At 38.3% G+C, this 144179-nt stretch overlaps 2 protein-coding genes across 2 annotated transcripts in view; one reads left to right on the top strand and one right to left on the bottom strand.

Annotated features, from left to right (window-relative positions):
* Nucleotides 1-14770: 14770 nt before the first annotated feature.
* PHIP (PHIP subunit of CUL4-Ring ligase complex) lies at nucleotides 14771-116052 on the top strand (the record flags this gene model as incomplete). Its single annotated transcript, XM_079532697.1, has 40 exons — nucleotides 14771-14816; nucleotides 14914-14972; nucleotides 15149-15178; nucleotides 15275-15334; nucleotides 25047-25197; nucleotides 25291-25389; nucleotides 34972-35132; nucleotides 41264-41485; nucleotides 42015-42115; nucleotides 50462-50532; nucleotides 51334-51434; nucleotides 51533-51573; nucleotides 52585-52683; nucleotides 55086-55239; nucleotides 56124-56258; nucleotides 70813-70941; nucleotides 75689-75914; nucleotides 77567-77704; nucleotides 78820-79003; nucleotides 79934-80057; nucleotides 86753-86893; nucleotides 87528-87604; nucleotides 88321-88552; nucleotides 90927-91046; nucleotides 93563-93670; nucleotides 94065-94189; nucleotides 94365-94447; nucleotides 99427-99538; nucleotides 99739-99800; nucleotides 101243-101398; nucleotides 103347-103467; nucleotides 105435-105560; nucleotides 106785-106857; nucleotides 107226-107276; nucleotides 107637-107786; nucleotides 109039-109191; nucleotides 112020-112183; nucleotides 112645-112925; nucleotides 113258-113419; nucleotides 115412-116052. The coding sequence occupies 40 exons, from the start codon at nucleotides 14771-14773 to the stop codon at nucleotides 116050-116052; spliced, it is 5469 nt and encodes a 1822-aa protein (XP_079388823.1).
* A 21349-nt stretch (nucleotides 116053-137401) lies between these two features.
* IRAK1BP1 (interleukin 1 receptor associated kinase 1 binding protein 1) overlaps nucleotides 137402-144179 on the bottom strand; it is a gene marked incomplete at both ends in the record, with an annotated part of 9160 nt that continues 2382 nt past the window's right edge. Inside the window, 3 exons of the mRNA XM_079532698.1 lie at nucleotides 137402-137672; nucleotides 138211-138341; nucleotides 142218-142283. Coding sequence (XP_079388824.1) covers nucleotides 137402-137672; nucleotides 138211-138341; nucleotides 142218-142283 — 468 coding nt within the window. The remainder of the gene's footprint in view (nucleotides 137673-138210; nucleotides 138342-142217; nucleotides 142284-144179) is intronic.

Genomic DNA, 144179 nt, shown 5'->3' on the forward strand with positions numbered 1-144179 from the left:
TGAGGATACTTCTTGCTTGTTTAAGTCAATAAATAAATGACTGTTGCTTGACCTAGTGTTCCATTTATTCTTTGGGAAGAAATCTTCAGGTGCTATTTCTAATTGAACAGAAGAAAAAAAAGCCAAATGTGTCTGTACTTAAAAATTTAAGACTGAATGTAAAAGCAAATAGCATTGCTGTGTGCTAGGTAGTGTAGTAAAGACTGCTGTCGAGACAAGTGTCAGTGCTGCTCTTCTGGTAGGCTTGCCACAGCCAAACAGGAGGATTCTATTCTCTGCACCGTGGGCGTAATTTTGGAAGAAATTTTAAAGTCGCTGGTTTTGGTGATGGAAGGTAGAAGGCTGTAACAAAACTTGTAGCCTCATGAGAAGGAAAGTACATCTTTTTGTTTTTTTTTTTTTTCACTGATATGTACTGAGCAGTCCTGTGCAATACTCTCTGATTGTTCCTGTTGAAAAGTTAATGTAGACGCTATAGTTGTGGGATGTTGTGTCTGAACTTTTCCCACAGAATCACCAAGGTGATTTTTATAAGCATTTTTACCAATTGAGGGCTTTATCATTTCTGTGGAGAGGAGTCTTTATGCTCCTGTAATTTTTTTGTAGGTAGCTGGGAGAAGCTCAAGCTTACCTAGACAGGGAGGTCTTGCAGTGATGATTCACAACAGAAATGCAACACAGGCGTTCTCTTAAGGGAGCTCCTGTTACCAAATCTCCAGCAGAGAAAAGTAGGGTCCTTCAGTTAATTGGGCAGTATCCAAGCCTAACAGTTTGGGCACAAAATTCCCTTGTCAGCTTGACCAGATTAGTTGCTGCAGTTCAGAGCTAGAGTTGTGGTACAAACACTCAACCAACAGCAAATTGACTTGGCTGAGGTTTAATGAAACACACTATCCTGCTGATTCGAGTAATATTTTTAATTTTTCAGAAGTGCTTTGTGAATGTGGTGCTTTGCGATGTTTTGCATCTATGTGTCAAGTTCTCAGAGAGGCAGGAAACATTGCAAGTTGTAGAATGCTTTTTTTTTTTAATTATTATTATTTTTAATTAAATTAGATGGCACCTTCAAACATATGTAGCTAAGATGTTCTGTGGGCATCTGGTGATGCACAGAGCCCACATTTGAGTTTTGAAGTGTTACTTGAAAGTGCCAGATGCCACATCTCCCATGAAGAAACTCGCATCAGCAGTATTTAATGATTGGTTGCTCTGTGCTTATGCACAGGGTTTGGAAGAATTCTCAACTGTGTGACCTTTCTGAGAAGTAATGGATGATTACTTTAGGGTACCGACAACCATTTTATTGCTTTTGTCTTAATTGGGATTGTTTTCAAATGTAAAAAAAAGCAGGTATGTCAGAAGCAAGAGTGAATGATCAGAAAGTATCAGTGTTCTGTTGTTAAAGATCCTCCTTCCTTCCCTGAGCTTTATTTGATTTCTCCTGGCTGCTACTTTCTGCTGCTTCCATGTCCTTGGGTGACCTTGGGCTAATTGCATGTAGCAGCAAAAGTTGCTCTTGATATTTTGACCTTTGAGATAGCAAATGCAGCATTTCGGGAACGGTGAACTGCAGCAGAAACCCAAACATTTAAGGAGGTGCTAATGGAAAATTAATGCTTCTGCTAAAGAGCAGAGAAAATTAAGGGAGAGGGAGAAAGAATAGCAAGAAAATAGATTACTAGGGAACTTAAGGGATATGCCAGTTCTCATATTTGAATAAATAGAAAGAACAAATGTGTGTCAGAGTTAAAGTTCTAGTGGGAGATACAAATATATATACATGTTTATATGCTTCCTTCAGGAGAACAAAGAAAAGACCCTTGAGAGTGAACATGGCTTGATTTTAAGTTGGTGTTGCATTCCTGATAATAAGCCTGAAGTGCCACAATCTTCATTACATTTCTTATACAATTAAGCAGAAATGTTTATAACCTGAAGAGAATTATACAACTGAGAAACAAGTGGCCATTCTGTGTTCTGTAAAGAGAAGGTGTCATCTAATGAGCGAGGGAAAAGTAATCTGGAATGTGGAGTGTACGTCTCTTTGGAATAGATTGCTTTTGACCTGGCAGCTCCTTGGATCTTTGTTTTCACTTAAATCGTTGTATGTGGACACTGCTGGGCAGCAGATTGGGATTTGATGTAAAGCTTGGCCCCCATTTTAATTTATGTGAAGTGAGTCAGTAAACTTCTACATTTGAATGGAAGTGTAAAAAGATACAAGGGACTGTCTGTAAAAGAGCTGGGCAGCAAGAGCTCCGTCATCCTCCTGACTTAAGGATCATTGTTCCCTTATTTGTGGGAAACTCCCAGTGCAATATTTGTACCAGTGGTTAAACTATTGCAAACATAATGGTCAGGAGTAGCATTAGAATGCAATAAACAGACGGTTTGCAGTATTTACAAACTGTGAACTTGCTGTAAAACTGTTGGTTTATGGATTATGACCCACAAATTGCCTTTTTTAAGGCCCAATTCTAAATTTATAGGAAAATGAAATCATTAATGCCTTTCCTAAAGAAAACGGGCAAGATGAGGGATAAGCTGTTTTCCTAGGTTGCTGTATTTGTCATGTGCTGAAGCATTAGCAACAAAGTAGTTCACACATAAGAAGCAGACTGTCAAGTGTTTGACTAGTAAAGCAAAATAGTGTTTTATTGTAACACCTTCCGAGATAGTTCTGATGCAAAGTGACATAACTAACACTGCTAATCTGTCTATTGATACTAATCATTCTCCTCCCACCCCTAATATGGATTGAAAAGAGTAGTTTTTTATCTGCTGAGATAAGGACGAAGTTAGTAATGTAAATTGATGTCTGGGCAACAAATTGAGTGCATGGGCCTGCTGTGTTTGCCTTTACCACTGAATTTGTTACAGTGGTATAACTTGTAGGAATTATTTTATTGCTGTTTTGACTCATTCGGAAACAAATTTCAGAACTGAGGCCTATAAAAATGAATTTGTTTTGGAAGATGTCAGGTGCTAAGCTGCCTGGCATGAGTCTTACTCTAATACTGAATAATTTAATGTGAAGCGATAAAACTTTTAAAGTGACAAGATAAGAGCGTGGATGTAATGACCTTGTCCAGGTCTTCCGTCCATTTCCAAAATCAACAGAAATGCTGCTGTGGTTCCTCACGAATAACGGTTTTAGAACAAGAACTTCTGCCTTACATAGGACAGCTGGAAGGCCATTCTTCTAGGACAGGTTTTCTTAGAGGCATCGGAATGCAATATTGCAATGATCTAATGTCGTAAACCAAGCCCTTCTCATTTCTGATAATTTTCTATAATGGAAAAAGATGGAAGAAGATTTGAGCTCTTACAGGAAGATGAAGGGATTCATAACCCTAGAGATGTGAACATGTAAATAGTACCTGAATTAACCAACAAGAAGAAAGGAGCAGTGGGTCTAGAGAACTTGTCATTATTTACAGTCACTTCAGGGACATCTGTTGTGCCCAGGAGGGAGAAGCTGGGGATCTCCCAGGGTCAGGTGGCAAGAAAACTCCCTCCCGGCTGCAGGTGGGGGAGGAGAGGTGTGAATGTCCTGCAGGGACCAGCTGCAAAATGAATGACAAGAGAAGAAAAGGGTGACTCTGCAATCTGGGTTTGTAGTTGTGGAGGAAGAGATCTCACACAAGAGAAACTGATTTTTTTTAGGAACAGATCAAGCAGGGAAACGTGACAATATGATTTGCATGTGTAAGCGAGCCCTGAGTATCACTACACCTTTCCCACCCCCGCTAGACTTGTATCAACAATTCAGTTACTAAGTGTACTTTTTGGTTCCCTCTGGGCTGCTGTGTATTTTTCTAATTAAGCATCACTTGGGCATCAGTGCCAAATTTCCACTTGTAGGATAACTACTGGTTGATGAACCTTTGCAGTCTGTGAGGAATCTTTGCCAGCATGGAGAATGGGGTATGTGGAAGTTTAATCTATCAGGAAACTGACACTGAGTCTGGAACTCAGCTTTGAAAACTTCCATATGATATTATGGAGTCTTACAAATGTATCACATTCAGCTGTTAAATGTTTAGGGTTTTTTTTCCCCCATAGGCTCTATTTGGAACGCTATTCTAGGACCTCATTACTCTGCTCATTAGAAACTCCCTGTACAGGGATGTGATTTTTTTTGATTTTTTTGTGATTTTTTGATTTGGAAAGGGTCCAGAGGAGGGCGACTAAGATGATCAGGGGGCTAGAGCACCTCCCCTATGAGGACAGGCTGAGGGAGTTGGGCTTGTTCAGCCTGGAGAAGAGAAGGCTGCGGGGCGACCTCATTGCAGCCTATCAATACCTGAAGGGAACCTACACCCAGGAGGGGAGTAAACTCTTCATAAGGGCTGACAATAGCAGGACTAGGGGAAATGGATCCAAGTTGAAGGAGGGAAGATTTAGGTTGGATGTTAGGGGGAAGTTCTTTACGAGGAGAGTGGTTAGGCCCTGGAACGGGCTGCCCAGGGAGGTTGTGGATGCCCCGTCCCTGGACGTGTTCAAGGCCAGGTTGGACGGGGTCCTGGGCAACCTGATCTAAATGTGTATGTTTGGTGGCCCTGCTAGGCAGGGGGGTTGGAACTACATGATCCTTGAGGTCCCTTCCAACCCGGGTGATTCTGTGATTCTGTGATTCTGTGTGATTTTGTGATTTTCCTTTGGTACTTGTAACTGCCAGCATGCGAGCCTTCAGCCGAGCACAGCATTCATGGTGACAGTGGTCACAGTGAAAGATTCCTAAAATCAATAGGAGAGAATCTTCTGTGATGTGAATGGAAGTCTGCATCCTCTACTGTTCAGCTTATCTGGAAAAGAGGATAGAAGATAAAATCTCACTGACTTTTTCTGGCATGAAGGTGGTGGTCACATAGGATAAGGGATCTGTTTTGGCATCGAGGTGCCAAGAACGCTGCTGTATGCTCAAGTGGCAACAGGTATCAACTTTGGAGGTGAGATAGAAGGTTGCAGTTGATGGTAAACAATCCAGCATTTCAAAAAGGTGGTAAGTGAAAGCAACAGTGATGCTCCTTGTCTGATGAATGCATCAGTTAACAGGGAGTCTTCTATGACCTGATTTGCCCTTTCAGGATGGGGCGGTGCTTTAGGTTCCTGCAGCTGAAATACATGAAGTAGTATCCAGAAAGCAGCCTGCGGTACTGCATGCCACGTTCTCAGAAATATCACATCCTTAGAAAAGTCGATGGCCGATTCCATTTCTTACCAATAACAATAGCCTTGCTTTGTAACAGCAGACATGGAAGACACTGGCTGTCTCTTTGATTCCATGGAGTGTCATGCACTTGATATTGTACACTTCTTTACAGCAGTTCATCTCTGTGATCAGCAGTTTGATATTCTGTCACTGTTGAGCTGTGAACGAAGGGCTCTGTTACCTATCACTTCTCTCAAAGCTGCCTGGATTTTTGCCCGCTTGTGAGACCTGGTTTCATTAGGTAACAAGCAGTCCCAAATCCAAATCCCACATAAGAATTCTTGTCAGTGCTCTTTGTGCACGAGCCTTCCTGCTCCTGCTGAGGTCTGACGAGTTTGATCTCCACAGCTCTCCTTTGCATCGTGCCTTGAGCACCTTACATAGATTCATTGTGAACGACTGCAGCCAGCTGTTCACTGCCTCTGACTGCAGGTAGTCAGCAGTTTGGAACGCTGCAGAAGTTTGAGACCTGCTGTGCATCTCCCTGTTGACTTAATTTATGTTTACCTCCATCTAATGTTACGTTGTTGTCTTTCAACTTTTCAACAGCCGTATGCTTTCTATTTTTCAATTTTCCATTTTCCACATCAATTTTTCCTTCAGTGATCTTTACTGTAGTCCTGAGAAGCTTTTATGGTCAGTTGTTTGAACCTCAGCTGCCCTGCACACAGAGCATTCATGGGATTTCTGCCAACTAGAAGCAGAAAAATGCAGGTGATTCCAGGCTCTCTACTCATTATGCCTTAAGTTTAGGATCCCTGCACCCCAAGTTTTTTGCCAGTATTTACAAATCTGTGCCAAGTGATATAGCAATGTTTTGCTGTATATCATGTGCTATGTAAGATACCATATCACATGTTACATATAATGATTGGTATCTTTACTAAGTCAAAGGAAAATAAGATCATAAGCTCCAAGTACTTATTGTATTAACAACAATTAAGCATTTCACACTTTCGTCATAATTTACTGGTCAAAATAAGAGAATTCACGTGCTATGTGAACTATACTGAGATACATTGGGGTTTCGTTACAGACTTGCTGGGATTTGACTCACCCTCTAGAACTTCTGAACACTGATGTTGGATGTGTTCCATTTTTTACATACATATCTCACTAAAATCCAATTTTGATTTTTAGAATTGAATCACAGTGGCAGTCTTTGGCTTTCAGTCTGTCTCCTTGTCACTGAGCTGGCAAGTTAACGGTGCCAGGGTGGAGCCCTCCAGCCCAGCTGCTCACCACATGGGCCAAGCTGCACCCTGCTCCTCTGCAGGCATCCCTGCCATGGCTCAGGACTCAGCTCAATAACCACCAAAGCAGGAGAGCTGCATCTGTGCTGTCAGAGTTTTAACAGTGTGAGCACGGCCAGAGTATGGCAGTCAGCCCCAGAGTGTGAGCGCTGGTACAATTTGGCTTACTAGCACTGATAAAATTCAAAGCAGAGGGATGTAGCAGCAAGTTTTGCTTACCAGATACTGGAAGCCAAACAGTTGCTGTCTGTGATTATGCCATGCCCTGCCCTCCTGCGGAGCCCCATGCTGGTGGAGGCACTCAGCAGCCCCTGAATGGCTCTCCTGCAGGGAGAGGAAAAACGTGGGGCTGCCAATGGAGCTGCAGGCTGGAAGTACCCCAACAGCCTGCCTCAAAGCTGTACTCATGCTGACAAAACCCCAGGAAAGTGGTGGGCCAGGAATCAGTATGGCCGTTTCAGCTGGAGGTTTATCTCATTTTATTTGAGTTTAAATTATTTGGTTTAAGGACCTAAAGAAAGAAGCAGGACTTAAGACTGCTAATACGGATTGTTTCCTTTACTACTTGAGAACTTAAGAGAGCTGAGGCACTGCCACATTATGAGAATTTAATAGTTGTGTTGTGGGTTTTTTGTTTGTTTTTAATAGACTACGTACAGGAGTACCTTTTACTGATTTGGTTGGGGATTTTTTGTGCTTTTTTTTTTTATTTTTTTATTTTTAACATGGGCTACATTGAAAATCAATTATAAGTAATAACTTAAACAGCACCAGAACTTGGGTGTGTGCAACTGAACTCAGCTGCCTGTTTTGCTCACATTTGTCAGTGAGTTGCCTGCAATCCAAGGAAACAAAAATGTTGGGCTTTAAGACCTGGCTGCAGTGCTTAACCTTCAGCAACCAGAAACACTGAGGCTGAAACCTCAGCCGAAGCCTCTCTGATTTGAAATTTCTGATTCTAAGCTTTGGGATAAACCAGTTCTTTCATAGCTCAGGCATTTACCTGAAGGACGCAGGGCTGGCAGAGTTTGCTTCCAGCATGCCAAAAGAATGTCCAATTCTTTTAACCTTATTTTTTCCAGTTTTTTAAATAGCTTCACACTGACTCTGGAGTTTGTTATAACACTGATGTTCTACCCCTGACTGCTTGTTCACCCACGGCTTTCTGATCATCTCTGTTCCGTGTTCATCTCGTAAATACAATGAACCCAAAGCTCAGAGGCCACTAGCACTCTTGGAAGGATTTTTGGTAGTTGTTAGTCAACTCTTTTTTGCTTATACAAAACAGAATTCTCTGAAACTTACCTGTGGGCTGAAATTTAAGCTTTAAACTGAGATGTTAATATAGGTTCTGATGCAGTTTTGATTAACAGGATCCAAGTGATCCTTTCTTTGATAGTCAGTGTGCTATGTGCAGTGTCACCTCAGTTCCCCGTGAGCAATTCCTCCCGCAGCTCAGCAGAACAGCACACCTTGTTCTTCTCCACCCCCCTGATTTGTATGAATTGTGTTAGATTACATAGGAGAATTTGTGTTTTCTATTTTTATTTCTCAGCTTGTGGGAATCTAATGTTTTTTTTATCTAGGAGAAAACAAACTGTGTAAGCCTCAGCTTTCATTTCTAATAAATGTCTTACCGATAAAGCTTAAAGCATGACCCAGCTGTTCTGTCAGACCAAACCTGCCTGGCATGCAAACAGCAAAAAAGACGGTATTTCTGGGTGAGGATTTTGGAAAGTCCCAGCCCTTCAAGTGCTGCCATGCCAGTGTGGTATTTGAATATTTAACAGGGTGTCTCAAACACCATTTGTATGTACACAGGAGGCTCAATGAATCTCATGCACTCATTTGTCTCTGAAGACACTTTCAAACACATACAAAAATGCAATACCTGGACTAAATAGATGCATTTCTATCATGGCTGCAGTAATGAATTCCAAAATTAGAAGTGTGTTAAAAAGAAATACCTGTGCATTTCTTTAAGTGCTCGGTCTAGTCATCATAAAACATCTTGTTTCTTTACATTAGTTGATTGAGTTTTAGTATTATTCAGTGCTTTTCTTACAAGGGCCTGCTGAGAAGCAATTAGGAATAGTGAAACTTGGTGCTGAAAGATCAAGTTCAATTACTTTTTTATTTCATCTCAGAAGCCTGAGCTTTAATAAAACCCACACGTGCAAAAAGCTGCAGCGTGTAAAAGTTGCGGCAAGAGCACCTGTCCATGAGACACTGACCCCAAGTGAGAATGCCCGTAGCAGAGACTGTAGCATCACTTGTAGATCCCTGAAAGGATATTCAGGTCCCCACAGCTTTCCATTCTCACTTGGAAGCCACAGAACTGCTTGTCTCACTTGCAAACCCGATGCAAAACGCGTTTCCAGAGCATGCTTACCACATGGACCCCACCAAAATGGCGGCCTGCCCCTCACACAGCAGCTGTGTGGTTTTTATCTGCTTGGGTGTGTGGGAAATACCAGTTTAGTTCAAATTCTTCCCCACATAGGTGAACACAGAAGAGAACAAAATATGAAGAAATGTGGATCCACAGCGCAGGATTTTCTCAGAAGGTGTAGCAGTAAGTGGGGATCAGGACCTCAGCGATGTGTGCTTCGTGGATGACTGACAGATCACACACACTGTGCCAAGTTGGCACAGCCAACCAAGCCGTTCAATGCTGACAGCATGGAAGTCTTACACTCTAAGTGCAAATATTGGTACTCCTCACGTTACATCGCTGTTATTTTGGGGAAAGCAGATATTTCTACAACATAGAAATAAAACCACGTCACAGCTCTAAATGAAAATCAAACGACATTTGAAGGAAAGACTCGGGAGAGATGAAGCACTGCCTCAGCGCCAGCAACGCAGTGATGCTGGGGTGGATCAGACTAATGACCCTTCCTTCTGCATTCTGCTATCACAGGGTGTTCCTACCTCTAAGTGTCAGCTCTTCGGACTGCTAAAATCTGTGCCCTGGTGATTCTGAGGCAAAAGTGAAGTCAAGGTGGCTACGTTTTGTGACGGGGACCAAGCTGCATTTTTAATTTGAAATTATTTGACTCTTTCAGTTCTTGGACTATGTCCCAGAGTTTACAGAAGACCCTGCTTTTTCTGTAACACAGGTATTTGGCATGCCATGCTATATCTTACCCCCTTCACATTTTTAATTCTACTTCCTCAGTACTTAATTCTATTGCCCAGAATACTTTTTCTTGATTCTAACTGCTTTCCTCATATACCTCTGAACTATGATTCTTTGGGGATAAGGCAAAAGAGTCAACACAGAATTCCAACATAAGGTGTACCATCAGTTTCATGTTAGAGTTCTAGGGAAAAAAAATCCCATATTCTCAACGGTGAGTACATAATAAATAGAGCAGTCTTTTTAAAAGATTTATGACCAGATATCAAATTTAGCCTGTCTTAGGAGCCCAAGAGGAGCATAACTGACTCACTTCTTCTGACAGATCATTTTAAATGTAACATCACAAAATTTTACTAATATTGATCTTCCACTCTTCCCTGGGCAGATGTTCCTCCCAGAGGAGGGCACGTGCCTCCTCTGGTTTTATCTAAACTGCACTGTGCATATCTGCAAACACTGAAATATTTTCCTTTGGCCTTTCCTGTAATTATAAGTGTATCAGACCGTGTATCGGATAACAGCATGGCAGAATCTGTGGAGTTATTACATTGATGTTTATCTGTAACAGTCCACTGCGTTAGCTTTATGGAAGTTCCACGGCTATACCACTAGAAAGTACAGTAACTGCAGCTGGTTTTGAAAGTTTTCTAGGAGTGACCTAAGAAAATAACTGCCAGTATAGAAAGCAACAGTGTAAACACATCTTCCTCCTCCTCCTCATTTGCTTTTGAGTATGCCTCCTCTAAAATACACCCCTTCTATTTGTTTTTTGGAAGTCTCACTTAAAAAAACAAACAAACAAATGAACCATAACCCTTAAAATTCTGAGAAAACTTTTGAGATGTCATATGGGCATGAAACCAAAGATGGCAAAGATCCTAAACTCTCAGTGAAGAGCAGCCCAAGGGCCAACAGTTCAGTACAACAGTTCAGTCTTTTTGTTGTAACTGTGCGGATAGTTTGGCAGCGTATTCAGCATAGGAAATTGTACTGTCAAACTGATTCGGTAACTTCCATCAAAACTCTGTTACAAAATACAGGGGGACAAACTAAATGACTTCCAAAAACAAAAAAACAAAACAAAACAAAACAAAACAAAACAAAAAAAAAAAAGAGGAAAAAAATCCTTAAACTAGTAGAAGTCCTTTATTCAGTAGGAATTGTATAGGTCTGATTCTTAGTTTCTCTGTCTAAGGGATTTTTTTTTTGAGTCCATTCAGAGATTTAATAATGAAACTGAAAAAATGTTGCAGTTGCTGCAATTTACATGTATTTGGGTAACAACAGGCTGCAGAGAATGAATTTCAATCAGACTCATTTACTAGTCAAAATACAAATGGCAGATAGATCTAACTTGAGAAGCTTGATGGTATAATTTATAATGTATTGTTTATTTTTTATACACAAATGTCACGTAAAAAAACCACAGCGACGTTTTTTATAAATGACTTGGCTCTAGCTCTTCTGCCTATGGAAGATTACTAATAAACATATTAGAGGTGAATCGATCTGCATATTTTTATAAAACACGAATTTGCCAATGATGATGGTACTTTGAGTAGCATAGATTTCTAATCCTACGGTGCTTTCCACCATCATGAGAAGAAAACAAAAGGAGAAGTGGCTTATCTGGGGCTGAGCGGGAAGGCACCTACATTCTGTGCCAAAGGGTGCACTGAAAAATGTAGAGGAAGGCGCAGGATTGAAGCACATGGCTCGGAATTTGGTGCCTGGCATGAGCTGGTCATACCGGCTACAGCTGCAGTAAGGAGCTGTGCAGTGGGGCTCAGCCAGGTCACCAATACAGCACGCAGAAAGGATGCATTTCAGGCACGAGGCATAAACAAGTGAGTATTTAATACCATTTTGATGTGAAGCTATTTTGTTAAATTGTAGGTTATTATTTAAAAGTGCAGAAGGCATTTACACACGGAGGCACTGTATTTTGGCACAGTCGGCTCTTTCTCAGGTGGAGAACATACACAATAACAACAAAACAAAGTTGGCTGGCTCCATAGTAACATCCCTGTCTTCCCACCCTTGAAAAATTAATGGTTGGCTTCAAGAGTAAGAACCAACACTCACAAAAAGATGAGCAACTGGTGGTGATCATTCCCAATGGGGGGAGGGGGAGGAAAGGAGGAGAAATGAAACAAAACAAATCGACTAAGGAAGCTCAGTTAATGTTTTATGTTGCTCTCAACCCCCAGCCCCCAATATTGTGCTTCAAATATTTAGCTACATTGTCCGGCTTGGCGATTTACAAACCATAAATACTTCCCTTTGTCTATAAAGAAAAGCCCAGATTTCACAAGAAACAGAAAGCCTTTCACATCGAGAGCTGCAGCCAGCAAGCAGCGCACTTTCTGGTTACAGCATTATTAAACTACACTGATAAACTAATATGGGGAAAGAAAATGAATTAAAAACAATAACAAACACACAAACAAACAAAAAACCCAACATAAAAATCAAGAAGAAATCAAAGATACTATATTCTTGTTTCCCAAAAGCAAAGAGTAATTGAAGGACATTTGCTCTTAACATATCTGTATTAGGATATTTACACTTACTGAAGAAGGGGAAAACAATGAGAATAAAAATTAAAAAAAAAAAATGAAGAAGAAAACAGGCCACGGCAGCAAGTAGAGGAAATGTAAAAACCTTTGGGGCAGTTCATAAGTGACTCAGTTTTATGTCTCAGCTTTATTAGCAGCAAATTCTAGTAATCTTTCTTTTAACAACATTATTGCAGTGAACGTATGTGAATATTCCCATTTGAAAGTCACAAAATGCTGTAACACTCTTCGTATCTGCAAAAAGAATGCGCAGTGCGATCAGTGTTAAAACAACTGAATTACCAGATTAAAATAATCTGAGATTTTCATTTGTTACACAAACGATTATTATACCCAAAGAAAAGAATTCCTTTTTTTTTTTTTCCCCCTAAATAGAGATATTTCAGAGTGAAAACGTCTTGTTAAAAAACATTAAATCTCAGTGATAAAACAGCAGTGATGCATTTGTACTTAAGGATAATGCAAGGTGACAAGATCACACGAAGGAGGGGGAATTATTTGAAAGCACAGCACTTGAGACCACAAAAATCAGAGTCGGGGGTATTTATCTCCATGTAACAAAAGCAAAACTGCAAAAAAGACTGAACTGCAACAGGCAAAAAAATAAAAATCCCATTAATCCCCCCCAAATTAATGCAGTATTTATTGCTGCTGCAGGAATTCTTACAACTGGCTTCAGCACGTCTCACCAAACAGCTACAACCCTGCATCTTCTCTTGTGGCTAGCGGGGCTTCACGGTAAGCCACAAATAAGCAAGGAAAAAATCAGATCTCATCAGTAAGCAGAAGCGGGATGTGCGTTTGTGAGAGCTCTCATTAGGTGCCGTCTGGAGGACTGCTGTTGGTCAGGCCTGAGTCAGGGACTGGGATTCCATTTTGGGAGACCCTCTAAAATATTAAATCAGAGACAAAACCTTTATTTTAGCATCAAAACATTTCAATTCTGTGGCTGTATTTTGAAACACATCACGGAAAGTTACGAGCCTCTGCAGAACGACCAAGCTCAGTATATCCACAGCAGTTTTCATCTGCTTTCAGACTCTTTAACTGTTACAAATCCCCTCTTCCTCGTTGCGTAGTTGATGCTGTACATCAGTCTGCTTTCCTATATGTAAACATCAGGGGAAATTAAAACGTTAATCGCAGCATTCACGCAGCCCTTTGTTGTGAGAGCCACCTCCGAGAGACGTTACCACACGCGTTGTACAGCGCTAAGAACGACTCGAGTCACTTCATTTCATCAGCCTTTATTAGACGCCGGAAGATCTAATTTTGCCATTTCGATTCGGCCGAAGCGTTTATTTAAAGAGGAGCCCAAAGACAGAACGGGGACTGTTACAAAAGGGGAGACGCGGACATTTTGAGACGCACGAAACGAGGGCAGCTCCGGACACAGCGATCAGAGCGCGCTCGGGGCCGGCCCGGCAGCCCCGGGCACGGAGGCAGGCAGGACCGCGGCTCGGGCCCGGCGCGCCGCGAAACCATCACCACGGATGGCTGCGCTGCGCGACAGCCCTACTTACCGGGCTGGGATTATGATCTTCGTCCATTTGCATTTATTTAGCCTTTTTAAATAGAGGGTGACCACGGCAAGGCCTTGATTTATCTGTACCGCTTTCGCTCCGCTTTGGCCCACGCGTGCCCGCAGCTCGCAGCCCCGCGGCGGCTCCGCACGGCCGGCAGTTACCTTACCGAGCGGCGAACCAAGGCGCCACGATCGCTCTGGCAGCGCTTTTGTGCGAGGAGGGCAACGATTAGGGGAAAAAAAAAAAAAATAAAAGCAAGAAAGAAAGAAAGAAAGAAAAAATTAAAAAAGCGAAAATTTTCTGTTTTTTTTTTTGTCCTAAAAGCAGCACCAGGAACCGCAGCACCGCGTCACTTACGCGCTCCGACGCCTCGCGGGGAGCCCGCGGGCAGCGACAGCAGGGAGAAGGGAGAGGAGGGTCGCGCTGCCGCCCGCCCCCCACCGGGGCCGCGCTGCCCGGGGGCGCCCTGCCCGCTCCGCTCCGCGCTGCGCCACTCCGCTCGGCCACTTCCCGGCTCCCGCTGCCCGAGCGGCCCCGCCTCCCACCGCCGCGCGCCGTATCCCTCCGCGCTCCGGCCGCCCGCCCGCTCGGCGCAGAGAAAGCGGCCTCATCCCGCCCGCCGCCTTCCCGCCCGCCCCGCCTCCGCCGCTCCGACATCTTCTCCCCGCGCGAGCCGACCGGCCCGCCAGTCAAAGCGCTCTCTTCGGTGTCGGCGCGGCGGGGCGGGAGCCGCGGGCCGCCCGCCCTCCTTTCCCGACCGGGCGGCGGCAGCTGCGTCCAGGGACGCGGGGGGAGGGGCGCTGCGCTGCGGGCGGCGGGGCTGAGGCGGGGGGCGCGGAGCGGAGGAGGAAGGGACTCTTTCTCCGGGCGGAGGGATCGCGCTGGCGGCGGCTGGCGGTGGCGGCGGCGGCGGCGTTGCGGGCGGCCGCGAGTTGTTGTTTCCTCCTCCCGCCGCCGCGCTGCCCGCGGGGCGAATGCCGGAGCCGAGGCGCTGCCCACGGAGCCGGCGGTGACGGGCGCGGCCCCCCCGCACCTCCCGCTTTCCCCTCGCCATGTCCGGGGACGGCGGCGGCAGGCACACGGCGGAGCTGCGAGCGGGTGAGTGCCGGGCGGGAGGGGGAAGAAAGGGCGGGCGGGCGGGCGGGAGGGCGGCGGGGCCGGGAGCCGCAGCCCTCACCCTGCCCTCTCCCCGCAGAGCTCTACTTCCTCATCGCCCGCTTTCTGGAGGACGGGCCCTGCCAGCAAGCGGCTCAGGTAGGGACGCGCGGGCGGACGGGCGGGCGGATGGCGCCGGGCCTGGCCGGGGAAGGAGGGGAAGAAGGAAGAAGGGGGGGAGCGGTGCGCGCCCACCGCCCCTCTGTCCTCCTTCCTAATTTTTGTCTCTGTTTCCCCCTTCCCTGTCCCCCGACCCCCTTTTGTTGCTGCCGCAGGTCCTGATCCGAGAAGTGGCGGAGAAAGAGGTAAGCGCGGCCCGCCCCGCCCGCGGCCCCCCCGCCCCCTCCCTCTGCCTCCCGCCCCCGGCCCGGCCCCGCTCACGCTCTCCGCTCCCCCCGCAGCTGCTGCCCAAGCGCACGGACTGGACGGGCAAGGAGCACCCGCGCAGCTACCAGAACCTGGTAAGGCACCGCCGGGCCGCGGCCGCGCGCCGCGTGCGGGGCTTCGCTGCTTCTCCCTTTTATTTTTCTCCCCTCCCTGAGCTGCCTGTCCGAGAAAAATTGAATTTCCCGCAAAAAGAAGGAGGGGAGGAAAAAAAAAAAAAAAAAAAAAAAAAAAAAAAAAAAAAAAAAGCAACTTGAAAAAAAAAAATTCCGAAGTTGTTCCCTTATTATTTTTTTTTTTTCTCCTTTCCCTCCAGATTTTTTTATTACTGCATTTATTCGCTTCTGTTGCGCCGATCCCCCCGCGCCCCTCTCCCCTCACGGCTCTGACGCGGCCGAAGGGCGCAGCGCGCGGCCGCACTGCGCGAGGCGCGGAGGCGCCGTGCGGGCACGCAGCGCGGCGCGGCGCGTCACGGGGGCGCGCCGAGGGGCGGGGCCAAGCGAGGCGCGCGGCCGGGGCCGCCAGCAGCGTCGCCAGCAGTGCCGCCAGCAGGCGGCGGCGCGCCCCGCGCCCGCGGGCACCGCGCGGACGCACAATGGCTACGAGCCGCGGCGGCGATCGGCCCGGGCCTCTCCGTGCGCGGTGCCCGTGGTTCCGAGGTGCAGAGCCTGCCGTGTGCGGCAGTGGTGAGCTGCCGGGTTCTTAGAGCAGATGCAAGTTGTTTTGCTGTTGGGTTACTTGTTTTTTTGTTTTGTTTTGTTTTGTTTTAAATCCTTTTTTTTCTTCTTACTGTGTGCTTTCATAACAGGTGAGGGTCTGTGGTAGCAAAGGTACTGCCTTGCAGTGGTGTAATTCTTGCTAGCAATGGTGGGCCTGAACCCATCCATCCATCCATCCATCTATCTATCTCTGTTTTCTAGCACACTGTGAGCTGTGATAGTTGAGAAACTGAACTTAAGGTGTCTGACACGTGCCTGTTAGCAACTTGTTGCCCGTGTTGTTTTCTATACCACGTTCTAATTCATCCTCTACCTGCAAATGACATACACCTAGGAGGCTGAACCCTGCCTGTCCCAGCAGAGCTTCTCTCCAGGCTGCGTGCGGTGGCTCTGAGCTCAGCACTGAGGTGTGGATGATTTTGAGCTCACACCACAGGGAAGAGAACAGTCCCCATCCCAGCCAATAAGCCCTGCTCACATGTGTGTTGTTCTAGACACATGTAGGTGAATGCCACAACATGAATCGTGGGCGCTGACTGCACTTAGAACAGTTTATATATTGTGCTGTGGTTTTCTTTTTCTAAACCATGAAGTGGGTTTGCCAATGCTTTGTAACACACGTGGGTGTCAAAACATTGATAGCAATTGTCCTGTTGAAAAAGTGTTCCTGGATGGTAATACTTTCCCATTTTCTTGAGATTAAAGATAATAAAGAAACTCTACCAGGAATTTTAAAGTGTTGATATTTCTGCATGATTTCTTAAACTATTAACAAATATTTTTAAATTAATTATTATTTTTTTTAAGAACGTGTTATCCATTTCAAGTAACAATCGCACATGACTTGGTAAACTTGGTATGAACTTTTCTCTTAAGGTGTTTCATCTTTCAAAGATTGGAGGTGCAGCTTTGGTGTGGGATGGGTTTGAGATTCTTTTATATCATCAGCACGTAAGAGACATGTGGACAGAGAAAGCAAGGAAGAAAATTGAAAGGTTGAGCTAAGAAATCTTAAGGAGAAATGAGTTCATTCGGACTCTTGTTTCGAAGCATTTCTTGTTTGCTGGAATGCAGGTAAACACCTAATTTAGTCAGAGTAAGTATATAAGGATGTCAGGTGTACGTCTTACAGTTTGGCTTCGAGTGTGAGTATGTATGTTTGAAGATATGGTAGTGACTAGATCCTTTCTCCTTTCCTGCTCCTTTATTCCTAAGAAAGCTTTCTTCTAGCGTTCAGCACCGATCAGGAAGTCTTCCTGTTCTGCTCTGTCCGACCTTGGAGTGGGAGAGGGGAGAAAAAGAAGTTGGTTACTTTGCGTTTGATACTCTCCTTCCTTGTGTTTGCTTTAGCTTCCCTTGTGGAAGTTGTGTGAACTTTGTATCTCTTGACGTTTCAGGTGCAAAAGCGTATTTGCAGGGTGTCGGTTACACTTGATACAAAGAAGTGGTTCTCAGGATGTCCTGTTTCATTAAACAAAAGCTTGTTGGTCTCTCACCTGAGAATCGTTAGCTGAAGCGAGAGGCTGCTGTTGGTTTGTTTGAACCTCTGTTTCTTTTTTAATACCCACCTTTAAGATGCTGATCCTCGTTTCTGAAGGAAGCGATCTTTGTCATGTGTTGATGTTACCCTCAGGTACCCTGAACTTGCACTGAACTCTACAGAGGGGTCCGAGAAAAGCTAAGAATCATAAATACCACTGAATGTAGTGCTGTAAAGCCTTTTGCTCTAGAGGGGCATAAAGGCTCTGTGCAACAGCTGATGGGATTTAAGCCCCAGTTCCTGTTTTATTATTTGCAAACTGATGCTACTTATTACAGATGTATTTATGTGGATCTTGCAGAGCGTGTATTTCTCAACGGATGATGCTTCTGGTTTTGTTTCCTTGTGAAAACATTTACTTAGGAAATCTTACTAGATGTGACTTTTTAATATTAGACTGAAATTCACAGTCTTCAATATTTTATTGCTGTAGCTCAATTGATGCAAATGATGTTAAACTTGTTAAAGTTTTAACCTTGTAAATTACTTTGATTTTTCTCTTTGGTCAGCAAAAGAAAACTTTGTTTCCTTACAAGCTAATGCTGTTGGAGGCTTGTAATGCTACAAGAAAATACATGAATTCAGAAAAGCCATTCTGCTATGTTTTGTATTCTGAAGTGGCTTTCTTTCAACTCAGATGGTTCTGTATTTTTTCCTGCAGTCAGCATTTGGGGGTGAAGCTGTCCGATTCTTGCTCAGAGGCTGTAGGCTGTTAACTTTCAGTGTGCCAGCTGAGTGTTTGTATGGTCACTATTACAGTTTGTGTTGGGACAGAGGCTTTCTGACAGGTGTGTCCTTAGGATTCTGTTTGCAGGTGACACAGCAGCAGGATGGTGGCAGGACTCTGCAGGTAGGGATGTTTTTTCTTCTATCAGTTGTGAAAATTGAGCGAAGCGCTGCTCTTCCTTTAATTTTGAAGGATTGGGGGTTTCTCGTGAGAGGGGATGAAAACTGAGGAGTCAGTAGATCGCCGGTGCCGAGTTGGGGGAGCAAATTGTTTATAGGCTTTGAAACATTTTTATTAGGGCCTCGGCACACAAACAAGCCACGGTGCATCATTTGACACCGGGGTAATTGTTTTTTCATGTTCCAGTTCCATGTGGGTGTCGCTGATCTAATTGCATGCTGTTGCTGAAAGCCGTCCAATTCTGCCGCATCCTTTATGCACCCATCCAAGTGTGCGGTCGGTTGGGTAAGGGAGCTGAACTGTCTGAAAAATGAGCAGCACCAGAATGCTTGTGGGATGATTCAGCTCAAGCTCTGCGCTCAGCAACGCGGGCCCGACACCAGCGTCAGGGAGATGGTGAGGGCCTGGGAGTCTGCTGGGGCTGTTCCTTCTGGGGAAGGACGGGGCGCTTCAGCCAGCTGAAGGTGACTCGGGATGTGCTGTGATGATGTGAAGCTACCCTACGGCTGTTCTAGGTCTTCTGGAGTGCAAACGTGATGCATATGATGAGAACTACTGCATTAGCTTCATTCTTATTTAAAATACCCGCACAACTGTGGTGTTTTTTTTCTCTGTTGAGTTACAATTTCAGTTGTGTCGATGGTAGTTGAGGAAGGAGGTGGCAGAGAACTCGCACCCAGTAGGATAGCAGTGCCATGGGTTTCGTAGGCAGTGCGGTGTGCTGTGTTGTTCTCAGAAATGTTTGCTGCTGTTTTGCTAGCATCTGCCACTTCCTCTTCCCCTGCCCTCAAATGCTAAATGTGATTCAAAGTGAAAATGACAATTTATTTTTAGGCCGTTTCAGTGTCCATTCTATGTAACTTCGTGCACCTTAGCGTAAACAGAAAGAGAGGATCTGTGGGACTGGGACGCTGGCACTGTACACTGACACTGACCTTCATTGTTTGTGACACAACAGAGCGTTTCAGGCAGCAGTATGGTTGCTGTTTAGTAATTGGTTTCTTAATAAGTAACCAAGCACTAAGTGATTCATTTCTTCAGGGAATCCTGTGCTGTGAAGGTATTCGAGAAACAGGGAGGAGAGGGAAAACTGGCATTGAATCCGACAGCTGCACCATCACCTTGTTCTAGTTATTAACAGTATTTTGATGAAGGTCTTGGTATTTTGGAAGGTGATCTGGAAGGCATATAAGTGATGGTAAGAAAACCTGTGAGGTGAGTGTGGTCCCTGGCAAGGATTTGGGATTCATTTTCACTGCTGCTATTGGACATACGTAAACTGACATGACTTTTAGCTCCAAAAGAGGAGCGTTGCTGTTGTGTACATTGCTCCCACAGCTAAGGACCAAACCACTGCATAGCAAAGTGAGCTGTTCTGCACTTGTTCCTTTGGACTGAGACTGAGGTGTTGAAAGATGGACCCAGGAGGACTGTTAAAATTCCAAAGTGTACCTTCCCTTTGTCTTATTTTAAAATTTTTTTAAATTTCCTTATTTTTCGTAAGGCACGCTTCAGAATTATTATTTTTTAAAAGGAAAAAAACCAAAACAAAACATATGCAGTGAGTTGAGTACAGTTTACATGCAAGCCCAGAGTAACACACACAGCTGAGTGGTCCACCAAGCTGAAAATGCTGCTACTGTTGTTCCTAACTTACTGTGCAGTGAGTTGCAAACCTGCAGCAGCCTGTTTGTCTGCCAAGGCTTGGGGATTTTTATCTGCTCAGACCTCACCTATTAAAAGCACAAAATAGTTGAATAACAGGTCGTATCTTTTCATAGAGCCATAGAATCATTAAGGTTGGAAAAGACGTATCTTCTTGGAGTGGGTAGTTTTTCATCAAGGTCTGTTTATTTCAGTAGAGGTTGTGTGTGTTAAAATGATATGAGTTCTGCAGCGGTTACTGACTTATCTTGTGAGGTCACAAATAGTTGGGAAGTGTGTGAGAAACAAAAAAATGTTTTGGGCTAATTGTGAATTCTTCACAGAATCACAGAATGGTCTGGATTGGAAAGGACCTCAAGGATCATGAATCTCCAACCCCCCTGCCACAGGCAGGGCCACCAGGCTCCCCATTTAATACTAGATCAGGCTGCCCAGGGCCCCATCCAACTTGGCCTTGAACACCTCCAGGGACGGGGCATCCACAACCTCTCTGGGCAGTCTGTTCCAGCACCTCACCACTCTCATAGTAAAGAATGTCCCCTGACATCCAAAATCTTTCTTCCCTCAACTTAAAACCATTTCCCTTGTCCTGCAGTTACCAACCCTTTCAAAGAGTTGATTCCCCTTCTGTTTGTATACTCCCTTTAGGTACTGAAATTCTCCAGTTTCTACCTCTGAGTCCTGTTTTCCTTCCAAGCTGCCCCTCTCAGAAATCAAAGTGATCCAGAGAAAAGTAATTGCATGTTCCTGCATTTCCTAATGTTGTGGTGCTGAGGCAATAGCGAGCGGTACGGGCTATTCAGTTTGATTGATGGTCAGATGTAGTGCAACAATTACTGTAATTCTATTTGGAGCTTGTTTTGGGTAATGTGCTGTGTTTGGGTAATAGCAGAATAGTTAAGGCTGGGCTGAGTGCTGGTTTTGGTGAGATTGAACTCGCATCTTGAGATCAAGGTAGCTGACTGGCAGATTTTATTGTTGTCCTGCTGTGGAAATGTGTCCTTTGGAAAGATGTACAATGAAACTTATTGTTAAGCATATTAACTATTGGTGTGGGGGCAAAGCAGCTGTACTTTGGGGAACGTTTCAGTACGTGCAGTGCTCGGGGAAGAGTCCTGAACGGGGTTATCTTTTAGCTGGTGTCTGAAAGAGTTGGCACACGGCTGCGTTGTGCAGTGCCCATCTGACTAAGGAGTTAAGTTGTGATGCTGTTGATTCATCTGTTGAGATTCGGATGCTGAATTATTCTGCAGTGTCATGCAGAATGAAAATATGAGCACTTAGGCCTGGTTGGAAGGTAACGGTGCTTTGAGCGTCAGTCGCAGTGGCTGCGTGCTGTGTGTTCCCCTGCTGTTCTTCTGTCACAAGCAGAGCTGGGGTAGGAGGTGAGGGGCAAAGCTGAGGGTAATGCTTTGTAATGCAATGTAGAAAACATTGGTCATACTTAAGATCTGAAATTTTTCCACTAACAAAATTCAGATTCCTGTTACGGTAATGTTTAAGAAACATGACAGAATCATCACAGAAGTGAATTAGCTCATTATTCCCCTTACAAAAGCATGTCTTATGCATTCAGAGTTAAATGTTGCAGAAATACTGGCAGGAGGAGGAAAGAAACCAGCTAGAATTTCTTCTAGGTGGGGCTGGCAGTAAAAAATATCCCTGCTTTTTATTTACTGTCTGACATCACAATTTCGACATCAAATTTTAAGATTTGTGTTTGTAGTCCAGCCTGCTTTCAGCTTAGAGCTGCGTGAATTGTAACTACTTGTACATCTGTTGTGGCTTTTTCCCTGCTTCCACTTTCTCCTTTTGAGATTAAGACGACTTTCCGTCATTCTCTTAGCTTGTCATGAGCTTTTCTATTTCTGACAAAGCTGTAAAGTATCCTTTTAAAAAGTGATTTAATTTCCTTTTTTGTCACTTAAATCTGACTTCAAAGTCTTTTTTTATTTGGTTTCCCTTCTCTCTCTGAGAGCACTAGGAATATTTGGTGTTGGTTTTGCTTCTTTTCACGGTTTACCAGAAAGGAAGAAATCATAGAACTAAGATGAATTTCTGTGTTTAAGCACTTTTTCATTTTTGGTTTCTACTGTAATGCTAATTGTCACATTAATAAATTAATAGTGTTATAAGAGGATTATTTTCTTTTTCCTGAAGGAGAAGAAAGAAGTTTTCACCCAGAGAAAACTTAATACTGTGTTTTAAATAAATGAAGTCCCTTCATTTGCCTCTTTGTAGAAGCAGAAAAGGGAAGGGAGTGAATAAATAACACTTGCAGTGAAATGAGACTTTTCACCTATGTAGATTTTACAATGAAATGAAGATTACTCTGCTTTTTTCTTAAAAATAAAATTCTTGTGTATGCTCAATCTCATAGATGTAGAATATATCTACTTTCCTCTTACATAGGAAAATAAGAGGCACGTGTAGACTGCATTTGGTTCCTGAATTTTTTATAAACTTCCTGGAACTTGCAGGTGTTAAATGGGCCCATGCCACTCCTTAGACTTATTATTTTTGTTTTATTTCAGCACACAGCTCACTTGGTGTTGTGTTGGTTTGTTAACGAGCTGGGTGCAAGGGCTGCTTGGTGGCAAACTGCTTGTTAGGGAAATACTGCCCAGAAGCATCGCAGTGCCGCTTGGTATCGCTGCCTGTTTTCACACAAATGGGCTTAGACAAGAAGAGGATGTAGTGTGGATAAAAGGTTGGTTTGAAGATTGTACCTGCTAATGATTAACAGCTCCCTTATTTCAAAACAAGTGCGTAAGGAATTGAGCCTGCCTTATTTCTGCTAGAAAACAAACAAACAAAAAATGAACACATGGCTTCTGACAAATCATGAGACGTGTGACTCAAGATGCAAGCTAGCTGTAATTGTGGAACGTGTCAAAGCTGATTTGCTTCATTTGCCTGAGATTTTGTGCGCTTGCAAGGGTGTAAAAATGAAGGGTGTTGAGCGGGATAAAATGGCAACTGTGTTGCACAGGGAGCTTAATGCTGGTGGTCGGATGAAAAGCATCGCTAATTGTTAGTCTTCGGGAGACAAGTTTGGATTCCACAGACACGAGGTCTGGCTGCAGAGAGCTCTCGTACAAAGGGCTGTATTTGTTAGGTTTGTGCTGCTGCTGATAGGAGTGAAGGAGAATAAAAACGAAGGAAATAGATCCGGGCTGCTGATGGCAGGAACCATGCATGGCTTTGTTGCTCCTTGCAGCTATTCTAATATTCTGGGGCACTCAAGCGTGCGTTCTGACTGCGATTCCTCCTTCTCTAAGTAAAGAGAAGCGAGTTTCATTTGCATGTTATTGATAAGGAAAATGAATCAGAATAGCAAGTTCTGAGCGCTGCGGATAATTTTTTGTCTCTTACGAGTGCCTGTCTGGTGTCATTAAATTTACTCCAGTGAACTAATCTGTACCATCAGCTGTAACTTTCAAGTACTTCTCAAATAATTTCTAATATTTTTCAAGAGAAGCCTTTTTCTATTTTTTTTCCTTTGTTTTTAACCTGTGTGAATTTTGTAAATCATGTAACTGTAAGGCAAATTCAGGCATCTTGCAAGGCCTTCTGCAGGGGAAATGTAATTAACGGCAGGAGTGGCAGAAGAGGCAGCTTTTCCTTCGTCACTTGAAGAGTGGGGTGGTGGCAATTCCAGGTATGAGCAGAGCTCTTCCAGGCCCTCAGACACGAGCAGTCTGTATGTTAGCAAATCATTGGAATACCTGAAGCAACTGCAGCGTGTCAGCAAGATGGGAGCTTGTTTGACAAAGAACCAGGTATATTCCTATTAATTGCAGTACAGAAGGGACCCATCTGCCTAAAGTGCCAGTCGTGGCCTTCTGTAGTTGCAGAATAACACATCATCACAAGTTTTTACTGCAAGTCTTTTCTGCAAAGTAGTACTGTGAAGTCACGCTTCAGGCTGGGTGAAGGACAAACTACTGTGTGCCAGATCCCATACTAGAGCAGAGGATTGAGTTCTCATTCTCCCTCTTCGTTTTTCTGTTTTAAATATTCTTTTCTATTTTTTTTAAACTGGCAATAACTGAAGAAGAAATGTTTTAAAATGTCCATCTGAAAGCTTTGTGCTTAATAGCATTTTACTGTTGTCATGTATTTTGAAACTTTTATGTAAAGATGTATGTGGTGGTGTTGCAGAGGATGGTCTATAATTATGGTAGTTCAATAGAATGATCATATTGGTTTGATGATGTAGTCAAGTGGCAGGGAGATCTGCTGCTGAGAATAGGAGCTCGTTTGGTTCTGTGCAGCTGAAAACTGAGCAGTGACAGAAAGTGGTCGTGGCTGGTGTGTGTATTCCTGTGTTAAACTACAGTTTTTAAGTTGAATTCCTCAAGTGAACGTTTTGGTTTAGATGTTTTACATCTTTAAAAAAAAAAAAAAAAAAAAAAAAAGGAAACAAGGCAAATTGTGGAATTTCAGTAATGCCTCACAAACTTAGTGAGTTAAATGCCATTGTGCCAGGTGCATTTTCTGCAGAGCTACGTTACATATTCAGTGTATTCGAACCTTTCAGTAATTCTGTAAACATTGCATTCCTTAGAGTCCTTTTCTTAATCTTATGTTATGGTAATTGAAATTGACCAGACAGACAATTAAATGTAATACTGAATTTGTTCTTATACGTTTTTGTTGTTATAAAGGAGCTTATTAATCTATGAATAACTGTGCTTTAAAGTCACAGTAATAAATGTCAACAGATCTCTCTACAAGTAGCATACTTTGAATAGCAAATTTAATTAGGACCAGCTGGAACGAGTTATTGTTCTTAAAGGTCATTATATGTTTTTATCTTCTAAAGAAAATAATGCAATATGAATTTGTGTAACAATCTGAAAAAAAAAAAAAGCAACAAAAAACAAGCTTAGGAATTCTTCAGAAATATTACGCTTTTCTTTATCTGATGTTTTGCTTCTTCTTTCGTGCAATAGGTGAAATACTACCGACACTTGGCACCCGATCACTTGCTTCAAATATGTCATCGACTCGGACCGCTTCTAGAGCAAGAAATCCCCCAGAGCGTCCCTGGAGTGCAGACGTTATTAGGAGCTGGCAGACAGTCTTTGCTTCGTACGAACAAAAGTATGAAAATTGTGTGAGAGCTTTGAGAATTTTTGCTATTTCATGCCTGGGAAAATCCAGTTCTCCATTCTTTGTGTAATTCTTCTGAAACAGGTTGCAAACACGTTGTGTGGAAGGGGTCTGCTCTTGCTGCGTTACATTGCGGGAGGCCTCCGGAGTCACCTGTGAACTATGGCAGTCCACCTAGTATAGGTAAGTCAGTTTTATTGAGGCACTGCCACTGTACAGCCTGACTCCTAGGGTAATTGATTGTCGTAATGATGAGTGTGAAGTAGAGTTCTGTTTGTCCTTGTTTGTGTCGTATTCCTTGCACTGAATATTAATACTTAATCAGATGTCATAACTGGTCATATTTGCATGTTTGTGTGTGGAAGTTCTGCTCTGTCAATTCTGCTCTGAAGCTAGATATTTTTCTCTTTGAAGCATACGGCTGAATAAACTACATTTCAACAGTGAATAATACCAATAAAACTCATTTTGTTTAAGGTATAATAATACTGTCAGTAGATAAATAATTTGTGCAGTGGACCAACTTAAAACCAGGACAGCATAGTTTATACCTGTTATTGGAGAAAAAGAGCAAGTCACATGGACTGGTGATGTTTTCTTTGGAAAGTTGTGAGTGCCTTGTAGGAGTGATCATTTCTGCTCTCTGGTCCATTGAGTAATTTCATAGCTCTGCTTTAGTTGTCTGTGTTGTGTCATGAAGCATGCATATACATAATGTATATTATATGTAATAGGTATATCATTAGTTACTTTTTTAAGCTTTATTTAAGGTGATATTTTGATCTCTGTTCTGTGTTAAAACTACCTGTGGGAAGAAAAACTGTCAAAACCTGATGTATATTGCTACCAGTACTTCTCTAATATTAGTTTAGTCAGGGAGTGGTCTTTTTTTCTTTTTTTTTTTTTTTCAATTATGTACAGCTGAATGTGCAGAAAAGCATATTCAGAAAATCTTACAAGGCTTCAGAGTAGATCAAACATCTAATTAGTTCTAAAAACAGAACAGTGGTTAGTTAAAGGTATGCCTTGAACAGGCTAATTTACACCTTCTTTCCTGAAAGCTGTTTAAGCACACGATTAGTCAAACATCATTTGACCTCTAAGTGTGTGTGTGTGTGTTTGTGGGGGAGGGGGAGGACAAACATACATTCTCTAGAATCTTTCTATAGATGTAATGAGCAGCAGCAAAGTTATACAGATTTCTTTTCAATCATAAAGCAAGGACATATTGCAATCCAGAATTCTTTTTTTAGATGTAGAGGCACTTTTATTTTTCTTAACACTTGGAAATCTAAGGACCTGGTAAACTTAAAGGTGACTGAATGAGTTGAGATGCCTTGAGGAGTAAATATTGCAGTAGCAGCAGGTTTCTGGGCCAACCTGAAGTTGAGTTGTTTAAGCAACGTTAATGCTGTGATGCTTCACCTTGCTGCTAAAAGATAGAAACCTGGTCTTCACAGCAGCCTGACTTGCCAAAAACAGAGTGCTGAAGATACATTGGGAGAGCTAGTAACAATGTAGAAATGCACAGCTGGGTGCTATTCAGGCGCACTCAATGTGGTAACTTGCTGTAGCAGTTCTTGGAAGTTGGAACTCTGTTATTGGGATATTGTTACCCTGTTAGGTTTCTATGGATGGGGATAGAGCTCAATTTGGATATTTAGATTACTTCTAATGTTGAAGAATCGCAAAATCAAATATCAAAGGCACATAACGCTTAATAAAATTACTCCCAGAGGATTATGGTTTTGTCCTATAGCTGAAGCAGAAACATGCTACAGCTAAGAAGCTTCTGAGGTTGAGCGCTGCCAACCTTGATTTGGTCAGACGGCAAAGTATTTGGTGTTCTAGTGGACTTGTTATTTGAAGGCTTTAAAAGTGTGTGGCTTTGGTGGGTATTTAGAGCTAAGTTTTCAAAACTTCCTCACCTAGTAAACGTGTTGGCTTGAGGCAATTCTCTTAAACCCTACATCAACAAGATTTTATTTACAGATATCATTTTAATATTTAATTATAAAGAATTGCTTCCATGTTGTATTCTAGATGTGGGGGAAGAAACGTTTGTTGTTGAATATTTCCCATCTCAAGTGTCTGTGCATTGTCTTGAACACTGAAAATTGGAAAATCTTGGGCCAGGTGAGCAGCCTTACCTGCAAGGTGTGTGGAAGACAGAGTTGTCTGATAGTGAAGGTTTCCTTGGTGGTGACTGTCTTAATTTTCTCTGTACTTGGCATGTATACTGAAATGTGCTTGAAGAAAAAATTAGAGCAGAAGGCTCTGTGTTATTTTGTATTGTAGCTTAATCCACGATGTGCTTTTTTTCAAGGGACAGGACCAGTGCATGAGGTCTGCCAGTTAGTTATCAAGGGAAGCTGTAGAATTGCCATGTACAGAAGTTGACTGTTAGGAGAAATAACTCTCAAGACTCTTTTTATGGAAGAAAAACTAGGGCTTTCTAGGTAAATGTTATGTTTATGTAAACTTTTTGCAGAACACCGAATATCTGCAAAATTACAGTTACTTCAATGTACCACTTTTTTTCATGACCAATAATTTCCTTTTCCGAACATCCAAATAAGTGCTGGTAACTGCATATTTTCAACTGTTTTTTGAATGTTTGATTCAGACCTGTGTGTTAAAGCATTTGCTTTTGATTAATCCTATTCTAGTCCAGTCCTTGCAGTGAAACTGGGAGTTGGAATAACGCTTAATTCATAAATTGAAATTATTCTTAAGTAAATTCCTGTAGGAAGGCTGTGTTTTACATATTTGCTGTTTGGAAACTTATTCTTCAGGCTGCGTATATTTCAGTTGGAGAGCCCACTAATGACTGGGGAGTGGAAAAGAAGTCTGTCTGTTTTGTGGAGGCTTTTTCCTTTATTTACATATACTAAACATGTAACTATATTTGTTCATTTCCTAGCTTTAGGAACCAATGCAATCATGATACTGTTATTATATGCTTTAGTACTAAGTTTTTTTTCTACATTATGATAGCAGCCTTGTAGCTAACTTATATGCACTTAAAATACATCTGTACGGGTACTTACTTCACCAGAAATCTACAGTGTATGTCTAGAATATAATAGAAAACCAAAACTTGTGTAACGAGTAATCTCCCTCTGTGTTTAATTAAAATCAAAAAGGAGAATTGGAACTCAATAATCTTTAAGGTCTCTTCCAACATAAGCCATTCTATGATTCTTTTGTTTTGTTAAAGATCCGTAAAGACCTTCAGGGATGCAGAAGCAGAAAAAGGAACTCTTTTTAAGTAACTTTCAGGAGCTCTGGAAAAGCACAGAGCCAAAACTTGAAGTTCTGAGTTCAGAGCTCTTAGGGAAGCTGGTTATTCATGTGTGAAGACCTGAGTGAGACTGGCTGCTCATTCTCTGCTAATGAAGAATATGTTCCCTGGCTGATTAATGCATCTGCCTGGTTTTGCTGAATAGTCCACTTCAGGAAAAGTTCTGAGAGATTTTTTTGTTTTCTCAGTTTCTCTATTCAGTTATCCTGCTGTTTGGGCTGAAAACAGAACACCATGTTCTAAAAGCAGTGCAGATGTTTGTTTTCAGAAATTTAGTAAATACTTAAGGCTTAAAAGCTAACTTCAGACTATGCTGTATAACCATTTCCCTGCGATAATAAAAATAAACCCAAAATAAACTAACCCAAAAGACCAACTTTTAGTTTTTTTATACTACAAATGTGATACATTTTCAAGTACCTGTGTAAAAGTAACATTTATTATTTATTCAAGTCTAAAGAAAATTATACTAAAATGGAAACCTTGTGCAAGAAGAAATAAGTAGTCTTAAGGTACTCATATTTTGAGTGAAGCTCAATGACTAAATAATACACAGAATGTAAGTGGGGTTATGTTGAAGTCAAGGATCAGGTTGGAAGTACTTAGGATAGCTTTCATTTGTTGTTGCCTTTCCAAGTGTCTCACCTCCCCTCTCTGAATTGTTAAGGACTTGACACCTAATTCCACTGAGCAAATTGAGCTTCATATGTGAAGCTTAAGATGTAGGTAGACTCTTTGTATTCTCAGAAACACTCCTGTGGGGAGTCAGTATGCTTTAACTTTCCCATAGACAAGTCCTGACTTGCTCAAATTGCTAGCTTTACCATGGTGGCTGTTACCTGTGAGCCAGAAGATTTAGATTTATGCATGGAGTTTAGAAGCTGAACAGAGAAATAGTAGAAAAGCAGAAGTCAACTCAAGCTGCCTTCTTGACTTTGAACATCTTTACAGAAGGGGCATGGGGGAGGAAGCCTGAATGCATGATGCTTTTAATATTACTAGCTTTGACAGTAGAAGGAGGAGTCAGGCAGTCTTGTTTTACTGTTTTTCAACAGCCCTAAGTGCTGTAAGGTCATTAGAGGTGTGACTAGCTTCTCAAGTTATGAAACTCGATTCATTATGGGTAGGAGTTGTAAATAATGTGTTCTTCAGGTGTCCTTCCAGCTTTTTCTCTTGAACCTGATTCAATTTTTGTGTGAATGGAAAAGGAACAAAGTTCGTTTCTGTTCTGTGGAATAGAACTTTCATCCATTGAATTCAAGTCCAGAATGGAAGAAAATAATACATAAGCCGTAGTGATTTTGTGCATGCTTTTAAAATGTAACTTATACTTGGTTAAAAAAAAAAAAAAAAAATTATGTTGTGTTTATCAATGGGCAAAGCACACTGTGCTCCCTCATCTTTAAAAGGCATATTTATGTTCCAGGGCAAAACTATATAAATAAAGGGATCAAATTGGTTGCTTTGATAAAACTAAGATAAGAAATCCATGGGGGAAATAAAAAGATCAACATAATTAATACGGCTATGTCTGTCAGATACCAGCATTTATCTTGATTATAGAGATTGCCATTTTTGTTGCTAGTTTTGTTTTGGGTACTGGGTGAGATAGAGACATTCTAAAACTTTGGAGGCATTCAAGTTGGTGCCTGCTGCATGCCTTTTGAGTAAAAGGCCTGTGACAATTTTCTTCATGTTCTGTTGAAATTTCCTACCATTTTGCATTCAGCAGCTTTATGTTTGATTTTGAATTGTTCTGATTCAAGGCAAACAAAGTAAGCAAAGTAAGGTGATCTTGACTCTGAGGTGTGTGGTTTTCAGATTTATGTTGTTACTAGCACTGAATCATAACAGTAGGAATGAGATTTAAAAAAACAAAACAAACCCAACAAAGTGAAGTTCAATTTCACTAGGTTGTTTTTAATATCCCAGTTTTCCATTCACATCTTACCTTTCAAAACTGTCATAACTTTCTTGCTGACAAACAAGAAGTGCAGAGTCCTGCAGCTGGGGACAACCAATTCCAGGCACCAGGACATACTGGGGTTACCCAGGTGGAAAGCAGCCTGGCAGAAAAGGATCCATGGGTCCTGATGGACACCAAGTTGAACGTGAGTCAGCAGTGTGTCCTTTCTGCTAAGAAGGCTTACAGTATTCTTGGCTACATTACGCAACTGTGACTTCATCAAAAAGAGGTGGTCCTTTCTCACTACTCAGCACTGGGGAGGCCATGACTGGAGTGCTATATTTGGTTTGGATGTAAGAGAGAGTTGTATTGGGAAGAGTCCAGCATGGGGCCGTGAAGTTGATGAAGGGCCTGGAGTGCCTCTCCTCTAAGGGGAAGCTGAGAGAGCTGGGAGAAGACTCTTGTCAGTGTGTATAAATACCTGAAGTGGGACACAAAATTAAGAGCCAGGCTTTTTACTGTGGTGCTCAAGAGGCAGTGGCCACAAACTAGAACACAAGAGGTTCTGTCTAAACACCGGGGAACTTTCATTCACTATGATGTTGACCACAGACTGCCTTATGAAGTTTCCACCTGTTGTGGTTTGACCCAGCAGGACGCTCTGCACCACAAAATCGTTTCTCACTCCCCTCACTTCTGCTTGATGTATGGAATATCCCTTTGGCCAGTTTAAGTCAGCTGTCCAAATTCTGTTCCCTCCCAGTTCCTTGGATACTTTGCTGTCAATGGCCTTGGCTCTGTACAATGCTGCTTAGCTGCAACTATAAACATTGGTGTGTGTTACTAGTATTGTTTTTCTCCTAGAACCAAAACACAGCATTATACCAAACATGGAAGAAAACAGTTCTGTCCCAGCTGAAACTAAGGCACTGTCCTTGGTGATACTCAAAACCCAACTGGGCTCAGTCATGGACACCGTGCTCTGGTGTCCCTACTTTTCAGCAAGGGTTTGGACCTGGTGTCTTCCAGAAGTCCCTTCCAACCTCAGACAAGTTGTGATTCTGTGATAGCAGACAGTTACAGGACTAAAACCTGCACGCCAGTTCATTCTGTATTAATAAGCAACTGATAAACAATTCATAACAACTTAATAACATTCTGTGGAAATGTGTGTTTTACGTGTTTGAATATCTGTAGTGTATGTAGCTTTCTAAGGCATTTTTTTTTCTAATCAGGCAGCTGCAGTATTAACTAGGAAGAATCCTGATTTTTTTTTTTTTTTTTTTTTTTTTTTTTTTAACCAAAATGTCAATTAGGACTAAGTAGTGAAGTGTTATTCTGTGTTGTACACACAACAGCTGGTAACATCTGTGATTTATTTTTTTTCTTACTAGGGGGGATCAATCTTGTGCATGGGTACAAGAGACATAGAGAGCTAAGATAATTTTAACTTCCTTAGTTGGCCAGGCATTGGGTGGTATTTATTTGTGTAGCATACACTTCACAGTGCCTTTCCAGTAACCAAAAGCCAACCAGTCTCTGCTGTGTAGCTTTGTTCTCCCATCAAACCCTTGGTTGACACAATGTTCTCTTAAGTGTTCCTTGGATAAAGTTTATACTGTTGCCTTAGCTGGTTATGTACTGCAAGTGGCTCCCACTGCAGCTGTTCAATTGCCTATAGGTTGTCCCTCTTCCTGTGATTGAATCATCACCTTTGCTCATGTTGACTCAACTGTGTGAAGCCAAGCAGAACCTAAGCAAAAGCAGAAAACTGCTAGTAGAGCTCAAATGAGAGTTACAGGAGTAACTGCTGTACAGGAGTTTCTAAAATCAGTCTTCCCTAAATACAGCAAAAATCAAGCTAAAGTGGCTTAAGGACTATACAAAGGTGGTAAAGCCAGATACAAGTAACTACTTCTTTAAACTTAAGACATATAATTAGTACAAAGGCACTATTATTAACAGTTGGTAGCATTTCTTACCTTGACTTGCACTGGAAAAATCAGTTTTACTGTTCTCTTGCATAAGATGTGGCTGTTTTTCTTTCATTTTTGCCTGTACTCTGAAGGAAAAAAGCAGTGGGTCCTGTGCTAACAAGGTGGGCAGGTGTCACACTGGAGCCATAAACATTTGGAATAAAATGCGTAAATACTTCTAGAGAAGCGAGTTGAATCCCTTGGCAAAGTGAATGAGATTAAATGGACAGCTGTATTGAGGAAACTGAGGAACAGTGATAGATGCAATGATAGATACAGGTTTATAATGCTGCTTTTTGCCCTGTCAAACTGATTTTTAGTTCACTTAGATTTATTTTTAAATGGTAATGCGTTTTTTTTTTTTTTTTTTTTTTTTTTTTAAATATAAATTTTGGGCAATGCAAATTTGTGAGACTTGGTTTTCTTATTTCCACTGTCACTGCGTGCTGCTCCTATTTTGCAGTAGGCTGATGTTACTGAACTGGGGGCACTTCATTTGTTGAGATCCCCAGAGATCTGTGAACTTGTAGCAAGTCCAGTGTAGCCTGTCACTGTTTGACAGCAACAAGAATATCAGCAGAAATATTGGCTTAAGCTCTGTTTATTTACTAATGGAGATTATTAATTAATATATATAGCTATCTTTGAAATCGATTTCTATTACATTTGTAAAGTTTTCCATAAATTCAGATGTTAGAAGTTAAATGCTTGGATGAGTTTGTTGTGTTTATGTTAAAGAATGCACTTCTTTTTAAACTTACTGACAGAATATATCTACAAATTAAACTCTAGCTTACATTTTTTTCTGTTATGTGAGCTATGAATTGATTTGAAGGCATTGCTGTAAGCTGATTTCCAAGCAAGAATCGTCTTGTATTAGGAGCAAATAAAAGGTAACTTCTGAATAGGCTGAGATTGCGGAAGATCACTTCATTGTTGTCACAAATACTTTTCTGACTTTGTTTTATTCTTTGTGGTGGGTGTGGGATGTCTTTTTACTGTAGGTTGATGTGTCGGAAGCAGAAACTGGATTTATCTTGTGACTGAGCTAATCTGGGTTTCCTGCTGTTTTGAAGTAGACTTTTGGCAAGGAGAAGCTTTGTTATAAAGCAAATGCAGCTGCATCTTGTTCTTGTAGAAGGGTAGGTTGAAGAGGTTATAGCAGAGCCTTAAGGCAGTAGTGGTCCATTGAGTTGGTGCTTCACTCTACAGCTAATGATCCTTCTCCTTCACAAAGCATCTTGAACAAGGAAAACTTCCTTGAATCCTTGGGCTACATATGCAGTAACCTAAATGTTTCAGGGCTGTTCTCATGGCCTGAAGCCAAAAGTCTTGGCAGTTATCCATACCACAAAGTGCTTTTGCTCCTATGTAGAGCAGCTGCTATCCAGTTTGAATGAAGTTTGACCTGTGCTGACTCATGAACTTCTGTCTCATTTGCCTGGGCCAAGCCAGGCAATGCAAGAGGCTTGTAGACAGTTGATGCTGAAGGTTATTGAGTGCCCAGACCAGCGCCCCGGTCCTGCTTCACTAGTACGGGTGTTGCCTTGGTCCAGTGTAAGGAATGCCTAACCAGAGTAATAATGACAGTAGCAGCTACCTGTCTTGGAAGTGATAGGTCTTTGTTTTCATGCATGATGCTGTGGATATTGCTGGGCATTTATTTTTTATTTTTTACTTCTTGCATATTGCTGGTCACAGTTGTATGAAATATAAAATATTTTATGCCATTTTTGCCATTTTTTTCTTTGCTCTGATAACGGTATGGGGAACTGTTTGGCTAATGTGTGTGTGTGTGTATCCATGCATTCAAACAGTATACTCTGTTGCTTTATCGTTGTGTGAATAGCAGTTTAAAATTGGAAATGCTGACATTTATTTTGAATGAAGATTTCCATTTTGTTACAACAGAGGTTTCTGGACGTCCCTGGCTTATAACTTGGGGAAAAAAAAAATAACCCAAGTTCTCTGAACAAAGTTCTGTTAGTCAGAATCAGAACTTTCCATGAGAATTTGCTAAGTTTGTTCATCTTTGGATTTTGTTTGCTTGTTTTGTTGTGGTTATTCTATTTTTATTTTAATTTTTTTTTAACCATAGTAAGTAGTAATATTATTCAAAACAAGAGTTGTCTTTTAAAGGTTGAGTAAGTGATTGTAATTGTCTAAAAACATGTTGTCCTGTAGAAGACTTGAATGTTTGCTGGTCTGCAGTTAATAGCTTTGTGGATACTTGTATGCATCTTAAATTTGAGGTAGTTTTCTCCTCTGTAGAAGCTGTTTTGGTCCTCTTGAATACCATTCTAGGTATAAAATAAGAAGCATACATTTGGGCAATTAAAACTGGGGGTTTGATGTATCATATCTTCATGCTCTGCCTTGCACTTTAGTACTTTTTCTAATGTTTGTATCATAGGCTGCTTTTGTGTTATATTTTTCCCCAGTGATGGTAAATGGAGAGAGTTACTGTAGTAAGGTGTTCATGTGGTGCAGTTCTGCAATGAACTTTCTCTTCTGCAGGTGTGTTTTGACTCACGAACCCAATATAAATATCTTTTCCTTTTTCTTTCCCCATTTGGTAGTGGATACCCTATTCTCAAGAAAACTGAATGGAAAATACAGACTTGAACGCCTTGTTCCAACTGCAGTCTACCAACATATGAAGATGCATAAACGAATTTTAGGACACTTATCTTCTGTATACTGTGTAACTTTTGATCGGACTGGAAGGCGAATATTTACTGTGAGTATAAATATTTTTTGTCTAATTTTTTAGAGTATAGATAGCGTAGTTGCCCAAACCTGAGTGTGCTGACGTCTATTAGTACCAGATGAATGCTCTGCTGCTGTTACTTTCAGATCAATTTTCATAACGGTGCCAGTTTACATGTTAAGATAACTCAGCATATTGAATGTGCTGGTGACTGCTGATCCATGCAGCTCAGTCAGAAAACTGCAGTTATTTTCCATGAAATTACCTTGTGCAGATTCTTTCTTCTTCTGGACTTCTCTAGGAAAGGCATAGAGAAAAGAACAGACTGCTATCAGGGAATTTTAGAAGCCAGGGTAGGTAATCGTTTTGTAATTAGATTATTTTAGCCTTTTTTCTGTAATTTTTATTACATTTTAAATTACTATTAACAGTCTAGTAGATTTATACAGCGTGTTGATGATAGAAGGTTGAAAATTAGCAGTGTTTTATTACAAATGATGGTTTATGAGGAATTGTGATCTGTGAGATCCCAGGAACTGATTTTTATAGGAATGTTATCAGTATTTATAGCTTATTTCACTGTGTTGCTTTGGTGGGTTGGTTTATTTTTGCTCTTTTTGTTCTTTACTCTGAGGATGTCTGAAATCAGTACTGAAAATGCAAGTTTCTTAAAGAATGGGAATTAGGAAAAATGATACACATCAGTATAATTGGATTCCTTAGTAAGGAGTCAACTTCAGTAAAGCCAAGGATCATATAAATGCACACCTTGTGTCAATCTGGAATGCTCTGGCGGCATTTATTGCCTTCTCACAATTACTGGATTCCTGTGGTGCGTTTGTGGATCTGGGAGCTTGTTTGCACTCTTTGGAATGCCAAGACAGATAACTTGAGCACTGCAGGTGGAAGTGCAGTTTGGTTTGACACTGCAGTTCAAACTTCTCACATGCTTTTAACGTGGTCGTGAATACAATTTGCCCTTCTGCCCACATACAGTTTAATTCATTGTGTGGAAAAATGTATAGCTGCGGGGACTGTGGCACTTATAGAAGTACAGGCAGACTTCTGTTTGTTTACTTGTTCGTAGTAGAGATTTTCTTAATATTTCTTTAGCTTTCATTGACAAGCTAAAGTCCCTCAACAGTCATAGGCATTAAATTCTTACCATGTCCTCTAGTTTGTGCATGATTCACCTGTCAGAAAAAGTGTTGCTCTGATGTTGTGGACTTATTTTAGATGTGACAACGCAGAATGGGTTAGGGATTTTGTGTGCAAGCATAAAAATCCCCAGTGTTCGTCCTATTCAGCTCTACGTAGAAACTTCTGTTTGTGCTTCACTGAAGTGCCTGGAACTCCCTGTTAAGGTCTTATGATTCATCATTTTTTTAAATCCCATGTTCCTTAAATCTGTTGTCTTTGAGGGACTTACTAAAGTTCCCTTGAGTGCATCTGTAATGAAGAGTAGAGTTGTACATTCCCTTGTGTTTTGCAGTGTGACTTTAAAGTGGCTAGAGAGACATTTCTCTTGACTGTAACAACGGTTTATTTCTAAAAGAAAAGTAGAAGAACCTGGAATAAAATGAGGGGAGCAGTTGTGCTTATGTAACCCCTGAGCTCTGCTGGCAGTCCTTTGCTGAGAGATAAAATGGTGTCCAAGGTATAATTGCTTTAAAAAGATCTTGGGTTCAGATCGAAATTATTTCAATCCGGTGTTGAATAAAGTGCCCATAGAAAGTAATTGTAGCTGGTGGATTTTCCTCTGTGGGGCTGGATCAAAATCTTTTACCTCAGTGTTATTGGATAAATCCAGTGTTCTTTGTGTAGATGTTCAAATGTCTGTTGGCAAACCGAATACCGAAGTGTTCTACTCCATATTGCAGTAAAATCCAAGTTCTAGTTGCTGTGGTGATGCAATTTGTTGATAAAGTTGGCATATATCATTGAATTTATAAACAAAAGGAAGACAGATTTCATTCTAGACATGTCTGTTACCAGCATATAAATTTGTGTGTATCAATAGGGAATTGTTCTTGCTCTGATTTTTACTCTGTAACCTCTAACATTTAGTGCAACGTTAGCTAGGTAAGAGATTGTTTTAGTTTTATGATTGATTGTAGAAGCTGCATTTTCCTTTCCTCTGAAGGACTGAAAGCCTCCACATTTTAGTTCTATTTATGTGCTGCTTCAAATTAAAAGAAAGAAAAATTGATCTCAGCACATTTTTGAGTCATACTGTTCTGAGAGATGTTATCTTTGTTAGGAAGAAGATGCTCTTGGTTTACCTAACGACGGTGAAAACAGGACATAAAGCAGTTTTCCTGCTACCTAGTAGGTCATGCATTGACTGGTCCTACTTACCTTGTGTTAAAGATTTCACAAGAGATTTCTAAAGATCAGCCTCTAAGATGTTTTTAATTTTTTTCTTCTGAATATACAAAAATATTCCCAGTATACAAACCTGATGTTTTCTGTTTTCAAATTAACTGCAATGAATACAGCTTTACTTGCAAAGACACAACTGAAGGAACTGTCAGCCTTCAGTGAATGAAACCTTACTATTGGAGGCCGTTTTGGATCTCTTGGAACCATGTGCTAGCGATAGGGACAGGCATTGCCTTCTCTGGTTCTTGTACTGCTTGATCCTTCCAAGTCAGAAAGTTGCCAGTGTTATTTCCCTCATCTTTATCTTCCTGTCTCCACTGAGATCCTCTTTCTAGGGAATAATAATAAGCAGAGGAGAGTAATAACCTGTGGTTGGAAAGAGACCGATCTGTATGGTTTTTGGCAGTTTCACTGCAGCCCACAAGTCTCTGTAATGGTAGGAAAGTAAACCAGTTTTACTCCATACCTTGGTAATGCTGTCATCAGTTCTCTGTAGGGGCTGAGCCTGTTCTAGGATTTGTTTTTGACAAATGCTTTTAATAGCCACATAATTTGTAGTAGTTGCAGACATAACCTTAGAAACAGAAGCTGTGGTGTAAGCTGATGCCCTTGCTGGTAGAACTGGAACAGTATTTTAAGAGTTGTGAATTATCCCATTCAATTCAGACAGAATCTTATGGATTTATTTGAGCTCTAATATTACTATCTTGCCAAGATGCTACAGAATTTATAACTTACCGTAGTTATTTTTCTTGCTGAGACTTGCTAACAGTTTAATTTTCCTCTACAGGGGAGAGGTACAGCACATGCCTCTATAGCTGTCCTGGAGCCAGCTGGTAGGAAGCAGTCTGATTTTATGCTGATCTGCTTTCCTCAGTTTGCTATTAAATAGACCTCTGAGGTTTCTCCAGGTGGCATTAGGTCCTAAAGCTAGCATTCTTTTTCTCTGTTTCTTTGCTTTTTTTTTTCCGCCCTTGTTTCTGACTCTTCTACGTCTCTCTTTATCTATGCACAGATTTCTCTCCATCAATTACATTCGGCAAGCAGCTTTTTAGGGGTCTTGTAATGCAAGGTTTAGTTTATTGGGTTGTCTTTTATTTGTTTACTTATTTTCTTTGAACAATCTGTTCATCCAGTGGAATGGCTGCAAGCTGTAAGTGAATAGCTTATTCATAATGTTGATCCTTACGATGTGAGAACTGCAGAAGCATGTTTTATGTGATATGTACAGTGCTGTAGAGAGTGTTACTTGTGCAGCTCCAAGAAAAATGGGACTGGTGGTTTGAGACTTCTACACTGTGATGCAAGTAATTAATGTTAATGGATTGGCTCTGTTCTCATGCATTTATTGCTTTGCGTAAGAGATTAATCCACTTGTGAGTGTTTTCCATCCCCAATCTCCTGGAGTGTTTGGAGGTTTTGAGTTCCTTTGGAAGTTTTGGGATCCCTATTCTCTTCTTGCTTCAAGTCTCTGTTTTGTGGCTGAAATTATTATTTATCATATCTATCACATGAATTTCACTCACTCCACCCCTTTTTATCTCTTCTGTGTTTAGGTTGGGTTTTTTTTTGGTTCTAACCAGACTTCTAAGACAAATATGCAAGCCTTTTCATGCTCAAAATCTTACAGTGTAATCAGTGTAGAACAGATTGACCTTATAATACTTTTCAGATCATTGTTGCATTAAGTAGGTAATGTTATTGGCCAAATTTTAGTTAAACATTCTCAGGCCCAGGGAGCTGTCAGAAAAACCCTCTTGTAATAAAAATCTGAAGCAAAAGTGTATTTCACTTTCTGTTAAGGGCTCTTGTCATTTACAAAACTTGTAGTACGACAGTACTTGCAATGAACAATATAAACTTCTGAAGAATGTTTAGGACTGGAAGATATTGGTGCACTGATGATTCTTACTTTGGGAGCATGAGAATTTTTAATTAAATGATTGGGCTCGATTTGGAGTTTGAAACCTTCTTAGTTGAGTAATGTGGGTGCTTTATAGCCAGCTTGTATGTTCATTTTAAGGAAGCAAAGGGACTAAAACAATCTGCTTAAACCTTACAGCTTAGAGGAAAAAATGCTGCCTTTTTTTCTTTTAACTCTTATTTGTAAGCTCTAAACAGCAAGTTTAGAGCCTGCATTGCGTAAGTCTGAACATATGAACTACTGAGCGCATTTCCCAGTTATTTTTCTACTCTTTCAATCCTCAGTAACTTAATGTGAATAAATCAGGTGATAAGTGAAACTAGCCTGAGTAAATATATTCAGTACGAGTGAGATTTGGAGCTTTTTCAAAAGCATTAAGCGCTCACAACTGCACTTAAATTCACTTAAACAGCTGTAATAGTATTTAAGAGATCCTTGGGTCTTCTTTCTTCTTGTAGAAGTTCTTAACTGGGGAGTTCCTGATTCTACCTGTAGACTAAAAAATTTTCCTGAAAGCAGTTTACTTTCTTTCCATGCAGATATTTGAGATGAATTCAATGCTGCAATAGTGGTAGATCAAATGTGTAGTAGGTTCATTCACTGGATCTTAACTCAGTGGGTCTGAATCAAAAGAAAGGAAAAGTGATGTGGAGGAAAGTGATTGTTTCAAGGCTTTGATATAGAGGAAGAGATAAAATTAACACAATTTAAACAATTCAGCACTTGGCTTTCAAGGCTGTGCAATCTGAACACGATGAAGCAAAAACCAAAAACTGCAGATATTTGTTACGATTTGTGAGGTAAAATTTGAAGAAGTTGAGGTAATTCAGAAGGAATTTTGAGATTCAAGGCAAATAATTGGATTAATATATACTTCTGCTACTGCATTGTGGGTAAAATGTCCATTGAGGTCCTACTTCAGGCAAAACTCAGAGAAGTTACAGAAGTTACATTCTGCTTGCTACTGGAATGCGTGGTTATTTATTTATTTATTTTAATTTTTTAATGGTAATACACTAATGATGATATTGGAAAAACTGAAAATAAATGCTCAAAAAAACTGTTGTGGCTCTGTTCAAAATTTTGGAAAATGATACCTGCTAGTAAAGTGTTCTAACATGCCTTAGGTGTGGAGTGTAAAGGTAAAGGAAAGATTGAGTCACTGTGCAGGTTTATCAATGGAGAGTGTTAGTTTTATTTTTGTTGTTGTTTTCAGTGGTTCCTGTTGTAGCTGCTATCGGTAAGGAGGAGAAAAGTTTAGGCTAAAATAAAGTACGAACTAATGGAGTAACTTCTCTTACAACAGTTTACTTAGGGTTTTGGCAATTTCAAGCTCAGGAATATTGGTATTTCTGAAGCTTGGCTTTCTAAGGTAATTTCTTCTGAATTGCGGAGCTTCAAGAAGGAATGGAAGCGCAAGTCATAGTGCACACAATATGCATGCAGAGGGGGATGGAGATGTTTGCCCTCAGACTTTGTGTCTGCTTCAGACCTTTGTTCTGCATGATTGTCTAAGCCAACTTTTTTCTCACGTAAAACCTGATGAGACGTACCCAACAGCTGGAAGGCGGGGATTAATGTGATACTGATGTTTGCTTTGCACAGGATTTTTATTGCATGTTCTTTGTTCCTAGAGTCCTGCTCTGCTTCCCTTGTTGTGTCTTCAGAACAGCTGTTTTGAAAAGCAGCATCTCATCACATAAGATTTCCTTAAGATGCAGAGCAAGATTTTTAGATTAAGAGAATAGTTATCAGAATCATTTTTCTGCTCAAAAAATCTAATGCTCGATACCTTGAGTTTTGTTTAATTGAACTGTACAATAGAAACAGCTAATGATTTCTACCTTATTTCTAGGGATCAGATGATTGCCTTGTAAAAATCTGGGCAACAGATGATGGCAGGTTGTTGGCTACCCTGAGAGGGCATGCAGCTGAAATATCTGATATGGCGGTGAACTACGAGAACACCATGATAGCTGCTGGAAGCTGTGATAAAATGATCCGAGTTTGGTGCCTTCGAACTTGTGCACCCTTAGCAGTTCTGCAGGGCCACAGTGCATCTATAACATCATTGCAGGTAGGTTTTCACTTTGCAAAGTCACCTAAGGCAACGTCCATTTTTTGACTGAAAGAGAAACCACTTAAGAACATTCTAAATAATAATGTCTATGGAGCAACTAAGCTGTGAAAGAAGAAGAAATTTTCATGGTACTTGTTGCAAAAATGACACATTTATTGTCACAGTATCTGATCCTAGCAAAATGCCAGGCATAATCTATTTGTGGGAGGGAAAAATAAAAAAGAAACTTCTTAAAAAATGGCATGATGCATGTGGACAGTTCTGTTATGAAGTATGATTGCTTTGCAGACTGTGATTTTGAGTATCAATATATTGAGTAAAAACTGCAGTCAGTGCTGAACAGTTTGCTCTGCTTCCTGTCTGGAGTTGTTTGCTATTGTACAGTTTGGGCTGTGGGGAAGGAGAAGCCAGAGTGCTTTTCATGCAAGCCAGAAAGGTTGTTTTGAAGCGAGAAAGTTATTCTAAGAAGCACTGTGTTGTTGGAGTACTGACCTCTTCTTCTTTTTTTCTCCATCCCTCCTCCCAGTTCTCTCCACTATGCAGTGGCTCAAAGAGATACTTATCTTCAACCGGGGCAGATGGAACAATATGCTTTTGGCTGTGGGATGCTGGCACCCTTAAAATAAAGTTAGTTGTTATTTTATTTATTGCTATTTCTTTGTTTGTGATTAAGAATGATATACAAATGTTGTAGAAAGGTCTTGTCACTGGTTTTTTTGCTGTCTGTGCAATAGTTGGATTGATCCTTTTCTGGGGGTTGCTATAACTTGCTTGCTTGTCTTTTAAGGACTAAGTTAAAAACATAAGTAATCACTGAGGGTTTTTGTACGGTTAAATCAATATACAACCACTTTTTTCTGTGGCTCTGTTAATAAAGTGACATGATGTCAAAGTTGGCTTTTTTGTTCTATGAAAAGTTCATGAAAGTTTTGACAAAATGTGCTACAAGATGGTTGCAATTTAGACTTGAGAATCTAAGGTTTAGTGGGAGGAGGTAATGTCCTAGCAAGAAATTAAGATGGAGTTAATTTTCGTTTGTTTGTCTGTCATTTTCTTCTCTCTAAAACCTGTTTTTAGTTGCTATTTATGTAGCATGGTAAGGAGGGTGTCACTCATGGGCTGTGTATTGGTGGATGAAGTTGACTCTGAAGTTTCTGCCTTCAAAGGATAAGATATGAAAAGTCTTGCCAGAGTCCTCAATTCGTTTTTTATTATGAGTATTAAAAATAACTTCAGTGGCTTTCAAATGCTTTTTCTCCTTCTTAATTGCAAAACATCTGGAGCGTAAAATTAGAAATAGTTAATAATCACTGATAATTCAGTTTTGAGCAAGGATCTCTTTCCTTTTCCTAATTAGAGAGTAGTAGAATTAATGAGACTTAAATGGCTTACGCTATATAAGCTGGGAGATGAATATTTGGGTGAATCATGAAGTTAGATGAAATTTGTCTTGAGGTTAAGGAAAAAAAAAAAAAGTGAGCTGGTTTCAGTTACGGTAAGGATTCTCAATTCCTAGATGTAGAATACAAATTTTAACACTCAGAAAATATTAAAACAATTAAGGTGTTGTTTTTTAATTTTTATAATGCTTTCATATGTAAAGAGCCACAGAAAAGTGTCTGCAATTAAAAAAAAAAAAAAAAAAAAAAAAAAAAGAAATTCAGTTCAGTTGCATGTTGCAGAATTGAAAGGAGTTACTCTTGTAACCCAAGTCATGCAGCAGTTCATGTTGCTCAACAGGAGAGTGCAGAGTAGCTTTGTGAGAGGATCTTGCGCTGTCCTTAAGAACTCTTCTGGTATTTTCTGTGTTGAGTTTGAGAAGCTAGAGGGACCCTTTAAACTACGAGGTCTACTCTGAAAGTAATGCTTCCTATTTTATTATGTTGGCCCATGATGTCAGAGGTGGATGGAGGTGATATGGCAGTAGAGGTTGAACCTTGCTGTGAGTATTCCATTAGATTTTGTTGTCATGTGACAGATAACAGCCGAGGGGCAGTCTAACAAAATGGTGTCTGAGATGGAAGTCCATATAAAGCCAAGGTGTGTCATTAAGTTCCTCTGTGCAGAAAAGATGGCACCTCTTGACATTCATTGGCATTTGCTGAATGTTTATGGAGACTGAACAGTGGATGCACAGTGGGGTGGTGGGTGGTGCATTTCAATGGTGACAGTGGCGACATGGAAGACAAACTGTGTTCTGAAAGGTCATGTACAGCTGTGACACCACTCAGTGAAGAGCATCTCAATCAGCTCATCCGTGCTAATTGGTGGATTATGGGCAGGGAACTTTGGAGATTAATATTAGCTTGAATGCATAGGAAACAATGGTGGCAACATTGGAGTATCACAAAGCGTGCACTAGGTGGATCCATTCAGTGCACCATACTCAAATTCATTAGGATCTGTTGAACCAATACAAGGCCGAAGGTGACAGTTTCTCGGATTGCTTCATTAACAGTGACAAGATGTATGTTACCACTATGAAGCTGAAGATAAAATGTGTAATCCGTGGAGTGGGGACATGTGAATTTTCAGCACTGAAGATGTAGCCCTCAATAGGTAAAGTGATGTGCCCTGTCTTTTGGGATAGGAAAGAGGTGACCCACCCCGATTTTCTGGAATCTGGACAGACGATCAATTCTGACTGCTATGTTGTGACAGTGATTGTGCTCAAGGTTTGAACTTCAAGCATCAAGCCAAAGACAACAACTTTTCTTTTGGAGCATGATAATGTTGAGTCCCATACCAGTTTGAGTACTGTAGAGCACATTGCCGGTCTTGCTTGGAGACTGTCCTACCACTCAAACGTTATAGTCTGGATTTGATGCCTCCAGTCTTCTGTCTACTTGGGCCAAGGAGGGACAGACTAGTTGTGCAACATTTTGCTAGCAGTGAGACCATTATAGCCGCTGTGAAACAGTCAATAACTTCTACTGTTGCAGGTTTTTGCAAGTGTAGCATGCAAGCTCTTGTTCGTCACTGGCAAAGATGTGCAACTAATGGTGCTGATTGTGTTGATTTTTTTTTTTTTTTTAAATCGTTTATTTATTTATTTTTGTAGCTGAGAATGTGCTCTATCAGGTAGAGTAATTTTACCATTTGTAGCTGTTGGGTTTCCATAGAAATAAATAGGAGGCATTACTTTTGGAGCAACCTACGTATGTCTTTTCAGTCTGGAAAGTGAGCGCATGAAATGAATAAGACCTGTACATTTGCTAATGTCCTGAAGAGGTTGTATAGTAATTGGCTGTGGAATCTTCTTGTGCTGGAGGGTATTAACTGAAACTAGCTAATTTACAGTCAGAAGGAGATGGCTTCTAACATGCAGCTAAGTTATGGAACTCCTTGTCACAGATTATTATACGTGTCGAAAGCATAAAAGAAGAAACTGAAAGTTATCACTGTGTACTTTTTTTGTTCTTACACCCAGTTTCGGCTACAGCTGGAAGTAGGAAACTATTAGTGGGTATTTGTTCCAATTTAGTATAGTTATGCATCTGAAGTACTTCATGCTTTTTCGTGAAAACTAGAGCATATACTAAATCTAAATAGGAAATGTTTGTGTCTTTTAGGACTGGAACATAGTTGTATGTTACGTAGCATACTGAGGAAAGGCTGGGTGAACTGGGTCTGTTCAGCCTTGAGAAAAGAAGACTGAGAGGGGACCTGATCCAGGTCTATAAATATCTGAGGTGTGGGGGGCAGAATGGCGAGGCCAGACTGTTTTCAGTGGTGAGTGGAGACAGGACAAGGGGAAACGGCTGGAAACTGCAGCATAGGAAGTTCCGCACAAACATGCGCAAGAACTTCTTTACAGTGAGGGTGACGGAGCACTGGAACAGGCTGCCCAGGGAGGTGGTGGAGTCTCCTTGTCTGGAGATGTTCAAGACCTGCCTGGATGCCTACCTGTGCGACCTGGTGTAGGGAACCTGCTTTGGCAGGGGGATTGGACTCGATGATCTCTGGAGGTCCCTTCCAACCCCTACAATTCTGTGATTCTGTGATTCTGTGAAATAGTTGCACGCTCAGAAAAGTCTCCATGTCTCTCTTCTTAACCTTGTTAGTTACAGGAGTTTCTACTTAATTTTCTAAACTATAAACTTTTCTAAGTGTGATCATTGTAAATCATGTTAATCATACTGTGAAACTGGGAATCCAGTGTAGTTTTTCACCAGGAGACCTTGTTCATGGACACTCTGCCTCAGTAATAGGTAAGGATTGTTGTAGTTTTGGATGAGGCAATTGTCCTTTTGAAAAGTTACCAAGCACTGGAACAAGCATCCTAGACAGGCTGTGGAGTCTCTTTCTCTGGAGATATTCAAAACTCACCTGGATGCTTTCCTGTGCATCCTACTGTAGGGAACCTGCTTTAGCTGGAGGGTTGGACTAGATGTCTGACCAGGGGTCACTTCTAACCTCTATGATTCTATGAGTCTTTGATTGTTCTTCCTTACACCTTTAGATCCAGATCTACTTCCAGAACTGTGGAAACATGGCATATTCCTTCCATATCCATTCAGTGATGTGCTGGGGAAAATGAGTAGTAGCAGTAAAACTGTCAAAGGAAAGAGGAATCTTATTCCTAAGGCCTATTATGAAGCATTTTGTATGTTTGTTGTTGGTGGTTTGTATTTTTTTTTTTTTTTTTTTTTTCTTTTAGGCCTTATCCTGGTTCTTCTATTTTTATTTTTTTTATTGCAAATGTTGTCAACAGTTTAGGGGCTGGTTCAGCCCAGTTCCATGATGAGCAGGGCAGAGGGATCCGTGGATCTGCGCCTCCGGAAAAAAAGGAAACAGGGGACACCAAAATAATTAAAAACAGTGGCAACCATCTGAGGAGAAACAAACTAATTTACTAAATATATTATTGGAATGCAAGATAACACACTATAATACAATATAATCAGAATTGAAGCTAATAAATCAAATATAATGAGACAGAGAATGTCCGAAAGGTGGATAGGCCTCACCATAGCGCTGAGGTGAGATGCGCAGTCCAGTTGAGCAGCAGGGAGACAGGAGCAGTGCCCACGACGAAGAGCAGGCGAGAAAGAGGAATCAGGTGACCTTGCCAGGAGTTAAACCTCCTCTCCCTGACCTCAAGGTCCCCTAGGGAATGTAGTTCTTCTTCTCTTCAGGGCAGGTACCCAGGACTTGAGCATTGACAGTTAAAGTCCCAGTGCCCCACATGATGTTATGATGTGGAATACCAAAAACCAAAAATCACAAAACCATGACAAATGTTTATTTCTTTAACTCTTCTAAACATAAGGACTTCTGCAATCTATTTGCCAGTAGCTCTGTTGCTATATTAATTGTATCTCTGAAATTAGAGGCATCCTATGTTGGTATCCCCTTGTTTGGATAACTTCATTGAGGCACGTTGAATATTTTGTTCACACATAGCCTGAACAGGAGATTTCTGGCAACAGCTCTATTTTCATAAACTGCAGGAAGATTCTTTACAGTAGATATTTGTGCCATAGGATGAATAGCAGGCCACAAAATTCTCAGTGTTGCTCAAAAGAGAACGATTAACTGTTCATATGATTCTGTGACTGGTGTGGATTCATGATGTTCACTTGCATGGAGCCACCTGTTCTTTCAGTGAAGAGCTTTCTGATCAGGCAGTTAGAGAGTATGCCCAGAGGCATTCCAGTAACATTCCAGTCGTATTATTTTTGTTTCTAAATAGAGAAGTGGGTAAGATAATTGTTTCTGTAGATGAAGAGGTCAGTGAAAGTGGTTCAAAGGGAAATAAATAAGAAATAAAGTGATCAACAACTTCCCCCACATTTAGTCTCTGGGTTAGAGTAGAAGAAACAAGAATTGCATCCTTTTTCAAGTGACAGTGAGGAGAAGAGAAAATCAATCATAGATGATCAGAACTTGATGGATAATTGCCTCAGGTATGAGATAGAATTGTTATCAGTGCACAAAAGTTAAGTAGCTTGCACTACAAAATATTTGTGTAAGTGCTTCAAGGAAGATGCTGTGTTTTCTCGTTTTTCTTATGCCACCTATTTGGATCATGAGTTTCCAGTGTGAGTCTGTTATTGGCAGACCAAGTGCACAGAGCAGCAGAACTGTCTCACAGATTTGGATAGAGGAACTCACTGTACTGCTTTCTGTCTGCTCTATTAAAAAAAAAAAAAGAAAAATCAGCAAAACATGCTGATTATTCTGACACCTCTCCTATGAAGAAAGGTTGAGGGAACTGGGCTTGTTTAGCTTGGAGAAGAGAAGGCCTTGGGGGAGACCTCGTAGCCTTCCAGTATTTGAAAGGAGCATATGAACAGGAGGGGGTACATCTGTTTGCAAGGGTAGATAGTGCTAGGACAAGGGGGAATGGTTTTAAACTGAGACAGGGGAGTTTTAGGTTAGATATTAGGAGGAAGTTTTTCACACAGAGGGTGGTGATGGACAACCTGTTCCAGTGCAAGGAGGCTGTGGATGCCCCATCCCTGGAGGCATTCAAGGCCAGGCTGGATGTGGCTCTGGGCAGCCTGGTCTGGTGGTTGGTGACCCTGCACATAGCAGGGGGGTTGAAACTCAATGATCATTATAGTCCTTTTCAACACAGGCTATCCTATGATTCTATAATTCCTATTTTGGACAAGCAAATGTTAGTATTTCAACTGTCTTCAGGGTGGTAGCATACTTGGAATTTGCATTTTTGTGTAGAAAGCAGCTCATGTTAAGGGAACTGGTCATACACTAAAATGCACATATGCTGGACCTTGTTCACTGGTGGTTTGTAAACCAAGAGTACTCAAGTTGGATGAGGGTGTTTTTTTTGTTTGTTTGTTTTGTTTTGTTTTGTTTTGTTTTTGTTTTTTCTTTTTTGAGAAATCTTGCTTAAGCTGCTTTTTGTCCAGAGCGAGGTTAGACTGCATGGCTTGGTTGTATAACCATTCTTGCACTAGGAGCGTGCATTGAAGATGAATTGTGAGCTGTTTGTATGGGGGATTGTTGTCCTTGGTTGAAGCAAATAGTGCAAATGAAGTTCTTTACTATGAGTGGCGAAGTGCCGGAACATACTGCCCAGAGAGATTGTAGATGCCCTGTCCCTAGAGGTGTTCAAGGCCAGATTGGATGGGGTCCTGGGCAGCCTGGTCTACAGTTAAATGGGGAGGTTGGTGGCCCTTTCTGTGGCAGGGGGGTTGGAGATTTGTGATCCTTGAGGTCCCTTCCAACCTGGGCCATTCTGTGTGAAATTGCTTTTTTGACTGCTGCTGTTAGTTCAAGTTGTGTTTTGATGGAAGCCTTTCATTTTGGGAGGAAAATGGCTTACCAGGGCTTTCCTGGACCTGTGAAGTGTTGAAGGTATCTTAGTGTCTTTCAACTGCTTGTATAATTTGAGGCTTGTTAAAACATAACAATTAACTTTCCAGATGTTATCCTTTCGTCCACCTCCCTTACTTCCCCAAGTTACTGATTCTCCAGTTTGTCATATAGATTGCGGTCTGCTGTAGTGTGAAAGAATGCCATAATCTTGTTTCCTAATGCCTAAAATAGCACACATTAGAGAGATGTAAGCTGGAGAATTTGATTATCTGAACTAGAACGTAAGTGCATACTTGCTCTGTTTTGCAGCTGTCCTAACTCCAAAGGCAGAGTCCACAAACCACAGTGGAAGAGAACAGCAGCCTATTTTTCTATTTACACTTGCTCCATGTTATGTAAGCTGCATATTGAATCATCTGATAGTTCATTTTAAATTAGTATCTCACTTAAGAAGGATTTGAACTGTTTTGTGTGATAGATCTGTCTTGTTTAATGTGTCTTGTAAAGACTTTTGGCAGGGAGATGTTAAGAGTAATCTTAGCTCCTGAAGGAAGGTTCAGAAACAACCTGTACTGAATGGACAGTTAGAGAAAAATTTCTTAACTGCTGTTCACAGCATGTTTAATACTTTAGTTTGTATATAAACTCTATCAGGGTTTAATGCTTACTACTTTCTTTGAGATAGCGATAGCTGATAGGTGGAGAAAGGTCTCTTATGCATCTGCCTTCAGCTGAGGGAAAAAAAAAAAGCCATTTTGATTTAAAAAGAGAAAATTTTAGATAAATCATGAATATGCATTCTTTTATGTTAAACAGATCTTTAGTGATGACACTTGTGGGTGTAATGCTGCTGTTCTCGAGCAAGTTTATTCTTTAAGGACCGAAGTTTGCAGATGGTATGCTGTGCAAGACCACCTACTGATCTGGGGTTGCTGCAGTATGTGAGCAGAACTGAAGTGATTGAAGGACCTGATTTAGTTTTGTTTTTATACATGCGTTCTTAAAGTGCCAAGTCACTGATTCTTTAGTTCTGCTTGCACATCAGCTATTGAAATACCTGAGAGAGGAAGCACAGTGCAGGAAGTAAAATTTCTTAAATGCTTCCAGGCATTATTGTAACACTCTGTGGGGGTTATCTGGAACTAGTGCTACCTGCAAATAATACGTGCTTTCTGATGAAACTCTTATCTTCTAACACTGTAAAAAACGTGAAATTTTATTTACGTTTTCTTGTGTATGTTTTTGCCTACAAAGAGTCCCAGACTTTATTTCTTTCTTTTAGTAAAAACAGCCACATATAGCAGGAGAAAACCAGAGCTCTGATAAACTCAGTGGTTTAAAACTGAACCTTGGGTAACTGGCTCTGATGTCTTCTCTTCCACTTTACAGGTGACTTAAAGGAAAATGTTTTCTATCTCAATATTTGAGGGGAGAGAGATATGGGATTTAAGTTGTGGCACAGTTCTGAGTGATACATGCAATTGCTTGGTCCATATGTGTGTCTTAGTTTCCTGAAGATCAGATCATGAAGCATAGTCACAGCAAATGGTTTATAGATGGGCAGCCATCTGTTCTATCATATTTAATTTTGTCTCTCTGTGCTTTATTTCTAAGATTCTGGCTTTTCTGTTTAGGAAAAAAATTACTTCATAGTAGGAAATTATTTCACTGTTTCTTTTATTGTAGTCCGAGGCCAACAAAGTTTACGGAACGCCCTCGGCCCGGAGTCCAAATGATCTGCTCTTCTTTTAGCGCTGGTAAAAGACTGATTTGTTGATTTATTTAATCTTTGTCTCAGTTTAAGAAACCATTTGGAGAATAAAGTAAAGTCCAATGCAGTTACTGTAGCATATTTCTTGTTAGTAAGATGAGATTGAGTTAAAATGGTTACTGAAAGAAATGTTAAATATTAATAATGTTCTGAATCTGTGCATTATTATTCTGGTAATGTAGAAGTTCTGGACAACAGTTGAGCATAACATGTTGAAAGGAAGCCTCTTGGCCACAGTTCTTTAAAAAGTGGTAAAATCTTCGTCAGAGCAATTCTGAAAGTTAACTTCACCTAAAATGGAATTTATAGGGGTTTTACTAAGAAAACGTTGATTAACAGGTTCTTATGCTCTGAACTTCATTGATTCCCGAAACTGGCAATTGGTGAAGAATGCAGTGTAAACAATGAGATAAAATAGTAAAATGGCAGAGAAGTATTTTCAGAATTACTGGAGTTCTTTTTCCATTCTATTTACTCTAATACTGAGGCCAGTGAGAGCCAAGTCACAAACAAATCACTGTAGTTAGATAATCTTTTGAATACGTCTCCAGATGCCTATTTATGTGACAACAAATGTGAGGTAATTAAACACAAGTTTAGCTTCTGAGTTTCCAACCTTTTTTGGTTTTACTGAAGGGTCAGCTATAGACAAAACTGAAATGAGATACAACTGTACAGTTAAGAGAATAAATACAAATATTTAATCTTAGGCACATCTGAAAATTCTGCAATATCATTAGCTTGCCCATTTTTGTTATTATTACTTACCCGTGTTTTCTTTTCTCAGGTGGAATGTTTTTGGCTACTGGGAGTACAGATCACATCATTAGGGTTTATTTCTTTGGATCAGGTCAGCCAGAGAAGATATCAGAGTTGGAGTTTCATACTGTAAATACTTTATTAAAATTACATATGTATTTGATTTAAATAATGATTTTGTTTAGTTTGGAATCACTTTTGATAATTTTTTTTTTTTTTTTGTATAGGACAAAGTTGACAGCATTCAGTTTTCTAATAGTAGTAGCAGGTAAGCAAAACATTTATTTATTCACAGCTAGTCTTTTGACTTGGAAATTTGTAAATATCAGCTTCTTGATGCAGTTAGGAAAAACTAAGTTTACTATATGAACCTCGACACAGAAAACATCTGTAAGTTGTTTTAAATAATATCTTTCAGCTTTACACCAGTCTTCATTGCAATGAATTGTGTGAACTAAGGAATGTAGAAATATATATATATTTTTTACTTAATATGCATATATATTCTCAGTTTGTTCAATACCTTTCCTATTATCCAACAATCACTTAAATCAGACAAGTCTTTGTTTAGCTACCCTTTATAAATGCATCATTGAAATTCTGGATTTTGAATGTGAAGAATGCTAAAGAACATACCTCAGTTTATTGTGAAATTTCTGATATTTCATTCAAATGATGCTGTAGCATAAACTTTTATTGCAAAGCAAGCAGTTGGAAAGCAAGCTGCGTTGTGTTCCTCTGTCCACCTCTTTCTCTTCCTTCTGACCCCCAAAAAAGTTGAAGAAAAGGTGGGGAAGAAGCTCAAGCTTGTTTGCAGCTGTTCAGAGGCAGTTGTTCAAATAAGTATTGTGATGGATTTTGTGTGTTTTAAATTGAGACTCAGCTTTCAGTTCTTCTCGCACTTCAGTTTTTTCACCTCTTAAATTACTTCCGCAGCTTTACATGCAGTGATAGGTGAGTTACAGTGTTACAGTACTCGCTGGGCTCTGAAGTCCCAATGGCAGAGCAGTGTGGTAGCTCTGCAAGGTGCACTATGGATCCAAGTGCTATTAGTCTCTAAGGGGCTCGTATTGGGGAAGAAAATTCCACTTTTTACAGGCCTTTAAATATTTACTGGTCCATGAAGTGTGTTTTTGCCTCAACCTGGTAGTACAGCATTCTTACAATATTTGGACTCCGTATACTTCAGCTTACTTTTCTGAGTTCTGAGTTGTCTAGCTTCCACCTCTTCTGTGCAATGATCTTCATTATCTAATTTACTTTTTCCCCCTTTTCTTAGATTTGTGAGTGGAAGCCGTGATGGAACAGCACGAATCTGGCAATTTAAGCGAAGGGAATGGAAAAGCATTTTGTTAGATATGGCTACTCGCCCATCAGGGTAAGTAATATCAAATATTCTGTTACCCCGTAGATACTTGAACTCTGTTGATTTTTGTTTGCTGACATATTGGGGGGGAAAAAAAAAGCCCCCTGTAATGATTATGGATTAAATGTGCAGTATGCTTGTCTAGCTCTTGAAGTCCAATGAAAACAAATATTTAACTACATATTTAACTGTGGAAATTAGTTTGTCCTGATAATAGCTCCATTAGTACATTGGTTAGATTAAGAGAGTAGAAGATACACAAGACACGTTGAAGGCTAAACTCATGCTTTTTACATAGGCTTCTGGACCAAGAAAACCAAGTTAGATCTCTTACTGAGATTTCTTGCATTCTAGTGATATTTAAAAGTTAGTGTGGAATCTATGTGCCCAGAAAAGGGGTTTTGAGTTCTTTCATACCATGTGCCAGAGCAAATAAGTTACCTGCCATGTAATGGGTTCTCACTTGGCTGGAATAATCTGAGAATTCACAAAGCTTTGTAGGTATGGAAAACTTCTGTACAGTAGACTAAGTGATTAAAAAGACTTAAGATGGAGACTTTGTAGAAGATAATTATTTTTGCATGGAGGAAACATTTTCCAGCATTAGATTATTAGAAAGATTTACAGTGATTTAATGGGTAAATCTTTTCCATAAACTGTTCATATTGAGTGGTTTCAAAGAGTTTATTGAATAAGAATATATATATATTCCAAAGTAATTCCATGAAAAGACATCTGAAAGACTAAGAGAGGGGTGGAAGAGATGGCTAAATGAGCTCTTATAATTTACTTAAAAGTTTGGATCAGAGGGTATCTTGTTATGGGCAGGCACAATAAAACATGAGTATAAAACTTTTGGATGAAAGTCTGTTGTACGTTACCACTCGAAAATGAAGTCTGAGTTATTTTTCCTTCAAAATGTAGCCTATAAAAATTACTGGTTTTAACTGATCCTGGAAAAAATAGCAATGGGTTCTTTTTTCATTATGGTCAAAATGCAGAACTTCTTAGAGAAACTGAACTGCTTTCTTCAGCCTTGTAGTTGAATTCTCATTTGTCTCTTTTGATTAGGAGAGTAACGTGCAATTCTGCACTTTGTGATGTGATCTTTTTTTGCATAAGCACAATTTTATCAGAAGTAATGAAATTGGTGCACTGAAAAGAAAGAAAGAATTCAGCCTGTAAGACGACTCCTGTGTTCTGCATTGTATCTAGAAAGGAATCTAGCTATAGCGGCATGTCATACTTTTGAACTGTACACTATTTAGATCATGTGTTGTATTTCAATGTAGGGTGCTCTGAAAGTAATGCCTCCTATTTATTTCCGTGAAAACTACAGCTGATACAAAGAGCACAATATTCATTATCACTTTGATAAAGCAAATTCTCAGCTACAAAGCACTCATTTCAACATACTCACTGCTATTAGATGTGCATTTTTGCCAGCGATGAGCAAGAGCGTGCATGCTGTGCTTTTAAAAATCTGCACCGATGGTGGTGACCCATCATAGTAGCTGAAACACATTACCCACCACCTCACTGTGCTCACATCCACTGTTTGGTCTCCATCAGTGTTCAACAAAAGTCAGTGAGTGCCAGTGGGTACAATTGTTTTCTGCATGGAGGAAGTCAATTACACACTTTTGCTTCATCTGCACTTCCATGTCAGGTGCCGTGCTGTCAGACTGCCCATCAGCTGCCTTCTGTCAAATCTGTCATGGAGCAACAAAATGGAACAGAATATTGGCAGGAAGTTTCAATCTCTACTGCAGTACCACTGACATCTACCAAATTAATAAAATAGGAGGCATTACTTTCAGAGCTTCCCTTGCAAATGGAAGATTCTATATTTTTTGTCCACTTTATTTGTTTGAATTTGGATTACGTTTCAGGAGGCTAGTGTTCCATTTTTATAAGAATAAAAAAAGAAAATGCATGCAAGAGTAAGTGCAACTTGCTGATAGTAAAGTGTTATAAGTGTGGTGATGTTATACTCTAAGTTTCCTGAGAATTTTAACTCATTTGAAAGTATGAGAATACTTCTTTCTGTGTTTATAAGTACTTAACACTGATATTCTCCAGGCTAAATTACTGTTCGCTAATTGACTAGTTTGGATTTTTGTTCTTCAGCTAACTCAACAACTGCTATGGAATTAAACTGTAGTTTGGTATATATAATGTAGTTTTTAAAGTATTGAGAGGACTCTGTAGTCTTTGTTTAAGAACTGATAGCTCTTTTTCCAATTGTGTGTATTGAAAAATGGGTAGCATCTCATATTGCCATGTTCTTGAAGAATTAACACTGATATTCTCAATAATAAAGTAATATACAGGTGTATTATCATTTGTTATGGACAGAATGTTTTTTAGCAGACTGGAATTGCTTTGAAGCTCTTCTTGTTCTTTTGTTTTAGACAAACTCTACAAGGTGTAGAAGATAAAATTACAAAACTGAAAGTGACCATGGTGGCGTGGGACCGCCATGACAATTCTGTTATAACTGCTGTCAATAACATGACACTGAAAGTTTGGAATTCTTTCACTGGCCAACTCATTCATATTCTCATGGTAAGGTGCTCTACCTTGATTTAGCAATCTGAAATGCAGACTTCATGTGTATGTAATCAAAATTCTTCTTCACTCATTTTTCTCTGCAGTTTTAGCAAATGTATTTACATGATTCAAGTGCAGTTAAGATATCTCAGCTGGTTTGTAGAAAATAAAGCTTAAAAGTTGCAAATTGCCATTGTTGTTGAGATGTCTGGAACTAATTTTTTACTTTTTTCTTAAAATACTATCTTGAAAGGAGAGAAGTTGTTTCTTTTGACGTTTGTTTAGTTAGGCAGATATTTGAAATACAGTTAATAGAGTTATGCTGATTAAACACAGACATTTGTTACTGCAATCTCAACATTCCATGAATACGAAAAAGCAGTCTTCTAAAGAAAATAAAGTTTTTTGCTGATGGCTTTTACTTATTTTAGTTGAGAAAATAGGTAACTGTGAGATGAGAATGTTTTAAGCAAGGTTGATATTAACTCTGGAGTGTAATTATCTAACTGTAGTATTACAGTTGATTCTTGACTGATTCTAAATTAAATTTCTAATTAAACCATACCTAAGCAAATTGAAGTCTACTAAGCATTAAAACAAAAAATATCAAATTTGAACTCTGGTCTTTTAAAATAATGATGAAAGTTGTGGGACAAATTTGTCCTGAAGCTGTCATACTTGACATACTTATTAAAAATCTAAAATTGCAACTGCATAGAGAAGAGAATAGTATGTAGATACAAAAAAAAACCCAACAAAAAACGAACAACAGACTGTAGTCAAAGTAGTTACTACATGCTGAACATTTTCATAGATTAACGATGTAGTTGTTTGCGTTACCATATTGAATGGTGTTTGAGATAATCCACTAGTTCATCTTGCTATGTCTTCAATTTCAGGGCCATGAAGATGAAGTGTTTGTACTTGAACCTCATCCATTTGATCCAAGAGTTCTCTTCTCTGCTGGACATGACGGGAATGTCATAGTTTGGGATTTGGCAAGAGGGGTCAAAATCCGGTCTTACTTCAACATGGTAATTATAATGCTTTATGTAGATATGCCAATGCTGCCTTTCTAAACTTTTTGCTTTTAATACATTTTTGTGTAGGCCATCTTGAAGCATGCATTTGTAATATATAGGCCAAGGTCCTGCATCCAGGAAAGTTGAGAGAAATTTCTGATCGGTGTAGTGGGACAAATACAGAATTTGTAAAATCTGAGAAGTCTTCTGGCTGTATTCTGTAGTGTCATTTTTCAACGTGCTTCATCCATGAGAAATTGGAATGCTAGTTTACATTGTCAGAGACACATGTAAGAGACAGGGTGACAGAAGCCCTCCTGTAGTACTCTATCTCCTGCCTCGGAAACCAAGATAAAACCACGTTTATTTTTTTGTGTTCCTAATTCTTAATCTGGCTAAAACTCTTCAGGAGTCACCTGATCTCATACAGTGTTGTATGCTGCCTCAGCTCTGATTGAATACAATCAGCCTTTCTGTGTAGAGCTCCTCCACATGCAGGTTTCAATTATGATCTGTTCTGCATTATGCTAGTTCTTCTGGAAGATGGATGTAACAGGTATTTCTTTCTGCTTCTTGGTATTAAGTAGGTCTTTATGTGTCATATTCTTCAAAAAGGTATTGTGTTATGCAATCCAGACCTTGCCTACTAGTTGAGAAAATTTGTAGAATGTTGTAGAATAAGCTTCATCCAGCTTTCAGCTGTAGTGGAATGACAGTTTTAGAAGCCAGCATAAGGATCATCTGAAGAGATCTGGCATAGATACACTGGTTTAAAAAAAAAAAAAAAAAAAAAAAAAAAAAGAAAAGAGAAAAAGATAAACCAGCCAACCAAACAAAAGAACAAAAATCAGACATTTGGAAATGGACTCTGAACCCAGAGAAAGTTTTGACATGTTCAGTGTACAGAACAGTTCACAGAGAAGAAATTCTACTGAAATCTGTGGGAGAACCTAGACTCCTACAGCAATAACTTACGTATTGTTCTTTTCACATGGATTTCTGTAACTGAATTTAAGAGGGAACCCAGTCAATTGGAGCTATGAGTATGTACCTTTGTTCCTCACTGCTGTTCACTCTTACCAGAGTTGCATGTCCTCACTGCATTGTTAGGATACCTTTCCACTACTACTTATAGCAGATGGATGATGGTTCTCATGCATTTTTAAGTTTAGTGCAGGCTGAGTTCATTTGCTGCGTGTAAGACGAGTCCATTCAGGAGCTGTCAGAATCTAAATTATAGATGCCTGGGACTTTGGGCAACCCTTTGAAAAAACTGAAATGTATGAATCAAGGGTGAGAAGAGGCACAAACACTGAAAAAGATTGAAAATCTCATTTGAAAATCTTCAGAGTTATAAAGAAATGTATAGATAATCAGAAGCTCTTAGCAGCTGATAATACATGCTTTGTGTTGGAAATAAATGTGGTAATGTCTGCCTGTTGAGTGAGGTGAGGGAAATTGTAAATGTGGCAATCAGTTTCACTCAAAGATGTGTGAGGCAGGTATCCTCTACAGTGAGAGGTATCTCTGCAGTGTCTGTATGTTTCACCTGTGTTCTCTGTCTGATACTTCAAAAGACGAGAGTGGTAATTGGAATGTTTTTTAGATTACAGGGGAAAGGTGCTCCTACAGTGTGAAATTGGATTACTGTTACAGAGCTGCAACTGTTAAATGTTTTGGTTTACTAAGGTACTGCACAAATGAGCAGAGCTGCCAGTCTTTTCCCAGTTTCCTAACCAATGTGTCAACTGGGAACATCATTATATTAGCCACTATTAAATTATTCTGATAACTGCTGTAACATTCATGGGCTTGTTCAGTTTGTCATCTCATACTTCTGGAAAACAGAAGGGGATGGGAACGCTTTTACAGATTGGGTTATCTTGAATCAGATGGGGAATATAAATTAAAAGAACTGAACCTGAAATTTGAATGACATGAGGTATCTACTTTGCCATTCAAGAACCTCACATCATTGCCTTGCAAAACTGTCAGTAGTAATATAACTAATACTGCCTGTCTTTTTCATGGCAAAAATTCCCGTAAAAATTGCAGACCTTGGGGACATTGGTTGAATTAGAAAAATCTTAGGTGATTATTAGTGATAATCAGTCCAATCATGTATTCCCTTCCTAGGTGGAATGCTTGTTATATCTAAAACATGTCAAATCCCTAAAGTGGAACTGGGTATTTATTAAGCTCTCCCCAGTCTGAATTCTTTCATTCTCAGCATCAAAAATCAAAGCTTGAGTCAGTTTGAAACTTAATTCCTTTTATCCAGTTAGTGAATGTGAAATTGCAAATCCCCTAGCAGCCAGATAATTTTTTTTTTTTTTGTTCTGTGTTGAACTTATATCAAGGCTCAAAAACTTTGATTCCTCTACTTGTTGCAGACAGATGTCACTTGGCGACTGAGTGTCATGCAGAACATTCTCTTTGAGTTTGTTGGGTTTTTTTAATTAACTTTGAATTTGCTATTAAGTTAGTTAGCACAATCACAACTGAATTTGAAACAGCCTTGGTTTCTGCCAGATTTTAGTCTTTTTTTAATTAATAATAGAGCTTGATCCCATAGGTGACTATCTACACATATGGGCTTACTCTCTGTAAGTATGTATATAATTTATATATTCCATGTTTTCATTTGTACTCTCCACTGCGATGATAGATTTTTGTATAGGTCTTAATTGCACAGCTTGATGTTTTAGATCATGATCATACACTACTGGCTTAGCTTAAAGACTTTGATTGGCTAGACTCAAGGAATTTATTCCCCATCCTACCCCAAATCGTGAAATTTGCCATAGGAATGTCAAAACTGAGATGTCTAAAGTTCTTTTAAACAATTTTGAGATTCAGCAAATAAATATTGGAGTGTATTTGCACATGCAAATACAACCATTTATTGTTGTTTGTAGCCTGTGTAATACATTTGCCATTCTTAATTTAATACAGCTGCTATTGTAAAATGTGTTGTGTATTTTTGTCATTCCTTTTTTCAAGGAATGAACAAGGTGATGGAATACTAGGGTAATTTCATGGGTTGTAACTTGCTTGTATAGATGAGCATTTAGAAAACTTGCAAAGAAACCCAGGGTAATAAACCTTAAATGATTGCTACTGCTTAGTTTTAGAGCTTATATGTTTCAGAAAAACTGTTTTTGCTACTGAAGGACAGCACAAACCTAGTAAATGTTGAAACTGTGGCTCATTACCCAGGTTCACTGAATGACTTGACAGTCTTGGCACCTGAACTCTTGGAGAGTATGGTTGTTAATCTCCAAAGTGGAATGCAATCACCCAGAACATCTTCAATGTACTGAACAGTATGTTAGATTTCAATGTCTTAGTGGACACGGGCAAAAAAAAATGCTGAATGGTAAGCTGTCTTGTCAGAGCTAGTTGGTGATGGAGGGCATAGAGATGCATTTGAATTGCCAATTCTTATTCCAGTCTGCAGTGTGGCATTTGAGTCCCTTGTGTGGTAAGGCAGATTCTCAAAAACAGGAATTAAGACATGGCTAGGAGTTGTATTCAGCTCTTTGTTACTGCCTATTAGTTAAGTATTCAGCTAGGAAACAGAGCACTTAATTTCTGTTTACTTCTTGGATGGCAAGGTGTTCAATTCAATGCCTAGTACTTACTCAGGAGGTTGTCTCATCTATGAATTTCTAGAATGGACTTTTTCCCCAACATACTCTTGAAGTTGTGCTGCTACAGAGAGGTGTGAATCTTGAATCTGAAGTATGTTGATTTGGGTACATCTGTCCTAGGTAAATGGAAACCTTTGGCTCCAAGCTTTGTAAAAGCTTGAATTTGCAAGATTAGTGCTCTGTTAGGCCATTTAAAAAATAATAATAAAATGTGTTCACCACTCAGTTGTCATAGTGCCCATTTTCTTTCAGATGTCCTTCCTCACTGAGTTACTTTTTATTCGACTTAAGAGTTTTGGTTTATTAGTATTTGGTTCCAGTATTGTCACTTGAATGGTGTGTGCTGTAACTTGGCCTAATGCTTAAAATTCCCATAGGCCTTAACAAAAGTTTCTCAGTTCTAAGAATGTTTGATGGGACAGAAAACTACAGGAACTTGAGAGTCTTCCAGATCAAAAAGGAGGTACTTAATAACATTGGGAAGAGGCAAAAGTCTTGGTTGGTTTGGATTGTTTTTTTTGGTATTATAATCACACATAAAGTGTTTGAGTTTGACTCCAAATATCTTTGTGGTATTGGAGTCATGCCCTTGATTTTTTTCTTTGATTTCTGTGACTTCCCTTCTGCAATAACTGACAGGGCTGAGGTCTGCTGGCTCAGACTGCTTGCAGCAAGCTTTCCTTCTGTCTGGAGCTTTAATGAGTAGGTTTCTCCTGCAGAAAGGCAAATACTACGTGTGTCACGAATGGGCTGCCCAGGAGAAGTATGTTTAAAGGAAAAAAATCTTCCCTAGACTATTTCAGGATATGTACTAAAAGGCCTTTCACTTTGTTGTGCGGGGTTACTTTTTGTTTTTGTGTTTGGTTAATAATTTGGTTTGCAGCATAGCCTAACAGTTGCAGGAACATATGGTGACTGCCATTACTTGCAAGTATGCAGCTGAGAATATGATAACTGTAATACAGTAGCAAGAATGAAGGACTAGGGATGGGTGGGAATTTTCCCAATCTTTGTTAACTGTAGAACTTTTTATTTTTATTTTTGCACTGTTAGCTTCAAATATAATTGCTTGAATCAGATACTCAATTAAATATTGTAAGTAGGCATTGCAATTATTGTAAGCTTTTTATATTGGTTAATAGAGTCTTTCTGACTTTATGTTTAAAATAAAAGCTTTATGCTTAAAATAAAGAAAAACTGCTTTGTGTAAAGTAGAAATTAATAAGCAGGAAAGTAGGAGTACTAATACCTATATTTAAAAAACAAAAAGGTTCTCCTGATATATTAAAAACCAAAAACTACAACAACAACCCACTCCAAAAACACCAAGCAAGACCAACCAACATCTTACGTGATGAGATATTGTTCTTCGGACTTCCTGGATTGACTCCTTGTGAGTTGAATCTTGGAGAAATTAGGCTCTGTACAGCCATTAGTAGGCTTCTTTACATCTCATGTTATGCACATGCCTCAGGAGCTCCTATGTGCTTGAACTTGTTAGTTTCAGACGTTTGCTTGTAATCATGAAGTTCTACTCCTAATGCTTGTGAAGAATTCATTTGGATCAATTCCTGTTTCTACCTTAGCTTTAAGACCTCTGAGCACTGTTGTGCTTTTTGGGACACATTCTGGGTAAATGATATTTCTAGAAACTACTTTGAATTGAGTTCAGAGGTGGCCTTCATATTCTGAAGAATGCTTTGAAATACTGATACTGAAAGAATGTTTTTACAGTCTTGTATTAAATTGACAAATCTGAATACTTCAAAATCTTCCTGCCTTTGTGCCTTTTTCCAACTTGCTGACAAGCCGAACCACCTTAGCCTATGATGCTTAAAGGTCACACTGTGTGTCTTCAGCTGTTGTGGGTTTGCTGATTCCAAAGAATTACATGAGTGTACTTCAGAAATGTAAACTAATGATTAGAAGCAACTTTGATTCTTTTTGGAGGGAGAAAAAGAAATCCTCTCCCTCTCCTGTATCCTCAGCCTCAGTTACACTGCAAAAGAAAAACTTTAATCTCTCCATGAAATGTGATTGTTCTCTCTGACTGCATGTTGCTTCCCCTGGAAACCAGATTGATACTTGAAGAATAATGGATGATTTCTTACAGTGCCCTAACTGTTACTGCTCGAGTGGGTGTTAGTCATTCTTCTACCCTCTGTCCTGCTTTATGGAAACCAGCAGAAAAAACCTTCAGAATTGCAAAGCCCTGGGGGAATGCTGACCTCCCTATTGCATCAGTATTGGACAAAGTAATAGGGTATTCTATAACAGTTCTTTGCTGTCTCTGAAAAACACTAGTCCAAAGCATAAGACCTGCTTTTTCATTGAGACCTACAATGACAGCATTATCTTTGATAGCTGTAGCTGCTGTAAGGTAGAATGAGGCATTCTGCAGAACACATGAAAACTTGTGTTTGTGGAGGTGGGGGGCAGAAGTGGCATTTTCAGCTTGTGCTTATTTTCATTTAAATCTTTGTACAAAAATCCTAGCTGTTCTCTCTCATTCCAGGTGCTTTGCTGTGGGAAGCTCATGGCGAGCTCTCCCAAACTTTCATCCAAAATGTTACTTACTTTATGTAAATTGCAATTGTATCTAGCACTAGGATTTCTTGTCACTTGCTTGTGTTCAGCATGCTTACTAATTAGCAACAGATGACGAAGCTTAAACCTTAAATATGAACTTTTTAAAAAGCAAAGCAAGGTCTTAGTCTTTCATGTTAATTTTGCAGAATGTTAAATAGCTTATTCAAAGATTAGTCTAGTGTGAAGCATGTAGTTTCTTCTGTCTGTATGGAAAACAATGCATTAAAATGAGTACAGTGTTGACATGAATTGAAAAGTGTTCATTAGCTAACAAGTTTAAGCTTTTTGCAGTTGCAGTTTTAATGTTAGTAATATGTGATTTTCATCCTATCTATTACAAAATTGTCAGCTCAGAAGCAAATTACTTGAGATTTTAGACTGAAGTTCAAATTTATCTGCATAAATATAACACTTTCATTTATTTTTTTTAAAAGTGTTTAAAGATAACTGGGGATGAAACTTTCATCCTTGGAGTTTAGAGGTTAAAGGGCATCCTACTGTAACATGAAATAAATATTTATAGACCTTTTGAGCACTATGCGTCATTCTGACTTTGCATTCTGTTGCTGCATCAGAACTTAAATATAATTTGCCTTCCTGAGTGCGTTGGTGGGAAACAGCAGCTCTGAAGCTCCTCATGCTTATCTTGGATGTTGTGCTTATGTGCTTGGTTGGGATTAGAAAGGTATTGCAGAAGTTGGTAAACACACTTCTGGGATGGGAGGGTGGATGGAACCACAAACCTGAAGGCTTATTATTTTGAACTAGTATAAAAACATGAATGAAATGGTGAACCTTATAACTATTGAATTCTTTGGGTTATGACTTCTTTTGTAAAGTGTTTAGTGTTGTGCACTGTCTTACCAAGTTGACAGAAGCTTGGACTGGCTTGTCTAGTTGAAACCTCAATTTCAATGTAATGTCATATTCAGCTTCATTTTTTTTGACAAAGAAATATATATTGTTACTTTCAATGTAATTATCAATTAAAATTGTTTTTTAAAAATGTCTTTACATTCATGTCAAGTATTCATGAAGCTAAGAGGTAATAGAAATAGAAGTCTAGATGCATTTTTGAAATTATGTGCTGCATTGATTATCTGAAGAAAAATGCTTTGCTTCAGTAGATCTGTGTCTGCAATTGAGAAGATGAGAATCTAGCATCTGCTTTTTACACTTAGAGAATCAAAGCATTATTAAGTTTTTTAAGAGCAGTGCAAAACTTAGGTAGAAACGTTTCAGAAAGGTTGTCTGAGGACACACAGCTGTTCATTGGTACCTGATATACTTATTACTTTGCTGCAATAGCTTCTGTTAGACTGTGTTCGAACTTCTTATGCAGTAGGTAGGTAACACTGTTACATGATTACAATAGTAAGATTTGTTTCTGGATATTGACAAACTTAATTCTAAGTCCCTTGGTTTTCTGACTAGTCTTAAAATTTAGATCCAACTCTACGAAAAAGTGTATCTCTTTAGTCCTTTGTTTTCTTTCTAAGATCGCTTGTTTCTTGAGAAGCCTTGGGCTGAAGAAACTAAAAGCCAGATTTTGTGTTTTGAAGATGATCTCTGAAATTGTTTTATTTCATTTGATTGTCTTTAAAAGCACTTGGGAAATTAGAATCAGCAAGCAGGTGTTACATACTTAGTAAAGCCACTCTCTCCTGGTTATGTGAAGATGACAATAGAATAGTTCTTAATGTGCTGCTGCAGTATCAGATGATATCATGAAACAGGTTGTACTTCTAGAAATGCAGACAAAAAATTAGCAAATGTAATGATGATATTAAAGCAGTAGTTGTATTTAATTGTTATATAATGCAGCTATCAAATAGTTGTGTTACATGCTTGTTGTTGAAATTGCAAATATGTACTGTCACTCAGTGGGACAGCTTCAAGCAGATGATACATGGTTTTGCTTTACTCTTACTATATGAAGTTACTGTTGGGAATAGATTCCTTTTTACAGCCAGGAATTATTTAATATGTGCAGACCTGTTAATGCAAATAAATGCTTTATGTTTTAGATACAAAAATTCAAAATCATATGGACATTGAGAAATAAGGATATGATTGCTGAAGCTAATGTCTGAGGTTTTGTTTTCGTATCTACAGCTAGCTGATACGTAATTAATGTAAACTTGTCTGATATTCCTGATTCAGTGCATTTCTTTCCAAGCGTAAGATTTGTAAGATAGATGGTAAGCATATTGCAAGGCCTTTCTTTCAAGCTTTTACATTTTCCCAACCTTGCAACATATACCGTATCATCTGGAAGATTTTAGTAGAAACTCTCACTTAGCTTTGATGCCTGGATGTATTGTGAATCTATGTGAAGCTGTGAACAGTGACTTAAAAGAGTTATGCACAAAACTTGATCAAGTTCAAGCATCCCATAAGAATGTTACTGTTTTACACAGTGGAAACCGTTGAGGGTGTAATTGTAACCCTCCTTAGAGTAACTGGAGAGCCTGCCGCAGTACTGGATTGAGGGATACTTTTTCCCTCTTCCCAGTCTGTGTCTTTTTTCTCCTTACACATCTTAGTTTTTATTTAAAAAAAAAAAAAAAAAAAAAAAAAAAGTGAGGGAAAATTGGGAACCGGCATGGAGGTGATTGTAGTAATATATTTCATAATGGAGATGTCCAGTTTTTGTGAATTTCAGCAGACTCCCTCTCCCCATCCCCCAGTGATGATTTAAATATTTAATTACAACTTAATCCTTACTTTTTTTCTAGAATTTACTGTGTCAGTGTTATAACAGCATCAACTGATTGAGATCAAAGGGGTTTCTTCCTGCAAGCTGTCAATCAAGCAGAGACTACCAAGTTGCAATTCTTTTTTTTTATTTTTGCATGCTCCTCCTTCAGGGAGCTGATTGTTGGCTCTGTCCTTTGTTTTTAAATGAATACTTCATAACAGGCAATGACTATGCTGTGCCTCCTTATGTCTGTTTAGCAGTCTTTTTCGTACCTTTTCTTCTGAGGTCTAGTCATTAGTTTGAACTCTTAGTGAGCAATTTCATCTTCTCAGAGAAAGTGTATTCTTTCACTGATCTGTTTTCTTATGTTCTCACGCTGCTTTTATTTTCGGTGCAATCTGATAAACTGAAGGCCCAACAGCATTATCATATCAGTTACAACATTGTTTCCTTTTCATTAATCAGTAAGCCTGAATTGCCTGCCTAGGTCTTGTTGGCAGATTCCCGATGAGATTTAGCCTAAATGCCATACTAAAAAGTTGTAGTCCCTCTCAGAAGCATGGCATGGAAGATCAGATTTCATTCAGGACAGCTCAACAGAGTTCTCTCTGCATTGATTGTTTCTGCCATATGAGGTGATTCTTTTGGATTAATATCTGGGAAGGCAAGCCTCTTGCTCATATGGACAAACTATTGTAATCTCCAGCATTAGTGGAGATTTAAAGACCATTTATTTTGTATGTAGTGGCCTTCATAATGTCTGAAGAAAATTTCTGTTTTACTGGGATAATACAGATTTTTGTAGTCTTGGACCTCATCTGAAACACAGAATGACTTAAAATAAGATTTTGAATTGGTCAGTTGTAGTCTTACTGAAATCTTTTTGAAAGGTTTCACCTTTGAGTAGTATGTACAGACATATAAAGGATCTGGAAGAGTAAAGACTTCATCATGCTCTGTTAATTTGGGGAAAAACAAACAAACAACAAAAAAAAAAAAAGCAAAAAGAAATACAGTACTGAGTTTGCAGAGTATTTAGTAACAAAAAAGAAATTGTAAATACTTCTTGGAGATTTATCTAAGTTCCAGCACCCATGGGTGATCTGTAAGATATTTTAATGGACTTGGTAAGAAGTCTGATATTTTCTTAGCTTACCACAGATCAGAGATTGCTCCTTAGAGCAAAAGAGAACCTAAATATGCAAGGGGAGACTTTCCAAATAGCTCGAGATTGACTTGATTTAAGCAGCTGTAATATAGTGTCAACACTTACAAAAGAGTCTATTTGCTTTAATAACAATTAATTATCTTTGCTTTTTATTGGTATTTTTAGAAAGTTGTTCTGGCATACTGTTGTTGTGATTGGAAAAATCTAAATTTTAGTTCTCAAATTTGAATGTTGCTTGTAATTGGTTTTCAATTGTACCCAAACATTCTAGCAGGCTTGCAGTCTTCCTGCTAAGGAATTCTGAATATGTGTTCTCTTTCCTTAGTGTCTGTGCTAAGAGACTGAGCTCTGAGGTTTTCCATTCTCACGATAAGTGAAAACATTTCTCTGTAGCTGTTGCAGTTGGAATTTGCTTCTCTTGAGTATGAGAAGCAAAAATTATTTGTATTCCTTTAGAAGAGTTCTTTTGTCTTACTGCCTACTTGTCTAGCTGTGTGTGAGCTTTTTCTTTCTTGTCTGGATGTACCTCTGGTGTACTTTAGGATTATAGTTTTCTTTTTGTTGTTGCATCATATGTAATGCCTTGCAGTCAGTGATCTTTCTTCCTGTGTTTCCCACTAATTGCCTCAGTCTCTTAATGTGAAGGAAAATATCTACCTCAGGCTAGAGAAGACTTAGTTCACTGACTTAAAATGATGCTGATGACTTGTGTTGGAAGATGAGATGGAACTGCATAGGTAGAAGTGCAAGGGCAGAGTTCTGTTTGAAAACTATTTCTAATAATCTTACTACGTTCATGGCCTACTGCATTTTTTTCTTGTTGACTTCTAATTGCTTCAGCTGCTGTGTCCCACATCTGTTCTTAGCGGTTGATTTGCTAATCAACAGTTTTTTTTTTCTGTAGTCACTAATAGAAATACCTGGATGGAGGGACTTTGCTGTTTGCATTCTTTTAGCTCTGTGCGTCTTCTTCAAAACCAAAAACTATTATCCATTCTTAGTAAGTTTGCCTACTGCACAGTTCTCCTACCAATCACAATTTCTTCCATTTGAATTAAGTGCCATGTCATGTGACAGTGCCGTGCCTGTGAAATCCAGCTAGGTTTTGTGTTTGTTTTCTGTTTTTGTTTGTTTGTTTGTTTTTAAATAAATGAATTATATTTTCTTGGCATACAAAATCAGTTAATTTAATGAAGGAAGTCTGCTAAGTTTTCTGGTAACCTCTACTGCTTCTTTAGGAGGAAGTTCTTCACTTAGAGAGTGGTGACGCACTGGAACAGGTTGCCCAAAGAGGTTGTGGATGCCCCATCCCTGGAGGCATTCAAGGCCAGGCTGGATGTGGCTCTGGGCAGCCTGGTCTGCTGGTTGGCGACCCTGCACATAGCAGGGGGTTGAAACTCAATGGTCATTGTGGTCCTGTTCAACCCAGGCCATTCTGTGATTCTGTGATTTCTACCGCATGTGCTGTGTGTTCCTTAAAAACTAGCTTCTAAGTCTTTCATACTAACTATTGATAATGGGTCAAAAAAGCTCCATCTTCTCTCTTTTTCTAGGTACTTCTCCATTTTTGAAACAAGAAACTACTTTGAGGATCTAAGACGTTTCTTTACACTGTAGTTTCAGAACTATTATCTCTGGTTTAAGAACAACAAACTCTTTTGAACCGAGAGGAAAAGAATAGCTGTCCATTTTCATTCTTAATCAACATTCCTCTCTTTGACATTCTGATGTCCTTCTGTTTCCTTGCAAATGAAAACGCAGGCAAACGGCATAATTCTTGGAGTTGTTGATAATAAAAGTAATCTTACCTTATTCTTCTTTGTATGCGCCTGAATTTCTTCCTTGTTTGTAACTGAAGAATTTTTGCTACTTGCTTTGCTAACAAGTGTCTTAATGTGCTGACTTATTGGCAGTCCTCGCACTGTATGGGCAGCTCTTAATTAACCAGTGTGCTTTTTTGTTCTCATGAGTGGTGTCTTCTCCCTGCCACAGATATCCTCTCATTCAGCAAGGAAAGGTTTTAAAAAGGAAAAAAAACATTTCACTTTGTTTGGGATGCAGTCTTCAGACAGTACTCGTACCTTTGACTTAAAAGGGATGGAGTGAGGAAGGCTTCCTTTTTGCTCAGTCCTACATTTAGCTTGCCAAAGTTAGAACTTCATTGATTTATTTCAGCTTTACCTTTTGCAACTTAATGTTTAGTTTCTGTTCCAGGTGACCAAATCCTGTGTTAACTTTATTATTAAAGGAATTCCATTGTGAAGTGTAATTTATTAAAATATTTTTATGCGTGTGTGTGTATATATATATGTATATACACTAGATATCACACTCTGGCAGGCTTTGCCAATTGCTTTTAATAGCAATTGTGCCTTGGAAGCTTATCACTAAGAGTAATTTTTTGTTTTTGTAATATTAAAGGTCTTAATTTCCAAGTAGTGGTACACCACACTTGAGGGATTGTACTAAACAATCCTAGTTCTGTCCTTTTTATAAGCATGTTTTACACCAGATTCTGACCATATTTACAGTGAAACTGTTTAATCTGTACTAATTACTGAATAAGTAAATGACTGTATTTTCTTTCTTATATAAAGGAATGTTTTCCAAATAATGTTTCACTCATGAATTTTATACATGTAATTTCTTGAAAATGGTCCATCTAAGCCATTTCTTGCTGGGAAGAATTAAAAGTAAAAAACAATCTAAGATCCGGATTTATTTTCCTTCTATTTTTAAGTTTCCCCCTCCCCCCCCCCCCCCCCCTCAGTAGTTAGCAAGTAGTTCGTCCCTAGTCATGCTTTGTTTTCCTTGTGAAACAAGGTCTTCAATTCTTGGGCTCTATAGGAGGACCCTGGAATTCTGTTTGTGAAGAACTTGAATGTTAGGAGGCTTGATACTTTTATATTTCTTTTGTTGGGGTAAGGCAGTCAGCAGTCTCTTATGTATGTACTTCTTTTTGAGATTTTTCCTATACATCTGTAAAGCTTGCACTTGGGATGTTCCTTCCCCTTTTTATCTGCCTCTCCATACCGTCTCCCTTGAATAAGATGAGCTTTCTGTATGCAAAAAGCAGCACAAAGTTGTAATTTTGCCTTGTTGTTGGATCTTGCTTAGCCTGGAGTAATTCTGCGTTCTTAGCTGTTGCAATGTTAGTGCCACTCACTTGAAGCTCTGTTTTTATTTTCCATCTTTGTCTGTAGGATACTTCTATTAAGAATTTGTTCCTTCTGGAATAATGGGCAAAATAGAACATAAAACTTGAATTGATTTATGTTCCTTTTATCCCAATCCAGAAACTTTTATGGAGAGTACTTGTAGTAGGAAAGACCTTGGTCAAATGATTGAAGCCGTGGTCATAGGTGTAGCAGCCTTTACTGTTGGGAGGGTGTGCAGGGGAGCAGGAATGCTGCAGGACTATGGGCAAAAGTAATGGACTTCTTGCCTTAGTCTCAGTCTGCAATTTAGTGAAGGCACTGCCTGCTTCACAGGATTTTTGAGGCTTAGTTCATTAACTTTGGAAGTAATGCTGATGGCCTCTGGAAGATGCTGTTGAAGTATATAGTGCTTCTGCGTGCAGGCTGAATACTGTTGTTTGTTCTGGCAGTACATAGGCCCTCCACAGCTAGGGAAAGAATTACTTTTTTTTTTCTTTTTCTTTTTTCTTTTTTTTTCTTTTTTTTCCTTTAAAGAAAATGCAGAAGTCCTTTACTGGGGAGAATAGAAAGGGGCTTTCTGAAGAGGTGCTGAAGACGTGAAAATTCAGAGTGGTGATTGGTCACCTCTGCTTGATTGACAGGTTGCAGGGAAAAACAAAAACCCATTTGTTCTGGCTTAAAGGAACTGGAAAACAGAAAATGAGTATCAGGTAAAAATTCCTTTTTTAAAATCTTTGCAGTTCTCCTTTTAAAAAGTGGAGTTTTTACAAAAATCAAAACCTCCCCCACTCCGATAAATTAGGAGTAGGAATTACAGAAAGAGGCAGTTGCTAAGTTGTGTAATGTGGGTTGTCAATGTCAGTGTGTTTTGTAGTGGGCAGGTGTCCTGAAGCACCACAGCAGCCATTGCTATGGGCTAGCTTAGCAAAGAGGCAGAGGATTGAAACGGTGTAGTGACTAAAGCCCTGAAGTGGACCCAGCTCTCTGTTTAGGTTTATTAGCAGGACATTCAAGGGGAAGCTTTTATTTTCACTTCCTGTACTGTGCCTGCTTTGTGGATTAAGTCTGTCAGTTTCTACTACTATCAATTTGGCATCTTTCATGAGCATTACTCTAAAAATCCAATGGAAAGTGAATAGCCAAAAAAGTAAGCTGTTTTAAAGGAACTTCCATCTAGCAGTACACTACCTTGCAGATTTTATATAAATTTCAACATCAGCATCACAGTTTTGCTAATCATAATTGATAACAATTTGTTTCTGGTAACTTAATCATTTTGTATATTGATGTATTTCAGATTGAAGGACAAGGACATGGTGCAGTTTTTGACTGCAAGTGCTCTCCTGATGGGCAGCATTTTGCATGTACTGATTCTCACGGTCACCTTCTGATTTTTGGCTTTGGTTCCAGTAGCAAATATGACAAGGTACAGTACAAGATATGTGTCAAAATGTTTATCTGTTTTGAATGTTTTTATACAAACCTTGTTAGAGCTTCAGCTCAAGAGAGTGCATCGTTAACTCATTTTTCAGTTATGAATGTGTGACTCCTGTTGTTGTTAACACTGTTTTCTTTCACTGTCTTTTGTTTTCAACTACAGATACATGCTGTCAAGCATGTTTTATTTGCATGGGAAATTACAAGTAAAAATAAAAAATCACCTGGTCACTCTCTGCTCAGTGAAATTAGCGAGGTTACCAGTGTCCTTTTGGATCCACGTGAATAATGGGTAGTGGAATTGGAAATAGTTAAATATTTTGCTTTAAGTATTTTTCTTGTTTCTAAGATGAAAAATGTTGGGAGGTGTAATAGAACCAACTCCTGGTATCTGTATTGAAGCACTGCATAGTGACAATTATGTTACTGCAAATGTATTATATATTCTAGCTTAAAAAAAAAAAAAGAAATTGCTGTGTTTCTGCTGTCAAGGAATGCCATGGTGCTTACATGGCAATGCCCTACCATTACTGTGTGATTAAAACGTTACATCTTTATTCTAAGACTATACTCAGCATTATTCTAAGTGCAGGTGCCTTGCAGCAGACCCTCATGACTGTAAATAATTTGTGGTGGTTTGTTTTTCCCTGTTGATGAGCATGTCCTTTGAGTTGTGTAGGTTACTAGTTAGGAGTCCTACTTAAGAGTTTTTCTTTTATCACCCAGAAATGAGGTAATGTCTCTTTCCTTTTCTAGGCTTAAACAGAGATATCTGTTCCAAGGTTTTCATATATGCATCTGGTATTTAGTACTTACAGGTTGTTGAAATGCTGGCTTCTGGATTTTGCTTTCTACTTGTGGATCTTTTGACTCAGACTGGCCTTAAAAGCACCATGTCAAATATTAGTGAAGAGGGGCCTGAAGAAGAGATAACAAAAGCAGTTTTAATCTTTGTCATACAAACAACTGCAATTATTTATTTTGTGTTCTAGCTCTTATTTTGATGTCAGTTACAGCAGCATCGTGTGCTAGAATATTTTATGATTATGTTTCTCAATTATAACTTGAAGCACTTATTTGGAGGCTAGCAACTGTAACCGTTACTATGGCTCAATCCACCAGAGCATTTTCCCTTTCATTTCAGGGAAGACAAACAGGAGCAGAGTTACCACAGGCGAGGAAAACTGGCATTATCAGATCAGTTTTCAGGTCCTTCTGTCTTTCAGTGTTCTTATTCTTCTAAACTTTAAATCCTGATGTGATTATTGTCACTGTGTTCATTAATTAGTCTTTTTCTCTCCAATCATTTTGGTAGTGCGTAATCCCCTGAAACTCATAAATGTTGGAAATGAAGTGTGAGCAAAAAGCAATTGTTGTCTTTGCTGTGGTGGACCAAGAGTCTCTGTTACGTAACTGTCTGAAAACATTCCTTGTGAGGGATTTGACGTGTTTGAAGAAAAACAATTTTCACACCTTGAATATTACAGACCTTTTGGTCTTTGGAATTTTATCTGCAGTCTGCAAGAAAAGATTGTTCAAAAATTTGAAGTTATTTGTGATTTAAAATTGTTCTCTTCAGCTGCTACTGTTGTAATCCTGTCATTACTGACCATAGAAGAAATGGAAACACAGGATTTGCATCTCCATCTTAAATGTCAGCTTAGAAGTTACAGACCTCTTTCATTTCTTGTTCCAATTCTTCTTTTATTTTTGTCTTCCTGCCTTGTGGAGCAAAGTAAATATATATTGGTAGGTGCTGGGGATTTGGTGCTCTATTTTTTTGATGCCCCACCTCTCAGCTCCTTGCTTTTTGTTGATTTAATTGGGTGCTGTTTTTAGTCTGATTTCCCAGATATCGTGTGAGAATAAGTGCTAGTAGGAAGTACAGGGTTGGTTTTATTTGTTTGTTTTGTTGGTTTGTTTTTTTTTTGGTTGGTTTGTTTTGCTTAAAAATGGTTTCCATGCATCTTAGGGAATGATTTTTTACAGGATGAAGAAGCACGATAACCAGTTCTGCACTCTTACATTTGTGAGATCTGTTCAGGGCAATGATTTTAGCTGAAATCATGTCAGCTTTGCTATGAGCAGGCTCTTGATTTTCAAAAAGGGACTATGCTTATTGTTCACTTTTGGCTCCTTTAGTATTTGATCCATTTAATGGAACTTGAGCCAATTTCAGATCAATTCTTTGAATTTCTGACTGTGTGAAGATCATCAGGGATGAGCTGAGCTCACAGATGAGCCCATGCACACTTCTGAAGTTCTTGCATAGATAGAAACTTCACTAGAGAGGAATAATGAACCTAAAGATGCAGTGCTTCCATGTTGATTGCTCAAACCACAGTTCTTTGTTTCTCGCTGACAGCTCTTGTGTGATGCATAGGTGCAGTAATGAAAAAATCTCTGCATTTGTGTATGTGTACCCATCTGGAGAAACTGAACATTTGGCATGTGTGTTGTGTAGTTACCAAAGAATTAACTCTTGTACAGCTCCGACCTTGTGGAAAGTTTTCTCACCTGAAGCAAGTAGCATGAAATTCAGAGGACTTGTATGTCCTAATGGTGGTATAATCTTGTGTGTGTGTGTATGTATGTATGTATGAATTTAATCTCTAAAAGTTTATCAGGAAGCAGATCTGTTCGTTAATACTTCTGCTTGACTGCTGGACATGTTAGCAAATGAATGTAGCCATTTGAGATTCCCTAAATTCTTCTGATTTTTCTCTGGACCCAAACTAGCCTGAAGATAAGATCATTCTTGAGGTTCCAATAGGTGCTTTGAGGAATTCTGTCCAAACCCAGGCACTGAGCCTGGGTTTTGGGTGCTGTTCTTACCATGGAGTAAAATTGTTTACTCTCTGCCATATCTGATTGCATTGCAGAATACAAATTAAAGGTAATGGCAAAGAGGTCCCTTATGATCTTGTGTCAGAGATCATGAGGATATGCTGTAAGGATGCTGGATGTGAGAGGAAGAATTTCCAGATCTCCACTTGGTCATGAAGTTTTTTAAGCTTGGGATGTGGACAGCACTATACAACCAAATAAAACACGTTAGAGTCCATCAACGTAGTAAAGCACATTAAAGTTCACAATCTGAACAATCTTACCATTGGAATCTTTCTTAGTGTGGGAAATACTTAATAGGAAAATTTGCAGTAGGTGAAAGTAGTATTCTACAGTTACATTCTGGGCAAAATCCTCATAAAGGACCTATATCTTTATCATGTCGAGCTAGCTGCTGAGCCGAAGGAACAAAGTTGGTAAGCAAGCTTTGACTGTAATGCATCTTTCTCATTCAGCCTTTGTTAACAGAGGCACTGCTTACTTTCATCCAGGGCTTCTTATTGATGAGGGATGTTGCCTTGTCCATGTGTACTTTATAAGGGTTACCCTTTGAATCCTGAACTAAATTTTTTTTATTCTGTAGCTTTCCATGCATCTTTTGAATTTTCTTCCTGGTGTAACTTTTCTGAATTTGTGTGGGGTCCAGATCCCACATTTATTTTTCTAAATTTGCATTGTGTACATGTAGCTACTTGCTGATTCTGTAACTGACATGTTTGATTCTTTCCTCATCTTCTTATGTCCCCTCATTGACAATGTAGACCTCTGAACATGATCTGTTCCAGATGCTCTAACATCTGCAATACTGATTTCTACATAACAGATTACAGGAAATTGTGTTATGAATTGTTCACGATAGAGCATATTCAGAAAACAGAATGTTTTCTACATGGACACTCCTTTGACTGTGCTAGAATATCTGTCTTTTAACACCTAAGAGAATTTTTTTTTTTCGGGTTCTCTATGCCTTCATTCATTTGCTCAGTTATTTTTATTCTGCACTGGAAATCTTTTTATGAGTAAATCATGATTTTATGATTTTACTTCTACTTGTTAAAAGTTAAACTGAGTGTGCATTACCAAGAGGGTTGCTTGTCAGTAAGTAGTGCTGGAATGTGTAGTATATGTTGCCATTTGTCTTCTGTTCTCTTTTCTCCTTGTGATTCAGTGTCTTTCTGAATGCAGTGTTGAGATATGTGTGCCAGTGAAAGGTGATTCCAAAAGCCTTTTTACATACTATTTGGACAACAGAATTCCTTTATCTGCAGTGTCTGTGGATTACCAACTAGAATAAATTATGAGCAAGTGGACTGAAATAATTTTGAAGTTGAAGATTTCAGCTTCAAATTAGCTTTATTTTAGCTACTGCAACTTTCTGATGTATTTTGTACTATAGTAAAAATTGTGAGTCTGACTTCTGGTGATAAAATATATGGAGTGATGCAATGTGATAAATATTTTCCTTATTCTCTTCTTCTTACACCAGAGTTCATAAGCCTATGGCATAGTTTACATTATCAGATACGTGTATGTGAGAATTTGTGACCTTTTTATTATGTCAATGCTGTGTTCCATCAAACATCTACAAGTATGTAAAAATTGCCCCATTTGTCTGTTCAAGTGCTCTCCATAATCAAACCTGCAATTTTTTTTTATTTTTTTTTTTTGTGGTGAGAATATAGAAAGTGAATGCTGGAAGATAGTCACTTTTCCTCTGTAAGGTGAGATAAACAGAGCAGTCTTGCTTATGCTTATGACCACCAGTGACATTGATAAAAAGATTTTTGTCAGTATTTTCTTCAGTGTGTTTATTAGTAGTCTTTTTGAAAAAATACATATATGCATACATACATATATATATATATATTACAAAATGACTTTGTTTACAGATAGCAGATCAGATGTTCTTTCATAGTGATTATCGGCCCCTTATCCGTGATGCCAACAACTTTGTCCTGGATGAACAAACACAGCAGGCTCCACACCTTATGCCTCCCCCATTTTTGGTTGATGTGGATGGCAACCCGCATCCTGCAAGGTATCAAAGGCTGGTTCCTGGTCGTGAAAACTGCAGGGAGGAACAGCTTATTCCTCAGATGGGAGTGACATCTTCAGGTATGGAAAACTTCAATTTGGTACATTGTAGCATTTGTAGTTGCCTGTAGATGTTATACATTTTCCCTCTCATTATGTTCTTTTTCTTCATTTTTGGGAGTAGTAGTTCATATAACATTGAAAAATTGCATTGTTCTGGCACTGATTGCTTGTGAGAGACAAGTAATTGTTTGTCATCAATCAGATTAATACTACTTGATGCTACACTATGAGTTAGCTTGGAATTTGTTTCATTTTGAAAACAGCATGATGTGGAATGAGGTTTCAGTTGATCCCTTTGGTTTAAGATATCCTACATCAAAAAGTCTAAAAGTCTGGTCTTCCTCCACAGATCAGTTGTGACAGGTAACACCTGAAAGAAGAGAAAAATACAGAACATACCAGTCTTTTTCCTCTGTAGATAAAGACAGTCATTGCACTTGAACTTCAATTTGTTACGAGAACTGTCAAGTTTTGATAAGGATGGAAAATCTACGACATTTTTCTGAAGTCTTACAGTACACATGTACTGTACATGATGAACAGGAGTACGTTCAGTCTGTCACTGTGTAGAATACTACCTAGATGTGGTCCACGTGGATGGAAATACGGGTGGAGAAAAGGAAGCAGTTTGTTTTTTTTTCTTTTTTTAAGATCAGTTTGGGGTTATTTGTAGTATTTCCAACTGTTTTCATAAGACAGTATGTCTACTTAAGAGTTCACCGAATAAATCTGACTGCCTTGCTACACATGTCAGAGAATATCCAACTGTGGTTAAACCAGAGTTCACTCCATGATTTCAAACTTCTGCTGCTTCGGCAAAGTTGACTGCAACTAAACCAATTTAAAAACTGAGAGCACTCTTAAATATTTATATTCTTACTGCATAGCATAATCAGTGTGGTTTCTTTCTTGCCACAGTCAAAGCTATGTATTTTGTAGCAAAATTGCTGTAATATTGAGTATTTCATCTTTCAAAGTTTATACCGTGATATCTCTTTTGATGATACTTGGAAAACAGTTTCTGTAGCTTGTTTCTTTGAATACTTTTACCCCTCATTACGAAGTTTTACAAGTTCTGCTTCTGTTGACAAGAATTGCCCAGGCTCCACCCCGCCGTGTGTTTAATTGAAGTTTTGATTAAAGTGTTCTGTGATGCATTTGGGCAGGCTGAGCACACAGTTCACAGAATCACAGAATTCTAGGCATTAGAAAGGACTTCTGGAGATCATCTAGTCAACCCCCCTACTAAAGCATGTCACAGTAGGTCACACAGGAAAGTGTTCAGGTGGATTTTGAATATCACCAAAGAGGGACACTCCATGACCTCTCTGGGCAGCCTGTTCCAGTGCTGTGTAACATTTGGTTTACACTGATGTAAGGTAACAAAAGTTGTGTTAAGCTTCTGTATTTTGATTGCACTTGATCAAATTTAAACTTTTCTTGGAATTTGGGTCACCTTCACCCTGCTACAGGAAATTTAATGCAAGAACTTAAGAAAAAGTTATCCTATTTTACAAACAAGAACACCAAGGAAAAGACTATTAAAAATACGCTTAGGCAATACTTAATCGAATTATTGTGTACTGTACTTGTAAATTTGAAAGCCAAAAACTTAGATGAGCAGTTTGTGATACAAGGTTCTTTAATATTTGTGTGTTTTATTTCCACAGGATTGAATCAAGTCCTTAGCCAACAAGCAAACCAAGAAGTTAGCCCACTGGATAGCATGATTCAAAGACTTCAGCAAGAGCAAGATCAGAGACGTTCTGGGGAGGCAGGAACTAGTACTACCAGCCGGATAAACAGAGGTAAATTACACACCTGTGGTGAGGGTGTTCTAGTTTTCCAACTGAACCATCTGAAAGTTGGAAAAATGCTAATTGCATATCGTGTTGTATGATTTTGTTGAGCTACTAGAGAAGAAGTGCGGAATGATAGAACGTTATTCATTTTTCCTGTCTGTTGTTTTTCTACTTCTGCAAAACTTCATAATTCTTCACGTGACAAAACTGTCTTTGTTGAAGTTGTGTGCTCACTCAGAGGATTTGCAGTGGCTGTGTTCCCTTAGGTGTAACTATTCTGCAGTTTAATCTGGAATTGCCCATCTTTTTGAAGGAAATCTGAATTGTCTCAAACAAGGAAACAGAAGGAAGAAAGAAGGAAAAGGTTACTTGTATCTCATAATAGCTATTCCATATTTTAATGTAGATTACAGGGTAGATTTCAATGCTTAAAAAAATAATAATAAAATAAAAGAATCTTGATTGATAATCTATCTGAATAAGCAAGAATAATGTGTGTGAATTGTGGAAAAATGCTTGAATCTTTGCTACGATTGTGGGTGTTTGCAGGATGCTGCATGTGTAGAGTTTTTTGTTGTTGCTGTTATATTTAGGGTTTTTTTTGTTTGTTTTTGATCATTTGGGTTTCTTGTTTGAAAATCTTACAGTTTGGATTCCTAGTACTTTGCAGTATTGTGGCTTTTTTTTTTTTTTTTGAAGGTAGAAAATTGTTTAAGGAATATACTGACTGCATGAGATCTTTTTTTTTTTTTTTAAATATAAAATCATTTTAGAGAACAGTAGCACAAATTGTCTTGTAAACATTTTCAAAGACATTTTATAAGAACATTGAACCAATGAGACACATGACAATTTACTTCTCTTGAGTGTTGATGCTTCCATTTGTTTTTGGAATGACTTTTTAAAATGGATTTCTGCAGCCCTATAGAACTTTGGAAGTTACAGGAATAGCTTTAATATTTGCTTTCTCCTGAAATAAAAGCAAAAAAAAAAACTTGTTCCTTCTTTCCAATCATTTTGAAATTTTCTTTGTGGATGTTACTCTAGCAATTTCCAGTTAAGTACAACTATTGCCTTTTGATTTTTTTTTTTTTTTAATTTGTTTTTATTTTTTTTTTTAGCATCTGTAAGTTCTACCTCTGAAGTTCATTCACCACCAAATATAGGGTTAAGACGTAGTGGGCAAATCGAAGGTGTGCGTCAGATGCATAGTAATGCACCCAGAAGTGAAATAGCAACCGAGCGGGACCTTGTGGCTTGGAGCCGGAGGGTTGTGGTGCCTGAACTGTCTTCTGGTGTGGCCAGGTAAGCAAAGGTCCAGTTTGCAGAATATTTTAATTTTGTGAACTTTGTTAAATTGAACAGTGTCGCAGTCCTATTTGTGCTTCTCTCTTCCGTGGACTCAATTCTTATAAAATGAGTTTGTGTGAAGTAGTTCTTGTTTCCTTGACACTTGTAAAATCTTGGAATTGTACAAGTAATATGAATAAAAAAAATAAGGATTTTGCAAATGGTAATTTAACTTGTAATTGCAGTAGAGTCTAACTGCCTAGGTAATTTCTGACTTGAGGCATAGCATTGTAATATGTTTCAGCTGTGTTTGTTCCTGGCATTTTACAGCTGGAGCATTGACCCATCAAGTGCCTGAGGTGAACATCGGTTTTCAAACTTGAAATAACTTTATTTTGTTCAGTAATATGCTCTTGTGATAAATACTTTTATCAATAAGGCAAAAGACTCAACTAACTGGGCTTGGGCTGCTCTAGCTTCTTGAAATAAGCTTGAAATTCTGATGTAAACAGGATTTTCTGAATGGTTAAATTTTGGAAATCTTATCAAGAGAAGCTAATTAATACAGACACTATGCTGATATATGAAGGTGCAGGTTTTCTTTAGATTCAGAAATTGGCATCTTGTAAACAGCCAAAAGAAGGTACTTTTCAATTACATTTTTTAGATTCTGTGTGTATTTTCAAGAAAGTTGCCTTTGAATTTAGATTAGTGGCTTTGGGAATAGTTAAATCAGATGTACTTTGAACAGAACACAGACACGTACTCAATTCTTGCCACTTGAAGTCTTTACCTGGAAAGGGTAATTTTGAAGCCAGTTCTGACTGTACTCAAAGAAATGACTGTTCAAAGCATGTCATAACTATTGAATGTTTATCCCATGACTTGGTAGAGAAGTGGTACTATTTTTGCTTTAAGGTTAACACCTTAATTTTCTATTTTCAGTAGGCAGGAAGAATGGAGAACAGCGAAGGGAGAAGAAGAAGTAAGGGTCTATCGATCAGAAGAGAAAAGAAAGCATGTAATGAGTCACATTCAGAGAGAGAACAAAATACCTACTTTCTCTAAGGTAAACAAACTCTGGTACTTCATCACAGTAAGAAGCATAAAATAAATGCTGTTTGTTAGGCCACATGAGTTTACATAACTATTCTCAGTTTTAAATTTGAAAGCCAGGGGTACGGGATTTTGCTTACCTCCACAGAATGAGAGCATGTGTCCATACTGATGTTTCACTATGTCCTGAATAATCTGAGATTGCTCTTAGAACTCCCCTGCATGAGAAGCGTTATGAATCCGGATCTGGGAATGTGTTTTGCTTTAGGGTGGCTGTCACTGTTGATCAATACATCTTGATGCAGATGTCTAGAGTTTGACATAGTGTTCTGTGGAAACGTTCAATTAAAACTTAAGTCATAGTTCTTTAATGCATTTAAGTTAGTCTCCAATTGAAGAATTGGGTATTTTCTGTCTTGCTGGGCTAATGAGCGTAATGCAAATTTCTGTGGTATTTCTTAAATCATGCATTTTGCTGAACCAAGGATGTATCTTTCAGAAAAGAGTAAAAGGGGAAAGAAGAACTAGAAGGGAGCAGGCTGTGCTACAAATAAACTGTCATCATAATTGACTTGATGTTTTCATAAACCTTTGAAAAAAAGTTAATCTTATCAGCCTTTATAGCAGTAAGAAAATGAAGGCTGCGTATTCTGTATTTACGAAAACGACTTTATGTCTTGTTAATTTAGAAATCACTTTTATGTGTGCATCACATTCTCTTTATGCTCTTATAACCAACCAATAATTTAGCATTTATTTAAGCTAAATAACCAACCAGAATCTGTAATGAAAGAAGTAAATGTTAAACAAATGGAAAGGAGAACGCATACTTTGGTTTCTGTAATATTCTAGAAGAGACTATAATTAAGGTCCTAGGAAAATACATGCCTCCAGGATTGCTTGCAAGTTGTCCACTGAAAAGTAAAAAATCGTGAAGTCAAATGTGGAAAGATCAAAGAAACCAAATGTATAAATACTGCGCAGCTATTGACCACACACTTAATTCCTGTGATATATAATTAACGTTCTTAAATTTCAGATGCTGAGTACTGCTTTCAGTTTCTTTCTCAAATTTCTTGCATTTAAATTACATGCTTTGCAATTAAGTGTTTGCTCAAGAATAGTTGAACTTTTTTTTTCCTGCAATTTATCTGCCAAATTTATTATCCAGAGATATGAAGCTATTTGTCCTTCATGGTTTTGGAGGTGGTCATGGCAGAATATCATAAAATTTAATAACTCTTTCTCTCAGAAACAATGGAAGCTGGGCCTCACTAATTTTAATAAAGTTGAACTGAGGGGATGCATTTTAGTACTTAATTGTAGAGTTTCTTCCTGCTTACGTAAGCTATGGCTCAGTCAAAAGGTCTATCCTCTGAGAATTTCTACTGGCTTACCCTTGTATTTCTAATTGGTTTATAGTTCTCTTAAAATATCACTAGAGCATAAGAACAGTAGAATAGACTAGTTGGTCTGGAATTTTGGTTTCAGCAATTGCATTTATTACATCTTCGAAAGAAAGAAAAGAATATAGCTGTTGTCCTATATATTGTAGGTATTTATTCCCTTACAGTCCTACAGAGGAAAATGTAGCTTAGGAAAAACTTTTATCATTTTCTTATGTTAACCCAGAGAAGAGTGTACTCTTCATTTATCTCAGGTCTGAAAGATGTGTGATCTGGATTTTTATGCCCAGAATGTATGGGTTATGGGTGAGGTAACTTGGCCACCCCATTAGGCACTTTCCACCTTTATTCTGAGGAAAGAGCAGACAGTCAAGATCTCTGCTTTTTAGTATGTGAAGTTTTCCATTTAATAATTCTTGATGAATTCAGTAATCCAGTTACAGAAATCCTTCTGGTACCACACATGATACTTCTTTTTCATGAAATGTTGGAAAAGAAAACTGATAGTTTGTTTATTCTTTGCTAAATCTTTCTTACTGGAGGACTTGAGTTGATGAGAAACATAATGATAATTAAAATCCCTTGAAATAAGCGTCAGAGGGACTCAGATGTAAGTAGATATCAAATGGACCTGAAGTAAGCAGATCTGCAGGGAGAAAATGCTGCTTGATCCCAATTGGTTAAGTTTTCCAGTTAGATAAAATGCTGTGATTTTAGTATTTTTCATTGCTGCATACAGTTAGCATGAGTACATTCTTGCTTTGTAGAGTCAAAACAGTAGGAATGGTCATGTGAATTTGTCATCTTCTATAATGGCAGTAATAAAATGAAGGACAAGGGAAGCAAAGCAAGACTGATCTCATTTCAAAAACTGTCGTGAGGTATTTTTGATTTTTTTTTTTTTTTTTTTTTTTTTAATGGAAATTAACTCAGCAGCTCTTCTGTTGCGATTCTTTACAGTGACTGTGTGGCTTTAATTACAACTTCTGTTTTTGAAGATAGAACTAGAAAATACCATTTAAATCTTTCTGATCTTTCAGAAAAAGCAGATTTTTATACTCATACCTTGTAATTTATATTACAGTGATGTTGAGACTGCAACGTTTTTTGTAGCTTAGCAAATTCTTCAGAGTTTTGTGAGAGAGCTTATGGTCGAAAGAAGGTGGGGATCACTTTAAGTGTAATATTGGGGAAACATTGCTTTCCAGTAATATTCAATCCTATAAGTTACAGCATAAAGAATTGTAGAATATATATCATTCTACAGTAATGTCAGCTAATCTAGGAAAAGGTTAAACATTGTACTCATTAAATTTCAGTTACATTTGTGCAGGAGGAAATACTGTTTTTATATCAACCTGTGAAATTTCTGTTTGTCATATAATAATGATAAAGTAATATTTTCTTAATAAAATGACTCAGAAATATCGAAGAAAAAAGATGGAAAGGAGAGCAGGAGCCAACTGTGTAGCATTTTGGGTTTCAAGCCAAAATGTAGATTGATAGGAAAAAACAGAAAGCGTCTATAATAACTTTTTAAGGAAATTCCGAAGTCTTATTACACATTTTTATTTCAGAGTGTGGTGAAAGTCAGTTGTGAATAACATATTTAATAATACCTGTAGCTTTGCTTAAAGTCTAGTATTTGGCAAACCATTTTTTTAAATTTATAGTGTATCAAATATAACATTGGGAAAAGTGTACACAGGCAAAGAAAAAAATCCAAAGCACCCACAACCCGAAGTTTCCTTTCTTTGTCTTAAGAAGGCTGTGAGCATCTGTTGATATTGGGGTTCTAATATTGGACACTTGCTTGTGACCGACTGCTGCTTAATTTGCTAGTAAAGGCTAATTCCTGTTGTAAGAAAGCAGGAATGATTCTCTGAGCACATCCTGCTGGTGAAGAAACAATATGATAGCTTATCAAGATTTCTGCAACTCTTATAAAAGCATAGTAATGCTGTGCTTCCTTGTGGAGTCAAGGTCTTAAGGATAGTAGAAGGTAGTGCTTTAATTTGAAGTTGCTAGGACACCTCTGAGTTTTCACTGTATTAGTGGGTCTTCAGAAATGGTGTTAAGAAGTCCTTCAGCTCTGTCCAGATGATATGTACCTGTCCCTTTCAAATATGGGAAATACCATCACTTGTATTTCACAGAAAAATTGTTCTGACAGAAGCTGTAGTTTCTAATGTATCAATAGATGTGCCCTAATACGGAATGGAAGCCTTGGATATGATACAAGGTATTTGTCAGCATGTGTGACAGTTCATCAAAGTATACAGAGAGAGTGAGAGTGATGATTGAACCTCAAATCATAGATAATCTTGGCTTTATTTTCTAACTTCCCATTAGAGTTGAGAGTGCAATTTCAAACTCTTTTCTTCGGAATATCTATTGAAAAAAAAACCTATCAGCTGTGTTCCCTCAGCCATTGTTGAAGAGTTTGGTCATAGTTTCCATTTTGGCAAAAACAAACAAACAAACAAAAAAACCCCCAGCTTTTACTACCTTTTCTTTCCACTCAAAACTTTATCATACTGCCACCCAGTCACCACCAAATAAATGAGAATCTGCCTCGCCTACAGCTTCTCGTTGAGTTTTGGCAATGCTATGGTGAATAGGAATGATATTAAATTGCAATTATTTTGGCAGGATGTGAAAGCTGTATACCTTTTTTGGTCTCTGCTTGAGCAGAGATGATCTCCAGAGGTCCCTTCCAACTTCAGCCTTTCTGTGATTTTGTTCCTCATGGGTAACAACTTTTTAAAATTCATATTTTGGTACTGTATCTTTCCCAAAAAAGCTTGTTACCCTTTGTCATCACCCTGATACAATACGTGAACAGTAGTATTACTTGCTTTAATAGGTGCTTCCATGGGGGATTCTTTTTTTTTTTTTTTTTTTTTTTTTTTTGGGACCCTCCAAGCTGTCAGAAGAACTGAACTCTTTCCAAGGCCAAAGAGCAGTGCAAATTACCTGTTTTTCTTTTTTCTATTTTTTTTTTTTTTTTTTTTTTTTTTTTTTTTTCAGGGAAACCATAGTTCCAACATAACTAGGATAAAGGCATTTTATAATAACCATTTGAGAAATCTTATTTCTGAATGGAATTTGGTATGTGAATTTTTAGGAGTTTTAGTTCTATAGAGAAGATGAGTAAGCAAATTCAGTGTAGTTGTACCATAGCTTCGATAAGCATTAATTTTGGAGTTATAGAGGATACTTTACTCATTTGTTACATTGGACTTAGCCAGTCCCATTTCTGTTGTCAATAGTTCTTCATAAAATATTTCGTGATGCTGGATGGGCCGTATACAAAAGCAGTGATTCCCAGTGGGTATTCTATGAAAGTAGCAGAAACAAGTTGTTGTAACAGTGGCTTTTGTAACCTGTCAGTAATCAATCCTGAGAGCCTAACAAGAAGTGAGCAGCCCCAGAAGGCTGAGGGCAGAATGTACTGTGTGATGGGCTGAGCAGTCTAGGTCTAAGGCAGTCTTAAGGGCTGCCTTAGAGCTGGTCTGGGTAAGGTCAAAGCAGCCCAAAGAGATCTGGCGTATGCTGCCAGCTTGAGTCCAGAAGGAGTGCTGCTGGTTTCAAAAGTCTGGGCAATCTTGAAATGCTGATTGCTAAACAATCCTGCTAGAAGTGTCTTCAAGCAGCTGTGCTGTCAGCTTCTCAAGAAGAGGACATGGGTAGCTTCCCCAGCTTGAATTCACTGAACAGAATGGAAGAAACACACACTCAATAGAACACAGAGTGCTGTATGTTGGTCCTGTGCACTGTGATGGAAACCATAACGGAATTGCACAGCGTGCTGGACTACCCAGGTGGATGGGTGCTGTCATTCCTGAATAAGGCATGCATCTTCTAACATAGCAGATAGGAGAAAAGCTCTAGCTATCAGGCTTCTGCATTTGACTGAGGAAAACCACATCATGGCTGCTTAGTCAAGTTTTACTGTGTTTTTTAACAGGAAGTCTTTTTTTTTTTTTTTTTTTTTTTGGTGAGGAAAATTTAACCTTATGAGCCAACTTTCATCATATAGGGACAGGAAAGATCACAAAGTCACAGAACAACCCTGTCTGAAAGGGACCTCGAGAAATCATCAGGTCCAACATTTCATTGGAAAAGGGAGCCTAGATGAGATTACCTAGCACCATCCACAACTGCATCTTGAAAGCCTCCAGTGATGAGGTTATTACTCCATCCCTCGTTTTTTTTTGTCTGTTTCTGCTTCCTTTACAATGTTTGAGTTTTTCTGATGAGATTGTCCCTATTACTGCAGCACTCAGAGCTTGTTCCCTTTCTGGATGCTATATGAATGTTTTAGGGCTGGAAACTTTTTACACTTTACACTGTGTGGGCCTCAACAACGGGGCAGATCTTGACTTTGGGATGATGGGATCCACCCCAGAATAACTTTGTCAATCTCCATGAGGGCTAATGTCATTGTTTTGTCTTAAACGGGCAGCATAACATAACAGTTAATTCTGTTGTGGAAGTGAGTTGATATAAACCTCATGAAATCTTGTTACAACAAAATTTCATTGTTCAAGAAGAAAAAAGTCTGAGAGGAATAGCTACAAGCTGTCTGTCCTATTAGAATGCTCTGATAATATTAATACCTTTCTGTGGTTTGGTCCAGTTCTGCTGATGTTTTTTCAACTATATCAGCACTTGATAAATATCAGATTTCCTTTAGGGAAGAAAGGGAACACTGGAGGAGCATACCACCTTTTGTGGCATCTAGGAATGAGTGCAGAAGCTATTTGAGACTGATCAGGCCTGAAGTTCAACTATACATGCCAAAAATATTGCAACAAAAGTCTTGAAATCAAGCTTATAGCACTTAAATTTCTATAAGAATAGGAGATCAATATAGAGTTACGTAGTTCAAATGTTAAAGTAATTGTTTGCATTACATTTTCTGAGATCGTAAGAACTCCTTCTTTACAGGTGACTTTAATTCATTTGAATCCTTTTGTGCATCGTCTTACCATTTAAAAGCCTTGACTTAGCATATAGAGATGACTATTACTAGGATGCGTTAGTGTGTGGTGTCTTTCACAGATCTGACCCTTTAGATGGAAAAAAAGACGTGCTTGAGTTCTCCAAAGAGTCTGTTCTCCTCTAGACAGCTTTAGTTTTATACTTATGATGTGTTTTGAATTTTCTGATGTTGAAACTTGTATCATCTTAGCTACAGCGAAGGTTGCTTCCTATAATACAAATGTTAAATGCAATTGTCTGTGCTAATAATATATATACTCAAAAATAATCTGTTTTGATTTTCATGTCTTCACAGAACCATTCTCACGATCATTTACTAGACACCAGTGACTCAAGAAAACAGCAAGCTAACCAGCACAACTACCGCACGAGATACGCAGCAGAAGAACCTGCAAGGCCTGCTGAAGAGTTAGAAAATGGACACTCTTCCTCAGATGTAAGATATCCTCAGTTCCATTTCTGTTTTTGTTAAGCTCCCGTTTCAGCTAATTAAGCTTCTAGTTAAAACTCAGCACTTCCTTTCATTTCTTTAAAAATCAATGTTGAATCATGTTTTCATGTGCAGTTGTGTTCAGTTTTGCATAAAAATTATTTTACAAAAGTGGTTTTGCAAAATAAATGCCTGCAATATTAAATCTTTCCTCGATTGGTGAGCCTAAAAGTATGGCCTGTATAGCCGATTAGTATGGTCACCTGCAGGGAGGCTGAACAAGATGACCTCTAGAGGTCCCTTGCAGCCTGTGCTTCTGTGATGTAGCTACAGTGGAGAAATGGGTGTTTATCATTCATCCTAATTTTCTTTCATAGTAATTAAAAAATAAAGAAAAATAGAGAAGTTCTACATTAAAGACTTTTGGAAATAATTTTCTTTAGAGATAAGCTAGCCTTTTGAAATCAGGATTGAGAAGCACTAGAGCCTCGACTGTGTGTTGAGAAATATTGCTGTGTACTGTGCATCTCTACGTAAATTCTTTATTTCCTCTCATTTAAATAAGTCTGAATTCCAAAGAAAATACTTTGTTTTTTTTTCCTGTCATTGTCCATCCCCACTCCTCTCTGCCCTTTGTTAGGAAGGGGAAGTAGTTGTTGCCAGTGGTGGAACATCAGAAGATGATGAAAGAGCATGGCACAGTGATGGCAGTTCTAGGTAAGTGACAGTATACCTCATAGAGAAATGTTCTACTTACAAATTTTATAGAATCCTATCTTTACGCAAACAACCAGTGATAACAAAAATGTACATTTAGAAGATGGCAGAGAACTTAAAATTTTCAGGATTTTGTTTTCATCTGTATGATTATTTAACTTAAAATTCAGGAATTGTTTCACCCTTGTTTGCTATCAGCAGTAGTATTTCCCAGTGGTTTTTGGGAGGGTTGTTCTTTGCAGGTACACATGCTTCAGGCACGTAGTTGCAGTTTCCTATGACTGCCAGTCTGAGCTTTGTGACTGTCTCTGCTGGTCCATAGCTTGAAGTTAAAGCAAAGACTGAGGTTGTTTCAAGCCATTGCTTCTTCTTGAGTACAATTTTTTTTTTTAACTTCCATTCAAAGCTCTTCAAAGCCGTAAGACAGGAGAATAATATTCAGAATTTAAAATGTATCATCTGAGCTGACCAAGTTATGAGTGGGTTTATTCTAGTGATACTAGAATGTGATTTTACAAGACTGAGTGATTTCAAAGCTTTTCTTTTACTACCATTTAAATTGAAGTTAGAATATAGGTTTTTAGGCACTGCTTTTAAACTTCTAAAATATTGTAGTTTTCTAGACTATTAACTCTAGTCTTGTACTGGCTTATATTGTATAGACCTGTGTACTTCTAGTTTTTAATTTCTTTATTTCCTTCATACATCATATGTAGTGACTACTCTAGTGATTATTCTGACTGGACAGCAGATGCAGGAATCAATCTGCAGCCACCAAAGAAAATCCCTAAACTTAAAACAAAAAAAGCAGAAAGCAGTTCAGAAGATGAGGAAGGACCTGAAAAACAAAAGAAGCAAATTAAAAAGGAAAGGAAGAAAGGGAGTGAAGAGAAAGATGGACCATCAACGTCACCAAAGAAGAGAAAACCCAAAGAGAGAAAACAGAAGGTTAGATGCATTTTGTATATTGAAGAATGGTCATTCTTAGTGTCTTGACAGAATTCAATTCAGTAATGTTAATTTAAAATCAGGTCTTTTACTAGTAATATGTCCTTTAACACTGTGTTGTCTTAGACCATAAATTTCTTTTAGAGAGGTGTATTAATGTTAAGTGTACTTGTACTTTTTTCATCTGTACTGACAGTCTCCCCATTTAATTGCACTTTCTCCTCAGGTCTGCACAGTCATGTCATTTTCTATTGATTTCACAACGTATGATATTTGAACTATATTTCAACTATGTTTCTGTCAAGTAGAACTTCACTTGACCAGGATTTTGTTATTGTCTGTTTGGGTTTTGTTTGCTTTGTTATAGTTCCTGTTTTAAGTCAGCACATGAAAACTTTCAGTTGACTTAAGTTATTTTTGTGTTTTTGACTATATGTTTGCTTTGTTGTTGTTCAATCAGAAAAAAAATAGATCTTTCTTTATGAAGACTAATAGTGATTTGTCTGGTAGATGCCAAGTGCTTTCATAAGTACAAAGCTTCTTTTTTTGCAATACCTAAGGAAATAACTATGTCATTTAAGTGATGAAATAACCATATTTTGGTTTATTTTCTAAGGAGTCCTGACTAGTCACTGTTTCATTTTGCCTCCGATTAGGTAGTAGGCTGATGAAACAACCAAAATCCATGTTAGCATATTATCTTTAAAAGCCTTCAGTCATACCGTTAAAAACCTGAAGTCATACAGGATGTGAGGTGGCAGTCGTACTCTTGAATTAAACAAGCTTTAGTTTGTTGTATGGAGTCATTAGTTATAGGGTCAGTACTAATAGTATCTTGGTATTTACACAGTCTAAAATCAGAAAATGGCATAATAACACAGAAGTATGATATATATATATATATATATATATATATATATATATGTATGTATATATATATATTTTTTTTTAAACAGGTTAAAGCCCCACTTTAGCCTTTTATTCTAAAATATGAAATCAGGTAACAACCTAGCATTTCCACTTAGATTAAAACTAAACTGAGTGTCTTAGGAGGACTTGCATCTATTTTGGTCCCAGTTACTGTGATGATTGAACTCTTTGATTCCAAAAATGTCAGACTTAAATATTTCATATTGTAAAGATGACCTTCATTCTAGAATCAGAAGAAAATATTAGGCCGAAAGGAGTGTCAGAAAATAATCTCTTTATTCTGAGCCTAGGTAGGATTAAGTATACCCATTATTCCTGACAGATAAATCTTTGAATTTTTTGTGCTAGAAATTCTACTGCCTTCCTGGACAGAGAGCTCGTACGTAGTCTTACTGCATAAAGTTCTTCCTGTTTTCTGAATCTGAATCAAACCTGGGTCTTTCCACTGGAAAGAAAGAGGAAAGTAGTACAAACTATCTTTGTAGCTAGGCACAAAATTATAGAAACTAAGAAAGGATTAAAGAGAGAGAGTCTTTCTTTCCTATTAATGCATTGGCTGCCAAGATCTTGAATGGTACTTCCATTTCTAATCCCCCTCCAGCAACAGCCAGTCTAAAAATTAATACAAGAGTGAGGGAGTACATAGGAAGATCAGAGAGAGTTTTTCTGTGTTAGGGCAGACTAACAGACTGACTTCTGTCAGGCAGAAGATTTGAGGACATCTGATATAAAAAGCTTTTATAAACTGGTCCGTGGTTTAGAAACCAATACAGAAAGTTTTCTTCCTTATTTTGTTACACAGAGACATCCAGTCACATACGTAATACTCAAAAAAGATTCTTTCCCTGTTCTCTTCTTACCTTCTCGAGAACAAAACCTGAATATGGTTTTTCAGCGTAAGACCCAGCATCTCACTAGTCAGATCAGGCCTGATCAAGAGTGATTTCCAGTCCTTAGGAGTTATCTAACTGTTTCCTGGATATCATCTTTGAGGGATGGTGGTTTAAAACATAGCTTTAACAAGGAGAAGTAACGAGAAGGATAAGTGTAGAAACTGTTCACTCGATCTTGTTGCTAGATAGATTCTTAATACAAAAAGAGCTAAAAGTCAAGGTGTACGTGCAGCTTTTCAATTAAGATTTAACAATTTTTGTCGCATGTATTTTATCTAATTGGTTCAAGAGGATGGCATACTTAAGTTGGCATGAGACTTCATTTTTAATAATGGTTGTTACAAAAGATCGTTATTTAAAAAAAATCTTTAAATTGTTAATACTTTTGGTTTTGGCTAAGTCAGGTTTATCTTCATGCTGACTTTTTTTTTTTTTTTACATTAAGTATATTAGAGAATTGGCAGTCAGTTTTTAATAAAGTACTTCCCAAAGCACAAGGCTGCCCTAAGTGTTATTTTACTCATATTATCTTGTGTGTGCTTTTTCTTTAGAGGCTGGCTGTAGGAGTTCTGGCAGAAAATGGTTTGACACTGGAAGAATGGCTGCCTTCAGCGTGGATTACAGATACTGTTCCTCGTCGGTGCCCATTTGTACCACAGATGGGAGATGAGGTATTGTAGCTTTTTCCCTGTATTCTTTTTTAATTTCAGCTTGTTTTTGCCTTCTTAAAAAATCACCTGCTGTTTTCTCCCCATTTATTATTGGAATACTTTGGGTTTTCTTCAAAACATTCTTTTATTAGGCTAAAATTTGCTTTAGCTTCTAAAAGATTTTCCCATACTTAAAATGTTTTGCACACAGTATTGCTTTGTCTTGACCTTTTTATTCTGTGCTGATGCAATAACATTGCTGGTTCTACTACATTCGGTGTGTTCCCTTCCTTATGACATGTTTATAGAACTTTTGATTCTGAGCTGCAGCTGTTCTTGGATACCAACTTAGAAGCTGAACCAGTGATTGCACATACAAATTTTTACTTGTGCTTTTTTACTGAATCCAGTTTGCAACATAACTATGTAGTAATTATGAGAGTGAGAAGCAGCTGTTCAGTCAGTGTTTCAGGTAGAGAAAATGCTTAGATACTTAGACTGTCTACCAAGCATGTTTTGGAGACAGTGCTTTTCTAAATATTGAGTCCATACAAATATATTTGGTGCCAGATACCTTCTGGACAGAGTGAAGTAGCCAGAGATTCATCATTATCACGTTACCAGAAGACTTACCATACCAGTTGAGTAGGATAAACTCCTGTGTTTGGTTTTGTGCCTGCTGAAAAGCACTGTATACTAGTAATACGTAATTAGGTTACATTCTTTTGCTGAAAAAACTGTGTACCATGAGCAGGGAATTTCCTATGCTGTGCCTAGAGAAAGTAGAAGTAGTTGCATCAATAGAGAGAATGTTTGTAATGGAGTTGCTCAGTCTGAAATTCTCTCTGATACTTGCTTTTCCCAGATTTGTTTAGGATGATGAATGCTTTCTTTTCACTAGAAAGTAACTTTTGAGATCCACAGAGACAAAAGATAGATTTAATTAGAGAAATGTGATCAAAAAAGAGGTCTTGAGGCTTGTGAACGTTTTGGTGTGCTGGTTGATAGGTTTTATAAGATTTGGAAGGAGCGAGATTTCAGATTTGTTTTCTTAAAGCTGTGCAAACAGGAAACAACAGTAGTGCTGTATTTAGTTATATTCAGTGCATAAGAATAGCACATACCATCTCTGTTTCCTTTTTGCATACTGCCGTTTAAAGTCCTGTCATGTGTCTGGAGAAACAGTGGGAAACATGACAGAGACGGGACGGTAGTTCAGCTTGTTTGGTTACCCAAATACAGTGCATATGTCTGCGATATTTGCTCTTCACATTTATGTCCAGGCACTAACACAAACATCCAAAAGCAGTAATTGATTAAGATTAAAAATATAATTCCCTGAGAAAGGGCGCAAAGTTTTTTTTCGCAGGTAGCTTCCTAAATTGTTGTTGGAGCAGTGCTTGGAGCAATTTCCAGAATAAATAAATAAACAATCCATTTTTGTTAACTGTGTATATATGTAGAGACTTACCAGAAACAGTAAATGTGGAAGGAATTATTTGTGGCCCGTGCCTCTAAGTGTGATTGCGTAGCAAGAAACAGTTGTTCCTTTGCTTGCCAGTTGGGTTCTTTGAGGATATTGTGCATGTCAAGTGCCCTGAAATGTAAGGGCATAAAACATTTATGATGTAAAGTAAAGCTGAAATCCTTTTCTATGTCAAAGGAAAAAAAGTGCCATAAAACATTAAGAAAATTCAATAGCAGTCAATGTAGAAGCTTGACAGATGCTCTTTATAGTATTTTGTGATACAACTGTTTTGTGAACATATGGAAAAACAATGATAGTTTTACTGAGGGCCATTTCCTCTGCTTTTTGTTGTGAGGCCTTCACATTTAAGCTGTTGTTCCTTCATCCTACTTTTTTTTTTCTTTTCTTTTTTTACTTCTTTATTACAGCAAGGAGTTATAACAAGAAATGTTCCTCCAGTTTCTGTTAAAACTTTAGATTCTGACTTGTCGAAGTTTGCAGTGGAAAATACTTGTAATAATTTGTTATAAGTGCTTCAAATACTTATTTTTGTTTTTGTTATGTTGTTTATTTGGTGGTATGGAAGTGAAGATCTTCCCAATAGAATAGCCAATGTATTTCTTGTTCAAAAAAGGTGCAATTAACTATATACTCCATTTAGTGATACTTGACTGTCATCTTAGGGCTGTCTTGTGTTGAATAAGCAAGTGGATTAGTGGGATTTCTTACTGTCGTGGAATTGTGCTGTAGTGTGATGATAAATGGATGGTTTGTGTTTTGCTGTTGATGTAGTTCTGGTCTCACATGTAATTTAGGATGTTTTGCTAATATTGAAAATGGTGGTGTAAATCCTTTCCTACTCTTTTCTAAGCAGAAAAGTTTTTATGATACCTGCTTTGTCTGTCTTCTTAATTTCTTTAAGTACCTGTGACTTATAGAGGAAAAGCAAGCAGAAAAGAAGTTGACAAAAGAGAGAGTGCATACGCTGTATGACAGCAGTACACTAGCATTCTTTATTACTTAGATTATTCAAAATCTTAGTCAGCTAACTGTCTCATTTCACTTTTAGGTCTACTATTTCCGACAAGGTCATGAAGCATATGTAGTAATGGCTAAGAAGAACAAAATATACAGTATTAATCCCAAAAAACAACCATGGCATAAAATGGAATTACGGGTACGATTTCTTTTTCATTTTTCTTTGGTATCTTAATATAAGAATTTTGGAGACTATCTGGAAGAAGTCTGCTGACACAGATGTTCCTAATATTGGGTTCTTAAGATAGACGTAAGGGGAAAAAATTTAACCTGAAAGCCAAATTAAATCATAACTTAAATTGTATTTCTTCCCTGAATTATTTGAGCAAAAATCAGTTTGCCTGATTTTATTTTTACTTCACTTATATCTCATAGCAAAATATATTCCAAACAATACAGAATTAAATACTTGATTTTTTTGACGTGTGCTGTTGGGTATCTGCTAATTTCGGTATGCTCATGTTGTCATGTTTCAGAAAGTTGTACCACCAGTGAAGTTAAAGATAACTAACATAGCATTTTGTTTATTCCAGGAGCAAGAATTGATGAAAATAGTTGGGATTAAGTATGAAGTGGGATTGCCTACTCTCTGCTGTCTTAAACTAGCTTTTCTTGACCCTGATACGGGTAAACTAACTGGAGGATCATTCACCATGAAGTAAGAAAAGCATTGTTATATTCAAATTGGAACTTTTTTTTTTGTAATTCTGGATTGTTCTGAAATTCAGTGATTAGATTTTGAAGGTTTGAAGTCAAAGTGTTGAGTTATTACATAAGTGCCTTATTTCATATTTTTTGTATTACTTATTAGTTGTGTGTTCTATTGTATTTAGGTACCACGACATGCCAGATGTCATAGACTTCCTAGTTTTGAGGCAGCAATTTGATGATGCAAAACATAGACGATGGAATATAGGTAAGTTATGTGGGGTTTCTAGGTCTTTTAGTTTGATTGTTTTCACATCTCTGTATTTTCATCATAACTAATTTAAAGGTAGGTTGTGGTAAATGAATCCTTATATTATACTGGAATTGGAGGATAAGCTCTGGCTATATTTGTATGTGAGTCTCACTTTGTCCTGGACTGAAGCAACAGGCAAGCAAACAGAATACTGAAGTTGATTTGTGAATGAAGGTGCAAAGAAAATCTCAGTTGTGTGTTTACAGGGAGGAATGAAGAATACCTTTACAGAAATACAGTATTTATTGGTAACTGACATCTTTTATCGCATGCATTGCTTTTCTCTCTATTTTTCAGATTGAAGGCCCATTTTCAACCTAATTATTACTAGAATTTTTTTTTCAGTTCTTTCAGACCTGCTTATTTCTGGAAATACAGAAATGCTTTTTCAACCATTTGAAATTTATGATCTCTAGATTATTCAAACAAAATACCCTTCCTATCTCTTTTTACTTGTTTGGGTAAAGTGTTGGATACTAAAGAGTGTTTGTAATAGGCATGTTACTCTAGTCAGATCTACTTCCTAGTCAACTTTTCTGAGCAACAGCAAAGATCACCTTTTAACTGAAATCAAACAAGAGGAGAGAGCTACATTATGACAAAATGTTTCTCTGTTTTCTTTCAGGAGGTCATGAAATAAACATGTTCTTATTCCTAAGAACGCTCTTAGATTGTCCCTGAACTTGAAAGATTGAGCCAGTATGACTGATTCTTCAGAGTTCAGGATGAACTCTTCCCCTAAGGGATAAATTTGGTTTTATACCATGTTTTGAGAATTATAAGACCACATATATATAGGTATAATATTAAACCAACTCTGAGTTTTTGTAAACTAGCACTGATTGGCATACAGATTGAGTTCCTGCAGTTCTTCTGTTCAGGAGCTGCATGTAGCATATACAAAGCTGACTTGGTGGCATTTATTTATTTATTTACCACTTCAGGCAAAGCATCATATAAATGAAGGGAAGATTTTAATCCAACAGCATGATGGTATATCTGATTGCCTGTTCAGTAACAGTTGGTATGGTACATGTTTCTGCAAATGGACTTCATTTTTATTCTGAGTTCATTATTTCCTTTTTGATGTCATCTGCTAAGTTCATTGTAGCTAAGTAACCTGAACAAGTGGAACAGCTGAATGTCAGAAGCTCTTTCTAATTGTTTCTTATCTGATTTTTCTGCCAGGAGAGGTGAATTGGTGTCCTGTCCTTTGTAAATTATGACATCCTTGTTGAGTATGTGCGTGCATTAGTAATATACTGAATCACAGAATCATGAAGGTTAGAAAAGACTCCCAAAATCATTCAGTCCAACCATCCGCCTTCCATCAATATTTCCTTTTAGTACAACACCTAAATATTTCTCGGGCATTTCCAGGGATGGTGAGTCCACCAACTCCCTGAGAAAAAAGTGCTCCGAACGTCCAACCTGAATCTCCCCTGTCACAACTTGAGGCCATTCCCTCTAGTCCTGTTGTGAGTTACATGAGGGAAGAGGTTGACCCCCACGTCAGCACAACCTCCTTTCAGGTTGTTGCAGAGAGTGATAAGGTCTCCTTTTAGGCTGGACAAGAGGAGGCTGAATGATCCCAGTTCCCTCATCTGCTCCTCATAAGACTTGTGATCCAGTCCCCTCAGCAGCTTTGTTGCTCTACCCTGGACAAGCTCCAGAGCCTCAATGTCTTCCTTGTAGTGAGGGGCCAAAAACTGAACACAGTACTCAAGGTGTGGCCTCACCAGAGCTGAGTACTGAGGGACAATCACATCCTTGGTAACACTATTTCTGATACAAGCCATGATGCCATTGGCCTTCTTGACCATCTGTGGCTAGAAGACTGTGGGAAGAAATGAACCTGGGGGTGTTGGTTGACGCTCAGCTGAATATGCGCCAGAAGTGTGCCCGGGAGGCCAAGAAAGCCAATAGCATATATAAATATAACTTAGGTCATGCCATATTAATAAAGTTCCATATCCTGTCACACATTATGATCTTCTTCAAAAGGAAGTCTTCAAATCTAAGGGAGTATGGTGAAAACCCATAGCTTCTAAATCATTAGGAAAATATACCTTCATTTCCTCCTTAAATATTAATATAGTATAAAGATCCCTTAGGAAACAAGCTTGGTGAACACCTATTAAAATGTCACCATTTTAGTATGATAGGTGTTAATCTGTGGCCTTCTCCTTTGCCACTCTATAAAGGTGTTTCCACAAGATTGTGGCAGTAGTTAAAGAATGACTGCCATGCCTCATATATACAGCCAAGACAGAAATAAGTGACAAATCTAGAGGTAGTGGAGGGAATTTAAGCTGTTAGCCTTCTTACTCTCAAGGCTATGAGGACAGGTAGCATCTCCTCCCTAGGCTCACAATTATTTTTTGAGAAACCTGAAGTCGTGAAAGATTCAAGACTACACAAAAAGTATTTTTCTAAGCTCCAGAATCTTTTGTCAAGATTTCTGGGCAAATAATGTAAGTCTCAAGTTGTTACTGGTTAATACCAGTTCGTAACTCTGACAGCTGTGTTTCAGGGTTTATTGTTCAGCTCCTTTTCTGGGTGGTAAGAATAGTGTTAAAATAGTCTCCTTTTGTGAGACTATATGAAACACTAAAGCAGGGCTAGGAAGGGCACTGATGCTAAAATTGTTACAGCTCTTCCAGGAGTCCTCTGAAGTGCAACCCTGGTCTCTTCTTGACACTATAGGTATTTTCCAAGTGCATACTTAATGTAGCTAGAACAAACACTGCAGTATTTTGTTGCAGTGTAGAACACAATGTTAAAACGTTCTGAGCAGTTGCTAGTTTGACCTCTCAGGACTACCATTACTATCATTTCTTATTTCTCTACGTTTTCTGTCTCTTATCCTACAGACGAATATTTTTATAGCTACTGTGAGAAGGATCACCGAATATTAAATATTCTGGCTTCATTCTAAGTCATTAAAATATTTTATTTCTTAACCAATAATGATCCTAGGTGGTGGGTTGTGTTTTTTTGTTATGTTAGAGATTTTTTGTGGTGGTGGTGAAAAGGAAGAATATTTCCTTCATATACATTATTTGTATTTTTTTAATACCAAGAGTTCCTGTGATTTAAGTGTATCAGTCCTTAAGATAAATATAAATATACGTTATAAATATTATAAATATAAATAAATATAAAATATACGTTTATAAAGGTTGAGGAGTGATAGGTTTTTCTTTGTACTCAGGCATGTATTTATTGCATTTCGTTGTCTTCTGGTTGAATTAGAATACTAATATTTGAGCTAAAACATATTCTGGTAGGATTCCTTGAGCATTTGCTATTCATGTAAGACAGGTACGCATACATACCTCTTGGATAGTAGCCACTGTAAGTTTAGCATATATTTTATAATTCCACCAAGTTGACAGTATCTGCTGATATTCAATTTTGGAAAATTATATTAAATCCCTCTTTTAATAAGAATTTTTGATTTAATGTCTTCATAGATAGCTTCCTTATCCCACAGATGAGATCACACAAAATAATTGTCGAAGGGATCCATCTGTGAGCATTTTCAATTGTGTGCTCTTCTTACCTTAGCATTCTGTCCATAGGAATGCTGTGGCTTTTGAAAATACGTGAAGAGACAGCTGGTATATATTCCTTTATGTGATTCTGAACTGCTTAATCTCACAATCTCACAACTCACAATCATACCCACTCATGTCTCTTTCTAAAACTGATGGCTGGGGAATGCCATGTAGGGAGACTGTTCTGTAAGAACTCTTCAGGCTACTCTGTGCCCATAGAATACAGCATCAACCCTTATTTTCGTTTTGGATATTGCATTTCAGATTTTACTGGTATGAATTGCTTTGTTCTGTTACTTTCAGCACACTGAATGGAAGTCTTGTATTTGATATGTATACTTGCAATCCATTTTAAAAAAAAAGGTGCAGCAAAGAAAGCAGAATGTCTTGAGAATATATGTAGTCGTTAATAATTCAGACAACTGCAGCAAGCATTTGAGCAAAAGGTTGTGGGCTATTTCCTTTATGTGAGTTTGTTGGAGGAGGAGAAAAGCATTGCTGAAGGTTAGAAAGTGGTGTGCATAGTTTTCAAATCTCTTGAAAGCAAGAGTGTACAGTTCTAGGAATCTCAGATAATTTAAATGATCTTTGTTCTTGGATTGAGTGAAGTAAGTGCTTCACTAAAATTGTTTCTAATTTCTGTGGCATGTTTTATGGAAAGTGTTAAAAATTACAGTGACGTGTGTTCCTTGTATTCTGATGTGTAATTCTTTAAATAATGCTTCTGACCTTTTTGCTTAGCTCTACAATTGCATTGCGGTGGTGAACCATTTCAAGTCATCATAAATGACTGCAAAGTTTTTGAGGAATCTTTAATAAATTAAATTCTATCAGTCAGATTGCCTGCAGAATAAAGGAAATGAACCTCTGATTTGCAGTTGGAAATTGTTTATACACATAGCTGAAAAGCACTTCAGAAACCAAGGAGAATTTGCTCAGCAGCATGTAAAAGTATTCCCTGTACAGATGTGTCAGTGCGTAGTTATTTTAAGATAGCATGTGGCATTTAATGCAAGTAGATTTTAGTCTTAAAGGTGCAACATTGCAATGTCCTATTTTTGTATGAAATTAAGAAATAAATTCATATATAAGGGTCATGGGATTGTATTTGTAAGCCGTTGGTTGTTTTTATTTGTGCCCATTCTTAACTGCTTCATTTTGATTTAAAGGTAACCTTCAGAAAGAATTGAAGAGTTTCATTGTGATTTTTTTTTCCGTTTGTTTCTTTAAATAATGTGATTTGTATTTCTGTTCATGCTGCAAGCATTTAAAGGGATCTCTATTCAAGATCAAGCTGAAGGTATCTGTAAACTGATTTTCTTCATAGGAGTAAGGTGCCCTGTATTGATGAAATTATTTTGTGCTCTTACCTAGGCGACCGCTTCAGATCAGTGATAGATGATGCCTGGTGGTTTGGAACAATTGAAAGCCAGGAACCCCTTCAGCCCGATTATCCCGATAGCTTATTTCAGTGCTACAATGTCTGGTTAGCAAACTTATCTTCAATCTATTATAATTAAATATTTCGTTTGACGTATTGACTGAGCAACTTCCTCCCGTTAAATTCAGTCATGCATCTCACTGTACCAGTTTATTACAATAGTCTTTTAAATCTAAATAAATTATGTTACAAACATTAAATTACTTTAAGCAATATTAGTAATTTAAATGTGGTTATTTTTTAAGCTGGGATAATGGAGATACTGAGAAGATGAGTCCTTGGGACATGGAGCTGATACCAACTAATGGTATGGTACATTAAGAACTCAATTTGCTTTAAGAGTGTATATAAAGAAGTAAAAAACGTTGTACAATTTCACCTCTTAAGGAGTGCATTTAAAGAACATTGGTAATTATCAAACTAAATATGGACCAAGATAAATGGACTGACACCTTTCCCTTAGGAAAAAAGCAGGCTTAAACAAAGTGTGTAGAAATAGCCAGGAATGTTACAAAAAATCCTAGTAGGCAGTGTACTGTTGCAGTTAACTTGTGTATTTAGAGAGGTTTGAAGATAAGCCTGTGCCCCATGTCAGCTTTGAGCTGCCTATTCTCAGAACTCTTGGCACGCTTGCAGGTGTTCTGTGCATTGAAGTCTCAACATGTGCCATTGAGAGCATTCAAAATAAGCTTTGCTGCCTGTTTGATCCAGAACTTGCGGCAGATAAACATGCAACAGAGTGGGCAGTACAGCAGGGGCACTGTTCACAGGCCAAGGATATAATATTGCGTTTCTTCTTTACTCAAATGTTTTGATGATTTTATTAAAATCTGGTTAAAAAGCAAAGCAAAATCAGCATTTTTTCCTTCTATTTTACAGGAAACTTTTGCTAATTTTGTCATCCACAAGTAACCATGTGTAACTCTTCATTCTTCCAAGTTGTACATGTTTCATTTCCACTTTTTATTTCATTTCAACCCTTCTTTTAATTGGTACTTCTTATAAATAAGTCAAAATCAAGAGTGATAATATGACCAGAGTAAATAACTACAGCAAGCAGATAACTGAATCTGAATTTGTATCTGCCCTGCATCCACAAATGCTGTCTTATAACTTTTTTTCAAAAAAAAGCTAGTTAAAGAAGAGCAGTGTGCATCATTCTCTGAAAATCCACCTGTTACATTATGGGCTGTCAAAGTTGGTAGATCATTAAGAATGCCAGACTGATGGCACCTCATTTTGCTTGCTCAGAAGTTGCGCTTTTAGTATTTGACTTGAGAAAATTGATGGGGTTGAATCCGTCGGTGGTTGAATCCCTCCATGGAGACTGTTTCAGTCTCTAACATCAAACACCTTAAGCTCTGTCTGAAAATCATCCACTACAAATCCTGGCTGCATTGCCAAGAATTTGGGGTTTTAAGAAACAAACATAAACTTCAATTACGATAAAAGTTTACCCTAAATTTGTTGTAAAATAAATTCTGCAGTTAGCTATTTAGAAGGCAGTAAATATAGTTTAATAAAGGATTTGCACACCAAATTACATCGTGAAGATTTAAATTTAAAATACAACAATAGAAAGGATACTGAATGATTTGCTCAAAACATTTTTAATACAAAACTGATGTTTGTCTTGATTAGTGGAGTGATGATCTATATTTTGAATTAATTTTTCTTAGTTGAGTAGATTCATGTATTTCCTAAGGTACAAAGATGAGTATTTCATTGAATTTTCATGTTACATTCTAGCTGTATTTCCAGAAGAACTGGGAACTAGTGTTCCTTTAACAGATGAAGAGCGCAGAACACTGCTCTATAAACCTCTGGATGGAGAGTGGGGCTCCAGGACACGAGACCAGGAGTGTGACAGAATTATTGCAGGCATAAACCAACTCATGACTCTAGGTATGGCTTGAATATTACAGGAAGTGTTTTTGTATTATGTTTTGTACGTATGCTATGTGCACTTCTGAAATTACGAAAACCAGTAACTGCTAATGTTGCTAATAATAATAATGCACCTTCTATTTGATTAAATGGAACAGAACTTTATTACTGCACATATTAAATTTTCCATATAGCGAATTACATACAAAAACCTGAACTTTCTTTTAAAAGGTAATTCATTTATTTATTTATTTTAACTTGACATTGAGGGGGGTTGGGTCTTGCATGGTAAAAACAAGTACTTGATTTTTTTATGTTAGCTACTCAAATTATGTATTATAGGCTTAGAAGTGCCAGCCTTCTGTTGCACAGAATGCTAACTGTACTACAGGTAGATAGAAAAAAATCATATATATTTAGTGAAGAGATTCCTTTGTCTAGGTTTCTCCTATATTAGCCTTCTTTTAACTCCACTTTTCTCCCTCACATAACCTTAGTTGTGTCTGGAAAAAAAAAAACAGAAGAGAAGTTCTGTAAAAGCAAATATTGAGGATAAAGTAATTGATTAACTTATGAAAAGCCACTTGCTATTTGGATGTAGAACAATTACTCTTTAGAAGTAGAAGGCAGCTTTTGAAAAGGTAATTGTTAAAACACTGAACACATCACTGCAACGTTTTCATGATCAAGGATGAGTGTGTGAGCTGGAGATATATCAGTGAAATACTGGCTGAATCACAGATCTTTGTATATTCTGTGATAAGTCAGCAGTCTCAGATCTTTGGGTAACAATGGTCGTAAATTACATATATATAGCTTGCCAAAGACAGTTCTGATTTAAATTACTTATGTTCAAAAATCCTAGAAAACTATTAATTTTTGAAATACTTCTGACTCATGGGTATCCTACATTACGACTCCTTTGGTTTTATAAGAAGCGTCCTTTTGCTTCCAGAAGAAATGAAATTTATATGTAAATGCACTAATCCAAATTACAGAATTATATTCAAAAATTTTGAGGAAATGAAGTTTTGATTGTTTTCACTGTGTATGTTTATCAGAGAAATAGTTTCACGTTTTTCATTTTTTGTATGGCATACTACTAAGCTTGGGATTTAACTGTAGCATATGTGGTGCATATTGGTCCAAAGTAGCTGTTGCTCAAACGTTTGCAAGAGAAAGTTAACAGCTTTTACAAGAAGAGAGTTTCTGTTTTTTGAAAACATTGGAGAGGTACTTTAAGGGTGTTATTTGCTTTTCTCTTTTATTTTCCTTCTTGGTTTGAAATGTTGGAATGATGTCTAAGCAGACATGATGCTTTAAGCATAGTTGGGGGGAAAAACAAACAAAATTTGTGCCAGGTGCATAGACTTAAATTGCCCAGTGCTCTTTGGCTTTATGGTGGATCGGTACAAAATAGCTTCTTTGCTATTTGGTCAAGACGGAAGAATTGTATTTCTGTTTTATATTGAGAATGGCTTTTCTCCATATCTTAATGAGATCAAAATACTACTATGGCTTTTATGGTGAGAATTTAATGAGTTGTTTTGTTTGAAGTTGAGAGAGTGGCAATATAAAACCAAACGGAACGAATGTGTCTTGTAAATAATAATTCTGAATTGCAGATCTTATATGTGTAATTTATATGTTTAAATTTACTTTTCAAATGTGTTTATTTTGCATTCACTTGCTGCGTCTCTGAAGAGCATGGTGCTTCATGCATAATAGGATGGGTATGCAATACAGCACTTGTACTAGCAGCATACATGTGAGCAAACATTGTATATGTAAAATAATACGAATTGTTCAGAGTATTTAGCATGGTTATTACTGTTGATTTTGGGTAAATGCCATGTGTTTCAAGCATGAAAAAATAGCATTGTGTTGCAGGAGGAAACTTTGAAATTCTTGGAACTCTTATTTTTTTTGTGATATGTAACTTGGATTTATTTTGATTTCTGTGTAGATATCGCATCTGCTTTTGTGGCCCCTGTGGATCTTCAAGCTTATCCGATGTATTGCACTGTTGTGGCATATCCTACAGACCTGAGTACCATTAAACAAAGACTGGAAAGCAGATTTTACAGGTTAGATCCAAGTCTCAGTTACTACTGTGAAATATTGCCAGCAGTGGTTTTGGTAGCTGTTAGTCTTGTTATACCCAATTTAGAAATGTGCACAGGTGTGCTTTTGTTTGTCTAATCTTCTATTCTAAAGAGATTGAACATCTCTTGACCAAAATGCAGTTTACAATTATGTGATGTCAATTCTTGTTTATGTCAAGTGAGTATTGCAAAGTAAATTAGGTTTGCTTCTGATATTTTTTTTAATGGGAGAAACCTTAGACACCTGTAAGTGTTCTATAGGTATATAATGTACTTCTGTTTGTTTGATTTTAAATCTTCCATTATCATGTTAAGACATGAAATAGAGCATAGTTTATTCAATTGTTGGCCCTGAAATTCTAAATGATTGGACAGCAACAAAAGTAATTTTTAACCTTTTTTACGCGATTTTGACATTTTCCCTAAACTGTGATTGCAATCATAGTATTTTATATGCAGTAAAAATATTATCCATTAAGGAGCACGTTCCTTTAAAATATTACGTTTTGCTTTTTTGTCTTGGAAAATTTATGGTTTGCAATTGAGTCTCCCTCTAATGCTTTTGTTGAATTCATCTGAACAGGACAAGGGGAAATGGTTCCGAGCTAAAAGGATAGGAGATTTAGATGGCATATAAGTAAAAATCTTTTTTACAGTAAGAGTGGTGAGGCTCTGAAGCAGCTTGCCCAGAGAGGTGGTGGATGCCCCATCTCTGGAGGCATCCAAGGTCAGGCTGGACAGGGCTCTGAGCACCCTGGTGTAGCTGTAGGTATCTCTGTTCATTGCAGGGGAGCCAGACAAGCTGATCTTTAAGGGTCCCTTTCAATTCAAGCATTTCTATGATTCCACAGCATGTTGATTTGGGCAAAATTTCAATGTTAGTTCATAGAACTTCACATGTACTGACTGGAGATAGTATTCTAAATGGAAATCACATTTTCATTTTTTAAAGGATGCCTAGGTTTTATATTTTATAATGCCATAATGTACATGCATCTGGTTCCATGTTAATTGCATGATGATCTAGCTTTGGCTTTTCTAATGTACTGCCACGTCGTCAGCAGTGGCAAGGAGTTTTCGGTCAGTTGGATTTGTTTCCTTTTGTCAAAATCATCAGTTATTTTTGGTCGCTGGCATAGCTTCTTCATTAAATTGGTTTTTACTAGTTTGTAGGATTGTCTGGGCTTGGTTAGCTAATGATTATTGCCTTGTGTATTCCAGTGAATTATTTTCCTTTAATGTGTGGGGGAATGGCAGTTCAGATTGCTTCTGATGTCTTCAGTAGCTTTTCGTGAGGCCTGCCCTTAGGGCATTATTCCTTTTCTGAAACAAGAGTCTTATGATGCCAGTATGTTTCTACAGCGCGCGCACACACACTTATTTTGCTTTGATTATATATACATACATATATACATACATACATACATACATACATACATACATACCTATATTGACATACTTACATACCTATATATGTATAGTCACAATATTGTGACTGTTCTTTAGTCAGGGAACTAAATCAGACCTATGTGAGGAATTCTGATCATTGCCACTTACTAAGATGTGTACTTTTAATACATTTTCATCATTACAGTTTTGGTAATTCTCAGCTGTGACTTAAGAAGTGATACATGCTGGGTTACTTATATTATAAAAGATTAGTAATAGCTAAAGCATTACAAGTGAATCTTTGAGGATTGCAAGCTGTCTGTATAATGTCAGGACATGGGAGGACAAGAAGCCTGAGGAAGCTTCCTTCTGCTGGTCATGTAGGGTAATGTGTGTGAGTGTATATGTTTTCTAATTTAATGTCAAAGAATGAACAGAATAATGCACTGGAAGAAGAATATGAGGCTTTTTCTCCTCTTTTAAAATATATTGTTGGAAATGTAGTCTGTTTGATACTGTTTTTTTTTTTTCCATGATGTTGACTCATCTCTCTTGCACAGACGACTTTCTTCATTAATGTGGGAAGTCCGATACATAGAACATAATACTCGCACATTTAATGAACCTGGAAGTCCTATTGTCAAGTCTGCCAAATTTGTCACAGATCTTCTGCTACACTTCATAAAGTGAGTTTCTTACCAAGGTCTTAGCTCTTTGAAATATAATTTACAAAGAGGTGGTTCTGTAGCTTCAATAAGCCAGCTGTCTGCTGCTAGGGCAGAAAAAAAGAAAGTTTGTGTTTACAAAACAAGAGGACATTAGGCTGCAAAACAAGATGAAGTTTTATAATACATTGACTGGAGACTTTTTACTGAATAATAAACGTGGGTATGAGTATCTGTGGAATGATGGATATATTTAATTTTATTACTACTTTTCTTAGTATAACTGGGAAGTTAATTCTAAAATCTTTACAGCTGAATGTGCCTGAAAGTGATGGTTGGTGTACAAAATAAAAATTGGAGGCATTGCAGTCAATAGAAACAGTCTCAAACCTTTTTTGTGACTGTCTGCAATCTAAAGTTTGCTAGAGCTTATTATGCCCGCTGTCCTGATTTGCTTGTAGGCAGTGAATGCATCTGCTTTTACATGGTTAAATGGCAAGATGCTTCATTAGTCGAACAAAGCGTTAGTATTTTCTTTTAAAAACATTAGAATTACATTACTTACTGGAAAATCTAAGACTTCTGTAACTGCAACATAAATCTCTGAGATTTTATATCAGACACTGGCAAAAACAGTGAAAAGTACTTCACTGCTTCAGATGTTAAAGTTTTAGTGAAACCCACCTTTAGGAACAGATACACACCAGAAAGGCTGCACTGTTAATAATTTTAGTTCTTTAATGTCTTTATCCTACATAGCTTCTTTTCTTTTGATTAATTAAGCACACTGGTGTTATTAAAAGTGTGTGTTTTTAATTGACTTACCTAAATTACTGCAATGCATGACTATTCTTATTTAATAATGGTCTATAGCTTGTGCCAATTAATATACTCATTTAAGTGAACTAGAAACACATATTAAATGTTTCTTAAAGCTGAATAGACTCCACAGCCCTTTATGAGATATAATAGATTTTCCTAATGCTAATAAGCTCATGGTAAGGGATTATGGTTTTTCATTTTGAAATATCACTGTTAAGCATTCTGTATTTTATGGAATATAGAAAATATTTTGCAGCTTTTGAACAATAGATTAGCTTTTCTTATTAATGTGCTCCTCTAAGTATTTCTAAGGCACTAAACACTTCATCACTTCGTTTAAGTATGACTTAATAAATATTGTCCTTACTCTATGCAAAATACAGTTGACAGAAAATAAAACTAGCATGTATTTCTTTTGTACAGAGACCAGAGTTGCTATGACATAATTCTATTATACAATGCAATGAAGAAGAAAGTGTTGTCTGACTCTGATGAGGTAAGTGGTTGTGTCTTGAATGTTGGCATTGCTGGATGGGACAAATGAGACTGAAGCATTTTTCTCACTGGATGCAAAAGTACTTTGTTCAGTCACTGTTATAGAGTAGGGTATACTGCCAATTAGATGTTTCGTGTTAGCTGGGAAACTGGTAAAAATCCAGCTTCCTCTTTTCCTGTAGCGCAGAGAGCTTTTTCTTAGACTACTGAGAGATTCTTGAAACTGATGGTCACACGAAATGCTTTCTAGAGGGACATGGATGGAATTGCTAAGACTCAAATTATGAGATGAAATATGACAGAATTTACCTACTCATCTATGCTTATATTTTTTTAACATTTTTATGCAACTCATTATCTTGCTCAAAGGAAGAAGAGAAAGATACAAATGTGCCAGGAACTTCCACTAGAAAAAGAAAGGTAAAATCATATTTTGTTGCTTATAGTGCATCAAATAATATGACATGTCTTTGTAAAAAAATTGGATTTAAAATTGTATGTCTTTAATTATGTAATCTCATCTTTTGGAAAGTGTTGAATTTATTGTGACTGAAGTGTTACTCTCCTGAGTTGTCCAGTATAAAAGAATTTCTGTATGGGCTGTTTGGGTTGGTCTCTGATCTCTGGAGGTCCCTTCCAACTGCTACAGTTTTGTGATTCTGTTGCATGTTACTAAATAATTAATTAGAAATTGTGTCCTGCAGGGGTACCCTTTACATTTGACTTTGTAAAAAGAGAGATGGTTTATTGAATAAATAGCAGACAATATTGTCATTTCAGGATCATCAGCCGAAGAGGCGGCTACGTAATAGGGCCCAGTCATATGACATTCAGTCATGGAAGAAACAGTGCCAGGAGCTGCTGAATCTCATTTTTCAGTGTGAGGACTCTGAACCATTTCGGCAGCCAGTGGATCTCCTTGAATATCCAGTGAGTGTTTGAGAACAGCAAGATTGATCATAATACCGTTGTTAGGTTTCTTTCAACTGTGACCATTCTTTCACCTCATTTAATTGAAACTTCAGGCACTGTTATTGACAGAGCTTTTCTATCCATGCTTGATTGTTGCTTCAAAATAATGTTTATTATCTCTTTAATTTCAAAATAAATTGTACATCTCTGCTCTCTTAAAAGACATGACTGTGTTATTAAGTACACAGCTTTTGAGATTAAGATGCCTGTATCCTTTCCTGGGTGAAAAATGGTCACATATGAAGTGAATATGTTTGGTTGCTTGTTGCGACACATATTACTGCGGCACGTTTTTTTGTTTTCATTTCAGAAGTATACAAACTAAGAGTAATTTTCATATCACAGTCATCAAGACTGTTGCGGAAAAAGTACCTTTTGAAGCACTGTAGTGAAATATTAACTGTAATAACAATAACAGCTTTCTGCCAGGATGATTTCATTGGAATGAAAATAGCTTTGAGCAGCCAGTTGTAAAAACTGAATGTTTTAACACAAAAGTCCTGTTGCCTTGGATCTCTTTCTTCCTTCTCTAAAGAATCTCTGGGATAAATCATTTCTCAATTAGAAAAAAAGAGAGGATTCTCTTCAGAAGTCAGTGGTTAGGTTGGTCTTGATGCTCTGGGGACATTAAGTCACTGTAGTTTTGGTGCTCTGTACACCATAATTTTTGAAGAAACTTTAACTTTGTGCCATGGCTAACTACAAGTAGCCAGCCGTTGTGATTCAGATTCTTGCATGAGCTGATAAGGAGCACCTTACTAGGTTTGAGCATGAAATGCTCTCTTCCCTAGCTTTTTACAGAGTTACTTGCACCGCTTGTGCACGTTCTGATGGTTCAATTCAACATCTTGTGGGTATTTGAACTTCTTATCATATGACTGTTCTCTTGTTTCTTCTGTAGCCTAGTAAAAATTCTATGATTGGTTTGAACAGGGTCTGTGCAGTTTTCGTTATTCCAGTATTAACTTTCTTAAACTGTCAGATCTCCATCTGGGGGACTGCTCAGGTTTGAGCAGAAATGCACTGACTGTCATCAGATTAAAATACTCAAACTGCGTGTTTTAACACTAGCATGTGAAAACGATATGAGACTTTAGTAGATGTGTCAAATTCATTCAGATCAAAATGATATATTGAGGCTTGGAAAAAAAATTAATATATATTATATATATATATATATAAAATATAATACTTTGCTGTTTTTTTACAGGATTACAGAGATATTATTGACACACCTATGGATTTTGCTACTGTTAGAGAAACACTGGAAGCTGGTAACTATGAGTCACCAATGGAGTTGTGTAAAGATGTGAGACTAATTTTCAGCAATTCAAAGGCCTACACACCAAGTAAAAGATCAAGGGTAAGATTTTATTTATTTATTTATTTAAGAATATTTATTGTTTTAGAAAAATCTAACAGGGCAGAAAATCAGAAATTACTTTTTTTTTTAAACAGTAATCAGTTCAATTATTTCTGATTTTCAAACGTGAATATTTCTGAGAAGGTAGCGCAACCTTGTATTTTGAAAGAAAGTTTGCTGTTTAAGTGTCTGTACTTCTGATATTCTGCAAGTTTGTTTCAAAATATTTCCAAGTGGATCTGGAAGAAGATCTGTGCTGAAGGGAAGGTAGTAGAAATGGTGTGCACACAGATGGTGACTGTATGTACAGTAGTAGAGTGTAACTGATATTTTGGAGAAGAAACAGGATTTTCTTTGTGCATGCAGATCTGAACATATATGTACCCCCAACTTCCTCCACTTATGAAGTTGTCCAAAACTGAAAATAGCACAACAAGAGAATTCTGATGTTCACTAGGATGTGGTGAGATAGTGAAGAGGCACTTAAACAGTTCTGTTTCCCAAAAATCTTGCACAAAATTGAGCCTGCAAAGCTGCTGTTACTAAGCTGGTACTGAAATACCTTTCTACTGGTAGAGTTCTTAACGTTTTCTCTCAAATTCGCTCATAGGTGCATTATCTGTTGGAGGTGAAAGGTACAAATGTGGCTTTTGTTGAAGGCTACCTAAGCATGTCCAAGCATACTGTGTAGCTTTTCTTCTGGTAATATGTTTTGATGTCTTCGCTAGCTTTCACGACTGACTTTTAAGCAGCATATTAATCATTAGGACTTTATCATCATAAAGTGCATGAACAAATGTCTTAATGGGGGTTCTTAGCAAGACTTCATCAGTGATTGTTCTCTTTTCAGTCAGTAGCAGTCCCACTCACAGTTTGAGCTGACTGAAAAAATCGATCCCTTCTCCTGTCGTTGTATCAAAGAGCAAAGCTTTTGGGGTAGATCTAGATTCTGTCATGATTTTACTTTATCTGCTAAAACCAAGATAGAAGAATTCTGGCCATTGTTTAAACTCCAGTGTGGTTTCATTGTTTCTTCTGACATTGTTATATTCTTTTCCTTGTTCTTCCAAACAGACCGGGTCAGTGAAATAAGCTTTTTTACTTTACTTAGAAGCAAAAGTAGAGTGTTTCGTGGTTAGGCATTTTTTTTATTCTGGAATCTATGTGCTTCTGTGTATAGGGATGGCACTGTTTTTATTCTCACTCTAACAATTCAGTGATATTTTTAGTATCTTACTCTGCATCACTGATGCTTTTCTTGAAGAGTAAATGTAAAATCCATTGGATTTTTTTTCTTGGCACATCAGACATACATTTGTATCTAATTTTTACATATTTTCACGTATTTTACACATTTTCTTTGGATGTCCTCACCAGAAATGCTCTCAGTATCTGTCACTTCCACTATTTAGTCTGGCACTCAAATAATTCGGTATGTCATGGGGTAGGCAACTATTGCAATACTGTTGTTATGTTTCATATTTCGAGACCTTTCTGCGTCCCTTCTTAAAGCATCTAGTCAGTTCATTTATGAATTTCTGTTTCCAGAATTAATAGCAACTGTGTGCCATCAGTTAGTTATGATCTAAAGTGAATTTGATTGGATTGTGTCTCTGTAAGCCATCCAGGAACGGGGGGGGGGAGGAATGAAAGAAAAAAAGAAAGAAAACTGTGTGCTGTGTGCTTACATAGTTCTGATTCATTTATCATAGTTACTGCAACCAATTCAGCAGTAGTACTAATTAGTAGTACTAAGAGGAATAAAGTGGTGCTCAAATTTAGGATGTATGGGTGCAACATAATGCAGAAGAAAATTAGTTTTCTTGATCCTGTGTATGACCAAGTAAATTCCATGAGGGGTCTTTCTCAATTGTTTCTTCAGAATATCACAGAATCACCAAGGTTGGAAAAGACTTTTAAGATCATCCAGTCCAACCATCCACCTATTACCAATAGTACTCACTAAACCATGTCCCTTAACACAAAAGCCAAACATTCCTTGCACACCTCCAAGGTCGGTGACTCCACCACCTCCCTGGGCAGCCCATTCCAGTGCCTGACCCCTCTTTCAGAAAAGCAGTATTTCCTAACGTCCAGCCTAAATCTCCCCTGGCGCAGCTTGAAGCCATTCCCTCTGCTTCTATCACCAGTTACATGAGAGAAGAGGCTGACCACCAGCTCACTACACCCTCCCTTCAGGAAGTTATAGAGAGCAATGAGGTCTCCCCTGAGCCTCCTCTTCTCCAGACTGAACATTCCCAGCTCCTTCAGCCTCTCCTCATATGGCCTGTGTTCCAGACCCCTCACCAGCTTTGTTGCCCTCCTTTGAACACGTTCCAGGGCCTCAATGTCTTTCTTGCAGCGAGGGGCCCAAAACTGGACACAGTACTCGAGGTGCGGCCTCACCAGAGCTGAGTACAGGGAACAATCACTGCCTTTTCCTGCTTGCAACACTGTTTCTGATGCAAGCCAGGATGCCATTGGCCTTCTTGGCCACCTGGGCACACTGCTGGCTCGTGTTCAGCTGAGAACAATATAGAAAGGAACACATTCTAGAAATGCAGTTGAAAAGTGACAGCTGGAAATGTGGCTTTTCCAGATCTTCCTTTTGCTTGTGTGTGATCTTCAGTCATAATATACTTTTCAAATTGTGAGAACAGTTAGTGCAAACTGGATGAGTGTGTGTTGCAAAAAAACTGTATATTTCTTTAAAACACTTCCATACTGGTTTGTACCCTTTTCTAGCTGTTGCACTGCGATAGATAAATAAACAGATGCTTTGGAAGAGTAGAAAACTTGCTCATTTACTGCCTTTTTTTCTTTTTTAGATCTACAGCATGAGTTTGCGCCTTTCTGCTTTCTTTGAAGAACATATAAGTTCTATTTTATCAGATTATAAATCTGCCCTGCGCTTTCATAAAAGAAATACAATAAAGAGACGAAGGAAAAAAAGAAGCAGAAGCAGCTCAGTTTCCAGTAGCGTTGCATCAAGGTATGTTCATTTCTTTACAGTATTTGTGAAAAGCAGTGCATGTTTGACGTACCTAAAGAGTGGAATTTGGTGCGGTGGTTTCTTAATACTTCCTTTAGTTTTGCCTGTGTTGCAGAATGACAGCTTTGAAATGCAAGTTGCTATGGTGTGGGAGGTTTTAAACCTTTAACTAGAGCTATCCTAGTTTAAGTGCTGAACATGTACAGTAAATCAGTATTTTGAGGGTAGTGATAGCTTCGCATTTTGTCATACTTGCATGTATTGTGATCCTTTATTAAACATTTACCTTTTAGAGGCTTACAAATACAGAAATTTCTTCATAAAATGTCATATTTGTAACATACTTGATACAGAGATGATTGTATTTCTCCTGTGGTCTCAGACACTAGTATTTATTTTTATGTATTCCTGCACAATGTAAGAGTGGTCATCCAGGTTTCAAATTCTTACTTCTTTTGCAGTCCTGAAAGGAAACGGAGATTAATAAAACCTCAGCTGAAGGGAGAACCTTCTGCCTCCTCTTCATCTTCTATACCTGTGCGATCAACAACACTGAGACATGCTCCGCCTCAGATGAATGGAAAAGCAGCTGAAACCTCTTCTCTTGTAAGGACTAGAAGCAATAGGGGGATAACAGATGTGGCTTCTACAGAGCAACCATCTACATCCTCGGGAGGAAAGCCTTTAACAATAAAGCCTTTAATTACAAAACCTAATACTACTGCAGGGTCAGGAAAGTCAGGTGAGTTGCTGGAATTACTTTTCCTGCTAGCTTTTTTTTTTATGTGGAGAATATTTCTGAACATAAATGCTGCTTTTTGGAAAATCAGATGTGTTTGTCTCAGTTAAGACTGGTGTTGTTTTCAAGCCTTGAGGTTCATCAGTGAAAAATTGAACAGGTTAAGGTATGTTATTTGATCCAGAAAACATTTTTCACTCCTAGATCACAATTCGAATTGCATTCTTGTAGTAGGATATGACTTCCTTTTTAGCCAGATAAGATTGAACGTGGTATCAAGTACTCTTCATAAATATGTTTCTTTTCTTTTTATCCTTTTCTTTTTATCCTTCTAGTACTGGAGAATTCAACCAAACATTCCAAGAACCAGAATATTTTACCAGTCTCTAGTCAATCTGATAACAGTCATAACACTAGGAATAACTCCACAAAAGAAAATCCTGAGAAAGAGAAGCCAATCAAACGCAAAGTAAAATCCTCTGCTGTTAATCAACAAGGTACAAAGTTTCTTTGGAACACTTCCCCTCCCCCCATACACCTTCTTGCTCGTTTAGTGGCTATAGTTGCACTTCAAACTTTATAAGTAGAATAATTAATATATGTTATGATTTTGCATAATAAGGAAGTCTAATGGAATAATTTGATCACAGTTTTCTTCTTGACAATTAACATAATTTTGATTGCTCACAGCACCAATGGTTTCCATGGTTGTCTAGCCAATTTTGATATGTTAAATTATCTTTACCTGCTTTTAAGTTATTTCAAGAGGGATGCTGTTGGTCTCCATTGCAATAAGCATAAATGTGATAGCATCCCTGCTGCTTTTTTTTTTTCTTGGGTCACAGCAAGACAGGGCTATGCAGCCTTTGCTCTTTCTGTTGAGCATATGGGTTGATTGGACTTAGTTTCATGTAATCTTCTGGCTGAAGTTGCTTGGTCTTTTCATGCCTGGATATGTTCAAGCCCAAAGTTTCTGTGGAGACTGAAATTAATCTCCCTAACATGAAAGCTGTCCTGCTTATGAAGAAGCTTTGAAATGTTAAGCTGTTACCAAAGCAGCTAGATCTGCTGAGCATTTCTTTCTGCATCTTCAGAAAAAATTGTAGTCTGCAAATTGGACCTCACCTACTTTGATTACTGCCTGTCATCCTCGTCTCTCTGAGGATTGTTTGTTCTTTCCAAATGAGCAACCTGTGGTCTGATAACTTAAATAGCCTGTCCCGTTCCTTGCCGTTCTTTCTCACAAGGGCCTCAGTTATTACCATATTGCATGGCAGAACATGTACCTGTTACGTGACCGGAGGATTGGTCACATAAAATCCAGGTGTCTGTGGCACAACCATTCATGAAAATGGAGCCCTGTGTTACTAGTGCTTTATGGAGTGTACTTGAACACTGCAGAACCTGTGCATGGTTGTTCAGTCAAAGGAGTGGGTGCATCATACTATGAATCTGCTCTTGGTCATGTTTTAAGCAAGGGCTCTGGTATCAGGGCACCTCTGTAAGAGGTCCTGTGGCATGACCAGGTTCAGTGCCACTCAGCTAAGAAAGCCTCATAGTTCATACAGTTCTCCAAATGTCTCCTTCTGACATTTGTCTGATGAGATGTCTTTGCAAATTGCATGTTTTGTTGTTGTTTTTTTGTCTCGCACATTTTTAACCTTATCCTCACTTATTATTGAAATAAGCTTAGTCTAATGAAATCACTACAAAAGATGATACTTTGGGCTGCAAGGAACTTGCATTTATCTAGAGATGACATGCTCTGAGATATTCCATATCCTTGCAGCAGTGCTTTATGAGCAACTTTTTGCTGTTATAAATAACAAGTGTATAATCAATAGATATCACAATACAATCAAGAGAGTTAGACAAAAAGTAAGTAAAAAGTAAAAAAGAAAGTAGACAACGATCACAAAAAGAGAATAGGTTGAAGAGCTTACCCTTCAGCTGAGCTCACCACAAAACACCAAGAGAGGTGATCTCCAGAAGAGATCCTTCCCCTCTGGTAGCCAGCTCTTAAATAGGTCTAGGAGGGGTGGAGCCAGGCTCCACCCCTTCCGGCAGCACAGGTGAATTGCCTTCACCTGTGCTCCTCTGGCTGACTCATGGCTCGCTTCAGGTGATCAATCAGAGGTTCAGGCCGTGACTCAGCAGTTCCCATACAAACAAGTATAAATTTTTGGTCACTTCTTTTGCATCAGCCAAGAAAAAGACCATGCCTGTTCATCTGTTCTTTTTGTTCTGTATTTTTTCTCCCCTTTTTTTTTTTTGTCTCAAGCTACCTTGAGCTAAGACCAGCTAGAAATTGGTCATTGTTGCCTACTGATATGAAACTCTTGAGTTATACTTGGGTTTGATAATTACTTTGAATCCATTCAAAAATCTTACTAAGAGCTTTATTAAAGTAGTGAGAAAGTAAATGTAGATGCAAATCTGTTGCATCATCCATACTCTCATCTTTTGTTTCATTTTGTTCTTTACGGCAGATTGCAAGAATAATGCTTTGGCATCAGGAAGCATTCAGGTAAATGGACATGGAGGGCAGCCTTCAAAGCCTCCAGTTAAAAGAGGCCCTGGACGGAAACCGAAGATTGAGGCTAATAACAGTACTTGTGAAGTGGTGCACAAGAAAAGAGGCAGAAAACCAAAAAAGCTACAAATTGTTGAACAGCAAAAGGTTGCAGAGCAGAATACAGTCCAGACCACAAAGGATGTACCAGAAGAAGCCTCTGCTTCTACTGCATGCAATTCGCTTTCTGAAAATAATATGAAGGAAGACTTGGTACAAAAAAAAGGCCGTGGGGGTAGAAAGCCAAAAAGAAAGATAAAGACACATCCGTCAGGCTCGGACCTTTTAGTTCCTGCAAATGTTAAAATGCAAACAAGAAGCAGGAGGAAAAAGATAGATGAGCCTATGGAAGAAGGGTCTGAGGAGCTTAAAGATTCTGAACCTCACATGAGAACTAGAAACCAGGGTAGGAGGACAGCCTTTTACAATGAAGATGACTCTGAGGAAGAGCAAAGGCAGCTATTGTTTGAAGACACCTCCTTAACTTTTGGAACTTCTAGCAGAGGCAGAGTCCGAAAGTTGACTGAAAAAGCAAAAGCTAATTTAATTGGTTGGTAACTTTTACCAGGTGTTTTACTTCAGAATGCTATGAAGCAGGTACAGTTAAGGAACAGCAGAACAGACTTCTGCTTCCCTGCTGCTATTATGGGCTAGAAGAATATGTTCTGATTTGGGAGAAAGATCTAGCAAAAAAAAACAAACTGAAAGAACGTTCTTTGAAAGAAATATATATTTTAAACTTTTGCTATTTATTGCCCTTCAAATAGGTTATGCATTTCAACAGTCATTTTGTTCGTAGTTGAGAATAATTAAAACAGTTTCCAGCTGACATACAGAGTTGAGAACTATTCCACTTGAGTGGTGTGTAGTACTCTACACAGTTAAAAAAGGTGACGGAACTTCTAATGCCACAAACTGAAAACAGAAATCTATTTTTGACCAAGCAAAGTACACTCTGATTGTAAAGTTAGGTTGCCTAGGAAGGCAGATCTTCACAAAAAGTGGCAGTAAATTCACTTGCATTTCTATTAAGTACGAATACAAAAATACCAAACTTTGCTAATCTGAAAATGCTTGATTTCAGTAGTGATGGAACATTCAACTGCAAAAGAAGCCTACCACAGGCTGTTGGTTTATCCAAGTTCTGCCAAACATAGCAAAAATGTAATCACAAATATATATATATATATATATATATATCCACATTGGAAAAAGTTTGACTAATGTCTAATTTTTCAGACCTTGATTCTTGTATCAATCACTAAATCTCTGTTTATTGTGCCAAAGACTGAGAATCAGTGCAGTGGAAAGCCTTTTTTTTTCTTTTTGAGTGTCAGTACAGCATACAACTTGCAGTGAAAAAGCTGTGTATTGTTTTAAATAGTAAGTTGTTAACATTGTTCTGAACTGTATCCTTTTTGGTACTTTTGGTAGAAAATAATGCACTGGTGGGGTCCTTTGACAGAGATGTTTTAGACAAAATGTACAATTGGTTAAAGGATTCAAGGAAATTACAGGACAGGTATGGAATTACGATGTTTACTTTCAGATCCAGATTGATTGTTGTTTCTACAACTTGAGACGTGCTTAAGAGGCTAAAATGACCTACAAAGAAGAGTGTATGTGTATATATTAATATATACATAAACACATACGTATAAAATATTTCCCAGGTATAAATTTTTTTCAGGATTTTTTAGATAGCACTAGAATTGAAAATAAATTTTAAAATGTCATACTTTATAGTTTAATTTTAAGGGGAAGATTGGTTATTTTCAATTATTAAGGTTAAAAAGGCCAAATCACTTTTTATGCAATCATGTTTTATACAGTGGTCTCATTGCACATTGCGTTTTTCTGCACTTTTTATGGTATATCACGCTGACATACGTCAATATTCACCCTAAAGAAAAATTCCATTTAATGATTGTGCCTTGTATTCTATTATTTCTTGCATCCTTAGTAAAATTAAGTTGTCTATTGTAAATGATAACTATATGACTTAGGGGAATGTATTGTTATATGTACTGCTATGGAAAAGAAGAGCAGTTATTTATTTGTTTATGGTACATTTAGTTATTTTATACCTTTACAAACAAACTTTAATACCATTTTCTATCACTTCAAAGCAAATGTTGTCCAGTGTTAAGGAACAAATACGGAAGTAGTCCTATTTTCTGAAATCTGGTATGGTACAAAAATGTAACCAAATTTTTCTGACGATGCATTATTTTGGACCTTTGGGTGGTGTGACAGATTTCTGTGTGACCCTAACTTAGCTCAAGAAATAAACCTGACGTGAAACCTCAATTCCGTACACCCTTACTTTATAATGATTCTTTTTATTAGTAGTACTTTTCTTTAGCAAACAACATTGACAGCATCCGGGAGGGCATACAGAATTAAAACCTTTATTTTTGCACAGATTCTGTGTACGCATTTGGGGCCTAATTCCTCACTCTTTATTTTCTGTTACAAGAAAGCATCAATATTTGAGCAAAGAATACTGATATCTGGCACAAAGAGGAATGGAAATATGCTATTGTAGGTGTCAAACTGGTATCCATCGTGCTTAGTTTAATGTAATTTCATCAGTCATTTTGTTACAAAAAAAAAAAAGAGACTATAATATTCTTCCAGATCCTCTTTGAATTGTTGTGATTATTAATTTGGGGAACAGGGATCAATTTGCATTTCATTTGTTGTTCTATATCTATTTTTTAAGAAACATGTCTGTATTATTCAATTAAAATGGCATCACTGATCATGTGGTAAGATGAACTGTGGCTGTTCAGTTACAGTACAGCTTCATAATTCAGAGCTAATTGCTTTCACCTGTTGATTTTGTCAGTTCTCACTGATGAAGGCAATCATTTGAAAACGTGTAATTTCCTGATGTTATCTGCATTGTAATATACGAGATAGATTATATCTAAAACTCAACTTCTGTATTTACTCCATTTGTAATAATGTTTTATATGGCATGTTTATGTATATATTTATATATCAGAAATACCTTGTATGTAAGTTTTGGAGACCTAAATAATATCTGTTCCCTTTAACACTAGGTAGAAAATTATCCATCTTCACTTTATGAGAATAGAAGGCCTTATCTGCAGAACAGGGCTACTCTTCCCACCCAGTGACAGTGGTGACTTAGGCAATATTGTGAAATTCATATTGGATAAATCAATTTTTTTCAGAACTTCTAAAATCAATTGTGCATCAGTTAGGTAACTATGAACACACTCGCACATACACACAATTAGAAGTTAATATCAGATTTAAAAGGCTTATTTTTATCATTTAGTTTCAATAGGTTGCAAACTGCTTGAGACTTTAGTCACCATCAGACTGCATTTGGTTGGGAAAAATTGTGTTATTTGAAGCTGTATCGAGACAGAAAAGGAGCTTTAGATGGCCAAGTTTTAAATATTTAAATGTGAGCAATAAACTGTTGATCACTGTTCTGATAATGAAGAACTTGCAGCCGTATGCATGTTCTGTAATGCCATCCCAAGTACCTAACAACTCAGAAAACAGAGTATCAGATTCCCATGTGCTCGTTTCACATCAGCATTTGAAATATTACATAGGTTTATAGTCATGTGGTCAAATGATCTTACAGACCTGGCAGCGATTAACACCCTTACATTCGTTCCATTCATTTATACTTACATGAATATGAAGATACTGTTCTGGTATTTCTGCTCTATGCTGGGGAACGTTCCAATTGATATTGACCACTGAGTGGTATCTTAATAGCAGTGTGTTTTTTGACTGCGGATGAGGAAGTAATTTCTGTTTCTGTGATACCGGTGTGCTTTAAATGTTTAACAGAAATCACTGTACTCGTGCCTACATATTTAACAACTCTTCTGCCACTTTGTTTTCTGTTGTTAACGTGTTATCCAGGAACTGAACTTAAATCTTACTGGTATATTGATCATTGATGTCAGTAGTGACTGGAGTTCATTGTCACTCAGCAATGACAGTGGTACGACTCTACAGAAAAATGTCTTCCTCCAGTGGTTGGACTGCCGTGTGATATATTTGCAATATGTTTCTTTGTACAGTGTCTGGTTTGTACGTGTGATCAGTTTGTGGGTAGACTTGTAAGATTGAGTTGGTTGAGTTGAATATTTCTATGACTGAATATTTGTAAAACTATTAATTGATAAAGGACCCTGATGCAGCACGTAGGATATATAATATCTATTAAAAAAATAAATTGTAGTGTAGAGACAAATTACTCACTGTATTGCTGTACAAATATTTGAGTACCAATTCTGATTCTGTGCCAGAGGCTTTTGCCTTACCAAATAGAAACAGAGACAAGACATACAACAAAACAACAGTGTGTCTGTTTGGTAACTTTGAGCTTATTAGAATTTCTGCACCATGTTGTTAAATCTTTTGCTCACCTTTGTTGGACTGAGGTCTAAAGGTACATGCTTTCATGTGGAATGTCAATCTAGGCACACATTAAGTGGTTGGCTGGTTCTATAAAAGCAGTACACTTAACTGGATGCCTTTCCCCCTGTGCTTAAACGCTGTGTGGGAGGTTGGAGGATTTCAAGCTCACTTTCATCAACATTTGCATTTAATTTGTGCGAATCTTGCAGAGGTAATTATAGCCTACTGCTGGTCAGTTGAGATACAGATGTATCATAGTAATTGCATTGTGTCCCAAGTCCTTACCTTATTCTAAGGTAGTGTCTTTTGTCCACCACAGTTACTCAAAGGTTTCTGTCTGTTATTTTTTTTAAATACAGCTGTATGTTTAAAAAAAAAATATTAGTGCATCTCTGCAGCAGTGCTGTGAGGCTGTGGTGGTGGAGGGCTTTCAGACATCACCTAGAGACAGCAAAAGCTCATTTTCTGTTTATAGATTCCTACATGTTTTCTTTTTTTCCCCAAAGTCATTGTAACAGATTGGTTTCCAAGGAGACTTAGGCATTCAACTGATAGAAGGGCTGTTTGTTTTCTGCTGTAAATTATTGTATATAAATGCTTGTTCGTATGCAGAATGAAGTGTATCCAATTCCATAAGTTTGGCCGAAGCTGACAATGTGTTTCCAGTAACAAATCTGGTAACGATGGTTGATGTGATTTCCTATTTTTGAGGCAGGAATAGGCTTGTACACTTGCTACTGTGTCTGGGGGAAATAGCAGGTAGCCTGGTGAACTACAGCTAACCACAAGGCACTGTGGCACTTGTGCTAATTCTTATGTGGGAATTTGCCATGTTATTTTACAACCTGCTAGAGAAGGAAACACCCCAAGAGGGCTGGTTTAAAATGCTTCTTAAATTGCAGATCAAGGAGATTAGTGCTATTCCCACCATTTAGCTTTTAGGGGTGAGGTAGTGAGACAAGTAGTCATTTGAATCCTTTTTAATGCAGATAAATACATCAGGAAATTCACTTCAAATGCGAATTATACATTTTAGAGAGGGAAGGTAGTATTGTGCTATCAATTTCTATCCCGAAAGAAGAACGAGGTCGTAAAAATTAGGAGTAGAAAGAAATCCAAGTACCTGGCGTGTACACGTGCCTGTGTGATGTACATGTACTGTTCTGTGCTTACAACTGCGTGCGTTGGTTTGATGCATTGAGACCATACAGAAGTTACATTTTTGGACCATACTAAAACTGCAGAACTGGCAGACAACTGGATAATGATCACAAGTGAATTAAATTCTGTCATAATGTTTAAATATGTATAGAATTGAGCTCAACTTTAAGGAAATTACCGGAAAAGGTTAATTTTGAAACTGACACATTTTCAGATTAAAAAAATTACACTTATTTTGTACAGAATTATGTAAAACACATCTGTTGTATGTAATGAGTAACAGTTTTAAAAACTACAATTCCTTAGCTTTATCGAGGGGTTTGGTTGTGTTTTTCTTTTCCTTCCAGAACTCTGGATTATCATGTTATAACCTGAAGTATCTCACCAGGATAACAGTGCCCTTTCTTTTTGTACATAAGGATTGGAAATTTCTTTACTGTTATGTGGACACTTTCTATGTTAGTTTTGATGCATAATACTTTGAATCCTTTTATACAAACTAGAATGTATGTGTAAGAATTACTGTCACTGCAATGTAGTAACTACAAACTTATTTTTAAATAAATAGAAAACATGTTTTTCTAAGTTGTCCAGCAGTGTTTGTTTCTATCTACTGAATTACTGTGCTGGGACAATCGCGTTGTGTTCTTCAAAACAGCCTACAATCAGCTGGCTTTGGCTCCTTGTGGAATTGTGTTTCCTAACGCATTATGTGGCTATAGACAGAATTACAGCTACAGTAACCTGCAAGAGCAATCAGAACTTGCTATTTTTTCACCCTTTTCACTTGAAGCTGCAGATCTGGAGGCAATATAAAGGCAGTAGCATCTGGCACTGAAGGTGCTATGGTGTCAGCTCTCTTAGCTGGTTTTCACACATCAGCTGGGTAACCTCATCCTGCAGGAGGCATTCTCACCCTGCCCATGTGACAGCTGCCTCTATCACAGCTGCAGCAATTTGTGCAGGAGCCGCTGCTCAGCAGCTCTGGAAGAAGTTAAAAACTTACAGGCAGAAAGAAACACTTGATATTTCAAATACCGCACCGTGTGGATTCTGTTGAATTTCACCTGTTACTTTACTTGCTTTAACAAATGATCTTTTCTCCTCACGTACTTTACCTGAAGCCCCAAGGAAGTGATAGCAAAACCCTGTTCAGCCAAACAGATGCAGGTAGGGCTGCTGCTGAGCGCTGGGACCAGGGGCAGTCATGATGCAGGATTGGGGGTCCATGACACTTAACAGAATTGCCCATGATGGGGCCTATGGAAAAGTGAAAACTTGCTTGCATGGGAGAAAAATGTCTCTTGTTCCCTCGTGTGAGTTTTAGTCATTAACATGTCTTGCAGTTGAGATGAAGACTTCCAGAGTTCTGAAAATGCAACAAATGTTTCCCCCCACATTCGTGTGGAGTACTGGTACTTCTACACATTCTCAATATTACTATGTTCAAGCAGTGGTGTTTTTTTTCCCTAAGCTAACCACCCTGGGTCAAGGGTTTTGGTGTTAGGCCTGGCTTTAGTTTTGTTACTGAGCCTGTATCTCAGCAGCTTATTATTTTGTTTGTTCTTTTCTTTTAGAGAACTACACTTGAAATGACTGTATAGGAAATTTATAGTCTTCCATATTGAAGGGACGTTGTTCAGTGTAATTGTGAACACCACCTTTAAAATACAATCACATCCCTGTTCTCTCTCATCACATCAGACACGTATTTTTGAACCCTACTGCAGTTGTCCTACTTGAATTAGAAAGCAAGGCTTCCTTCAGGATTAGCACACGTAATGCTATATTAGGACAGAAAGCACTGCAATAATAGCAGGGTAGCAAAGTCTTAGGCTCCAACAAATAAGAATGAGCCCAAATGCAGGAGCCCCAGGTGAAGAAATGAAGGAAAAGAGCTGCTTTCCTTTGGAAAGCCTCAAGGAGGCAGAGAACTCCAATAAGATGCCCTTGTCTCTATTGCCAACCCTTAAGTGTGATCTGGGAAGGGTTGGATCCTGGCTCCACCCCTTCTGGTCACTCAGGTACATTGCACGCACCTGAGCTCCACTGCATTGGCTCTGCCTTCCCACCAGGTGTTCAATCGCTGTTTCAGACTGTGACTTTGCATTTCCATTACAGCAGGTGGCATAAAAGACGTCTGACTGCTAGAAGATGCTGAGAGTGCACCAAGACTTCATCACCTTGTTAAAGCCATTCAATCCTGTTGGATCATAATGCTCATTAAATGAAGGCTATCGAGTACTGTCATTGAAGGTGGGTATTTTATTTTCAAGTGAAAAGTTCTTATACAAAACCTCTTGTTTTTTTTTCCTGTTCTGGTAGTCAATATGAACTGACAAAACAGCAGGTTTGTCATTTTTCCCAAAGACAAATAAGCAAAGTGTAATGGCTGTAAAAATTGATCAATGTTTCTATTTGAAGCATGTGTGGAAATAAAAGAAGTGGCAGACATCTAAATACAGCAAGCAATGTGGAAGGTGGTTGGAATTCAAATAGCATATAATTGACTTTCTGCTTAAAATTAGCAGGAAAAATAATCTGTGAGTTTTACTACTGTGGACAGGAAACTCATAGCCCAGTGTCCCCAGCTGTTTTTCTGTCTCGCTGGCATCCTGTGTGCTAGATCTTTGCACAACAAGCTTCATTTACTCTGAGAGAGGTGTAGTAAGGAGTAATGGATCCTCTCTCATACTTTGAAATCTTTGTGTTGGCTGAAGGGAGGACAGGATAGAGAATTGTGGAGTGCTGCTTCTAATCCATACTTCCTTTTCCTGTTTCAGAAATGGGGAGATGTTAGATAAACTTGGTCCTACCTGATGTACCTATCTTTCAGGTACATCACTGAATAAAAACAGAGAAAGAAGAAAAAAGAGCAGAAATGGGTAATTGCTTCATCCAATATCACATTTCTGCAGGGTCGTGTTTGATTCCTGAAAGCATCAAGCTCAAAGTCGATACTGGTTAGTGTTCAAAGTACCATACAGTCTAATCTGCTAACGTGTGATTAATTTCAAGCCTCTGATTTTGTGTTTGAACAAGGATATTTGACTGTAACTTAAATGCAAAACTGGTTTAGGATATGATTAAACCACTAGAATTGCTTGATTTACATCCCACAGTAGAGAAATGCAATGGGATTATTTTTACCCCGTATTACAGATCCTAATCTGAATATTCTTTATTACTAAGGTTGGGGCAAGCTGCCATCAACCGCTAAAAATGGGAATACAGCTGTCAAAATCTTCATGTTTGCCAAGGTTTTATGTTAATTATATTTACAGAACAAAACTACTTAGGAAAGAAAATAATAACTTCTTCAACTGATAATTGTGTCAGCAGCTTCCATAGCACTGTATGCTTTTACCCAAGCAGCACCTCAGCATGAAGGAGGTCTTTGTGCAGGAGCACTCCATGCACAACAGCTGTCCTTCTCTGGCAAAAAAATACACTGGGAAGGATTAGGATTCCAAAACTTGAGATTTCTATTCAGCCTAATGGTTGTAAAGAATTTGAGGCTGTAAAATGTGCATTAATATTAAAGCCTCCCGATAGCTAAAGCTAGGAGGAAAATGAGAGGTTAAATTATTTAGGAAAATGAATAGAAAATACATATAAGCTCTCTGTCAAGAAATTGTCTTATGGGCAGCATTTTCTTCTTACGTGCTCATTTATCAAACCAGAATTCTGCTTTGGAAATCTTCAAAGAAAATGCTTTGGTTTGTGTACCAGGGTAAAAATTTGTATTAAAAAATTACATAGGGCTTCTCATGAGTTTTGGTTCTGTTTGTGCCCTCCTCTGGGTGCCTTTGGCTCCCAGCTCAGCCTCTCCTCTCTCCTCTCTCTCCCTCTCTCTTAGAGAATTGGTACTGACAGGGAATATGGATGCTGGGAGTGCAGATGGCTGAGGAATGCCCTTTTCCAGACTCAGGTCAGTGGAAAATTCCAGTTTCCCTTTGTGCATGCAATTACATTTTATCAAGAAGCAGCTGCTTTTTGAGTGTTTGGTCCATGGTTCCTTTTATATCAGCATTTATTACTTTTTTTTCCTGATTTTTTTTTTTTTTTTTTTTTAATTTTTATTTTATTTTTTTTTTTAAGAACTCCTGTGGGGAACTTTGTGTCCTTACAGAGCACAGCACAGCGGTGTTGCAGCTGGTCCCACCAAACCCAGGACTGTTTCCAGGCACACAACTAAGTGATGGGGAGACAAATGTGCTGCAGGGTGCCATTTTTATGATCATTTCTTATACCCCCTCAAATGAACTGCCTGCTTTAGCAAAGACTGAGACTTGGCCTTGCTTGTAGGGATGTTCCTGCCCTGCTTTTAACATCTTCCATTGAGGAATGAAGATACAGTCTGAGAAGGCTCATGCTGAAGCAGCTCTGTCTGCTAATGCCTTCCTCCAACGGTGTGTGCGTGGATCTCAATTTTGGGGGAGAGGACCCTGTTTAACTACACAATGGCTGGTACTGTTATGTGCTGTCATGTGTAAATGTGTGAGGTTAAACTTGCATGAAATACAGTTGCATCGAACTGAAAGTTCTTCATGGAGATGATGATAGCAAAAACACTAGAGTTGAAAGACATTGGCATTCATCTCTGGCTCTACACATGCTGTACTGCACAGGCTGCTCCATGTTTTCAGGGAAAATGGGTCACTTAATATTTAATCACTTCTGCCTTCTAAGAAGTTTATCTCAGTCATCAGGTACTTGCAGCTCATGTCGGTGGAAAAGCCTTCAGACTGCTAGAAATGACTTCTTTGCTAACAGGACAAGGAAAGAACAAGTGCAGGAAGAGGCTGCTCAAAAAAGGTAAAGAACAACGCAGACTCAGCCTGTTCAGAAAATATACATCAGATTCTCTTGCCTGATTTTCAAAGGTTTGTTTCACTGAGCTTGATCTTCCAGAAGAAAAGCTTTAGCTCTGTATTATTGAACATTTGCTGCTCAGTCACTATCACGGTTGCATCTATGAAAGATGGCCAGCAGTTACAGCTGTGAGCTGTGGTCAGGGCAAAAGTGAGATTAGAGGGACAGTAATACTGGTTTGGTATCTGGTGCCCTTAAAAATGCTGAGGCTGGTATTGCTGTCAGTGAGTTACAAGTCTGACTCCTTATTTTATTTTTATTCTATTTTATTCTATTCTATTTTATTCACTTTTATAGTTTTACTTGATTGCTATCATGGCAAATTCTTCTTGTATTGTTTCCCCCACGCCTTCTACTGTCTAGGGGGAAAGAAAGGGTGGAAGAAAATGTTTTCTCATATTTGAAAAAATACAAATTGAATCCAGGGCAACAAAAGAGTTGACTTCAAGTCCTATCAATGCCAAGAACACATAAAGACATGATGCTGAGAGGATTAATAAAAAAAACCTAAGAATACCTTTCACCACATTACGTATCGTTCACAAGAAAAGAAGTGCTGATTTAGATTGCTTTCCCGGTACCTGATGCCCTGTGGACCAAGTCACAGCTGTATTTTTTCATTTTTACCAGAAGCCAACAAAACCCAATTCGCCCCATTGCACAAGCCAGCATGCTTGCTCCTTAGGGGAAGACGTATGTATATGTATGTACACCAACCTGTTTGTATGGAGAGACTTTGCCCTTGCACAGATAACCTTTCCAACGCTAGGGAGGAATGTGCTGTCTGGAAAGAAATGGTCTTTATTCAAGTAGCAGGAAGAGTCACCTGAACCTCTCAATCCCTTCTTCCTTAATGAGTTTCTTCATATCCAGCCAGCTTATTTAGATGCTGAAACCAACATCACAGCTGCCTGTGCACCAAACATCCACCCGGAGGAAGATATTTCAGACAAAAACTGTGCCTTTCTACCCCTCTTCCTTTCTGTTATTCCCAGTTGCTTTTGATGCTGGAAGTGAGGATCCTAGAAGAAACATATTTGCATTTTCCTCTTCAGGTCCTGATCTCATCCCTCTGTTAGAGCAATGGAGGGAATAAGCAGGCACTTTCTTTTCTGAATTGGCCACAGGCTGTGATTCCTCTGTGATAAGTTATTCCTAAGTACCTTCAAAAAGCTTAACGCTATGTTCCCCTTATAATGACATTTTAATTGTGTGGAAGAATAATGGTTTTATTATCTAACTGAAGCTAGTTATGCTATATTTTATTTATAGAGAAACAACTTGCTTTGTTGCTTTAAAAACATTCTCCTTAGATTGCATTAGTATTTCCAGACTAGATTGGTATTTGTGTGAGGCTTTAATGGGGCAGACCTCCATGCTGCACAGGCTGACATCCGTCCGCAGACAAAACCCCAGGACTGCCCATTCAATTCCCACATAATTTGTTTTCCAGCAAAGCTGCCTTGAAGCTGCTATTGTAGCCCTTTCGCCAGCCTCTGGTCAACTTTGTACAGCCTTACTAATGTGGGCAGACCCCAAAGCAAGGAAGAACTCTGGAGAGGCCCTGAGGATGGGGAGGGAAGAACATTGAGGGATAACACAAGCTATGGAGGGGTGAAAGAAGCAGTGCCAAACCCTGGCATGTTTTTCCTTAGCTGCCTGCATAGCCAAGGCACAGGAATTCAAAGCATTTTCTGCACTAGAAAGATGGATTACCCTTGTTTGACTGCATGCCCCAGGATGCTGAATGTAAGCCTGATAATATACTTGCTTTTCTTGGTTATATTCCATGGGCCCTAGGCTCAAAACTGTTGCCCAAAAAAAATGCAATTCAGACCCAGCAATAAAGCAAGGTGTTCTGGCCAGCAGTGTGATATACAGAAATGGTGATGCTGCTCCTCTGCTCTGTCCAGCAGTGACTCTTCATGACTCTTCCCTGTCTGTAGAAGGGACACAATTACTCATTAGCTGTCTAACAACACTCTATGTTGGCTGGAATTTATAACATACGTTGCTGATTTTGTACATGATAGAATGCAGAAGAGCTTTCTGCCCGTATCGTCACATGGTTTTGTTCCTGTATTTTTTGCATTATGTCAGAGACTGCTGCCACTTGTAGCACATGCCTGCAGGAAAAAAAGTGCTTTCTGTAGTTTTATGTTTATTTGGAAAGTGTAGATATCAATGCTACTAACTGAAGTGGCAAAGAGGTGACTCCATCAGCAGCTGTGGCCTCAGTGGAGAGGAGACCCGGCCTGGTAGAGGCTAGGGTGAAGTCTGATGGATATCCTGACAGATGAGGAGGAGACTTTGGCTTCAGTTATGCATTCATCCACCCTTGACAGAGCTGCCCATCGCAGAGTGCTCAGAGCTGCCAGGAGGGTCCCAGGCAAGCTGTGTTACAAGTGTGTTACATCCTGATTTTTTTTGCATAATATTCAAACCAGGGGATTTCCATCGGGCCTCAGTTTGCGACAGGGAAATGGACTTGTTCACCTTTCCGGAAGAAACCACTGAAATCTGTGCTCAGGGGAGCAGCGTAGATTTACTCAAAAGGAAGCTGTGAGAATAAGATGCAACTCTCTTTTCCTTTCTGTTCTCCTTTCATAGGGTAGGGGTTAGGGGTGCCATTCACCTTGGGGCCACAGAGTGAAGAGGCAGCCCTCAACTGAGCCTCGGGGTGGCTGGAGCAGAGCAGAAACGCGTGCTGACGGCTGCTGAGGTACCTGGGGGTGTGTGCAGCTGTTTGGGGCTGCAGGACCTGCCTGATGTCCAGGCAGTGTCAGTTACAGTGACACCCATCATTTTCTAACCAGTGTGCAGGGGTCACTGTGGTGTTGCTGCGTTTCCAGCAGGACAGGGGGAAATGGTTTTAAGGTGAGGTAGGGGAGATTTATGTTGGATGTCAGGGGGAAATTCTTTACTGTGAGAGTGGTGAGGTACTGGAACAGGCTGCCCAGAGAGGTTGTGGATATCCCGTCCCTGGAGGTGTTCAAGACCAGGTTGGATGGGGCCCTGGGCAGCCTGGTCTAGTGTTAAATGTGGAGGTTGGTGGCCCTGCATGTGGCAGGGGGGTTGGAGATTCATGATCCTTGAGGTCCCTTCCAACCCCGGCCATTCTGTGATTCAGTGCTTCCAGGCCTTCGTGTGACGGAGGCCTGTGTTACTCTTTCCTTGGGGTAATGCTTCTGGTCTGAAGGAAACATTCTTGGAGAAAAATCCTCCATTCTGCACATGCAATACTGCATCTAAATGGCTTTTTCGGAAGCCATCGATCTGACGTGTCAAATGTGTTTAATGCATTTAATTACTCTATTTCAGTCTTCTATTAGTTTCTATAGACGCTCTCAAATTTAATGTAGCGAAACCTAATTTACATTTGTGTGTACAGTTTGTATATTATCCTGTGGAGTAACAAAGCAATCCACAGGGAACTTTTAAGCTCTATGCAGCTAGATAAGCTGCATGTTACCCTCTTTTTCTTTTTTTTTTTTTCCCTTGTTTTTTTTTTTTTTTGCCTCTTTTCTAGATAAGAGAGCAGGGAGGTCTCCTTGAAGAACTCCTTGTTGGGATGCCTCACATCAGCGCAGCTGCAGCCCTGCAGATCTGCGCGCTGCTGGCTGCGCTTCCTGCACAGTATTACATATCCCAGTGGTACGGAGCAGAGCCTGCTCAGAGAATCCGAATGACACAAAGGTGGTACACCTCTCCTTCACATGCTATTTATAAGAGAGTTCTCTCGACATTCCCAGTGAATCTTTGTCCTGGAAAGGGAGAGTTTGCGTAGGATGCTGCCCATTCCTATACAAAAACATTCACATCAAACCTAAGATATTTTTATGGCTTAATGTGACCGTATGAAAGAGACTTTAAGCATGTGAGTGACAGCTCTTACTGTCTTCATGTAAAAATCTGTGTATAACCTTCCTGCATGGCTGCATCTCATTCTGCTTTTGGACGTTCTAATAATTCTAATCTATATGAATCTCCCCTTTAAAAGGGGAAAAATGCAACGTTTGAGTAGTAAGACAATTTCTAACTTTCCATTACCTTTTGATACTTATTCTTAAAATAGTTTTTTTTGCGCGGTATGACTCATTATGGAGTCTTAAGTAGCAGGAATTCTTACATCATATATTAACTTAAGGAAGTCATAGTGATAGAGCTAGGCAAATGGTGCTGTTCTGTTCATGAATTAAGAGTTTATTGACAGGGTCACATGTACATTTACTAATGTCCAGAAGATGGACAATAGTGCACCAGATTCAAGCTTTTAACTGTAGTAACAATTGCCAATGTTGGTATCTTGAACATGTACCATGCAAAAGGAGTTGTGGGGGTAAGGATCTAGATTTAAAACAATTAGAGATTTCACGGTTGAAGCCAACTGTTGACAATTTAAGTGCATGAAGAACTTTTTGGCTATTTTTTAACAGTCCTTCAATGATGTGCAGTGTTTTTAAAATGCCTTGTGCTCAGTATTCCAAAGTTACAGTTGAAACAGCAGAATCTGATGCAATGAAATAACTCCTGTGGCCTGACTGCAGAAAAAAAGCTGCTTGGCCATGACAGGTGGCATTTTCCAAAATTTATATATGGTTTACTGGCACAAATGATGATTGAAAGGGTGTTTATTTACAGTCTAGATATGAATCTTGAGGAGAACTTGTTCCTTGTTGTGGACTTTTTTTTTTCCTGTTCGCTGCAGAAGTGAAACCTTAAAGTTTAGATATATATATATATATATATGTTTGTAAATGTTAATATATTTGTAAATATAAAAATCCTCTGGAAGGCTTTTAAAACACTGCGGTGTTATTTTTTTACTACTGAAGGTTAATTGCCTGTGGGAGCAGCTTTACAAAATCTTACTTGAGCCTGGACCTGTGGGCAGATCGTTTGAAGCTGTGGCTATCGGAGGCGAGGTACAGCGTTACGTACTGTCTGCATCTTTCAAACACAGCCTATTTTTAACAGGAGGTTATGGTGCAGGAGTGAAATGAGTAGCAGAGGGGAAATGGCTCTCATTTTCACGTTGAGACTGATTTGTGGCTTTGCACCAGTTCTAACAAAACCGTTGCGTGTCTTCTACACAAATGTGCAATTTGAACTCTGTGTGAAGCTAGACACAATTCATGGCAGTAATTCCATATGTGTTATCCACTACTTTAAACTGATCTGTATCAAAGACTACTGGATTAACTGTGTTAATGTTTGCACTGTAAGATCTGCAACGAGATGGGTATCTTATGCTATACATGGTGGCCCTAGAAAATGCAGATGGGAAATCTGTGAGTTTAGGATTAAAACTTGGTTATTGGATGCATACAGATGAAGTGGTCTAGAAAAAAAAAAAAAAAAAAGGATTGTATTCATTCACACATATGTCAGTTCAGTTTAAGGTAATTATTGAATGGATTTGCTCAAGGAGGTTAAAGGGCTCCTTTGTGAGACATAACCCTTGTGCAGTAGAAATACTAAAGGTTCTACACTGCCTAGACCTTTGAGGTCCTTTGTAATTGATTCGTGGACAGTGATCCAGGTGCTTAGGAGTACTTCTGAACTGTGGAAAATTCAGACTTATTTTTGCCCCCAGGAAAGCATAGCAGAATGACATACAAAAGGAAACTGTGCTGCTCTCAGCTTCACTGTAAATTGCTTTTCAACTTTGCAGAAAGTGTCAGTTGTGTGTAAAGATAAAACCCTCAAACACTAAAAGATCAGTCAATTATTTGTATATTTTTTGGAACAGCTTGTGTCTTCTGAATATCGTATCATTAAAAAAAATTGGATATCCTAAAAATCTGGGGACATTTGTGACATTCCAAACCTTCCTTACTAGTTGTTGTTTTCAACAACACAGTCTGACAAGTCAGGTTATTTGCCCCTTCCTGCTTCTGTTAAAAGGTTGTCAATGTTAAGCCTTCCAACAGGTGAGAGTTAACCTAAGATTTAAAAATAAATAAATAAACAAACAAATACAGAGTTTGCACAGTTGTGGAACCTGCTTTTGCTTTCTTTCAGGCAGGGTGAGGGGATTAAGACTGAAAGAGCAAAGGTGGTGAACATCATAGAAGAGGAGAGAAGGTAGGACAAATGCTAGTTCATTAGCACCACCAGGTTCCTGGCTGCTGTGGATGCCTGCCATGGACAGGGTTGCCCCAATTATTTTTTTCATAGATTTCTCCTATTATATTTTGATCAGAAGAAATATTTGTTAGTCTACCCCCTTTCCCCCCCAAAAAAGATGAGTCCCCCCCCTTTAAATTCAGCTTAGCACAAATAAGCTAAATTTACTATAGCCTTAAGCTGTGGCTCATTGCTGACGTCTTGTACAAACCACAGTTAACCAACCTTTAAGTTTGCACAGTAGAATTTACAGATCAGAATAATATCAATTTCACCTATAGAAAGTAAATGGGTTTTCTCTGAAATAAAGATTCGAATGCAGCTGTGGAGCTACATACCCAAGGAAGGTATATTCATGTTTTTTTTGTCCTCTTGGAAAAAAATTCCTTTGTCTTGAAGTGGTATTAAAGTAAAGTTCTCATTCTGTTTGAGCTTCAAATTATGAGGAATTTTGAGCCAATGGCTTTGCAGCATTCCTTTGTTCAGGCAAAGGCTTAAGGTAATAATCAGAAAGCTGATTATCCTACAACTCAGTTTCCAAATAACTTGTTTGAATGTTTGGTTATTCATTTTACATTTTAGGAACTGGTACTACGGAGAAAAGAAAATCAAAAGTACCAACAATGAAGCAGAAAACCATTCTTATTTTGCAGGTATTGAAGTCTTTGCAGTCTTTTTGGATTTTGCTGGTGATAATGTGTTCTAAGTTTTTCTATAGCGCATTTCTATACTTGTAATTTTCTTCCTGGTTCACTCTAAACACTGATACCATTCAGTAAGCAAAACAGAACATAAGCAATCTGAAGCCTTTCCACCTTGAGTTGTGCAATGTTATCGATGCACCACATATATGAGTCTGTTTTATTGGACAGATCTAAGTATATTTTGTATTGATGTATGAGATAATGGTATAGCTTTCACTTGATTCAAATGAATGCATTTGAATCAACTTCAAAAGAGGAAAAAGAAGCCATTGATTATTCTGCTCTGACAAAAAATTTCCCACAGAAGATGGAATAGAAACATTCCATGGCCCAAACTGAAAAAAAAAAATAAATGACAAAATTAGTCATTGTGTGTAGCATTATAAAATGTTGAATATAAAGGTGAAGCTGAACAGTAACTGTCAATACATACATGTGTTTATGCTTTCCAGAACACTTTTAAGATTTCTATGTCATCTCAAAGAGACACAAATAGAAAATGGCTTTCCTTATTGATTGCTGTTTTGTCAAATATCATAGTGGTACTCCTGGGGGGAAAAACAAACAAACAAACAAGCCTGTTTCCTTGCTAACTTTTGCCTATAAATCTAACTGTCAATTCTCTTCTGGTAGAAGCCAGAAGAATGTGAATGTCTGTATAAGTGCTTAATGTGCTTCCTAAAACACTTCTCCTCGCTAACTCTCTTTCTTTATTAAATTAGCGTCATCTCATGTTCACAGTCCAAAGCCTGAATCTATCCAGTTCAGTGTGGGACAGGTGATAGTTCACAAAAGATTTGGTTATTTGGGAGTCATTGTTGGATGGGACGTGAGAGCTAAAGCTCCAGAAGAATGGCTACAACACAAATATCCTCCAGAAAAACAGGTTTGGCTGAATTAAACTCCTGTTTTATGAATACAGACACACAATAACTGGTTAAAAACAAGAAAATCTCTAACGCTGCTTCAGACTTCCTGCTAACCTGATGGCAGAGCTTTGCTTTTGCAGCACTGATTGGTTAAACTTTGCTGGCCAGGGTTGTGCTTGACATTTCTTGACTTAAAATGACAAACACAGTGTTGTATTTAAAATAGCAGGGTCAACCTGAAATGTTAGAATAAATTTCTCATGACGTGTCACTGAAATTGAAAAGTTTCTTCTGATATTCTAGAGTAGATATAACTGGTAACATCTTCATTGCACCTAAGAAATGCAAGTAAGCCTTTGTGTTTAATCTGTTTCAGATAGGAAGCTATGCTTCTGAGGATCTGGACAGTTGAAATGTGTATCTATTTAACAATGGATTTTTATTAGAATTCTTGAAGCTTTTGAAATTCTGTAGCCTACGTCTGTGTTGCATTTGAAAATCAGATGCTAAATGTTTGTTGACAGTGCTGGCCTGATAATGCAGTGCAGGATACTTGGAGGTTGGCCACTGCCATGCTGCCTAAGTGACAGGAAAGCACTCATCAGTAAGCCAGAGAGGACTGAAAATGAGAAAAAATGAGAAACTGCCTGTAGATGAGAACTCATGTTCAGCTGGGAGCAGACATTCAGCGCTGTTGTGTTCATTTTGTCCCTTCCCTGCTGTGATTTTATCCATCTGCTACTCATCCTTGGCATCTAAAACATCTGCATTCTTGCTCTTCACCCTTTTCTTTTTGTCCCCTCAATGGTATTGTTACCAACTGCACACCCATGTATTTTCCATCAGGCATTCTGATTTGTTATAAGTATCTTACAGTTTTCTGTTCTCCCAATGACCTTGTATTCATATTATGGTTTTAATTTCAATAGTGAAAGTGTGGTTTAGTGTTGTGTTTTTTTTTTTTTTAATTATTATTATTATTTTTGACTTGCCCTTGCTTTTTCATGTTTTGTGCTCCTGCTATGCAAAATGTCTTCTGACCACTTGACGAGGCAACTATTAAGCTTGGTTGTTGCAAATCTATGCTGAATATTAGCCAAGCTTTGAGCCCATTCTTTTTCTGCCTTTCTCTGCCTTGCATCTATTACCACACTGTTGAGCAGAGGCCGCTGCCTGTCACTTGGATCAATACTAACTGCTGCATAAACTCCATTTATCTGCCTATATTCATCCATCACTGTTTTGTGTTTAGACTGGGAGTTACTTTAGGCGGGAACATTTATGGACAGTAGATAGCACAGTGGGACCCTGGCCAATAACTGGGGTTTGTGGGCACTGCAAAAGTAACAGTAAGCGACATTTCCTTCTTGGCTAGGGGATTTTTATATATTGCTGTATATACAAGTTGCTGTAGCTTTATCCACGAGTGGACACTGAGGCTGTCGGAGGTGCTCTGAATTTGACCCTGTCTCGCTGGTGTTCTCTGTCAACAGTCATGAAGGTAGAAGCAGGGCTAACAGATTGTCACAGGTCCTATATACAGAAAGCAGGCCCCAAGAGATATTCTAAGTCACATATCTTGAAAGATGCATGGAAGAAAATGATACTTAAAATCTTGGCTCTTAAAATAAAATACATATATATTTGCCAAGAAGAACCTCACTGCATTTTGATTGTTTTATATTTAGTTTTCCAAATTGATGTTGGTGTGATCACAAAATGTAAACTTGCCATATGTATATATTGAGTGGTTTTAGATTCTGTAAGTCTACTGAAAGTTAATGGATTATATACTGTGATCTTTAGTCACCATCTCCTCTTGAGGCTCTTTATTTTCCTTCTGTTTTTACAGGATGTAAAAGATACTCCACACTATCGAATTCTAATTAATGCAAGTGGATTTGGCAAATCTATCGCTTACGTTCCCGAGGAAGAGATAACAATTATTGTGGGATTACAGGTAGTATTTATTTTTATTTAGTTGCAACTCTGTGTTTAAAAGTTGGCTGACCTTTGGCTTAAAAGAAGCTATTTATTTTACAAAGGCAGTGAAACTAATAGAGAAAGCAGAGATGAAAACTACTGCCAGACTTTCAAATGTGTGTTTTCAGAAGGTGATAAATAACTCAAACAAGTTACTGTCTACTTAAAAGTATCCAGCTACCAAGGCGGTTTCTTTCTTTTGTTAGTTACCTTTTTTTTTTTTTTTTTTTCCCTGAAGTCTTTCAGCAGCTTGGCTTTGGTTATGTACAAGCTGTTGCAGACATGGACTTTTATATTAGAGTTTAACTAACCCATCAATGTTGGACAAGTCATTTAATTTCTTTCTACTGAATCCAGCCAAGTACATTGGTTTCTCCATTCAGCCCTGAAAAATCTGCATTTCAAAAAGCTTCTGCTTAGTCACTATCTAAACTGAATAATGTCTCCCTTCTTTAATCACAAGACTCCGCTAGCCTATAATTCTGTTTTATGTATCATGGTCTTGGTAGTTTTTGATTTCTAGATTACAAAAGATGCACCTGGTTCTTAAACTAGTCAGAGACTAATAACAAAAAAATTGTGTTAGCCAGCAATACAGAACAGTTAACATGCCTGAACTCAGGAGTAGGAACTATAGGAGCAGGAATGCAGATGAGTGTCATCAGTATTTAAAATTGGGTTCTGACCACACTGACTTGTGTCTAAAAAAAAAAACCTCTTTATGCCAGTCAGTGACACTTATAGCCCGTGGGGAGAAACAAATATCTCACCACAAATATTTACCTAATGAAATCCAGTTATCAGAGGCTTAATCTTCCCACAGATTATTAAGAAAGATAATCTAGATGCTTGCCAATCTAGATTTCTAGTTGAAAACCATCAAGTTGAAATTAATAGGTAGTCATGCCTATACATATGGAACTATGGGGCGGATAGAACTAGGTGATCCAACCTAAGCCAGTCTATGATTCTGTGAAAGATCATCAACTTTGTGTGTCTTCACCATTTCCCTGACTGCTTTAGCATTCCTGCTGCCTGCGTAGTTGAATTATATAACTGATCCAGCCAAAAAAAATAACAGGAAGCTGTACAAGTGACAACTGAGTGGAAACTACTTCAATTAGAAACTGTGTTGTGTTAGAAAATCAAGCCCAGTTAAATCTAGCAAGTGATACCTCAGGAGATTTGTTCGTTTGTAGAGCCCTTGATGATCTGTGAAAGCCACTGTTCTGATTGCATAAACTGTATTAAAGTGTGTGGAAAATCCCAGTGAAAGTATATCTGTGTACATTATGAATTTAGACTAATCAGGAGTTTTCAAAAAGCTAATTTAAATCATCCAAGTATCAGTTTGTATTTACTGCTAATTCTGGTGCTAATTCAACTTGAAATATTTTCTCAGGTACACCACCCCGATGTGAAAGTCTATTTCTGTGGATATGACGGATCAAAATATATTTTGCAGCCGTGGTTGAGAGACATCTATCCTCATGACTGAAGCATTCAAGTATCTGTACATATAATGTATATCTGGACAACATATTTCCTTTATAAACTTGAGCAAATAGACACCAACATAAAAACTAATGCATGGTGGGTTTTTTTTTTTTCTTATGATGGAATAAAGCATTCCTAAGGGTGTTTTATGTTGAAGGATTCATTTCATTAGAAGTGAACAACTGGTAGGTTGCAGAGCAGAAAAAAATGAAACATTTGAGTTTTATATTTATTAAGAAAGCATAAAAATTTATTAAGAAAGTAAGTATCTTTTTAAAGCAACTTGTTTCTTCTGTTTTCTTTTCCCTTTATCTCAAACACAGCAAACACTCTACAAGATGCGTAAGCAGTGGCATTCTGGATTCTTTCCTGCAGTGTCAGTGAGTCTGGGGAGTTAGATAGGTGACTGTCTATGTGGCCTCCCCATTCTTTTGTTTCTTCTTCTTTTATTAATAAAGGCTTTCCCAATGACTGGCCAAACAGCCGACACACTTCTTGAGCTTTCTGCCGTGTGTTTCCAACAGCAGAGACACACACTCTACGGCTGAGAGGTAGAAAAAGCAGCATGGTAATAAGCAAAGCCAACTTGTACAAATAGCAAGACTAAAATAGCAAGACTATAAGCAAGGAGCATGTTCTGATTCTAAGTAAGCACTGCATATGGCTCACGTCAGAGCACATTAGTAGCTGACAGCATTGGGAATTGGTAAAGGTACTTAGAATTATCAACATCTGGTAACATAATTGTACCTTCACGAATAAATTCAAGAAACACATGCTGATGGAACCTAAGTCAAATTGTGTTGACCTAATATTTGCAGTAGGTTATACTTCCAATGGAAATCAGTGAGAAAACATTTATCACATTCTGCCTTTGCACAGGGGCACTGCAGAAAGAACAAGATTCAATCTCCTAAGCTGAAAAGCATTAAGTTATATTTAGACCAAATGCTAAAATCTGAAACACAAATTTTCTTATGTATGAAGGAAACTATTTTCTCCCATTACGAACTGTAGAAATTAAGTATGCATATTAAATATTATCTGAGGCTGTAAAATTTGTGGCACAAGAGAAAACTTACCGAAGGGTGTCTATGGCTTCTGGCGTGTGGTAGAAATGAGGTGGGCTGATGGTAACAGAAGTTCCTAACTTTTCAGTAAGTAAATTGCAAACATTCTGCATTTTTCCAAAATCAGTGAATATAATACAGACCTGGAAGTGAACATAGACGTCAGACAAGTAATTTTTTTTTTGTTTTCTCCAATGATTGAACATGTCTAATTAAATCAGCATGAAGACAGATAGCTACAAACTAACTTAATGTGCTAATCCTGTATATAACACAAACGTTTACTGAGTTGGAACACTTATATACCCGTACAGATGATGAGCTGTTTGCTTTGCAACAGAAAGAAACTCATAAAATGATTTAAAACTGAGGATTAAGAAAATTCCCCTTTGGGAGGAAGCATGGCATTCTTGGTATGCAGACAATTTGAAAAATGAACACATGCTATTTGGGACACATGATTAGATGCATCTTAGCTCTTCTCTTTTAAATTTAAACTTAGATTACTAGATATTAATTATGCAGAAGCCCAAGCAAAATGATGTGGAAAACATTGTGCATGAAGGAAAATTGCATTTTAATTTCATGCATTACGTTCAAGAAATTAAGAGAAGAAAATAAGCCTAGTCCAGTCTAGCTTGCAGTGGGCTCAAAACATTGTGGTGGGTGAACAGATTAATTCCAGAGGCTAAAAAGACCACAGCACTTCAGTCTTGGATTAAATACAATTTAAACATTTATCTGTCTGTAGCTTTGGCAATAAGAAGCATTAAAAATAGATACATAAGGAATTAAAGTGTTTTCCCAAGTGCTACAAAGCAAGCATTGCTATCAGCCTGGATTCAGAGCCCTACAGCCTTCTCTGCAGGAGAGCAGTTGTGAGCACTGAAGTAATGATGCCCAGCTGCCGAAGCGTTCAGCAAGCAGAAATCCCAGCTCTCAAAATCTTTTTTTAGGACCAAATCCTCAAATTCACCTAGCAGTACACTGCTCTGATCAACAAGTCAGGGTTAACACCTCTTATCCCTGACTCTTTCTGGACAGCAATAAAGCTTCAGCAGGTTGGGACAAAGAAAGTTGTTGTAGAGGAAATTCCACTGCTGACCCACATGAAATACAGATCACATTCTCCATGCAATCCATACAGCCTACCCCAGTATAGGCATAGCTGTGGAAATCCAAACTACTGCACGTCAGCTGTACTGCAGTAACTTCCTGTAGGCATGCCACACATTTACCTGGTGGTAAAGATCATCTAAGTGAGTTGAATCTTTCAGTGAGAGAGGGCTACTTCATCTACAGGGTGAGGTAAAAATGGATACTGACAATTATCACAAAGCAATTAATGCACTAATTCTGTTGCTCCTGTTAGCCTCTCTCAGTGCACATACACCTTATCCTGGCTTGAATCTTTGTACTGGCTCAGTCCTCACGAAACTGAGCCACAGCTCAGCTTAGGGCCTTAAAAACTGGCCAAGATCAAGTGACAGGGTAATTACACCTTCTATGATGACAAATCATGTCCGTTGTGCAAAAGTGCACCAAGTATGCACATACGTTTGATTTATATACCCTTTATGCATAAATTGTTGGCTGAATCTCTTTTGGGAGGTGCAGCACCAATCTGAACTAAGACCAAAGATGAGACTAAAGCTAGATTTCTTTCTTCAGTGAGAGCTCTTGACATACTCATGTATTTTCTTGTGCTGCTTTCCAAGAAAATGGTTCTAATTGCATTTTGTGGAAGTTGGTCTCACTATGATATAGTCTCACTACAAGGACTGACATAGTGTCTTCCAGATTGCTATCAACGTTTACAAGATTAGCTCCCTCAAGGGCATGAAGCAGAAGAATGATCAAGCAAAAGAATGGTGGGTCTTAAGTAAGAGATAAGCAACTCAGTCTGGGGTGGCTTTGGGCACTGAGGAAATTTATTGTTAATAAAGCAGCATGTAATCAGGTACTCTTGGGAGCAGAAAAACACTGAGCAATACTGAATTCTGTTCTTTCCCAGTTTTCACTTAGATTACTTAGGCCTACATTCAGTAATTTTTACTTCAATTTAAAGAGGATATCTGAGCAATAAAATGTAAAACGGGCTTTTGATTTCTTTAATAAAATTATGATGAAGATTAAGAAGTGTGAAAACATAGGGTGGGCAAAACCATTACAGGCACATGGTAAGATTTGGGTAAGGCTGTAAAGGACCATAAGTTGTGGTTTATAAAAAGGCAAGTACATTAAGATGTGCACAAGAACTACTTGATTTTCATCCCATTTGATCAGCATGCAATAAATGAACTATTATTATTAAGATATCATAAAGCTTTGTGATCTCATAAAACTTCATTCTTCTGCATATTTTCCTTTGCTAAAGATATATAAAGATATATAACAAACACGATGGCAAACTCTTTAGTACAGAAGGCAATGTTATTAATTTTAAATTCATTTATATTGCTGAAGTAGTACAGCACACTGGCCAATGGAGCTTCAGAAGATAACGAAACTGCATTAACAAAAGAAGTCCTTACATAAAGGGAGAGGCAAAGAGAAATGAATCTCTGCATTAGGAGCCACAACACTGCTACTTAAGCATATGGTATAGCCAGCAGCAGCAGCACTACAGGTAGGCAGATTTTAATGTTCCCAAGCGCTGTGCAACCATAGAACTTTTACAGCTGGTCCAAATGACTGAATACTCAATCCATGTAATTTGCTTTCCACTTATAATCTTGACTGAAAATTAATGGTAGGAAAAGGACGGTGATTGGTTAAGTTACCACGTAAGACTGATGTTGTAGGCCTAAGTTTGCTGGTAATAAACTGCCTAAACAATTAATAAATGTAGTTTTATTAATTTTTAACTATAGGCTATTTAAAAGACTCTGTAATTGAAGCTTTCATGAAAGTTGTAATCTAAACTATGAAATTAAAGTTGTTCAGTAGATGACACTGATGATATCATCATACATAGCCAAGGACTCATTTCCAAAATTCAAATTTTGTTCTCCAAATATTCAATTATTTGTATATTTGTTGTTAGGAGAATATACCTTAAACAAGAAAACTGAAGAGGCTGAACTCTGTTTTAGGGGACTGTGAGCAGCAGCTCTATAAAAATGCTATCATTTTATTGTGGACTTCTATGTTTATTTTGTAAGAACCAGTAAAGTTGCTTTGTAGTGAATGAAGGGATAAAAGCTGAAAAGATTCATAGACCAAAAATACATAATCTCCCTTAGGGAATACTTTCAGCATAGCATTTACTTCTCCCAGTAGTATGAATGTGGAAAAATACACCCTCTTGAGCTGATTCTGAAGTAAATGGGATTATTCCCATAATATTTGACTTTCACTCAGCACTTTTTACCTGCAGAATTCAAAGCGAATTACCTAGGAAACAATTAGCTTTGCTTTACTTGCAGCAGGCTGATGGCAGAGTCACATAAAACAGACTGAAGTCCAAGTGTTGTTCAGCTGTGGCTTAAACAAGTCTAGATTAGGGCTGCTGTGCCACTGTCCCCCATCCATTCCTGCCTTGCACTGCCTCCAGCTCACAGAGCTAAAACATTGAAAAAATAACCACTTTTTTCCTGGATTAGCTTTTAATTGGAGCAGCTTTCTGAATCAACCTGTTACCTTACTACCTAAGTAAAACTCCTTGAGGAAGGAGGGCAAGAACATCCAGGGGTGGAGGAGAGAGCAAAAGGTCTGTTCACACCACCACAGGACGACAGCCCTGGAGTCCCTGCACAAAGCAGTCCCTTCTGTAGCATTACAGCACGTTAATATGAGAAGAAAAAAAATCCTTTCCATGCTACAGTAGCAGAAATTTTGTATGCAACAGAAGACTGCAACCAAATAATGCTTTTAAACTGTAGTCCTTCCTTAGTTTTTTTTGGGCTACGTTGCTTTTCCTGCAGAGAATACCTACTCCTCATTACGAGAACAGACAGTGGGTAAATTTTGCATCAGTCCTTGCTCCATTGCTTTGTTTCGTTAGGATGAATACATACCTCTGCTTCCATCTGGTAAGTGTCCTCTACTCTGCTAAAATCCTCTGTTACAGTCATATTTTCTTCCTAAAACAAGATACAATAATCTTAAAAGACAGAAATGAAGGGTCTGTTGGAAATGTATGTACATTGTGCTCAGTAGAAGTTGAACGGTTTTGGCTTATTACTTATAACCTAGCAACAGAAGTTGGGAATTCTCCACGCAAATCTCTTCAGTTAAAGCTGGATGTTAAAGATTTCTTGATGTTATTTAAAGTAAATCACGCAGCAGCGCTATAAGTTAATTCTGCTGCTATCCACCTGAAGGCAGGAATGAGGTCTTGAAAGCAACTGCTAGCTAGAAGCTCTGTGTATCAGCATGTAATTGTCAATCCATCTGATACAAAAAAAAAAAAAACAAAAAAACCCAAAAAACAAACAAAAAAACCCAGGAGATTTCAGCTGTTTTCAGAAAGCTAGCATATGGAAAGTACTCTTCAGATTTTAAGATATTTCAACCACAGCAGCTCATGGCAAGACGATTTAAACAATGCCTAATCAGTGGTTATTCAGTAGGAAGGAAACCCTGAACAGAGGCTATTCCAATCTGACATTCTGCAGTAATAGCAGCTATACTATTCAATGTGATGTCTGTACAGAGCGCTAGAAAAACCTTACTCACATACAGAGTAGAACTCAGATACAGAGTAACTCTGGCTACATCTGAATACCCAACCAGCTTGCTGGTAACCTAACATTTCTTTCACCCGCTGCCTTCTTTGGTAAACAGTTTGGATGAACAGTTTACCTACAACAAAGCTCAGATTTCCAAATTACTGAAAACGCTTTTATTATTAATCCTAATTCCATAGGAACACATAATACTTGCTTTCAGGGTTGATGCATTTCAGTAGATGCTGAATATTTTGTACACAGAACTCAAGCGTTCACTTCTATTGAATACCATGTATATATTTTTTTAGAAATAACATTAATTGTGAGAAGCATTTTCCTTCTAAAATATGAAATGGAAACGAGACCCATAATTATCATTGCACAGCATGTACAAGAAACAAATTCTAACTGTTCAATGCTATGATTGATAAGCAGTGCTGAAATACAAGCACAACCATCTTTTTTTTTGGAAAATCTCTCCTAGCAAGGGCAAGGACCAGGCACAGTGAATTCCAAGGAGCTGTATTTCCCCTTTTACAGTCACAGATTTGAGGTAATTGGGAAGCGTGGCCAGCTGCAGTTCAGTAAAGGATCATAGAATCGTAGAGTCTTTAGAGTTGGAAGGGACCCTTAAAGGTCTTCTAGTCCAACTCCCCTGCAATGAACAGCGAATGAATTCCTTTACTCCTTTTATTCACGAAATGGAGTAAATCTTTCTACTTTCAGCAGACTCAATTTAAATTCTACAGGAAAGCTTTCTTTTCTTATAGGAATAACCACACATATAACTCTTATTTTACAGAAATAATTACACTGTAATAGAACTTGAGAGTAAACAGAAAAAGTGCTCTTTTTTTTTTGCTTTTTTTTTTTTCTTATTTTTTTTTTCCCCTCCCATTCTTTAATCCCTGTTAAAAAGTTCTGTTTCCCCTGAAGGAATTCATCTTCTCCATCTTTTGTTTGCCTTTTGGTCTTGCACTCGCCCCGTTGCCGTATGTTTAAGGGCAGTGCCATCGTGTGGTTCTAGGCACTAGTGCAAGATCAATGCGATCGGGAGGGAAAGATCCTCTTGTGCCATCTATTGTAACATTTCCCTCACAGCTAATTTTTATCTCACCGGATTTGACAGAAGCTGCATGAGTTACTGGAGATAAATGGAAGACATAATTGCTGAAGTCATAACAATGTGGCCTCCTGCAATACATCTTCTGTTAGACATTTTGTTCCCTTTTAGTACGGTGCTCTATCTTCAGACAAGGAAACAGAACAGACAAGTAGGTGATCACAGAATTTTAAGTTGGAATATGG

This window comes from Tetrao urogallus (assembly GCF_951394365.1).
Source record: "Tetrao urogallus genome assembly, chromosome: 2".
Taxonomy (NCBI): Eukaryota; Metazoa; Chordata; class Aves; order Galliformes; family Phasianidae; genus Tetrao; species Tetrao urogallus.